Source organism: Carassius auratus, chromosome 9 (assembly GCF_003368295.1).
Source record: "Carassius auratus strain Wakin chromosome 9, ASM336829v1, whole genome shotgun sequence".
NCBI classification, from domain to species: Eukaryota; Metazoa; Chordata; class Actinopteri; order Cypriniformes; family Cyprinidae; genus Carassius; species Carassius auratus.
In genome coordinates, this window is record NC_039251.1 from 545996 (window position 1) to 685090 (window position 139095).

The 139095-nt window shown below is 41.7% G+C and overlaps 2 protein-coding genes and 1 pseudogene across 2 annotated transcripts in view; 2 read left to right on the plus strand and 1 right to left on the minus strand.

The window, feature by feature from the left end:
* The window catches only part of LOC113108119 (sodium- and chloride-dependent GABA transporter 1-like), a 10271-nt gene extending 8496 nt beyond the window's left edge, over positions 1-1775 (minus strand). Inside the window, exons 1-5 of the mRNA XM_026270946.1 lie at positions 1530-1775; positions 868-1175; positions 621-752; positions 178-278; positions 1-42 (exon numbers count right to left, since the gene is read on the minus strand). The exon at positions 1-42 is cut by the window's left edge and continues 68 nt beyond it. Of these exons, the coding sequence (XP_026126731.1) occupies positions 1-42; positions 178-278; positions 621-752; positions 868-1102 (510 nt within the window). The 5' untranslated portion in view covers positions 1103-1175; positions 1530-1775. The remainder of the gene's footprint in view (positions 43-177; positions 279-620; positions 753-867; positions 1176-1529) is intronic.
* Positions 1776-11438: 9663 nt separating this feature from the next.
* On the plus strand, positions 11439-50097 carry LOC113109268 (calmodulin-like protein 11; annotated as a pseudogene).
* A 16441-nt stretch (positions 50098-66538) lies between these two features.
* Positions 66539-120147, plus strand: LOC113108120 (structural maintenance of chromosomes protein 1A-like). Its single transcript, XM_026270948.1, has 26 exons — positions 66539-66952; positions 68559-68747; positions 75179-75291; positions 91473-91676; positions 91791-92029; positions 99476-99734; positions 100182-100322; positions 100407-100489; positions 100564-100663; positions 101263-101370; positions 101461-101646; positions 101726-101905; positions 102110-102256; positions 102352-102489; positions 102852-102968; positions 103060-103166; positions 104394-104535; positions 104728-104873; positions 104968-105121; positions 111238-111351; positions 111449-111605; positions 113025-113179; positions 115523-115674; positions 115757-115826; positions 119229-119339; positions 119622-120147. The coding sequence occupies exons 1-26, from the start codon at positions 66844-66846 to the stop codon at positions 119694-119696; spliced, it is 3696 nt and encodes a 1231-aa protein (XP_026126733.1). The 5' UTR covers positions 66539-66843; the 3' UTR covers positions 119697-120147.
* Positions 120148-139095: the final 18948 nt, after the last annotated feature.

Sequence of the window (139095 nt, forward strand, 5' to 3'; positions counted from 1 at the left end):
GTCTGTGTTCCATGGATTGTTACAAGTTTTCCATGGAAGCTCCTACAGAAAGCACAAGAATGCTTTATAATTTTGTATAATTATTTATTTAAAAAATACCCCAAGAATAATTACCTAAACAAGTCTCCAAATGACTTTTTTTATGGCATGAAAGTGCATGTGACAAGGAATGCTTACAGTGGTAAAGGAGTTGTACAAGTAGTACAGGGCCCAGGCAATGATGACAATGTAGTAAATGTTCAGCCAGAATGAGAGAACAGCAGCCGCAAGACCAACACCTGTAATTATGACACTGTGTTAAAATTTACATATATTCCTTCAAAGCAGCATGTGATCAGCCTGGTCAAAATGCCCTTTATGCAGCATTGCAGACTACTTTAAGCCATAATTGTTCTTAAACTTTGAAGATAAGAGGATACATTAGCATCTTCCGAACAACATATATCAGTCATAACAAAGTTACAACACATAACCCATGTTTTTTAATCTGCTCAACCAATTTTGCATTTACTTTGTCTCACACAACACCAACTTTGCATACTTCTAGAAACCAACTCCTATTTCCAGCATTAAGTATAGGGGCAGAAAATAAAGAAAGGTGCTGAACAGAAATCATATACCTTTAAACATTGGAGCTAGCTTCCAAACCCCAAGGCCGCCAATGGATGTGTATTGTCCAAGAGCGCATTCAAGAAAAAATAGAGGAACTCCCGCAAAAATAAGCGTCAAAAAATAAGGAATCAAGAAAGCCCCTGGAATCACAGAAATACATGAAAGCACCCAGTGGAGCTGTGCACAGCAAAACAAAGCACACATACATCCTGACACAACATCTCAGACTCCTGGAGAAGCTCAAGCTGCTCTTACCTCCGCCGTTTTTCCCGCACAGATAAGGAAATCTCCACACGTTACCCAATCCGATGGCATAGCCCACACATGACAGGAGAAAATCAAATTTCCCACCCCAAGTTTCTCTGGCTGGAATATCTTTACTCTTTTTCTCTGGTTTGTCGTCCTCTGCTTTGGGTTTGTCATTAGTTGTGATCTCGTTGAGTTCCGTCACAACTTGTCCATCGGTGCTTTTGGTGTTATTTGTCGCCATGTCTCTGATTTCAGACAGCAGTAGAGATCCACCACACAAACACCCGATCGAACCCGACACAGTTTCAATTAACCTGAAGACACCGAATCACACGAAATCATGTATTATTATTATTTATTTTTTTCATAAATTCAGTCCGCTGTTTGAAATCGAAGGCGACACACACACACACACACACATAAGAAAACACTAAGAAATCTGCCATCTCTAATTGAGACAGAATTGTGTCCTGACAGTAAAATTTAATATATGTATTTTATTTTTATTTTTCGATCGAATGATCTGCCAGCTTCTCAGTTGTTTCTACAGTGCTGTGGTGCATTTATTATTGTTATACCCATTTTATTAAATACATTTACACACACACACAAACACACTGAATACATTTGAATGAAATGAAAATAATTCCATTCACGTATATACTTACAGTGAATTTGGCTTCTTTCCCAAAATCAATATACCCGTGTTTCATGCAGTGAGGTATCCGTAGATTCCTCTCCAAGTTGTAAACTTCCAGTATGACTTGGCACATAAATAAGCGTTCTGTCCATGTAAAAGCGGTCCTGCGGGAGCTGTCCACGGGCGAGTGGTGCTGAATCCACGAGCAACGGCTGTCTGAGATCAGCAGCTACTCATCCTTTCCAGAGCGTCAATGACATGTGAAAGTCAACACCCCCCAACGGACACACACACACACACACACACACACACACACTGTCAGGTCAGGCACGCAAATATTTACCTTAAAATTTGAAAAAACAAAAAAAGAAGAAAAAAAACTAGTCCTATATCAGAGGTATTCATGTTTTCCTTTTAAAATAATATTTGTATTATTTTTATTATTATTTTAATAATAAAACGAAGCACAATTCTTAAGATGCAACAGCATATTAAGAACATAGGCTAGCTCCATTTGTGGCTACCATAAGGTTAAATTTAGCTCATGCATTCACTGCCCATTCTAAAGCCCTCTTCAAACCCACCCCACTTCAACCACAATATATATTTAATATATGGCAGAAAGCCACTGATACAGCATCAGGTGTGAGCAGGAAATATCATCCCTCATTTGAAACTGATGTCACTTAAAGAAAGAATGCCTCAAGGAAAAAGGGTGTGGTGGGAGTGGGGATGGGGGTTGAGAAATTATATTGGACACTGTCTTTTATTGAATGCATAATTGGATTGCATTAATATCCTGGAATCCAATGCAGTCTTCACCTTTTGTTGGAAATCCATAAATAAGCAATAAGTAAAGTATTTTCAACTTTTCAGTCAATAAAGAATATGTATAAGTCAAGTCAAGTCACCTATATAGCACTTTAAACAAAATACATTGCGTCAAGGCAACTGAACAACATTCATTAGCAAAACAGTGTGTCAATAATGCAAAATGATAGTTAAAGGCAGTTCATCATTGAATTCAGTGATGTCATCTCTGTTCAGTTGAAATAGTGTCTGTGCATTTATTTGCAATCAAGTCAACGATATCGCTGTAGATGAAGTGACCCCAACTAAGCAAGCCAGAGGCGACAGCGGCAAGGAACCGAAACTCCATCGGTGACAGAATGGAGAAAAAAATCTTGGGAGAAACCAGGCTCAGTTGGGGGCCAGTTCTACTCTGACCAGACGAAACCAGTAGTTCAATTCCAGGCTGCAGCAAAGTCAGATTGTGCAGAAGAATCATCTGTTTCCTGGTTAATGCACACGAAAGATATATCATGCTCTTACCCTTTAGCTAGCTTTTTTATTACTTCTGATTAAAGATTTGTGAATGTCTGTAAACACTTGTTGATTAAAATTTAATGAACACAGTATGGGATTTGGGTCAGAGTGGTATAGATTTCACCTTCTCTCAAAGCTTGGCTCAGAGTGGAGAACTCAATTGGAAGCAGATGGTGAACCAATGAGGGGTGAACTAACCTACTAATGATACTACATGAAATGTAACATTTGCACTCCATCTGGCTGCATCTCCATTTGGTTACGGGCTGTGAAAACATGACATTTTTATGCACCTGCTGTGGACACTTGAGTACTTTTGGCTTGCTTATGACACCCATATTATTCCCAGATAGGCTCATTTAAAGGGAAATATGCAATAAGCAACATGCTATCAAAAACATTTAGTATAATTATTTAAAATGAACAATAACTGGTCAAACCGTGGAACATGTTGTTTTGTGTTTTGAGAATTTGTTTGAAAATACTGATGAACAAGAATAAATTGTTTTTACCTGATTTGAATAGTCAGGTTTGTTCAGTCATATGAATTCGTATTTGTGGTATTAAAAAGAAAGAAAGAAAAACAGTTTCGATGGTACCAAAAGAAGCATAACAAGCATTTATTGTTGTTATAATAATAATAATAATAATAATAATAATAATAATAATAATAATAATAATAATAATTAACGATAATAATAACAACAATAATAATAATAATGTTGTTGTTGTTGTTGTTTTAATATAACAGAATTTAATGCTTCCAAAAAGGCTGGAAAATCTGGAAACTTGGGCTTGATTTTGTTTTAATAAAATATACAAATCCTGTCAGCTATAAGAGAGTAATCAGCCCTTCTTGTTGTAATTACTATTTTAGAACACTTGTGTTCAGTGTCTCTTACTTGTCTTGAAAAATTGACAATAAATGGTTGGTTACGAGTACAAAATAACTGGGTGGTTTGTGAGCACTGCAGACCTGCAGGTGGGCTGTATAAAAATATACATCCCTCAAAGCAGTATGGGGCATCTTAAACATTTTAAAAATTTGTTCAAGTGTTGCTAGGCAACAGCAAAATGGTCTCAGTCTCCTTGTTATATTAGTGTTTCTGCTGGGGTTTACTTCCATTGATATCTTCCAATTTTTGTATCCGTTCATTAGCAAATATAACATTTGAAAAAAAAGAAATTCCCTGACTCAAAATTGCACTCGAGTTACAAAAAGGCCTAAATGTTTAAGCCAGCTTTATTGTTTATTCTTAAAGAAAACTGAGAAATGGAACAAATATCCTCTTTAAAGACGTTTATGCACACAAATCATTGTAGCCAAAAACATATACAGTGTGTTTAATTATATTAGACTATTATTCAATTCTAATGAACCTGTTCTGTTCTGAAGATACAAGCAGATGCACAGAACACGGTGAGCACAGTGTAACACAGAGCACGTCACATTGTCTGCAATCTTTCCTCACTAGACTGTGCTGCTGATCTACTGCATTCACCACAATCACTATGGAAACTGAGTTTTGCCACACAGCCGCTATTGAAACCGACATGCAGAAAATGTTGTCAGCGATTGTCCACTGACGTATGATTACATGGAGGTCTGAATCAGTGTTTCTTGCAGACCATAGCAAAAGTTTATTTCTGCTCTCTAGTTATAACTACATGGTAAATTGTAAAAATGAATCATTCCATATAGTAGTGTAGCATATTTTAAGGCTGAAATGATTTCTGTGCAAATTCTAAATAAGATCCTCAAAGTAAATTTGACACTGTAGTCCACAGACAAAACAAGAGCTTTGTTAAAGAGGTTAGGACAAAAAGAGTAGTGAATATATCAAAACCCTTTTAATCTAAGCACCTGCCTGTAGCTAAGATGTATGAAAATGCTCTTCATGCTTTTAATGGGTTTATCTTCTTCAAAGGCGACTGGCTGATGCATTGCTCCAACTGTGCAGTCCTCCAGCCCTGGAAAGAATGAGCTCAAGCCATTGGACACGTTTCTGAGCTCAGCCCTCATTCAGGGGACAGTAACACCCTTTTTTCATCTTTACATAAGGCAAATTTACATGTGCTGATGATGTCAGGTCAAATTTAGCACATTACCTTACCCCTCCAAAAAAAAAAAAAAAAACATTTACAAAAATAAAGCATTTTCCACTTGAATGCAAAAGACAGTGAATCACATCTCTCAAAGATTTAGTATGCATATTGTACTGTAACGTCATTGTTGTATTTGGGATTTATGTGTTATTGGTTCATGATTGCAGTATAATGCAACAAAATGCTGAATGCAAATGGAGGTGGGGGGAGGGGTGATTGCTGATAGATCATTCTGATTGGTTATAAAATGTCATGTGTGTATAATGATAGTGTTCTGATTTGTGGAGTAAAAACACAAGGGAACCATCCTAAATCTGAAGAGAAAATGATCCTTCCCACTTTGTGCATGTTGTTGTCACCCCAGATCTTTTCAAGAAACTGCCACGAGCATGCCTCACATTTGAATTAGGCTGATGAGTGGAATCTGTGCCCACAGAAAGGCCAGTGGCACTTTCCAATGCCACATGACGCTTAATTAGAGCTGGAATTCTGCCAAATGTGTATCAGTTGTTTCAGTCAATGCAATAATCATTACGCTCGCTGCCTCCTGAGGTGTGTCGGGCTGCATTCTCTCCTCTAGCATCTCAGACAAAAAAAAAAAAAGAAACAGCAGTCGAGGTTGTGTCGAAACAGCGTGTGAAGGTAAATCTAATTTTAGATCTGAAGTCTTTGATGATTATTTGAATACTTTGATATGAATCTCTTGCTATTCTGTAAACATATGGCTATAGCAAGAACACTTTAGAGAGCTGGTTGCACTTCTCACTATGCAGACAAGGTTATGGTAATTACCCTCAGCATATATTATGTGGGTAATGGGATGGATTAGGAAGAATTTTCTTTTAATGAGAAAAAATCTATTTTAAAGAGTTCTACTGAAAATCTCTGCCGCCAAAATAGCTGTAATCTGATCTGTGTTTCAAAAATCTTCAGTGTACTGTACAAACTGTACAAGGAACCAATGGCATCTGGATTCAGTGGTGTGATGTGATGTGGCATGGTAAATTGTAATATTGTTTAAGAATTATGGGAGTAACTTCAATCAATGAAAGATTCTCAGTAAACATACCACTGCATAGTTTTTTTCAATTATAAAACACCAGACAGAAACTTAGGCATCATATATTTATTTTAGCACTAGAAAAATGCAATAAGAATAATTTGAGTCAGAAAAATAAGAATAATAAGAAAAATCCTGAGATTGCTAGAAATGCAGCATTTACAATGAATTATGATGCATATAAGTGCTGATGTGCTGATGGCCACTTATACAGATGGTAATAACACAAATGTGCCATAAAATAAATAATCCACTCTCTCTATTCATATGGACGCGTTCACTTTGATAGTCGTGATCATGCAGTAATAGCGAGTTGATTTGGGTTGATTTGCACTCAAACAGATATTAATCATGCAGATACATTCACATTCAACATATTCACACTCTCACATATATAAAAACTGTTGAAAATTAAAACAAACAAAGAAAAAGGTGATCGCTATAAGTTAAGCCTCCATCAGCTGACAGGTGCGTCAGAGCGCATCAAGAGCCCCCAGGAGGAAGCGGCAAAATTCAAATACACTATCTTTCGCCTATCTTTCATTCATTATTTTTTCTGGTGGATCGTCTCATTCTGTTTGTGACACTGTACGCTGCAAAACCATGCCGTTTTTTTACTACCAAGACACAGTTTCCGACCGTGAGTTATTACATAATGGACGCAAACAGTTCTGTCGCTAAAGAACTGAAACGTAAACAAAGGAATTATGATCCATATTACAACATTATTGCTTTGTTGGACTAAACATGCATGTTCAGTGGACCCTTACCTTTCTAACTAAACCGGGATTTAAAGCTGTGGATGTGTTTATGCCTCATTATTAGGACGGATCTGGTATGTACAGCGTTTCTTATGTTCATGTTTTTTTATATGTATTGCTTACACAAATGGAGCAAATACAGTCTTTATAAGCTTTCCATTGAAAAACTGTCATCGATGCTTGAGGCTTAGATCTTTATAATGATACATAGTTCGTCAAGATTAAATTTGTCCTGTTTCATTTAATCTATTCATAAACACTGACACGTGCAAGTTGAGTCACTTTCAGGACAAGGGCATCGGAGTGCAGGCTAATTAATAAAGTCTGTATGGTGCCATGGTGGCCTGTATACAGTAGCCAGTGCAAACAATATTGGATCATTAAGACTTTTTTCTCTGGATAACGTAAAAAGAAGCTCCATTATTTCAAACTAGTTATACTTGAAGCCTGTCCTCTGAGAAGTACTGAAAACATTGTTATAAATTGAAGCAACACCTCTCACTTTACCTTTTGGACGTGGCTCCTGTTTAAAAAAAAGTAATCTTGGGGGGTAGACTCATTTAAAATAATGTTATCATCAGGTTTTATCCACGTTTCTGTTAAACAGAGCACATATAGCTTATGGTCAGTGATCATATAATTTACAAAAAGTACTTTAGTGAAAAGGGACTGGTTATTCAATAAGCCGAGCTTTATCATTGTTTTATCCGTATTGCATTTGTTTTTTATTTGTTGAACCTCAATTAAATTTTTGTAAAAAAAAAAAAAAAATTCTAGTTCGGGGATCAGACACAGTCTCTATGATGTGATATTTAGGTGAAAGAGTTTCTATGTGCCAAGAATTAAGTGACTTCTGTGGTGTGAGGCGGCTAGCAGTGGGTCAGTTCAGCCAGTCTGTCTGCTTCCTGACCTGGGCCCCAGTTAGTCAAGTAAAAACTCTAAGACTATGTACCATACTTCTAGAGAAAAGAGTGGCACCTCCCCAAGAGGGATGAAGACCATCTCTTTTCAACAGGTCAAGTTTGATCTGTAACAGTATACCCATGCTGCCATTCTGAAGGAATGAGTGCATTACTGGTTCAGCCAAAGACTCAAAGGCGTCCTCATCCCTGCACCAACAACTCAATAATAGACCAGAGCTTCTCAATAATTGAAGCCACAACAGGAGAGAAGAAGCCTAACTATGCTCATATTCAGACCAGCGTCCAAGGAGGCACTTATACCAAGGCTGGTGACAGAGTCGGAGCCCAACTGGGAACCAGGCTGCACTTTTCCACTCAAAAACATCCTGGGCCGGTGCCCAGATACTGGTTCTGAACTGGCCCAAAAACTTTGCCAGGAAAAAAAGAACCTATGGAACCTATAGAACATTTTAAGAATGTTGCCTTTTAAACTGAGGTTTGTAGTGGAAACTCCTCTTACTGATATCAATCAGTTGATCAAAGTTCCTTTGGGACATTCTTAAAAGCCATTATGGATTCAGGTAAATTTACAACATTAACACAACAACTAAATATGTCACATCAGCAGTGGTCGGCAGAACAGATCAACGCTCTCCTTCTGCAAGAGATAACAAGTGATTCTTGTCAAAGTTTGGTGATGTAAAAGGATCTGCTCCCTGCCATTAGAAACACAGGAGCCACTCTTGGCCAAGCACCGGCTGCAGCTCTAGCACTTGCCCTAGTGGAAAAGCGATATCAGAGTTTCTAACAAAAGTTCTGCAGTGTGGAGGCCTAAATACAACACCTCTCAAATGAGAGGTGGCCTAGCAACACACACTAAGGACAGTAACCAAGGAGGCTCCCAGAGGAGAGGCCTAACGACCTAGCATACTAGCCTACTACTCAGCCAAGCTCTAGGAGCAGAGGCCTCAATGAAGATAATTATCTGTAGTGAGAGGAGGTCTGACAACACTCGCAGTAAAGCTCCAAGCTCCAAGCTCCAAGCTCAGTGCTTGCCATATCAAGAAGGCTCACAGAAAGCTTAGTCAGCTTGGCAAACCTGCTTTGGTAAAACACAGATAGAAAGGTCACAAAGCACCCAGGGTTTTTGAGAAAGCACAAAGCTATCAGCACATGCTTTTACTGTAAACATGGATTTAGAGAAGGTACAAAGCAGTCAGCACATGCTCTTACCAAAAATGTGGATTTTAGAGAAGGCACAAAGCTTCCAGAGTGTGCTCTTACCATAAAGATGGATTTTAGAAAAGAAGACAAAAAAAAGGTATTACAAGGGGGCCGACAGAAGGCCTACAGTACAATTCACAATTGCTATTCTAGTGGAGTTCCAAGGAGCAAAAACCTCAATAAGATAACCTTCTATAATGAGAGGAGGTCTCACAACACAGTAGCTAAGGAGGCCTGCAGAGAGCCCCTACAACTTATCTAACTACTGACAGAGATCTTATGAGCAGAGTTGTCATCATTATTGACTCTCTAATCAAGAGGAGACCTTAACTTCTCTCCATACTTCTCAACATTTTGCAAGGAAGCTCACTAAAAGCCTACCACTCATGATTGCTATACAAGTGGAGCTCTAAGGAACTGAAGCTTCAGTAAGATGACCCTCTACAGCAAGAGGAGGCCTAACAATGCCCGCAGTAGTCGAGGAGGCTCAGAGAGAGTCTGACAAAGTAGCTGACAACTGGCAGAGCTATAAAATTAGAGGTCTCAGTATAACTACCTTTTAAGCGAGACCCCACAACACCCCACACTGAACAGGCTTCACTAAAAATGACTCTCTATAACAAGAGGAGGCCTGATAATGGCCGCAGTAACCAAACACTAAACTATCTATACCAGTACTTCTCAAAGTCCGGACTCCGGTCCAGATCCGGACCCGGAGAGAATTCAATACGGACCCGCCTCCATTTCATATTTCAACAGCAGTAATTGTGTGTAAGGGATTTAAAAGTCTGGATTTCCTACTTTATTAAACGCATGTCAAAATCATTTGTTTAGTGTTTTATGTCTTTTTGGAGATGTTCCGCAATTAAAGCGAAGGTATATATTGAAAGTTTTCCTCCGTGATTCAGTTGCCATGACATCCAGTGAGTGTAAACGTTTGGATGTAATTGGGCGCGAGTCGCGCAACGCCACCCTTCACCTCAGTAATATAAGTGTTTGAATGGGTGTGTAAGATGTCATTGTCCAGGAAAAGAAAAGTTGACCAAGAAAATAGACTTTTCAAAGATGACTGGACAGAGAAGTATGCGTTCATTTTGCCCCATTCCAGCACGAAGCCATTCTGTTTGATTTGTAACGAGACAGTTGGAGTTGTGAAGAGTGGAAACGTCAAACGGCATTTTGTGACACAGCAAGACAGAGCTACAGAAGCATCTTTCCATGTGGCCTGGGTACTAGGCAAAAACAAGAAGCCATTCACTGATGCAGAGATAGTTAAGGAGTGGAGATAGCAGATGCTTTGTTTGAGGGAAAGGAAAGACAGGAGATGTCAAAAAAATTTAAGAAAATTCCACTGTCCAATGACACATTAACCAGGAGGACAGAGGTACTTGCCCATGACTTAGTTAACTAGTTAACTGATGAAATCAAAAATGCACCCTGCCTTTCACTTGCGGTGGATGAGTCAACAGATAGCACACACCAAGCCCAGCTATGTGTGTTTGTCAGATATTTCAGCAAGGCAAAGGGGACATTCTGTGAAGACATACTGGGCCTTACTCCACTCTGTCACACTAGAGGAGAGGACATATATGAAGCTATCATTCAGATGCTTAATGAACGGGGAATTGATCTCAAGCATATTGTGTCCATCACTACTGATGGTGCTCCAGCCATGATAGGGAAGGAGAAGGGAGCTGTTCAGCGTCTTAAAGAGCAACACTCTGACCTGCTGACATACCACTGTATAATACACCAGTCCGTACTGTGTGCTAGCCTTGGAAAAGAATATTCAGACATCATGGAAACTATTATGAAGCTTGTGAACTACCTGAGAGCCTCCTCTGCCCTTCAGCACCGTCTTCTGCGGGCATTCCTGACTGAGGTGAGAATTTATTTGACTTTTTACATCTACTGTGTTTTTGTGTGTGTGGGTCAATAGAGGCTTACTAAGTGTTGATCATCCATGCACACTCACACACTCAGTCACTCAGTCACTCACTCACTCACTCACACACTCAGACACAGAGAGAGACTATATATATGCAAATATGGCTTCAGAGCAAAAGCATTTACATCTTTAACAATTTTAATCAACGTGTTACTAAGGCATAATTAATGCAGGAAATACTGAAATCTCCCCACTGACTGATGATAAGTCAACCCTTATTTCACAAATGTTTTTTTTATATTTATTTAATCATTTATAACTGTGAACAAAATGTAATTATATGCATTTGGAACTATTAAAGGTTGTCATCAAACTTTACTTACAACAGACTTTTACAGCACTTACAAAGGTCTTTGTGTTCACTTTATGAATATTTATGCAACACAAAAAGGTAATGTATTTATTTATATGTATATATATTTTTTCTTTCTCTTATCAGGTAAATGCTGCTTATGACGACTTACTCCTTCATAATAATGTTAGGTGGCTGAGTAAGGGAAAAGTCTTGGAAAGGTTTTGGGCCATCAGGAAAGATTTGGAGATGTTTTTGTCCCAGCAGAAGAATGTCAAAGCCAGACATAACTTGGATTTTCTGAGGGATAATGACACCATGGAGGTTGTGGGCTTTTTAGTGGACATAACACCTCATCTAAATGAACTAAATCTGAAGCTCCAGGGCCAAGGCAACACAGTGTGTGATCTGATGGCAGCAGTGCGCTCCTTTGAAAGGCGGCTGGAGATCTTTAAAAGTGACATCACAGGGCCACATATCCACTTTCCAACTCTTCTCCGGCAGACTAATGGTAATCACCATCATCACCATCTTTCCTTTTTGGAGAAGCTAGCTGAAAATTTCAGGATGCGCTTTGAGGGCTTCAATGTAGGCAGACAAGTGCTGCTTTGCAGTACATCTCCATTCCTAGTCAAGAATGTTGAGGAGTTTTCAAAAGAAATCAAGAGCATCTTCCTGTGGGCAAGCATGGCATCTTTGCAGACCGAACTCATTGACTTGCAGGAAAATGTGGCTTTGCAGGAAGTGGACTGTGACACTGTTACCTTTTGGACTAAAATGGTCACATCTGAAATTTTCCACAATCTACAGAAAGTAGCCATCTGTGTTCTTACCATGTTTGGGTCAACCTATCGGTGTGAGTCTGCATTCTCAGCGATGAATGCTGTAAAGAACTCACACCGCAGCAGCTTGACTAATGAACATTTAGGCCAGTGTCTCCGTCTAGCAACCACACCTTTTGTGCCACGGTTTCGGCAGCTGATGGGAGACAGACAGTGCCATTTCTCACATTAAACTGCTCTGTATTTTGCACCATGTTACTTTTGTGGTGTTTTGTTAAGAAAAATCCAGACACTTAAATTAATTGTTTTGCCACGTTATTCATGTATTTTGAATAGAGCCACCTTATTTTTTCATAAAACGAATGTTAATTTGTAATACATGTTGATTAAAAACAAGTTTTGTAATGACCTATAGTTCCGGACCTTTCTCATTGTTGAAAATTCTGATTTGGACCTTTGAGTACCCCTGATCTATACTATGCACTAGTGACGTAACATTCAGCCAAGTATGGTGACCCATACTCAGAATTGGTGCTCTGCATTTAACCCATCCAAAGTGCACACACACAGAGCAGTGAACACACACACACACCCTGTGAACACACACCCAGAGCAGTGGGCAGCCATTTATGCTGCAGCGCCCGGGGAGCAGTTGGGGGTTTGATGCCTTGCTCAAGGACACCTAAGTCGTGGTATTGAAGGTGGAGAGAGAATAGTACATGCACTCCCCCCACCTACAATTCATGTTGGCCCGGGACTCGAACTCACAACCTTTCGATTGCGAGTCCAAGTCGCTAACTGTTAGGCCACGACTTCCCCTAAATTAAACTACACTATACAAATAATATCCTAGCTGAGCTCTAATAGGCCTCAATAAAGATCACCCTATGTAGTGAGAGGAGGCCTAACGACGCTCGCAGTAGCTGAGGAGGCTCAGAGAGAGCCCGAAAACCAAGCTAGCTACTGGCCAAGCTCTAGGAGCAGAGGTCTTAACCTGACGACTCTCTAAAAAGGAAAGAGAGTACACTCTAAACCTACCCCACACTCAGGATATTTTGGATAGTAGGTAGGATAGCCTAATACTTCCTCTTTACAGTAAAGATATCAGTCTGAAATGAAAAAGTTCCAACATAGCAAACAGTAACTATGGAGGCTTTTTAGAGCCTTATACTTAGCAAGTCATTGACATCATTAACACGTTCAAAACCCACCCCCCTTTGTTTATTTCTTTTTCTTCATTGAACCATCAGTGAAGCAGGTGATTGAACAAAAGTGGAAACTTTATCAGGAACAAGTGTAATTTGTGGCCAAAGCCATACATAACTTCAGGATGGGACCAGCGCGGTATAAAAGTTTTAGAAGCTGGGTAGTGCACTTTTGCCTCCCAAACCAAAAGAGTTCCAAAGAACTCTGAAGGCGAAACATCGAGGAGAATATTTTTCTCCTTCTCCCCAGTGTCAGCCAGGTTTACCCAGAAATGTCTCTTCGTAGCTACCATGGCCGCCATGGATCTACACATCATGGCAACAGTTTGAATATCTGGGAGAATGGGAAAACTTGTGTGAGGTGGGTGATTATGTCCCAACAAGAATCTTTCATCTAGACTCCCCAGAGGGAGCTCACAATTCTGGTGCTTCCACCGCAGAGTCAAACCTTTTATGTCACAAAACATAACTTCAAACAGCTCGTCATATGTGGGCCAATGTTAATTTTGATAGCCATAGTCCTTATCTTGATATGAAAATGCTTAACCACATTTTAGTCTTTTTGAGTCTTTCATAGTTTTAGTCAACAAAAATTCATAGAATTTTCATATCAAAAATTATAAATCCATAGAATACCAAAATATTCAGAAATTTTTTGTCAACTTTTAGTCATTACTTTTAGTCAAACTACAGTTACCAACATTCATTTATATTGGTAGATATTTTATATATAGTGTTAAAACAAAAAATAGTCATTAATTATTCTCTCTTTAGACCAAATCATTCAATCAAATCAATCTTATGAGAAATTTAAAACAAGGATGTAATTTGGAAAAACTTTATGGGTGAACTTTCACTTTAACAGTAGTGAATGGGAAGCAACTTATAAAAATTACAGTATAATATATATCATTTATAATTTTGGGGGCCGTTCACATATTGCGTCTTTTGCACGATCAAATTCATTATTTAATATGTAAATAAATGCAGGTGCATTCATAATGGTCATAACGGCATGCTGTGTGACACGCTAATTTTTTCCAGGCGCGTTGGCGCAGCATCGAGATAAAAACATTTCAACCAATCAGCTTCATTGTTTCCCGAAGGAACAGCTGATCATAGCTATACAGGGATAGACATTTTAAAATAAATTTAATAGCAGAGCTACTGCAAACAATTTTTAGTACTGCACATACATTTATCCTTTGCTGAAATTTCTGCATCTTAATTGAGAGCGCAGGTCAAGCCCCAAAACACTTTGGGGAAAAAAGCATGTGAACAGCCCCTATTAGAGCTGAAGAAGTGGAGCATGCATGGGAGAGAGCACTTCTTTCGGTGCGAATCTGACTATCTCGCCCTCACTAACTTTAAGTTAATCAACAAAAAAATTGTGACTCCTGGGATAAAAAATGGGATATCTGGTTACCTTATCCCTACTCCTTCAGGGGCTTAGGCCATTGTTTCAGACCAGCAGTTCACATTTTGGATAAACGCCCTTTATCTGATTGCAATCCAATGACAGAGACACACATTTTGAAGGACAAGACAAGTTGCCTATAGGATGTATTTTGAATGTCCGGTAGTCTTTAGATAACATTATAGTCCCATCTCATCTTGTTAAAGAAGACGCTGCATAAATTTCGTCATAGTTTTTATCATCAGATATTAGTTTTTGCTTGTCAACGTCTCATCTTAGTCACAGAAAAATGTTTCATTAATGAATATTTCTCATCGCTGTCTTCATTGATGAAATTAACACTGATGTTGGGCAAGCAGGCTGCGAGTCCTCAAAGGCATCCTCACTCTCAGCAGCCTCTTCCTGCTCATTTTGGTTAAAGACAAGGAGTGGACTCGCTCTCATCGGTGTTTAAACATGATTGACATAACATGAAGTTTTATTTATTTTTAACGTGTAAAAATTTTGGATGACTCAGTGGCTGCATCCAAAAACTCTAGAATGCTGCCTTCGGAGGATGCAGTCCAAGTCAGGAAGTCATCAAGGCACGTTTGAATCCAATTTCTGTTTTACTTCCTGTCTCCGGACCTTCTTCTGATCGAATTTTGAAGGCAGCATAGATAGTTTTTATAGGGATGCCTTCATAGAGAAAGGCAAAGTCATTGCATCAAATGGCTGTGAGGCAGCAAGTCAGTTACGTTTAAGGGTATATTCAGTTATTACCCAGCTATTGTAATTGTTATAGTAATTACATAGTATCCACACTGTATGTACGGAGCAGGACTGTAAAAAAAAACTGAGAATACCGAGAATACATGAATGAAGGAATGAATGAATGAATGAATGAATGAATGAATGGTATGGAATTTATATAGTTCTTTATTGTGTATTGCTGTACACCCTTTACAGTGCTTTACAGTCATGGGGGGAGTCTCTCCTCAACCACCAACATATATATATATATATATATATATATATATATACTGTAGTGCCCTTTTGGTCCAATTTAGGTACCATGGACAGCGATTCCTAACGAGCGTTACACCCCCATTCCCCTTGTTGCCAGGAGAGGTCTATTTTCTGGCGATCTTAGAGTCACACAAAAGGAGGGCATGGGGGTGGGTGGCTGTAGACTGTGATGCGCTGGACTGGAAAAGTCAAGCCCCCGGGTGGAGGTACTCAGGCTGGAGGTAATAATGTGGCCACAGTCTCATTTTAGGTTCAGTGCAGATTATGAATGTGAGCCAAAACTAGAGCTAGAGCGCATGCTCTGTGACTGATAATTGTGGTGCACAGTGGCTGTGTAGAGAGACAAAAGTGCCTGGAGCTACTCTTCCTGTAATCCCTCATTCAAACAGGCTGATGTAGCCATAGCATGAGACCACACACATACTGACACTCAGACAATATGACCTGTTCTTTTCAATGGGGTCACTATAAAAGCATTACATTACTATTTAGTAGAGATGTTAAAAAGTGTGTTTCACATGGGAAGGAAACATTTTAATGGCATCAGAAAAAAAGTGTCACTCAAAACAATAATTATTTTGCTAAACTGAATTAAGCTTTGAATAGTAGTTTAACACATTACATTTTTCTCTAACATTAAAAACAAACCTATAGATGCATCTCAAAAAATGAAGCAACAATTTGTACACTGTTTTATCCCATGTTTTGAGAAAAAAAAACAAGATGTTTCTTCCCACTGTACTAGCACTAACATTACCGCTCACTGAGTGATATAACATAAACTAACATTGTTGCCAGGTTTTCCAAGAGAAATAAGTTACCTATTATCAAAAAAAAAAAAAAAAAAAAAACTGTTCTGGAAACCCATGCTCAAAAATGTGTCCCTATGATTTTAGAGGGAAGGGGAATCTCCACATAACACAGACTGCATAAGGCATCCCTAAACACCCTTTGAAAGGGAGTTTGTTCCAGTTTCTTGTTTGTTTGTTTTTCCTGCAAAAACAGTTCATTTTCATTCCTTGAACCATTTCTAGCCCCTTTCAAAAAAGTCATCCAACTCCCCCGGCATAAATTCACTGAATTCGTAATGGTGATTTTATTGTACTCAAAAACTCACAAAACATCTCCACACAACTCAAGACACTTTACTTTCCCTGACTATGAAGATATCTCCGGCTAAATACGTTTTTTTATATTTACAAGTATAATATATGTGCACTGATTGATTGTCTTACTGTTGCATTACAAGCAGAGATGTAAAGACAAAAAGATGCTACATCAAATGATTTTAGAGTAATTGGAATAATGAAGTAGCAAAAAACATAGTAATGTAATCTTTAAATGCATTTTGTTCTAGCAAAAATAACAGCACAATTTCAATGAGAAAGGGGATAACGCATAGTTGCCTCGACACCACAGCTCTCATTCAAACAGACTTTGCCATGGCACTGACAGACAGAGAAGTATATCACACAAGTCAAAAGTTAAGTCAAGTCAAGTCACCTTTATTTGTAATGCCAAACAGGAAAATAGTTTGTCAATTATGCAAGAAGAGAAAAACAGGGTCAATTTTCCATCTAAAGTCAGTTCATTCAGTGTCATCATCCAGTTCATATCTCTTCCAATAGTGTCTGTGCAATCAACTAAGCAAGCCAAAGGTGAAGGTGGAAAGAAACTTAAAATTTCCAAGGCTCTGGTTGTTCAAGTCACTTTGGGCAGAGCAACATGGTAATTCATATTTTCTTCATTTTATTTTTATTTTTATTCATTTTATTTTTTATTCTACATCAACAAAATGACAACAATACAATTGATTAAAATGTTCAGCAATTATGTTGCTCTATCTAGAAATGTTAACAATCAAAATATAACTTATTTCCCATATATAATGTTCAGAAGTCAAAATGACATCTGGAATTTACTCAGTAATAGATTTTATTCAGGACAAATGCCATATTGAAATTTTAAACAGATGAAAATGAATTTGTAAGAGATAGAATTACCATCTTTATAATGGTATATGTGTTGTATAAAGGCCCTAGGTCTCATGTCATTTTCAAAACTCACAACTTTCAAAAGTGTTTTACATCTTCTGAAATGTTTTCGTCTACTACAAGTCTTTTAAAAGTCAGCTGAATGTAGGTATGTTGTTAAACAACCTCACAATCTATTGTACACACTGTACTTCTATCCTTTATAGTCTCGCTTTTATTGCTGTCATAAACTGAAGGTCTGTTTCAACTACAAACAGCATGTTGCATTATACATTACTCTTTCTTTAACTTTAGCACAAGCTCCTCTTTTAACCATAAAATTCCAATAATAGAAACAATTACTCTCCCAATCCAATCCAAATTATGCCAAGGAATGTAAATCACTTGCCCAGTATTGTTATATTGATTCAAATTGATTTAATTTGAAATTATTATGGATACAATTTTAATTTGGACTTGGGATTTGCAACACATAATAATTTTTAAGAATTTTTAAGAATTTAGTACACTGAGCAAAATTAGTAGTACTTTAGTAGTGATCTTCATTAATAGTTTACTGGTCAAATGATGATCTTTTGACATGGAATATTGTGAGGACATGAAAAATATTAATAATATTCTGATGCTGATGCATGGGCCATAAAAAATAGCATATTGAATAACTATTTTAATAACCAAAAATGTCTAATCTTAAAAAAGGCTGGAATGCATGTATGCATGTACAGGTCCTTCTAAACAAATTAGCATATTGTGATAAAAGTTCATTTCTTTTCCATAATGTAATGATAAAAATTAAACATTCATATATTTTAGATTCATTGCACACCAACTGAAATATTTCAGGTCTTTTATTGTTTTAAAGGGACAATAAGTAACTTTTTAGGTATTTTATTATCTAAAATCAATATTTTTATTCATAAATATGCCCTCAATGGTGTACAAATACCTATGCCAATGTTTAAACTAATCCTCGTAAATGAAGAATTTATTATCTTTATATACATGGGACGGGTAGGTCGACGGAGGCTTCCATGTAGTTCCGCCATCTTGCAAAACTATAATAGCAGAGAGGGACAAAAAGTACTAAGCCAACGCGTTTCCACAACGCGTTTTCGGTCAGAGCCAGAAACGCAGGTGCAGAGCAGTGAGAGGCGCTTGAAACTGCACCGGCAAGTTTAAAAGTCTGGATTGCATTCTTATTATGGACCATACATATGCCGCGCCACAGGAGAAGAAAACATCGTCGCCAAAACAGTCAAAAATAGAACGTAAAAGGAAACATGACCGTAGATTACAGAAAACAAGAGTTAATGTCGGGGAAGCTTTTTCTAGGTGGAAAGAGCTAATGCTTGATAAAGATTTCAAAAGAGACGCTGAAGTGGCCAGTTTTCTTCTCGACAGATAGGTCAGTGTTACAATCTATATTACAATATTTTTTCATATCTAACAATGCACATTATTCAGAAAATATAACGAATAAAGAAGACATAACTACTAATTACAATATTTCATGTTTTCCACAGTCAGTAATTCATACTGTAACATTCGTTTGTTTATGGTCATGTTGCAGTTTGTTTGAAATAACACACCTGTTCACCTGAAGGAAAACTCGACGAAGTGCTATTAGAAGACATCCCGTCAAAGCTTTTTGGTACATATCGCCTACCGTAGATGCAACGCGCATTTGAAAAAGCCAGGCGCTGGAGAGCAAAATTAGTTTGAATGCAAAATACAATTTCACCACTAGATGGGAGTAATTCCTACTTAGTGTCCCTTTAATACTGATGATTTTGTCATACAGCTCATGAAAACCCAAAATTCCTATTTCAAAAAATTAGCAAAACTAACTTTTATCACAATATGCAAATTTTTTGAGAAGGACCTGTATTTTTTCCTCATTCTGTTGTCTAATGATGTCTTCTTTTTTCCTTTCATTTGAGGACACAGTGTGAGAGGAAATTGCTGTGTTCAACTGTGCTCTGCTACTATATGGTTTCTATGGCAACCTCTCCAAAATTATGTGCTCTGAATGGCATTTCATGAGATGTGGGGTGATTACAGTCGAGGAAGGAATACTGATGTTTCTGTTAGCCATCACTGTAAAAGGAAGTGTGCAGTGCTCTAGTAAAAGCACACTTCCTGTCTTTATATTATGGTTCTGCTACATCTTCTACATGTCAGAGGAAATATTTGAATTTACTGCCCCCTGCAGAGTGCGCAGAAATCATTTGTACAACAATGTGCTGTAATTTGTGTGTTGTTGTACATGTAAAATATGAATATTTAAAATTGACGATCAGTTTAGACTCCTGGGCTCATATTTATAATCAGTTTTCATTCAAATTTCCATTGATTTGATTATATATGTTAAATGCAAGGAACAATGTGTCTTGGTGAGTGAGGAATGTAAGGAACTATTTTACCTGTGCTCTAGAGGCTACAGCAAACTGCCAAAGAAATACATTATAGTCTATGCTCAAGAAAGGTCCATTATGGAGTACACAACTGGATTATTAAAAGGTCAGTGGTTATGCATTAACTTATTAATTATTATTTTTTAATTATAATAAAGCTATAAGTCAACTATGCTTGCGCACTGTGTTTTCCACAATATGCCCCTTGAGGCATGAACTTAAAATTGACCATTAAAGCCAGATGAGCAATTCATTCCAAATAACCTGGTCGTGGACAAACCCACAACTATAAACTATAAACAGTACTTCTTCTATACCCACAAATTTGTAGTCTTTCCACTTCATTTGGAAATATCTGCCCACTGATTTATTTTAGCTACTAGAGATGACCTCTACAGCCCTGAATATCAGAGGAGACCATGTTAACTAGATGCACCCCAGAGACAGATCCCCTGTGAAGACCACCATCAGCACAAGACCACGGGAACCAGATGACTCCTGTGCACCTGTGTTGCAGCCTGGAATTAAACCACACCATGATTGTTTTGTCTGGTCAGAGAAGATCTGGCCCCCCAACTGAACCTGGTTTCTCCCAAGATTTATTCTCCATTTCTGTCCCTGATGGAGTTTTGGTTCCTTGCCGCTGTCACCTCTGGCTCGTTAGTTGAAGATGCTTGAATGATTGCGCAGACACTATTGGAAGAGAGCTGAACTGGATGATGATATCACTGAATCATCAATTAACTGACTATATTTAAAAAGAAAAATGACTTTATTATTGTCTTCTTGCAATCTATTTTCCTGACTCTGTAAAGATGCTTTGACACAATCAGTATTGTGTAAAGCGCTATACAAATAAAGGTGACTTGACTTGACTTTAGGCATACATTTGTTACAGTACTTGTCACTGACAACCCAATCCGTCGATTCTGCCATGTTGCCATCATCATAACATTTGTATAACATTTTGTTATACATATCTATATATAACAGTCTTTCTTCAACTTTTTTCTACTATATTATGATGCTGTCTGTATGTTATTATTTACTATGGTGTATGTGTGAGAGTGTTCATGTGTGTATCCAATTTGACAGTGTTTCTCTTTTGTATTTACTGTAATACTGGAGCCGTTCTGCTGAACTGATGCAGTTACTATATATAGTATAGTGCATACTGTGCATTTAGTATAGTGTCACTCTTGAATACATGGTAGAGAAATGCCTACAAAATTTTATTTTATTTTATTTTATTTTATTATTATTTTATGAAAGTGAATTCCTTTGCACAGCAACAAGGATTAGATTAGTTTGCTGATAGTTTGCCCTTTACATGGACCGTCCCATATACAGTGGGGCAGGAGCGAACAGACTGTCCTGCTTCTGCTCCTGGACCTCCACTCTCCACTAGTGCCAGCAGTTCATCTGATCTCCTCACAGGTGACATAAAATTAATGATATCTACAAAGCAGTGGTGAGTATATGCATTTGTTTGTTTGTTTGTTTGTTTGTTTGTTTTTGGTAATTTTTCCACATAGAACTTTCTTGGCTTTCTTGACTTTAAAAAGCTTTTGCCAACACTAACTTTTTCATAAATGCTATAACATCATAATATTTACCTATTCATGGATGCACTTTTGAAGAATAGTCTTTCTTTTTTTTTTGACATTGTCTTGACAGTGTTGAATATCAAATTTGGTGTCTGTTTGTTTATTGATGGATTTCCAGACATATTCATGTTCTTAGATTTGTGGATTAAAATATGCATTTGTTTTGACATAAAAAGAAAAGAATAGACCTTTGGGGCAAGGCACCTTTCCAAGAACTAGCACAGAAGGCCTAGAGTGGAATGTAGATAGTGTTATTATTTTATTTTATTTTATTTTTATTGTAATTCATGGGGATATTATTGAGTAATGTATTCACAGTTTATTCACAGTACACAACAAGTTCCTGTAAAAAATGACTACCCAGAAACCATACCGGCTTATAAATATGGCCCTTCAAGACACATAATCAGCACTAATAACAACAAATAATAATCCACCCACCCAATACCCATCCACACCAACAACAACACCATTCACCACAAAATTGTAATGTACATTTACTTTGATTCATTCATTAAAACCTATAAACTAATTGATTTAATAAATAGCTTGAACATAAGTCATATACTGTAATAAATGTACCTTTTCATACAATCTCTTTTATTTAAAATCTGCTTTGTTATCAGTTATTCGATTGTTCAACTACATTGTAAAAACTCAATTTAATTTTAGAGTAGCTTTAGTATTTTACATTAATGGTCAAACTATAATAAAACATTATTATTACTATTACTATTACTATTACTATTACTATTACTGTTAGATTGCAATCATAATGTGTTTAAATGTTAATCATAAATACATCACTCAAACCGGGCAACTTTATGCCATGAACCATAAAAAGGCAGCTCTAAAAACCTTGACTCTTGAGTACTCTCAAAGTCAGATTCCATCATTGATTGAGTGTTTGTGTGTGTGTCTTGTCACGGGGTGAAGAACCACTCGACAAGAGGTACGTGAAATCAAAAACCCCGGAGGGTGGGTTTATTGAAAAGTGAAGGGTGCCTGGTGAAGTGTCCTGATCTGCTTTCCGCTGGTTGGTGCTCCCCGTGTGCTCTCCGTGCTCCTCTGTGCCAATCAAGGGGAAAGTGGGTGTCCAGACGTGCTCCAAAGGGTGTGGGCTGTCGGTCACTCGCTGCTTTCTGTGGGGATAGGAGAGAGGGGTTAGTCCAGCTTTGTGTTCTGTTTGAGAACCTCTTCTCAGTGCAACATGTGCTGCTTTTCAGTGTGCTGGCTGATGGGGAGCAGCTGTGACCGATCAGCCGGTGACGAGGACGCAGGTGCAGGTGTTTTGGTTTGGTTTCCAGGGCGACGCTGATTCCTCTGGGAGTGCTCGTCACATCCCCCCCCCCCCTAAGCGTCGTTCTGGTCCTGCGAAGACATGTAGAAAGTAGGGGTGAGATTAGGGGAGGGTGGGGAATGACCCCTGACAGACCTGCATAAGCTGTCCAGATCCGGGAGAGGCCATCGGCGTTCGCGTTGGCGGCCCCAGCTCGATGGCGGACTTCGAAGTGGAAGTCCTGGAGCGCTAGGAACCAGCGAGTCACCCTGGCGTTGGTGTCCTTGGCGCGGGCCATCCACTGTAGGGGCGCGTGGTCGGTTACCAGGGTGAACTTGCGGCCCAGGAGGTAGTACCGGAGCTCCAGGACTGCCCACCTGATGGCCAGGGCTTCCTTCTCCACGGCGGCGTATTTCCTCTCGGCGGGGGACAGCTTCCTGCTGATGTAGATGATCGGATGCTCCTCACCTTCCTGAATTTGGGAGAGGACCGCTCCTAGTCCTGTGTCGGAAGCATCCGTCTGCAGCAGGAAGGGGCAGCTAAAGTCCGGGGCGCGGAGTACCGGCGAGGACGTGAGTGCTGCTTTCACCTGGGAGAAGGCTTCTTCCGCCGACGGGGTCCAGCATACTTTCTCCGGCTGCCCCTTCCTGGTCAGGTCTGTCAGGGGGGCGGCTAAAGAGGAGAAGTTGGGGATAAAACAACGATAATAACCCGCCAACCCCAAGAAGGCTCGTACCTGGGTCTTTGTCTCCGGTCTTGGTGCGGCGTGGATGGCCTCAACTTTCTTGTCTTGCGGCCGGATGAGTCCTCGGCCGACTTGATAGCCCAGGTACTTGGCCTCAGAGAGGGCTAGGTGGCATTTTCGGGGGTTGGCGGTAAGTCCAGCCCGCCGGAGCTCCGAGAGCACCCTCCGCAGACGATCCAGATGTTCGTCCCACGCCTCGGAGTGGACCACGACGTCATCCAGGTAGGCGGCCGCGTAAGCTTGGTGAGGCCGCAGGAGGATGTCCATCATCCGCTGGAACGTCGCGGGGGCCCCATGTAGGCCGAAGGGAAGGGTCCGGTACTGCCAGTGACCACTGGGGGTGGAGAAGGCGGTTTTCGGCTTGGCGGCCTCGGAGAGCGGTACCTGCCAATAGCCCTTGGTTAGGTCTAGGGTGCTGATATACCGGGCCCTTCCTAGCCGGTCCAGCAGTTCGTCCACCTGAGGCATGGGGTACCCGTCGAATTCGGAGACTTCGTTCAGGCGGCGGAAGTCGTTACAAAAGCGGAGGGTGCCATCCGGCTTTGGGACCATCACAATGGGGCTGGACCACGGACTCCGGGATGGTTCTATTACCCCCAACTTTAGCATCTGTTGGACCTCTTCCTCAATAGCCTGCCGACGAGCCTCCGGGACTCGGTAGGGCCGTTGCCTAACGACGACTCCTGGGGGCGTCCGGATATGGTGTTGAAGCACGTTGGTCTGCCCGGGCTGAGAGGAGAACACATCCTGGAACTGACTGACCAGGTGCTGCAGCTCCGTCTTCTGGGCAGCCGAAAGGTGGGGGTTGATATCCACAACCACGGGCTCGGTGAGGCTTAGGGCAGCTACTTGGTCCCGGGTCCCCACCCATTTCTTTAGGAGGTTGACGTGGTAGAGTTGCTCCGCCTGCCGTCGTCCCGGCTGTCTCAGGTGGTAAGTGACCGGTCCAACCCTCTCGACGACCGAGTAGGGCCCCTTCCAGGAGGCCAGAAATTTGCAGGCGGAGCTGGGGACCAGGACCATGACGCGGTCTCCCGGTTGGAACTCCCGTGGCTGGGCTGTCCGGTCATAATGACGTTGCTGCGCTTGTTGGGCCCTGGTGAGGTGTTCCCGGACTAACGGCATCACTCGGTCGATCCGTTCCCTCATTTGCCGGACATGTTCGATGACGGTACGATGCGGGGCCGGCTGCTGCTCCCACGCTTCCCGGGCCACGTCCAAGAGGCCCCGGGGTTGACGGCCAAACAGGAGCTCGAAGGGGGTGAAGCCAGTTGAGGCCTGGGGAACTTCGCGGATCCCGAAGAGCACGTAGGGGATCATGAGGTCCCAATCCCGCTTGTCCTCCGCCGCCACACGTCTGAGCATTTGCTTGAGGGTCTGGTTAAATCTCTCTACGAGGCCATCAGTCTGGGGGTGATAAACAGTGGTCCTCAACTGCTTCACCCGCAGCAGCCGACAGAGGTCAGCCATTAGCCGGGACATAAAGGGGGTTCCCTGGTCAGTCAGGATCTCTGAGGGGAGGCCGACTCGGCTGGCCAGCAGAAACAGCTCCTGGGCGATGGACTTTGCGGTGGCCTTCCGCAGGGGGACTGCTTCTGGGTACCGGGTGGCATAGTCGACGATGACCAGGATGTGCTCATGCCCTCGGGCAGACTTCGGCAACGGCCCCACTATGTCCATTCCAATCCGCTCGAAGGGCACCTCGATGATAGGCAGCGGGATGAGCGGGCTGGGGGGAGGAGTCCGGGGCGACGTGGCCTGACAGGTCGGGCAGGCCTGGCAGAACCGCTTTACCTCGGCGTCCAGGCCCGGCCAATGGAAACGGTCGCGGATGCGTTGGGCAGTATTGGCTGCCGCGAGGTGTCCTGCCATGGGGTGGGAATGGGCCAGCTCCAGAATGGTCTCGGTCTTGGCACGAGGCACAACTAGTAACTTTTTCTCCTCCCCCCTACGCTGGGCGACACAATACAGCAGGCCATTCTCTACGACAAAATGTGGGAGAGGGTGGGGTCGGGGGAGGACGTCCTCTCCATCCACGACCCGCACCTGGCTCCAACAGTGCTTGAGTCGGTCGTCCTCCCGCTGTTCCTTGGCGAAAGAGCCCCCTCCAGCGGCCTGTTGGTAGACATCATAAAACAGATTAGTAGATTGGGAGGGGGCCTCACCTTCTCTCCCACTGTCGGAGACGAGCAGGGCCGGTCGGCGGCGGGGTCCAGGCGGCCGCCTCGGTCTTCGACGGTTCCCCTTGGGGCTGGCAGGCTGGGTAGCGGCGGACAGCAGCTTCTCGAAGCCGGGCCAATCCCTTCCAAGCAGTACGGCCACTGGCAGGTCCTTCACCAGGCCTACCTCCACTGGCCAGGTGCCTTGGGGGGACGAAATGACCATTTCACGGGCCGGTACTTGACGAGTGTCTCCGTGCACACAGGTAATCGGTAGGAAGTTCTTCCGGCCGCTTCGCGGGGCGCACAGCCGCGCCTGGATGAGGGTGACCGCACTGCCTGAGTCCAACAGGGCCCGGTACCGTCTTCCATCCACCTTCACATCTGCTTCGGGGGCTCCCGCCGGCACCCGTTGGTGAAGGATGCAGCCTGCCAGCCAGGCTCGCGGAGGCGACGGTGGTTCGGCACTTGGCATGGGCTCATCTCGCGGTGGGGGAACCGTCGGCCTGCTGACGGGTCGCGCGGTGCCTTCGAGCGGGCGTCGCTCCTGGACCACCCTCCGGGGGAATGGCGGCAGCCGGTCCCCTGCCCCGCTGGGATGAACGGCATCCGCCAGCTCGATCGCCTCCACTAGTTCCCGGACGTCACGTGGGTCCCTCATGCCGACGGCCTGTCGGTGGGCGCGAGGTAGTGCGCGCAGGAGGCGATCGACCACCACTCGTTCCGCTACCTGTGTTGGTGTGGGGTTTCCTGCCAACAGCCAGTGCTGGGCGAGGCGGCTGAGTTCGGCTGCCTGGGCACGGGCTGGCACCCGGGGCTTGTATTCCCACTCGTGGAACTGCTGGGCGGCACTTACAGGGGAGAGGCCCAGCCTCGCCAGGATCTCTCGCTTCACTTCGACATACCTGTCGGCACTCGTCAGGGGGAGCGAGAAGTAAGCCCTCTGTGCTTCACCGGTGAGTAGGGGTGCCAGCGCACATGCCCACTCGTCCTCTGGCCATCCCTCTCGGTGGGCAGTGTTTTCGAAGACCTGAAGGAAGGCTTCCACATCGTCATCGGCCGTCATCTTGGGCAACAGACGGGTGGCTTGTGCCCGAGGCTCAGGTAGCGGAACGCGCTGGGCCGCGGCCGCCCGGACGGCGGCGAGTTCATCCTCCGTCCTGCCCAGGCGAGTGGCGAGGTGTTCCGCTATTTGCTGCTGGCGGATGCTAACCTCAGCGAGGCGTTGTAAGACGTCCTCCATCGCGGGGCCGCGCGTGCCGCCTTCCGTGGTGCTGCTGACAGAAAGCAAAAAAAAATTAGGAGTTGGGGCGGTGACCTTGTCGGTGATTCCTCACTGTTCTGCCCGCATTCTCCACCACTGTCACGGGGTGAAGAACCACTCGACAAGAGGTACGTGAAATCAAAAACCCCGGAGGGTGGGTTTATTGAAAAGTGAAGGGTGCCTGGTGAAGTGTCCTGATCTGCTTTCCGCTGGTTGGTGCTCCCCGTGTGCTCTCCGTGCTCCTCTGTGCCAATCAAGGGGAAAGTGGGTGTCCAGACGTGCTCCAAAGGGTGTGGGCTGTCGGTCACTCGCTGCTTTCTGTGGGGATAGGAGAGAGGGGTTAGTCCAGCTTTGTGTTCTGTTTGAGAACCTCTTCTCAGTGCAACATGTGCTGCTTTTCAGTGTGCTGGCTGATGGGGAGCAGCTGTGACCGATCAGCCGGTGACGAGGACGCAGGTGCAGGTGTTTTGGTTTGGTTTCCAGGGCGACGCTGATTCCTCTGGGAGTGCTCGTCACATCCCCCCCCCCCCTAAGCGTCGTTCTGGTCCTGCGAAGACATGTAGAAAGTAGGGGTGAGATTAGGGGAGGGTGGGGAATGACCCCTGACAGACCTGCATAAGCTGTCCAGATCCGGGAGAGGCCATCGGCGTTCGCGTTGGCGGCCCCAGCTCGATGGCGGACTTCGAAGTGGAAGTCCTGGAGCGCTAGGAACCAGCGAGTCACCCTGGCGTTGGTGTCCTTGGCGCGGGCCATCCACTGTAGGGGCGCGTGGTCGGTTACCAGGGTGAACTTGCGGCCCAGGAGGTAGTACCAGAGCTCCAGGACTGCCCACCTGATGGCCAGGGCTTCCTTCTCCACGGCGGCGTATTTCCTCTCGGCGGGGGACAGCTTCCTGCTGATGTAGATGATCGGATGCTCCTCACCTTCCTGAATTTGGGAGAGGACCGCTCCTAGTCCTGTGTCGGAAGCATCCGTCTGCAGCAGGAAGGGGCAGCTAAAGTCCGGGGCGCGGAGTACCGGCGAGGACGTGAGTGCTGCTTTCACCTGGGAGAAGGCTTCTTCCGCCGACGGGGTCCAGCATACTTTCTCCGGCTGCCCCTTCCTGGTCAGGTCTGTCAGGGGGGCGGCTAAAGAGGAGAAGTTGGGGATAAAACAACGATAATAACCCGCCAACCCCAAGAAGGCTCGTACCTGGGTCTTTGTCTCCGGTCTTGGTGCGGCGTGGATGGCCTCAACTTTCTTGTCTTGCGGCCGGATGAGTCCTCGGCCGACTTGATAGCCCAGGTACTTGGCCTCAGAGAGGGCTAGGTGGCATTTTCGGGGGTTGGCGGTAAGTCCAGCCCGCCGGAGCTCCGAGAGCACCCTCCGCAGACGATCCAGATGTTCGTCCCACGCCTCGGAGTGGACCACGACGTCATCCAGGTAGGCGGCCGCGTAAGCTTGGTGAGGCCGCAGGAGGATGTCCATCATCCGCTGGAACGTCGCGGGGGCCCCATGTAGGCCGAAGGGAAGGGTCCGGTACTGCCAGTGACCACTGGGGGTGGAGAAGGCGGTTTTCGGCTTGGCGGCCTCGGAGAGCGGTACCTGCCAATAGCCCTTGGTTAGGTCTAGGGTGCTGATATACCGGGCCCTTCCTAGCCGGTCCAGCAGTTCGTCCACCTGAGGCATGGGGTACCCGTCGAATTCGGAGACTTCGTTCAGGCGGCGGAAGTCGTTACAAAAGCGGAGGGTGCCATCCGGCTTTGGGACCATCACAATGGGGCTGGACCACGGACTCCGGGATGGTTCTATTACCCCCAACTTTAGCATCTGTTGGACCTCTTCCTCAATAGCCTGCCGACGAGCCTCCGGGACTCGGTAGGGCCGTTGCCTAACGACGACTCCTGGGGGCGTCCGGATATGGTGTTGAAGCACGTTGGTCTGCCCGGGCTGAGAGGAGAACACATCCTGGAACTGACTGACCAGGTGCTGCAGCTCCGTCTTCTGGGCAGCCGAAAGGTGGGGGTTGATATCCACAACCACGGGCTCGGTGAGGCTTAGGGCAGCTACTTGGTCCCGGGTCCCCACCCATTTCTTTAGGAGGTTGACGTGGTAGAGTTGCTCCGCCTGCCGTCGTCCCGGCTGTCTCAGGCGGTAAGTGACCGGTCCAACCCTCTCGACGACCGAGTAGGGCCCCTTCCAGGAGGCCAGAAATTTGCAGGCGGAGCTGGGGACCAGGACCATGACGCGGTCTCCCGGTTGGAACTCCCGTGGCTGGGCTGTCCGGTCATAATGACGTTGCTGCGCTTGTTGGGCCCTGGTGAGGTGTTCCCGGACTAACGGCATCACTCGGTCGATCCGTTCCCTCATTTGCCGGACATGTTCGATGACGGTACGATGCGGGGCCGGCTGCTGCTCCCACGCTTCCCGGGCCACGTCCAAGAGGCCCCGGGGTTGACGGCCAAACAGGAGCTCGAAGGGGGTGAAGCCAGTTGAGGCCTGGGGAACTTCGCGGATCCCGAAGAGCACGTAGGGGATCATGAGGTCCCAATCCCGCTTGTCCTCCGCCGCCACACGTCTGAGCATTTGCTTGAGGGTCTGGTTAAATCTCTCTACGAGGCCATCAGTCTGGGGGTGATAAACAGTGGTCCTCAACTGCTTCACCCGCAGCAGCCGACAGAGGTCAGCCATTAGCCGGGACATAAAGGGGGTTCCCTGGTCAGTCAGGATCTCTGAGGGGAGGCCGACTCGGCTGGCCAGCAGAAACAGCTCCTGGGCGATGGACTTTGCGGTGGCCTTCCGCAGGGGGACTGCTTCTGGGTACCGGGTGGCATAGTCGACGATGACCAGGATGTGCTCATGCCCTCGGGCAGACTTCGGCAACGGCCCCACTATGTCCATTCCAATCCGCTCGAAGGGCACCTCGATGATAGGCAGCGGGATGAGCGGGCTGGGGGGAGGAGTCCGGGGCGACGTGGCCTGACAGGTCGGGCAGGCCTGGCAGAACCGCTTTACCTCGGCGTCCAGGCCCGGCCAATGGAAACGGTCGCGGATGCGTTGGGCAGTATTGGCTGCCGCGAGGTGTCCTGCCATGGGGTGGGAATGGGCCAGCTCCAGAATGGTCTCGGTCTTGGCACGAGGCACAACTAGTAACTTTTTCTCCTCCCCCCTACGCTGGGCGACACAATACAGCAGGCCATTCTCTACGACAAAATGTGGGAGAGGGTGGGGTCGGGGGAGGACGTCCTCTCCATCCACGACCCGCACCTGGCTCCAACAGTGCTTGAGTCGGTCGTCCTCCCGCTGTTCCTTGGCGAAAGAGCCCCCTCCAGCGGCCTGTTGGTAGACATCATAAAACAGATTAGTAGATTGGGAGGGGGCCTCACCTTCTCTCCCACTGTCGGAGACGAGCAGGGCCGGTCGGCGGCGGGGTCCAGGCGGCCGCCTCGGTCTTCGACGGTTCCCCTTGGGGCTGGCAGGCTGGGTAGCGGCGGACAGCAGCTTCTCGAAGCCGGGCCAATCCCTTCCAAGCAGTACGGCCACTGGCAGGTCCTTCACCAGGCCTACCTCCACTGGCCAGGTGCCTTGGGGGGACGAAATGACCATTTCACGGGCCGGTACTTGACGAGTGTCTCCGTGCACACAGGTAATCGGTAGGAAGTTCTTCCGGCCGCTTCGCGGGGCGCACAGCCGCGCCTGGATGAGGGTGACCGCACTGCCTGAGTCCAACAGGGCCCGGTACCGTCTTCCATCCACCTTCACATCTGCTTCGGGGGCTCCCGCCGGCACCCGTTGGTGAAGGATGCAGCCTGCCAGCCAGGCTCGCGGAGGCGACGGTGGTTCGGCACTTGGCATGGGCTCATCTCGCGGTGGGGGAACCGTCGGCCTGCTGACGGGTCGCGCGGTGCCTTCGAGCGGGCGTCGCTCCTGGACCACCCTCCGGGGGAATGGCGGCAGCCGGTCCCCTGCCCCGCTGGGATGAACGGCATCCGCCAGCTCGATCGCCTCCACTAGTTCCCGGACGTCACGTGGGTCCCTCATGCCGACGGCCTGTCGGTGGGCGCGAGGTAGTGCGCGCAGGAGGCGATCGACCACCACTCGTTCCGCTACCTGTGTTGGTGTGGGGTTTCCTGCCAACAGCCAGTGCTGGGCGAGGCGGCTGAGTTCGGCTGCCTGGGCACGGGCTGGCACCCGGGGCTTGTATTCCCACTCGTGGAACTGCTGGGCGGCACTTACAGGGGAGAGGCCCAGCCTCGCCAGGATCTCTCGCTTCACTTCGACATACCTGTCGGCACTCGTCAGGGGGAGCGAGAAGTAAGCCCTCTGTGCTTCACCGGTGAGTAGGGGTGCCAGCGCACATGCCCACTCGTCCTCTGGCCATCCCTCTCGGTGGGCAGTGTTTTCGAAGACCTGAAGGAAGGCTTCCACATCGTCATCGGCCGTCATCTTGGGCAACAGACGGGTGGCTTGTGCCCGAGGCTCAGGTAGCGGAACGCGCTGGGCCGCGGCCGCCCGGACGGCGGCGAGTTCATCCTCCGTCCTGCCCAGGCGAGTGGCGAGGTGTTCCGCTATTTGCTGCTGGCGGATGCTAACCTCAGCGAGGCGTTGTAAGACGTCCTCCATCGCGGGGCCGCGCGTGCCGCCTTCCGTGGTGCTGCTGACAGAAAGCAAAAAAAAATTAGGAGTTGGGGCGGTGACCTTGTCGGTGATTCCTCACTGTTCTGCCCGCATTCTCCACCACTGTCACGGGGTGAAGAACCACTCGACAAGAGGTACGTGAAATCAAAAACCCCGGAGGGTGGGTTTATTGAAAAGTGAAGGGTGCCTGGTGAAGTGTCCTGATCTGCTTTCCGCTGGTTGGTGCTCCCCGTGTGCTCTCCGTGCTCCTCTGTGCCAATCAAGGGGAAAGTGGGTGTCCAGACGTGCTCCAAAGGGTGTGGGCTGTCGGTCACTCGCTGCTTTCTGTGGGGATAGGAGAGAGGGGTTAGTCCAGCTTTGTGTTCTGTTTGAGAACCTCTTCTCAGTGCAACATGTGCTGCTTTTCAGTGTGCTGGCTGATGGGGAGCAGCTGTGACCGATCAGCCGGTGACGAGGACGCAGGTGCAGGTGTTTTGGTTTGGTTTCCAGGGCGACGCTGATTCCTCTGGGAGTGCTCGTCACATCCCCCCCCCCCCTAAGCGTCGTTCTGGTCCTGCGAAGACATGTAGAAAGTAGGGGTGAGATTAGGGGAGGGTGGGGAATGACCCCTGACAGACCTGCATAAGCTGTCCAGATCCGGGAGAGGCCATCGGCGTTCGCGTTGGCGGCCCCAGCTCGATGGCGGACTTCGAAGTGGAAGTCCTGGAGCGCTAGGAACCAGCGAGTCACCCTGGCGTTGGTGTCCTTGGCGCGGGCCATCCACTGTAGGGGCGCGTGGTCGGTTACCAGGGTGAACTTGCGGCCCAGGAGGTAGTACCGGAGCTCCAGGACTGCCCACCTGATGGCCAGGGCTTCCTTCTCCACGGCGGCGTATTTCCTCTCGGCGGGGGACAGCTTCCTGCTGATGTAGATGATCGGATGCTCCTCACCTTCCTGAATTTGGGAGAGGACCGCTCCTAGTCCTGTGTCGGAAGCATCCGTCTGCAGCAGGAAGGGGCAGCTAAAGTCCGGGGCGCGGAGTACCGGCGAGGACGTGAGTGCTGCTTTCACCTGGGAGAAGGCTTCTTCCGCCGACGGGGTCCAGCATACTTTCTCCGGCTGCCCCTTCCTGGTCAGGTCTGTCAGGGGGGCGGCTAAAGAGGAGAAGTTGGGGATAAAACAACGATAATAACCCGCCAACCCCAAGAAGGCTCGTACCTGGGTCTTTGTCTCCGGTCTTGGTGCGGCGTGGATGGCCTCAACTTTCTTGTCTTGCGGCCGGATGAGTCCTCGGCCGACTTGATAGCCCAGGTACTTGGCCTCAGAGAGGGCTAGGTGGCATTTTCGGGGGTTGGCGGTAAGTCCAGCCCGCCGGAGCTCCGAGAGCACCCTCCGCAGACGATCCAGATGTTCGTCCCACGCCTCGGAGTGGACCACGACGTCATCCAGGTAGGCGGCCGCGTAAGCTTGGTGAGGCCGCAGGAGGATGTCCATCATCCGCTGGAACGTCGCGGGGGCCCCATGTAGGCCGAAGGGAAGGGTCCGGTACTGCCAGTGACCACTGGGGGTGGAGAAGGCGGTTTTCGGCTTGGCGGCCTCGGAGAGCGGTACCTGCCAATAGCCCTTGGTTAGGTCTAGGGTGCTGATATACCGGGCCCTTCCTAGCCGGTCCAGCAGTTCGTCCACCTGAGGCATGGGGTACCCGTCGAATTCGGAGACTTCGTTCAGGCGGCGGAAGTCGTTACAAAAGCGGAGGGTGCCATCCGGCTTTGGGACCATCACAATGGGGCTGGACCACGGACTCCGGGATGGTTCTATTACCCCCAACTTTAGCATCTGTTGGACCTCTTCCTCAATAGCCTGCCGACGAGCCTCCGGGACTCGGTAGGGCCGTTGCCTAACGACGACTCCTGGGGGCGTCCGGATATGGTGTTGAAGCACGTTGGTCTGCCCGGGCTGAGAGGAGAACACATCCTGGAACTGACTGACCAGGTGCTGCAGCTCCGTCTTCTGGGCAGCCGAAAGGTGGGGGTTGATATCCACAACCACGGGCTCGGTGAGGCTTAGGGCAGCTACTTGGTCCCGGGTCCCCACCCATTTCTTTAGGAGGTTGACGTGGTAGAGTTGCTCCGCCTGCCGTCGTCCCGGCTGTCTCAGGCGGTAAGTGACCGGTCCAACCCTCTCGACGACCGAGTAGGGCCCCTTCCAGGAGGCCAGAAATTTGCAGGCGGAGCTGGGGACCAGGACCATGACGCGGTCTCCCAGTTGGAACTCCCGTGGCTGGGCTGTCCGGTCATAATGACGTTGCTGCGCTTGTTGGGCCCTGGTGAGGTGTTCCCGGACTAACGGCATCACTCGGTCGATCCGTTCCCTCATTTGCCGGACATGTTCGATGACGGTACGATGCGGGGCCGGCTGCTGCTCCCACGCTTCCCGGGCCACGTCCAAGAGGCCCCGGGGTTGACGGCCAAACAGGAGCTCGAAGGGGGTGAAGCCAGTTGAGGCCTGGGGAACTTCGCGGATCCCGAAGAGCACGTAGGGGATCATGAGGTCCCAATCCCGCTTGTCCTCCGCCGCCACACGTCTGAGCATTTGCTTGAGGGTCTGGTTAAATCTCTCTACGAGGCCATCAGTCTGGGGGTGATAAACAGTGGTCCTCAACTGCTTCACCCGCAGCAGCCGACAGAGGTCAGCCATTAGCCGGGACATAAAGGGGGTTCCCTGGTCAGTCAGGATCTCTGAGGGGAGGCCGACTCGGCTGGCCAGCAGAAACAGCTCCTGGGCGATGGACTTTGCGGTGGCCTTCCGCAGGGGGACTGCTTCTGGGTACCGGGTGGCATAGTCGACGATGACCAGGATGTGCTCATGCCCTCGGGCAGACTTCGGCAACGGCCCCACTATGTCCATTCCAATCCGCTCGAAGGGCACCTCGATGATAGGCAGCGGGATGAGCGGGCTGGGGGGAGGAGTCCGGGGCGACGTGGCCTGACAGGTCGGGCAGGCCTGGCAGAACCGCTTTACCTCGGCGTCCAGGCCCGGCCAATGGAAACGGTCGCGGATGCGTTGGGCAGTATTGGCTGCCGCGAGGTGTCCTGCCATGGGGTGGGAATGGGCCAGCTCCAGAATGGTCTCGGTCTTGGCACGAGGCACAACTAGTAACTTTTTCTCCTCCCCCCTACGCTGGGCGACACAATACAGCAGGCCATTCTCTACGACAAAATGTGGGAGAGGGTGGGGTCGGGGGAGGACGTCCTCTCCATCCACGACCCGCACCTGGCTCCAACAGTGCTTGAGTCGGTCGTCCTCCCGCTGTTCCTTGGCGAAAGAGCCCCCTCCAGCGGCCTGTTGGTAGACATCATAAAACAGATTAGTAGATTGGGAGGGGGCCTCACCTTCTCTCCCACTGTCGGAGACGAGCAGGGCCGGTCGGCGGCAGGGTCCAGGCGGCCGCCTCGGTCTTCGACGGTTCCCCTTGGGGCTGGCAGGCTGGGTAGCGGCGGACAGCAGCTTCTCGAAGCCGGGCCAATCCCTTCCAAGCAGTACGGCCACTGGCAGGTCCTTCACCAGGCCTACCTCCACTGGCCAGGTGCCTTGGGGGGACGAAATGACCATTTCACGGGCCGGTACTTGACGAGTGTCTCCGTGCACACAGGTAATCGGTAGGAAGTTCTTCCGGCCGCTTCGCGGGGCGCACAGCCGCGCCTGGATGAGGGTGACCGCACTGCCTGAGTCCAACAGGGCCCGGTACCGTCTTCCATCCACCTTCACATCTGCTTCGGGGGCTCCCGCCGGCACCCGTTGGTGAAGGATGCAGGCTGCCAGCCAGGCTCGCGGAGGCGACGGTGGTTCGGCACTTGGCATGGGCTCATCTCGCGGTGGGGGAACCGTCGGCCTGCTGACGGGTCGCGCGGTGCCTTCGAGCGGGCGTCGCTCCTGGACCACCCTCCGGGGGAATGGCGGCAGCCGGTCCCCTGCCCCGCTGGGATGAACGGCATCCGCCAGCTCGATCGCCTCCACTAGTTCCCGGACGTCACGTGGGTCCCTCATGCCGACGGCCTGTCGGTGGGCGCGAGGTAGTGCGCGCAGGAGGCGATCGACCACCACTCGTTCCGCTACCTGTGTTGGTGTGGGGTTTCCTGCCAACAGCCAGTGCTGGGCGAGGCGGCTGAGTTCGGCTGCCTGGGCACGGGCTGGCACCCGGGGCTTGTATTCCCACTCGTGGAACTGCTGGGCGGCACTTACAGGGGAGAGGCCCAGCCTCGCCAGGATCTCTCGCTTCACTTCGACATACCTGTCGGCACTCGTCAGGGGGAGCGAGAAGTAAGCCCTCTGTGCTTCACCGGTGAGTAGGGGTGCCAGCGCACATGCCCACTCGTCCTCTGGCCATCCCTCTCGGTGGGCAGTGTTTTCGAAGACCTGAAGGAAGGCTTCCACATCGTCATCGGCCGTCATCTTGGGCAACAGACGGGTGGCTTGTGCCCGAGGCTCAGGTAGCGGAACGCGCTGGGCCGCGGCCGCCCGGACGGCGGCGAGTTCATCCTCCGTCCTGCCCAGGCGAGTGGCGAGGTGTTCCGCTATTTGCTGCTGGCGGATGCTAACCTCAGCGAGGCGTTGTAAGACGTCCTCCATCGCGGGGCCGCGCGTGCCGCCTTCCGTGGTGCTGCTGACAGAAAGCAAAAAAAATTAGGAGTTGGGGCGGTGACCTTGTCGGTGATTCCTCACTGTTCTGCCCGCATTCTCCACCACTGTCACGGGGTGAAGAACCACTCGACAAGAGGTACGTGAAATCAAAAACCCCGGAGGGTGGGTTTATTGAAAAGTGAAGGGTGCCTGGTGAAGTGTCCTGATCTGCTTTCCGCTGGTTGGTGCTCCCCGTGTGCTCTCCGTGCTCCTCTGTGCCAATCAAGGGGAAAGTGGGTGTCCAGACGTGCTCCAAAGGGTGTGGGCTGTCGGTCACTCGCTGCTTTCTGTGGGGATAGGAGAGAGGGGTTAGTCCAGCTTTGCGTTCTGTTTGAGAACCTCTTCTCAGTGCAACATGTGCTGCTTTTCAGTGTGCTGGCTGATGGGGAGCAGCTGTGACCGATCAGCCGGTGACGAGGACGTGCAGGTGTTTTGGTTTGGTTTCCAGGGCGACGCTGATTCCTCTGGGAGTGCTCGTCACAGTCTTCACTGATCTCTCTGAGATGTACATGAGACTGTGAATCTGGAAGGAACACCCGATGCATATTTATGTATCACACCAGTCTGGTGATTTGTGTTGGATCCAGCATGGGACAATAGACAGTAATTTACTTAACAGCTGCTTACTTAAGCAGCTGTCTCATGAGTTAGCTCTGTCGGATTACCCATCCGTTTTTATGCAACCTCATATCATGTCCTTTATCTGCGGTTTGTTATTTTTAACTCCAGAGTACCTTTATCTGCTGTGTGTTATCCTCATTACTCAAATCTAAACCGTGTCTTTGGATGAAATATGGGTTTAGACTAAAGAAAACATGTTGCTAATTATAACACAACTTTTAAATATCAAATACGCAAATGTAATACATGTACATATATAAAATTTCCAGATGAAGTAACACATATCTAAAGTATATGTGTGTGTGTATATATATATATATATATATAAAGATAGGTTGCACTTTATTTTGATGGTCCCTTTAAAACATTCTGTTGATTATAAGTATAAATATATATACAGATTTGCTTTATTCAACATCAAGAAGATCAGGCCGTTCTTTCTTTTGGAACATGCTGCACAACTCCTTGTTCAAGCTCTTGTTCTGGACTATTGCAAAGCTGTGTTGGCAGGTCTTCCAGTCAGTTCTATCAAACCTTTACAATTAATCTAGAAGGCGGCAGCAAGATTAATTTTTAATGAGCCGAAAAGAATACACGTCACACCTCTGTTTATCAGTTTGCACTGGCTACCAATAGCTGCTTGCATAAAATTCAAGGCATTGATGTTTGCCCTTTAAATTCATTACTTCAGACTTATGTGCCGTCTAGAAGCTTGCATTCTGCAAGTGAACGTCGCTTGATGGTGTAATCCCAAAGAAGCACAAAGTCACTTTTACGGACATTTTAATTAAATGTTCCTCCTGGTGGAATGACCTCCCCAACTCAGTCCTTGGTCATCTTCAAAAATCTGCTTAATACCCATCTCTTCCATCTTTATTTGACCCTCTAACTTTAGCACTCACTATTCTAATTCTATTCTTTAAAAAAACTACCTTTCTAAATCTTTTGTATTCATTTTTCTTTTCATTTATTATATAATTATGAAAAATAAAAAAGACCTCTAACACTAGCTTTATCTATTCTTTTTCTATTATATCTGTTTTCTTTGTATTTATTATATTATTCAAAAGCCCTTGCTACGTGTTCTGCTTTTAAGCTGAGACTTGTTATAGCACTTATATGTCATTGCTCTTTTGTTGTTTTTGATTGCTTCCATTGTCCTCATTTGTAAGTAACTTTGGATAAAAGCGTCAGCTAAATTAAATATATATATAGCCCTCACAAATATGTGTTTATGTGTGTCATGTACATGTACAACCATCCTAAAACATGTCAATACATTTGGTATTATATAAGTAGATATAAAATATAGACATGCTGTTTTATTGTATTCATTCATTCATTCATTCATTCATTTATTTATTTATTTACAATGGTGTTTTACTTATTGCCTTTATTGTGATAAGATAGTATAGACAGACAGGAACTCATACCCATGACAGACATATTTTGGTAAACATTTATTTAAAGAATTTTAAGTTCCTGGTTAAGGAACAGTCCTTTCTGTACAATCCTACTCAAAGTATGTAGCAAAAATCTGCATGATTAGGGACTTCAGTTATGAGCAAACAATGAACAACCTCAAGTGTGATACAAGACTTTATTAACTACATAAACACTTAAACTAGTCTAACATACACACACACAAACTCACATACAGTTGGCATAGGAAAAAGGGGTTAAAGCTTAAGTAGTAAAGAGAAGAGAAATAAAATCATGAAGTTATGGTACAATTTGATATTCAGCAGAAACATCAGTTTCTTAGCTCAAACACACCTTTGTAAAATGTGCATATGATACCTAATGTATAAGTTAATAAGACTAAGTTTGATACTTGCATGTCTCCAATGTTTGAAAAAGAGTCCTGATGCACTTTGGGGCTCAAGTCGGTCTCTGCTGAAGTGAATTTATTAGAGTTCGAATCAGAGGATCTTGATGAATGAATAGTCAAGGCCAAAGCCTGGCACAAGCTTAGTGTGGTTTTAAAGGCTCTTACCTCAGCATCTTCTCCTGGAATTCTTGAATCTAGAAGGACTGCCCTGATCTGGTGATCAGTGATCTATATGTAGAGAGAGAGAGAGATTTATAGAGAGAAAGACTTATTTATCCTTTCGAAAATTTGTTCTACACCATACAGTACGTCTGATACATTTATACATAAGACAACAAGACAGTTGACAAGACAGATTTCAAAACAAAATATACAGCAAAATGTTCCTCTCCCCAAACACCCCCATCCTACCACACCCCCACACATACCCACCATCAGGACAGAAGACTCAAACCCCACTACACATAACTAGGATAATAAAGTGCAGTTGTGCATACTGTAACAGTCAAGCTGGAAAGAAAGTGCATGGTGCTATTTAAAGCTATTTTCTTGTTCTTATTCATAAATGTAATGCTAGTTGGAATGAATGACTTACTGGCTTGATTAGTTTTGAAAGAGGGTAGCCTAAACCTCCTCCCTGATTGCAACACCTCATATGCCTGGTGTGACACAAATGAGTGATAAAAAAGTAACATCATATCACTATCCACTCTAAATTGTCTTAGTCTCCGCATAAAATGCAGCCTCTGCAGCCCCTTTTTATAGACGGTGTCAGTATTACTGTTCCATTGCAACTTATTATCTGTTATTGTGCCTAAGTACTCGTACTTGGCTACAATCGCAACATCCTCTTCATTTATAACCAAACACTGATGGGGCTGGCACCCAATTCTGTAATCTATTATTATTTCCTTTGTTTTCTTTATATTTAGATGAAGATAGCTGGACCTAAACCAGTCTGCGAACTGATCCACCCAGGCCCTGTAGTTGGTCTCATCACTATTCAGTATTAACCCCACTATTGCTGTATCATCTGCAAATTTTATTGTAAGATGCTCAGGTGTATTACTTTTACACTCATTAGTGTAAAGAGTGAACAATACTGGTGAGATGACACTGCCTTGTGGGGATTTTGTGTTGGTCATAATGGGGGAGGACACAGCCTCATTTACCTTAACACACTGTGTTATCTCCGTCAGAAAGGACTCAACCCAACTTATTATGTTAGGATTTATCCCTAACTGCCCCAGCCTCTCCATCATTATGTGGGGCCTGATGGTGTTGAAGGCGGAGGAAAAATCTATAAGGAGAACCCGGACATATCGTTTGGTCTTTTCCAGATGGCAATAGATATAATGGAGCATTTACAGAAGGGCATCATCTGTGCTCCGCTTGTTTCTACAGGCAAACTGTAAAGGGTCGATATAACATTGCACATCATTTAGAATATGTCTCAGAACAATTCTCTCTAGGCTCTTCACCACGATTGATGTTAGGGCAACTGGACGATAATCATTTAAATCAGCTGGTCTTGCTACCTTAGGTACTGGTACTTTGAGTGAGGACTTCCAGGCTTTAGGAATGTATTGTGTATCTAATGACTTTTGAAAAACCTGGCAGAAAATGAGGCTAACTTTTTCAAAACCCTACCAATTATTTGATCTGGGCCTGGTGCTTTTTTAGAATCAATTTTATTAAAAACTCTACGCACATCATCTGCTGTAATAGTCGGAGGAGTACCATACTGTAGCTGCTGTCTAATGGCATCACACTCCAGGAGAAAATCTGATGTTTCGAACCGTGCATAAAAACCATTCAGTTCATTTGCAAATGCTTGATCATCTCCATTTCTAAACATTTCTAAAGAATGCTTTCAGCACCTTGTTGAATCAATGCCATGTAGAATTAAGGCAGTTTTGAAGGCGAAAGGGGGTCAAACAAAATATTAGTATGGTGTTCCTAATAATCCTTTAGGTGAGTGTATATTGTGTGTATACAGTATGTGCTGACTCTGTCATGACTATTGACTAATGGATGTCTTCAACAGGTAGAGCAGCTCACCGAAGAGCAGAAAAATTGTATGGTATAATACTATGCAGCAAACAGCATTTGGACTCAGAATGGCCATAAACATTATATGATAAGCTATATGTTCTTTAATGTTCTATAAATTATATAAGACTACACCCTTTTGTTACCTACAGGGCTGTGAAAAAGAAAGTTATAACAATGTAAAATAGTAACGAAAATGAGAAGTGGCCCGCTTTAAGTCCCCACAAACTATTTAAATTGGATTTGAGAGCTGGGGCCTTAGCTATATATATTTGATCTTACTATCATCTCTTTGATATGAACACGTGTGATTCAGAGATTGAGTGTACACAGAAAATGCACACACTCTCTTTCAGATGTGAAATCTATGAATAGTAGATTATCTTGAACTTGCATGAATGGTTTCATGACCTAATGATTGTCATTAACATATAAAAGATCACCAGTCATTGCCAAAATCTTTCATTTAGAATAGCGAGCCACTTTAACAGCTTACATTTCCAAAAACCTGCAGTACTATGGAGCTTATTATATGGTAAAACTAATTGAATTGGTATTGTGTAAATTAAAATTATTGACAAGTGTCATTTAACAAAACCGAATATTATGTGGCATTTAACATAGTTCTGAATTAGATTTTTTGCCCAAATATAATTCAGAACAGTTCAACCCAAATATTTAGTGTGCAGCACATTTTAAGGAGCACTGTTTCCTGATCCGGGGAGAGAAGACTAAAATGCCAGCTCATTTACATATGTAAAGGATTTGTCACTGATGATTCAAACACAAGTGAGTGTAGAGCAGTGTGGTTCTCAATTCCAGTCCTTGCGGCCCCATGCTCTGCACATTTTGTATGTTTCTCTTATGGCTTCAGACGTTTTTTCCGTGTGAAGTGGATGTCACAGGATATTCCACTATGAGTCCAGTTTGAAGCGAATGTATATGTTCCATTCAAAGTGCATTGACGTGTGAATTTAAACTGTATTTATGTACAGAGGTATATGAAGTCACACTTGTAAGTGTGTGAAGACATTTTGCAGAACAAATCCATGAATGAATGTTCCGAAGTGAGGTAAACTTCAACAGTTTTCTTCTGCTCATGGAGTAGGGAGCATGTCAATTGGAACACAGTTCATGCACGGAGCTCACTTCTAACGCGTTGATTATCTGAATCAGGTGTGTTAACAAAGAGAGACATGCAAAATATGCAGAGCTGGGGGGCGCGAGGACTGGAATTGAGAACCACTGGTGTAGAGTAGAGCTTGCTGGATAGCTGGCCAATCAGAGCACACCTCGCTTTATCAGACCGATAAGCTTTGTAAAAAATTATGTGTTTCAGAAAGGCAGGGCATAAAGGAGAAACAATAATGTACAGTATGTGGAAAATAATGTGCTTTTTTAACCTTAAACTGCATAAACACATTTCACAGATTACCCTGTGGATTAACTCTAACCCACATTCAATAAGATCTGAATTTCTGCATATTGAATTTTAGAATATTGAATTTGATATTCCGAATTTCCTCTTCATCTTAAAAACTTGAAGCTGTATTTTTAAAAACTGGATATTTGCAGTCTAATATTTCAGAACAAAAAATTTGCAGTTTGAAAATACATCTATAAATCTATAATAAATCTATAAACTAATATTCGGTTGTGTTAAATTTAAAATGTTTAATATTGCAGTAAAAAAAAAATTAGAACTGTTACATGCCACATAATATTCGGTTCCCTTTCAGTCGGTCACTCTCGACGCCATGTCGGTGACTGACGCAAAATGGGATATCACTTCGATAGACCAATCTATTTCGAGTGTAAACTAAACGAGCCAATGCACATTGGCATGCAATTATTGCATCCAGCTGCCGCTGATCACAGCGTGAGTATAAGAAGGCAACAGGTGCAATGCATACCAGCTTTTCGCTTCGAAGCCAAGCGAGAGTATCTTTCTGATTACCTCAACTGTTGACGGTGAACTACAAGTTCAGCATGCTCTGGGAAGCTTTCTTTGTTGGCGAGACGCATTTCAGTGGCCGTCGTTCCAGCATCGAGTGGATTGCACTCTTCAGGCTGCACCTGTCGTGTTGCAAGCGGCTATCTCCGCTGTGCATCTCAGCACTAAAAGAGCATTTCCTAAGAGAAAATTTCTTCTAAAAGAGCTCCATGGGTGCATCTTTTTAAAGACGACCGTGCCATTTCACCCGTGCGTTTCTGGATGCGGTCGTTATTTGGCACCGGGTGATGGTCACAATCGCTGCCTCACGTCTCTAGGCATCAAGCACGCTGAGGTGGTTTTCATGGATGAGTAATGTTCTCACTGTGGGGACATGACCATCTTGGAGCCAATGCTGCAAACCAGGCTCCGCTACCTTCAGGGGGTGGAGTCCCACTGCCGCGATCTGGGACTCGTTCTGGCGGCCGACAGAAGAGAACCACTTCCGGCAGTAGCAAGGGCGGTTTGAGGGTTACAGTGGTGGCAAACCCCACAGGGAACCAACCCTCTGGCAATCACCACTCCTCTTGCACCTCCGATCCAGTGGAGCAACCCACAGAATACGCTGGGCCCTCTTCAAGGAGCATACCAGCGGTATCCAGTTGGCCTCCCCCCGACCAGATGTCAATCTCAGCTCAGACCTGTTTGCTTCTCCAGAGACCGCTCACTGCCAAGTGAACTCTCGGCACGGACGCACTGGCACACAGCTGGTTGTGGGGCCTATGCAAATATGCATTTCCCCCAGTGAGCCTTCTTGTGCAGACACTGTGCAAAGTCCGGGAGGATGAGGACCAAGTCTTGCTAGTAGCGCCATATTGGCCCACTCGGACCTGGTTCCCCGAACTAGTGCTCCTCGCGACTAGTGCGATTCCACTGAGGAAGGATCTACTGACTCAGAGACGGGGCACCATACACGCACCACATACATTTACATTTACATTTACATTTAATCATTTAGCAGACGCTTTTATCCAAAGCGACTTACAAATGAGAACAATAGAAGCAGTCAGGTCAACAAGAGAACAACAACAGAATACAAGTGCCATGACAAGTCTCAGTTAGTCTAGTATAGAACGCATAGCCAGGTGTATTTAATTTTTTTTTTTTTTTTTTTTTTTTTTTTAATTAAATGAAAAAGACAAGAAGAGGAAAAGTACTGGTGTTAGTAGGTTAAGTGCAGGCGAAAAAGATGAGTCTTTAGATGTTTCTTGAAAGTGAGTAAAGACTCCGCTGTACGAATTGAGATTGGGAGGTCATTCCACCAGCTGGGCACAGTCCAGGAAAAGGTCCGTGAGAGTGATTTTGAATTTCTTTGGGATGGCACCACAAGGCGTTGTTCACTTGCAGAGCGCAAGCTTCTGGAGGGCACATAGGATTTAACCAGTGAGTTTAGGTAAGTTGGTGCCGTGCCAGTGGTTGTCTTGTAGGCAAGCATCAGTACCTTGAATTTGATGCGAGCAGCTACTGGTAGCCAGTGTAACCTGATGAGGAGGGGAGTAACATGAGCTTTTTTTATTGAAGACAACCCTCGCTGCTGCATTCTGGATCATTTGCAGAGGCTTGACAGTACATGCAGGAAGGCCCGCCAGGAGAGCATTACAATAGTCCAGTCTGGAGAGAACAAGAGCTTGGACAAGAAGTTGGGTTGCTTGCTCTGACAGGAAGGGTCTAATCTTCCTAATGTTGTATAAGGCAAACCTGCAGGACCGGGTCGTTGTAGCAATGTGGTCAGTGAAGCTTAACTGATGATCCATCACAACTCCTAGGTTTCTGGCTGTCCTCGAAGGAGTTATGGTTGACGAGCCCAGCTGTATAGAGAAGTTGTGATGAATCAATGGGTTAGCTGGAATCACCAGTAGTTCAGTTTTTGTAAGGTTAAGCTGAAGGTGATGGTCATTCATCCAGCAGGAAATGTCACTCAGACAGGCTGAAATGCGAGCAGCTACCGTCGGGTCATCAGGCTGTAATGAGAAGTAGAGTTGGGTGTCATCAGCATAGCAGTGATAAGAAAAGCCATGCTTCTGAATGACAGATCCTAAAGATGTCATGTAGATGGAGAAGAGAAGTGGTCCAAGTACTGAGCCCTGAGGAACCCCAGTAGCAAGGTGGTGTGACTTTGAAACATCACCCCTCCAAGACACACTGAAGGATCTGTCAGAGAGGTAGGACTTAACCCACAGGAGAGCAGTTCCAGAGATCCCCATCTTTCTGAGGGTGGACAGGAGAATCTGGTGATTAACAGTGTCAAAAGCAGCAGACAGGTCCAGTAAGATGAGTACCGAGGATTTTGAAGCTGCTCTTGCTAGTCGCAGGGCTTCAGTAACCGAGAGCAGAGCAGTCTCAGTTGAGTGGCCACTTTTGAAGCCAGATTGGTTGCTGTCCAGGAGGTTGTTCTGTCCAAGGAACATAGAAAGCTGGTTGAACACAGCCCGCTCAAGTGTCTTTGCAATGAATGGAAGAAGGGATACCGGTCTGTAGTTTTCAAGAAGCGCTGGATTTAGAGATGGTTTCTTGAGCAGTGGGCTTACCCGAGCCTGCTTGAATGCTAAGGGAAATGTTCCAGATTGAAGAGAGGAGTTGATAATGTGAGTAAGTGAAGGTATGACTGAAGAAGAGATCGCTTGAAGGAGGTGAGTGGGGATAGGATCAAGTGGACAAGTAGTAGGATGATTGGACAGGAGAATTTTGGAGACGTCCATCTCTGAGAGTGGGGAGAAGGAGGATAAAGAGTGTGCATCAGTCATTGTGAAGTTTTCCTCAGTCTGTGGTGTGGAGAATTGTTCACTGATGGATCTCGTCTTATTTGTGAAGAAAGTTGCAAAGTCGTCCGCTGTAAGAGTCGATGGAGGAGGTGGAGGCGGCGGATTAAGAAGAGAAGAGAAAGTCTTGAATAGTGTCCGAGCGTCACAGCAGCTGTTAATTTTGTTGTGGTAGTAGGATGTTTTAGCTGTTAAGACCTTTGCAGAGAAGGAAGAGAGGAGTGATTGATACACACTGAGGTCCGTAGAGTTTTTAGATTTCTGCCATTTCCTCTCTGCAGCCCTGAGTTTAGAGCGATGTTCACGGAGAACCTCGGACAGCCAGGGGGCAGATGGGGCAGTGCGTGCTGGTCTAGACAACAGTGGGCAAAAGTTGTCCAAGCAAGATGTTAAAGTGGAGCAAAGAGTGTCCGTAGCACTGTTCGTGTCCAGAGCAGAAAACTGAGAGAATGGTGGAAGAGAGGATGAAACCACAGCAGATAGGCGAGATGGAGAGAGTGAGCGTAGGTTCCGTCGAAAGGTGACCTGCGTTGGAGTGTATGCCACTTCAGGAGTAAGTGCTAGGTTAGCAGTAATGAGGAAGTGGTCTGAGGTGTGCAGTGGAGCAACTGAAGAGGTGTCCACAGAGCAACCACGCGTGTAGATGAGGTCAAGTTGGTTGCCCGATTTGTGAGTCGCTGTAGTGGACATGAGCTTGAGATCAAATGAGGTGAGCAGAGTTTTGAAGTCAGCAGCCTGGGGTTTATGTAAGTGGATGTTGAAGTCGCCAAGCAGTACCAGAGGAGTACCATCTTCAGGAAAGTTTGATAGCAGCACATCCAACTCCTCCAAGAAGTTTCCCAGTTGACCTGGAGGACGATAAATGACCACAAAGTGGATTTTAACAGGGTGGGTTACAGTAATGGCATGTGATTCAAATGAACCAGTACCTGTAGGTGATGGCTGAAGTTCAAATTTCCATTCTTTGGATATAAGGAGACCCGTACCTCCACCCCTCCCAGTGGTACGAGGAGTGTGGGAACAAGTGAAATTAGTAGAGAGGGCTGCAGGGGTGGCAGTATCTTCAGGTTTGATCCAAGTCTCTGTCAGTGCCATGAGGTTGAGACCGGAATGGGTAGCAATAGAGGAAATGAAATCTGCTTTGTTAACTGCAGAATGGCAGTTCCAGAGACCAACTGGAATAGAGAGCATAGTAGTAGAGGTCAGAGGGACATGGCGTAGGTTTGTCAGACAGGCCTTCCTGCAACGTACATAGCATGCTCTCCGAGTGTTAGTAGTGATAGTAGAGATCTGAAAGCACATAGTGACTACAAGTGTAAGATATATTTGAGAGCAAACTATACAAAGAGTGCAAAAAAAAAAGAGAGAAAAGCAATACTCAGGTGCCCTGTCGGTGTCCTTGCTCGGTGGAGTCGCGCAGGTAGAGTCGATTGTCTTTACACTCGTCGGTCTTCACACGAGGAGGGTTCACACGAGGGTTGCCGCGACCGCTGCCGCGGTGAAACCTACAAGACACGCTTACGCCTTGAAGTGGAACCTGTTCATCAAGTAGTGTTCTTCTCGCCAACAAGACCCTCGAAGATGCCCGATTGCGGTCGTGCTTTCCTTTCTTCAGCAAGGGCTGGAGCTAAGACTGTCTCCCTAATAGCCCTTTTCAGTTGATAATTCATGCCTAGAGTTTGGGCCGGCTGACTCCCAGGTAATCCTGAGGCCCGGCTACGTGCCCAGCGTTTCCACTACACCCTTCAAAGACCAAGTGGTGAACCGGCAAGCTCTGCCCCTGGAGGAGGCAGACCCAGCCATGGCTTTGGTCTTTCCCGTCCGAGCATTGAGATGCTACGTAGACCAGACACAAAGCTTCAGGACCTCAGACCAGCTCTTTGTCTGTTACGGAGGCTCGCAGAATGGGAATGCTGTCTCTAAGCAGAGGATGGCCCACTGGATTGTGGATGCCATAACCCTGGCTTATCAGGCACAGGGTGTGCCCTGCCCGTTCAGGTTGCGAGCTCACTCAACTAGAAGTGTTGCATCCTCCTGGGCGCTGGCTCGTGGCGCCTCACTGACAGATATTTGTAGAGCTGTGGGCTGGGCGCTCGCTAGGTTCTATAGCCTTCGTGTGGAGCCGGTATCCTCCTCTGTTTTCACCTCAAATGGGTAGTGGCACAGAGAGGCGCTGGCTAGGGTCGGTTTGGCAAAACTGCTCCAGAGTGTCCGTACTGTAGACCCTGTTGAGATACTCCATCACCCTAGGCAGTGGCGGAATGTCCGGCACCAGGCCTTCAAGATGAATCCGAGAAAACCATGGAAGGCTGGGTTCCATATTGAGACCTAAGCGGTACTCGTATATGTATAGTCCACGGTATAACCTTAGAGCACGTGTTTCCCCAGGAGGGTTTTAATCACCTCAGATTTCTACCTCTGGGCTATTCCTGATCAGGTAAATCTTAAACTGCATGCTCATGCCAGAAAACTGCTTTCTACAGAATTTACTACAGAATTTTTAAATACTGAATTTGATATTCCGAATTTCCTCTTCATCTTGAAAACTTGAAGCTGTATTTTTAAAAACTGGATATTTGCAGTCGGATATTTCAGAACAAAAAAATTGCTGTTTTAAAATACATGTCTATAAGCTAATATACAGTTGTGCTCAATTTAAAATGTTTAAAATTCAAACGGGTTAAATCTAGAATTTATTATCCTCATGTTTGTGGTCTATCACATTTTGAAGATCTTATAAAATCTTTTTGTGTGTACCCAGCATAGGATAAAATCTGTGCATACACACGCTTTATTAATGAGGCCCCTGGATTTTACATTGACCATTCCAAGTCATTCGTTTGTGGTTTTGCATTATTTGGGTCATTTTGTTGAAAGGTCCACTTGCTTACCACTTAACTTTTTAACAGATGGCCTCATGTCATCCTCAAGCACTCTTCGATGTAATGTAGAATTCATAGTTTATATTATGATAGCACGTTTGCCAGTCTCAAAGGCAAAATACCCACAGATAATTATAATACTCTGGTAATGATTCACAGTTGGTAAGAGTTGGTTCTTTTTTTTTTCTTTTTTTTTTTTTTCTTTTTTTTTTTTAAGCAGAGTGTTTTTTACCAAATGTGCTGTTCTACATTGACTCACCTGTCCATAATACATTAAATTAGAAGTTAATTTTGGTATTGGACAGTGTCTTTTTTTGTGTGTGTGCAGCCTCTTTCTAATGTTTAATTAAATAACATTTGTTGTGAAGAGCTGCCTGTACATATTACACTATATGACACCCTGGACTTCTTTCGGACTTCCTGTAGTATTTCACGCTTTGCTTTTAAAGTGAATTTGGTGGGATGGCCCAGCCTGGAACGATTGTTCTGTCAGTTGTTCAAAGCCATCTCCATTCATAGATTATTTTACATACAATGGAATGATAAAATAGTTTTTTCACAGTACTGTATGTTAATAAATTTGAAACATTAGTAACACTGCAGCATTACCAATGAAAAGAAACTGGCGGATTTTAACACCCAACTAATAAAAATAAAAACAATAGACTTTGTGCAATAATGGTTTACTCAATTGACCCACAATAAGAATATTATTAAGTTGTTCATGAGATAGAAACTGTACTGAACTGTACACAACTAACAGCTAAAGATCTGTGTTCGTGTTTTTAGAGTTCCGTGCAGCATTTGATTTTTTCGTTTAGAATGCTGAGGATGGCTGTATTAGCACTAAGGAGCTTGGCAAAGTGTTGAGGATGCTGGGGCAGAACCCCACAACAGAAGAACTCCAAGAGATGATTGATGAGGTGGATGAGGATGGTAAAGTCCAGAACATCCTAAAATTAGTAACGTTCCAGAACCCTAACTTGTAATGAACTACCAAGTAGTAAGTTACATTTTTTACAGACTCGTTTACCATTGATAATAATCTTCATATTTTACTGAATAATATATAGTAATAACTGAAAAACAAAAGGAACATCCCACAGAAAAAAAAAAGAAAAAAAAACTCAAAGTGCAGAATTAAAATGTCTAAAAACTAAATGTTAGTGGAGGTACTGTCATTAAAATAAGTTAATGTTGGTGTACTTATGCAGGCAGTTGTACTGTGGATTTTGAGGAGTTTTTGGTCATGATGGTGAGATGCATGAAAGATGATAGCAAAGGAAAGTCTGAAGAAGAACTGGCAGAACTCTTCCGTATGTTTATTCTTAAGCTGAACTAAGAGAACTGACCTATGGTGGGTCTAGGGGTTTCTGATGGTTTTTGAATATACCTGGATAGGAATTAAGATGGTTACATTGATTTTGAATAATTGAAGCTGATGCTGGAAGCTACAGGTGAAACCATCACTGAAGATGACATTGAGGAACTGATGAGGGACGGAGACAAAAACAATGATGGAAAAATTGATTATGATTGTAAGCAAGCATTATGTTGCATTCAAGTTAAATGGAAGTAAAAAAAAATAAAAAATAAAAACCTTCCAAATGAATCCCGATGTGTCCCTTTTTCATGTATTTCCACTATCCTTCTATTGAGTTCTTGGAGTTCATGAAAGGAGTGGAATAAATAATGAAGAAATGTCTTCCTGGTGATTCTCCCTGGATTGTCAGTACACAAAAGGAGAGTAAATATTCAAGTATGATGAGAAAGATCAACAGAGAGTCCCAGTCCATGATGTATCATTATTGTGCTTATAATTTTCAGGTCAATATTTTCAGAAGATTTTATTATTTTACAAATGTAAACATTTCAAGGCCAAATTTGTGAAATTTTAAGACTTTGTTTGGGTTTAATTTGTCTAAGAATTATAGCCTCTATAGTTATCAGTGACAGTATTCATTGGGTGGTGTGGTATGTTGTAGTAGCTGTTTTGTATGACTGAAGATTCAGTCCCCTAAAAAGCAAGCAAAGAGACATACCACCCTGACCAAGACACTAAACCTCAGGTTACTCCAGGAGGACTTTACCTGTAAAAAGTTAACTTAAAGGCGTCATATGATGCAGTTTCAGATTTTACTTTCTCTTTGGAGTGTTACAAGCTGTTCCTAAATAGATGAAGATCCCTAAAGTTGCAAAGACTAAAGTCTCAAACCCAAAGAGATGTTCTTTTTAAAAATTGAGACTCGTCCACGCCCTCCTAAAATGCCTTGTTTAAACATACCCACGATGTGGGAAGATCTGCATTATGCCGCCAAGATGTTCACACAAAGATAGAAGATAGAACTTTCATTTGCGCTGTTGCCGCCTGCGCTACGTCGTGGAGATGCTGTGTGTTTCCTTGTGAAAGCAAAACTACTTTGTTTGGCCTTCCAAAGGAGGACACAACTTGAAATCTGTGGTTAAGTTGTATTTACAACACTGTTCTGGAGCAGTTCAACCCAAATATTCAGATGTGTCCAGAGCATTTTATGGATGACTGTTTCCTGATGCTGGGAGAGAAGACTAGAATGCTGACTGTTCTGACTCACAGTCTGTAAGTACAATTTTATATGTAAAGAATTGGCCACTGATGATTCAAACGCGAGTTCTGGGCAGTGTAGACCTCGCTTTGCAGACTGATGAGCTTTGTAAAAAACGATGCCTTTCAGAAAGGAGAATGTGGGAAAAAAATGTTTTTTTTAACCTTAAACTGCATTTCATTACACCAAATACACAAAATAATGTTCTTTTTAGCAACATCATATGACCACTTTAAAGTCTATTTAAATAAAAATGTCTGCTATATGACTAAAGTGACATTTTTACTATAAAAAAATAAAATAAAAAATTAATAAAAAAAAGAACAAAGATCTGTACTGTAGAGAGTATTTTACCTTGTGTTATTCAGTCCCCCTCATGCTAATAATTTCAGAGAGACTGTCATGGGCACCATACACTCTATTTTCACATTCTACAGCCTAAGTTGGTCATGGAAAGTGAGAAGGAAACGCGGATAGCTATAGTAACAGAGACAAAATAGTATAGAGACAAACAGAGAAAGGCTTCGGTTCTGGCAGCAAAAGGAAATAAAATATTAATCCTCCTCCTGACATGAGAGAATTTGCGTGTAGGGAGTATACTGAATAGGGTGCATAATAGGGTTAAAATTAGCTTGGGTCATAAATAATGACTGAAGTAGTGCTAACCTGTTCAACACAATTAATAGTTTTCTTTTTTCTTTCTTTGCCTTTTTCAGTGGTGATTAGGGCAACACCTTGTGGTTGCTCCACCTCATTGTTTCACAAATGTTTCCTCTTGATTGCTAGTTTGTCAGGAGTGGGGTGAAATGAAAGAGTAATTTTCAGGTTTATGATATCCTATCTCTAAATGTAAATGGGCTATATTTAAAGGAGTAACCTGGTGATTAAATTAAAGAAAGAGAAACTTAATTTAGCATTTTTGCACAAAACTTCAATGATGAACAATTAAACTGGTTTTCTTTTCAAATATTATTTATTATATAAAGCAGGTAAGAAAAGTGGAGTTGCAAAATAGGCAATATTCTGAGATCCCTGAACATCACTGATTGTATCAAGAAAAAAAAAGTAAAGCGATCCTCTCCTTAGGTCATGTTGAGAATTTAGATTCACTCTGTTGAGAATTTTTTATCAAGCCATACATAGCTTCGGATTCAGTTTAGCATCAATGTTAGTATTTACAATTTAACTGTTTTACAATGAGGATGCAGACGGATGTAAACTATACGGATGCCCACTGCAATACTAATGATAATCTCGCTGTAATGGCAAAATATTGAACATAGCTTTGACATAGCAATGGTGATCGCTGATAGCAATGCCCTCTTTCAAGTCAAGTAATTTGTATAGTGTTTTATACAATACTGTTTGGGTCAATGCAGCTTTACAGTGTTTAATAGTAAAATAGATTGTCCATTGCTGGACCATTTTTGCTTCATAGTAAGGTTCATTATCCTGCTGAAAGAGGCCAGTGTGTGTCAAAGTTCAAGATATTGCCATGGCCTCCAAATTCCCCAGATCTCAAGTAACATATTTAACCTTGCAATCACAGAGAGAGAGGGGAGGCATGGCATTACAGTGAGATTATCAGTTAGTCGCTGATGTTAAGAACACTAGCACTGTGGTGATGTTGAAACTCTGTATCATATTGGAAAGATATACAGATTTATCTGATAGACACAGAAATACAGTCAGTTCTGGGATGTCTATAACTGGTGAAAGTCATACATATCTATTACATAATTTATGTGCGGGCCAGTCTGTTGAAGGTGGATAAATTCTTCCTGCCTGGCCTGTGATCAACTCTTTGCTCCATCTTTGTTAGACCAAAGATGTACAGTAGGGTCTGGACCTCCCATGGCATTACCACTCTCTGAAAAATTATAATAAAATGATTGGACCTCACAAAGAATGAAGAGTTGCCACAGGAACATAATTAACGTCCAATTCATTATCAGACAAGCCTCAAAGACACTAAATATTGTTAACGTTTGTTGAAATTGAAACAGTTTAGAAAGAGAAGAACTGGCTCTCCTGTTGTGGCATTGGCTCTACCACCAAAATTGTGTTTTTCCTTCAATCCCACTACTCATCCTGTACATTTCCCTCATTAGAGAGCATAGCTCTGTTAACTGAAAATAATATTAATGCATTATGGATAGACATGATATCATCATGAACACAAATTTAATTATAGCTGTCAAAGAAGCTGTATCATAACCATAACCACATAAATATTCACAACCAAAAACTGTCAGCTAAAATTACATAATTAACATTTAATTAAATTTCAAAGGTTATGTCTCAATTAGGTTTATTAAACACTGGCAAAATATTCACATTCAAGAGCACCACCAAACCATTACAACAGATCACCTTTTATTAATTAAGCTTTAAGTATAAACCAGACATTTGCCGTGAACATAAAACATTACTCTTGAGAGCTATTTGAGCAAGTGATTCACTACAATAATTGTACACAAAAAAACAATATGTGAAAATGTTTCTGGTACTCTTTTTCCCTAATATTTAATTACAGTGCACAACATGTTTTACTTTAAAACAAAGCCTTAATTTACATATTATGTGGTCAAAACATGTCATTTCTAACAACAACAAAAAAACATCTATGGACAGACTACAGGCCACAGAACTATGTGGGAAACAGCAGAAAAACTAAAAAACTAAAATTGGATGCAAACATGCACACCACCAATAAATAATAATCAAATAATTTACACATATTTACAGTTATAAAATGGTTAGTTCCATTCCTCGATTCTGATTGGTCAGCAGCTGCGTTTTATTCATGATACTGCTTCAATCAACGGTTCTGTGTATCACTAAGAAGCACTTTTAGCAACATAAGAAATCAATAATATCACTTTGAAATAGTTTTATTTATTTTGTATTTCGGCAGAAATAACTGTTATTTATTTATTATTATTATGAGTAGGGGATGAATGGGGGGTGGCATTTAGGAAAAACTGAGGGATTTGTGTTACAGGAGATTTATTAGTTAGAATAACTTCCAGAAAAAAAAAATCCTGATAATTTACTCACCCTCATGACATCCATGATGTTAATGTCGCAAAGAAATTAAGGATTTTGTGTTGAGGATTTTTCTCCATAAAATTTACTTCAGTGAAGGCCAATGGGCTGAAGGTCCAAATTGCTGTTTCAGTGTAGCTTCATATGGCTCTACATGATCTCTGTAATTTCAATCGACCCAGTTTTTACAAAGCGAAAGTGTAAAGAAAGTTAAATGCCCTTTACAAAAAAAAGGTAAAACAACGAAGTTGGAGGAGAAAATTCAATTTTTCGTGATTGTGTAATGCATGAATTTGCAGACGTGTATCGCAGAGCTAGTGCAAGACATGCATTTGTGGTTAAAAAGCATATTAATTTTTATTTTTTAGAAAATGACAGATCGTTTTGCTCTGTAAGACCCCTGTTCTTTGGCTGGGATAGTAAAGAGACCTTTGTAGCTGCATTGAAACTGCAATTTGGACCTTCAAACCAATGGCCACCATTTAAGTCCATTATATGGAGAACAATTTTGGAATGTTTTCTTCAAAAAACATAATTTTTTTGCGCCTGAAGACAGAAGACATACACATCTTGTATGACATGGGGGTGAGAAAATTAGGTAATTTTTATTATGGAAGTGAACTAATCCTTTTATATAAAATGGAAACCTGGCTCCCTTTAAACAAACAGCAACAAAATAAAATGTTATTAATAAACATTTTCTTACATATAACCAAATACATAGTTTTGTATCTAAGAAGCTCAAGAAGCATCTGGATGTGTTCGGTCTGTTCTCTTTAGAGGAACAGCCACAAAAATTGAATGTACTTGATCAACACTTGCTTTTACATTATATAGGCCTACTGTTGAATTTAAACAGGGATAGATGTTATTGGACGATGGGGAGTTGATTCTATGTTGAGAAGGAAAGTAGCAGACCGGAAAGCAGTATGTAGGACCCCATTCTCCTAACTCAACATGGGAAATTTAGTTTTTAAAGATACATATTGCTATATATTAGTCTGGCACAAAGACATTCAACTAACCATGATCAATGCTTCAGTAGATCTAAGAGCTGTAAGGGAACTGTTTTACACTGTTTTGGGGAATGTTTTATGGTCTAAAACTTTTGGTCAGGTGTTTTGCTAGAAACAAATATTTTCTCTTGCTCATTGTTTAGTAAGAGTTCTTACTAGAACCAGGAAGTATGACCATACTAATATGCTTTTAATATAGAAATCCGTTAAAGGATTTTTAGGCTACACATCCCATTACACCCGATGTACTTGCTACATCATTAGAAGAATGGCATCCACGCTAATAGTAGTCTGTTTCTCTCTTATTCCAAGGTCACCGTAGCCACCAGATCTAGTCTGTAGGGTCACTGCAGTCACCCAGATCCAGTACGTATCCAGACCAGATGGTGGATTGGCACCTAGAAAGAACCTCTACATCCCTGAAAGACAGCGGAGATCAGGACAACTAGAGACCCAGACAGATCCCCTGTAAAGACCTTGTCTCAGAGGACCACGAGGACAAGACCACAGGAAACAGATGATTCTTCTGCACAATCTGACTTTGCTGCAGCCTGGAATTGAACTACTGATTTCGTCTGGTCAGAGGAGAACTGCCCCCCCAACTGAGCCTGGTTTCTCCTAAGGTTTTTTTCTCCATTCTGTCAGCGATGAAGTTTCGGTTCCTTGCCGCTGTCACCTCTGGCTTGCTTAGTTGGGGTCACTTCATCTACAGCGATATCGTTGACTTGATTGCAAATAAATGCACAGACACTATTTAAACTGAACAGAGATGACAACACTGAATTCAATGATGAACTGTCTTTAACTATCATTTTGCATTATTGACACACTGTTTTCCTAATGAATGTTGTTCAGTTGCTTTTACGCAATGTATTTGGTTTAAAGCGCTATATAAATAAAGATGACTTGACTTGACTTGCTGTTTTGTCTTCATTGTAAATTAGTTTTGTTCATTATTGTTTGTTAGGTATCTTTTATATTAGTTGTTTTTGTAGTACTTTTGGATACTTGTAAAGAGGGTACTTTGCCCACCCATCTTTTTATGATAATTTTAAAACATGCTTTAGTGTGAGTTTTACAATGTCTTTTGGGGTGGAAACACTAGTGTGGCTGCAGTGATGGCTCATTGGGTGAGCTAGGCAATCCGGGTCTCCCCCTGTAGTTTTGATATTTTATTTAAATTTTATCATGTTTATTTTTTCCCTTGTTGATTTGCAATACCTTCTATATAAAATACATATTTGGGTAACTAAGAGGTAACTGTCTGGAAGGTATTTATCAGTGAATTGTTTTTAAGAACATGGAATAAAATTTGGTGTGAAAGTCCCGAGGTGATGTAGTTGGCTACCTTAAGAGTTTATTTGAGATTCTGCTTAAAGTGAACTTCTTTGTTCAGTTTGGTTATTAGTTTCTATCCGCCTTACCATCCCGTCACAATCTGGTGTAGTCGGCAGGGTACTTTCCCAGTTGAGGCTGAGAAGTTCTGTTCAAGTTTGAAATTGTTTATGGGAAGACAAAACAACAGTAGGCTCCATTAGGTTTAGTGGGTATTTCGTTTTTTTCGTTTTTTTTACATTACATTACATTTAATCATTTAGCAGACGCTTTTATCCAAAGCGACATACATATGAGAACAATAGAAGCAGTCAGGTCAACAAGACAACAACAACAGTATACAAGTGCCATTACAAGTCTCAGTTCTAGTACAGAACGCATAGCCAGGTATATTTATTATTTTTAGTTTTATTATTTTTTTCTTATTATTTGTCATCTTTGTACAAGCAGTAATTTCAGTGTTCCCTTTACTATTTCCACAGCCACTGAGAGTGGTGTATGTCCCTATGGAATGGCGGTGTTCAATGTTTAGAGGTAGGTGTGGTCCAATTCTGCTTGAGTGGGTGGAAGAAGTAGAGGCTAGTGTGCGTGCTCATCACTTATCTTCTGTGGATCAAGCATTTTTTATCACTTAGAAGGGGAAGCGAGGGAGGAGATTAAATACCGATCGTAGGAGGAAAGGGAGGACCCTATAAAAATTCTAGCTATTTTACAAGAACTTTATGGGTGTTCACAGTCCTGCGTAGCTTTACAGGAACCGTTCTTCTCCCAAAAACAACAGGAAGGTGAGTCATTTCAGGAGTTCTCATATGCCTTGTTGTGTTTAATGGAGAAGGGGGAAAAAATGCCCCCCATGCTATGTCTAATGTAGATGCTTTATTGTGCGATCAATTTGTAGAGTATGTCTATGACTGTGCCGCAGAGCCTGATTTTACCAAGTGAGACATGTTCCTGGAACAACATTGTGATTAACCAATCAGATTTGAAGAACCAGTTTACAGATTTTGTGAAATTTATGCTTAAAATCACTGTTTGGTGCTTGTACATCAGTGTCATTCATCTATCATTTCCTCTGATTTTAGGGATTACTCATGGTTAAGGTTAGGTTTAGGGATATGGTCAAGAATACATTTTAGAGTAAAATGTTGTTCCAGGGTCAACAAAATATGTTGATCTAGGAACACATCTAACTCAGCACATTTGTTCTCCATCATGGAGGGTTTCTTCTCTGAGCACTGTGTCTCTTTTGGGCCAGCCCAACTTCATTCTTGTCATTGGCTACAGCTTCAGGATGCCAATGGCCTAGCCATACCATATGTAGGGTACATTGAGGTGGACATGGAGCTTTGTGGGAAGGTAATGTCTAGGTGTGGGGTGTTAGTAGTTAAAGATCCTCCAGGAAGTAGTTCTAGAGTCCCAGGGGTGAAAGGGATGAATGTCCTCAAAGAATGTTATGCGGAGTTGTTTGGTTCTGCATTGTTTGAGGTACCTTCAGTAACACAGGCCCTAAGTTCAGTTCACCAGGTCTTGCAGCAGTGTTATCATGTGAAGGCAAAGCCCTTTATGGATTCTTTAGGTCAGGTAAGAGTACCGGGGAAAAGGGCTTTGTCGTGGTCCAGTTGTTTCCATTAAGTTGGTGCCTGTTTCTGTCAGGGATCTGCAAGAAATGGGACCCATGTGCAGAAGGAGCAGACAAGGGTATTTTATTTAAAAAAAAAAAAACTTAGACTGGAACAGCTGGGGGAATTTGCAGTGTAACGGTTCAAACAGGTGGGCAGGGCGGACAACAATACGGGGCAGGAGGGATGACCACTGAGACAGTCCAAGATAACCACGGCCCAAGCACAGAGTAGGCAGCTCCAGAGGAAGGGCCAGGTAGACACAGGGAACCCGTAGCTTCAAGTGAAACTCAAATGTCACCAGTCTAGTCACCAGGTAGAGACTCACAAGACCAGAGACTTGACACGTCAGAGAGGTGAGCTGCTTCCAGGCAGTGGGGTTCAGTGGCCAGGAAATCTGAGTGGGGACAAGACAGGACAATACACAAAAACAAGACTAGACTCAAATTGACAAAATAAACAAAACTATCCAAATAAATAAATCAGAGTTTAAAAACAAAAAGCCAAGATCCAAAAAGGAACTGCACTCTCAAACTGAGTAAATGAAACCCTAAATCAAAAGATAATAACAAAAACTAGATTAGGATGTACACAATCAAAAAACAAGAACTAAAAAGTCAAAAAGGAACTGAGGATATTGATTAACTAGACAAGAGATCAAAAACAACTTGAGCAAGATCAAAAGGATAAATCCTGGCCCAAGAAACAGGTAAACACCAAAAACAAACCAGCAGAGACACAAGGAGAGAGAATGCGATATATAGAGTAGTACACATGAGGATCAGGTGAAAACAATCAAGAAGACAAGGGCTAAACAAGGGGGCGTGACCAGGGGTAACAAGGAGGTGGGACAAGAGGAGCACGTGGCAGACACGAACAAAGACAGAACCATATGCTTAGACACAAAACAAACAAAGAAACATGGAACAGAGACAACATGGACAGGACTGTCAGGGCAGGATCCTGACAGCTATGTGTTCTGCCCACTATGCTGGGCTTTCTTTCTTGTTTGAGCCTCCAAGTACTGGGCTACCAGCTGGGTTGTTGGCCTCTACATCATTGGTTGGGGTGATTGGTAGTACAGTATACATTCTGGTAGTTAATGTGGGAACTACAGATATTGTACTATATCCCTGCACTGTAATTGGTACTACAACCAGTGTTGTTAGTCTACCAGCCTGAGGTAAAAGAGGTTAGGGCTGCTACCGCAACTGTGTTTTCCGGGAAGCATCTGCTATCCAGGATATGATAGAAGCTCTTGATCTGTCACCTCTTTCTGAACAAGATCAGCATGATGTACGATTGATATAAATATAGTTCTTTTTTCTCCTTTCATGACACAGATTAAAACTAGAGGTATTTCGTATTGCTTGGCGGGAAAGTAGCATATCCTACCGAAAAGCATTAAAAACTGCTAGATCTGATTACTTTTCTTCTCTTTTAGAAGAAAACAAACATAACCCCAGGTATTTATTCAATACAGTGGCTAAATTAACGAAAAATAAAGCCTCAACAAGTGTTGACATTTCCCAACACCACAGCAGTAATGACTTTATGAACTACTTTACTTCTAAAATCGATACTATTAGAGATAAAATTGCAACCATTCAGCCGTCAGCTACAGTTTCGCATCAGACAGTGCACTATAGACCCCCTGAGGAACAGTTCCACTCATTCTCTACTATAGGAGAGGAAGAATTGTATAAACTTGTTAAATCATCTAAACTTACAACATGTATGTTAGACCCTATACCATCTAAGCTCTTAAAAGAGGTGCTTCCAGAAGTCATAGGTCCTCTTCTGACTATTATTAATTCCTCATTGTTATTAGGACATGTCCCCAAAACCTTCAAACTGGCTGTTATTAAGCCTCTCATAAAAAAGCCACAACTTGACCCCAGAGAACTAGTTAATTATAGACCAATCTCGAATCTCCCTTTTCTGTCCAAGATACTAGAAAAGGTGGTATCCTCACAATTATATTCCTTCTTAGAGAAAAATGGTATATGTGAGGATTTCCAGTCAGGATTTAGACCGTATCATAGTACTGAAACTGCTCTCCTTAGAGTTACAAATGATCTGCTCTTATCATCTGATCGTGGGTGTATCTCTCTATTAGTTTTATTGGATCTTAGTGCTGCGTTTGACACAATTGACCACAACATTCTTTTGCATAGACTTGAACACTTTGTTGGCATCAGTGGAAGTGCATTAGCATGGTTTAAATCGTACTTATATGACCACCATCAGTTCGTAGCAGTGAATGAAGATGTATCATATCGATCACAAGTGCAGTATGGAGTACCTCAAGGCTCAGTTCTAGGGCCGCTACTCTTCATGCTTTATATGTTACCCTTGGGAGATATCATCAGGAAACATGGTGTTAGCTTTCACTGTTATGCTGATGATACGCAGCTCTATATTTCCTCGCAGCCCGGTGAAACACACCAATTTGAAAAACTAATGGAATGCATAGTCGATATAAAAAATTGGATGACGAGTAATTTCTTACTGCTAAATTCAGAAAAAACAGAGGTGTTAATCATAGGGCCTAAAAACTCTACTTGTAATAACCTAGAACACTGTCTAAGACTTGATGGTTGCTCTGTCAATTCTTCGTCATCAGTTAGGAACCTAGGTGTGCTACTTGATCACAATCTTTCCTTAGAAAGCCACGTTTCTAGCATTTGTAAAACTGCATTTTTCCATCTCAAAAATATATCTAAATTACGGCCTATGCTCTCAATGTCAAATGCAGAAATGTTAATCCATGCATTTATGACTTCAAGGTTAGACTACTGTAATGCTTTATTGGGTGGTTGTTCTGCACGCTTGGTAAACAAACTACAGCTAGTCCAAAATGCAGCAGCAAGAGTTCTTACTAGAACCAGGAAGTATGACCATATTAGCCATCCTGTCCACACTGCACTGGCTCCCTATCAAACATCGTATAGATTTTAAAATATTGCTTATTACTTATAAAGCCCTGAATGGTTTAGCACCTCAGTATTTGAATGAGCTCCTTTTACATTATACTCCTCTACGTCCGCTACGTTCTCAAAACTCAGGCAATTTGATAATACCTAGAATATCAAAATCAACTGCGGGCGGCAGATCCTTTTCCTATTTGGCGCCTAAACTCTGGAATAACCTACCTAACATTGTTCGGGAGGCAGACACACTCTTGCAGTTTAAATCTAGATTAAAGACCCATCTCTTTAACCTGGCATACACATAACATACTAATATGCTTTTAATATCCAAATCCGTTAAAGGATTTTTAGGCTGCATTAATTAGGTAAACTGGAACCGGAACACTTCACATAACACCCTATGTACTTGCTACATCATTAGAAGAATGGCATCTACGCTAATATTTGTCTGTTTCTCTCTTGTTCCGAGGTCACCGTGGCCACCAGATCCAGTCTGTGTCCAGATCAGAGGGTCACTGCAGTCACCCGGATCCAGTACGTATCCAGACTAGATGGTGGATCAGCACCTAGAAAGGACCTCTACTGCCCTGAAAGACAGCGGAGACCAGGACAACTAGAGCCCCAGATACAGATCCCCTGTAAAGACCTTGTCTCAGAGGAGCACCAGGACAAGACCACAGGAAACAGATGATTCTTCTGCACAATCTGACTTTGCTGCAGCCTGGAATTGAACTACTGGTTTCGTCTGGTCAGAGGAGAACTGGCCCCCCAACTGAGCCTGGTTTCTCCCAAGGTTTTTTTCTCCATTCTGTCACCGATGGAGTTTCGGTTCCTTGCCGCTGTCGCCTCTGGCTTGCTTAGTTGGGGTCACTTCATCTACAGCGATATCGTTGACTTGATTGCAAATTAAAACAGACACTATTTCAACTGAACAGAGATGACATCAATGAATTCAATGATGAACTGCCTTTAACTATCATTTTGCATTATTGAGACACTGTTTTCCAAATGAATGTTGTTCAGTGCTTTGGCGCAATGTATTTTGTTTAAAGCACTATATAAATAAAGGTGATTATTGATTTCACCCTTCTTGAGCAGGCCCATAATTGTATGGAAAATGTGCTTATTATGAAAGACGTGTTCTTGAAATTCATGCAGGCTGTCATTACCCGGGACCAACGTGCTTCCATGGTGGCTCAAGTTCTGGTCACAGAGTGATTCTATAAATTTGGGGTACCAAGCCAGCTGCACTCGGACCAGGGACAAAGTTTTGAGAGCTCTTTGATTCAGCAGTTTTGCGGCCTATACTGGGTCTCCAAGTCACAAACTACCCCGTATTATCCCGCTGTCAATGAGCAGTGTGAACAGTTGAACCGAACCCTGCATAATCTTTTGCAAACTCTGCCTATAACGAGGATGAGGGATTAGACGGCTTGCCTCCCTCAGTTGCTCTTCTGCTACAATACTACTCCTCATTAATCCACGGGCGAGTCCCCTTATTATTTGATGTTTGGCCAAGATCCCAAGCTGCCTGTTGATTTTCTGCTGGGTAGGATTGAGGACTGTGTGGCAGGTGGTATACATAACTGGGTCATCCAGCATCAAGTTCGACTTCAGATGGCATTTGAAGGGGCAAGATGTCGAACGAGGGTGGCGGCAGACTCCTGGCAGAGAAACTTTGACCGTCATGTGCAAGGGTGTCCCCTGAAGGAGGGACAATTGGTACTCCTGTGTGGCCACTCTATTTGAGGCCACAATAAGATCCAAGACCACTGGAATTCTGTCCTTTACCAAGTGCTAAAAGCCCACACCGAAAGGAGAGCAGTGTACACTATTGCACCAGCCCATGAACTAAGATCAAGCATGTACATCGCACGTTGTCGAATTACATCGCCACTTGGAGTCCAGAGAGAGGTTTGGTGGCTGGTGGTCAAGTGGAGGCTGGGCTATCCCAGGGGGGTGAAGAGGAAGAGTTGGAAGATGGCTGGGTCCTGGTCTCCTGGCCTTTTTTCACTCAAGCCAGACTAGAACCAATGACCCCTGTTTTGTGAACATCTACCACCCCTGCAATTTCGCCCCCAAGCCAATTGAATTATGGTACCATCGAGCCCAAACAACCTGTGGCTGTAGTTTCTCGCCCCACTTCAGTGTTGGGGGATAATAGATTGAGGAGGACCACTCATACTACTGCTGGACAACACGCTAACCTTCACCATCTGCCCATATCAGTGCAGGGTAGGGAGAGAGGTGCTATGAATTCTCAGATGGTTGTGCCTCAGATGGGTGTGACCTTGGAGCTGAGATTTATGGGTAGGTGGTTCATCGTCGGGTGACGATCCAAATAGGTGGGGTGGATTGTAGCCAAATAGGACTATTCTCTTTAAACCCCCTGGTGGTAAACATGAATAATCTGCTCTAGTAATGAGCAGTTTTAAGTAACCAGCTGATTAATCATTACCATGATTGCCCTTTTAATCAAAGCAGAACGCACAAATGGCTGAGGGTGCGTATAGCCATTTCTGGTTACCTTTGGCTTGTTTCGTTGGCCTTCTCTGGCGGAGTCATGTGGTTCAGGTCATTTTAATTTCCCTCTGTTTACTCTCAGGTATGTGGATGAGTGAAATATGGCATGTGATTTGTTGTAATATAGGTGTGTAAGCTAGAGTCCATGTTCTGCAGCCATTAAATACAGCCCAAAGTTCAGCAAGAGTATACTGCAGCATGCAGTCATTTTGTATGCAGTGTGGTGACGCTGTGAGTATGACCCCTTTGTGGTGCCCTGTTGTATTTTTTTTTTTTTTATGCTTAATTCTCTTGGCTCGGAGTATGTGTGTGAAAGTGTGTGTGCCAGGTTTCCAAGTATTCCCAGCCAGTGGTGCGTACCTTTATGAACCATCTCTTTGCTGCACGTCCAAACGAAACACTGGCTATTAATTTCACCCTTCTTGAGCGACCTGCTTGGTATGGTATGCTTGGTATGCATAATGGTATGGAAAATGTGCTTATTATGAAAGACGTGTTCTTGAAATTCATGCAGGCTGTCCCTACCCGGGGACATAACTGAATTCAATGATGAACTGCCTTTAACTATCATTTTGCATTATTGAGACACTGTTTTCCAAATGAATGTTGTTCAGTGCTTTGACGCAATGTATTTTGTTTAAAGCACTATATAAATAAAGGTGATTGATTGATTGACCAACGTACTTCCATGGTGGCTCAAGTTCTGGTCACAGAATGTGATTCTATAAATTTGGGGTACCAAGACAGCTACACTCGGACCAGGGACAAAGTTTTGAGAGCTCTTTGATTCAGCAGTTTTACGGCCTGTGACTTGGTCTCCAAGTCACAACTACCCTATATTATTCCGCTGTCAATGAGCAGTGTGAACGGTTTAACCGAACCTTGCATAATCTTTTGCAAACTCTGCCTGTAACAAGGACGAGGGATTAGACGGCTTGCCTCCCTCAGTTGCTCTTCTGCTACAATACTACTCCTCATTAATTCACGGGCGAGTCCCCTTATTATTTGATGTTTGGCCAAGATCCCAAGCTGCCTGTTGATTTTCTGCTGGGTAGAACTGAGGACCCTGTGGCAGGTGGTATACATGACTGGGTCATCCAGCATCAAGTTCGACTTCAGATGGCATTTGAGGGGGCAAGATGTCAACGAGGGCGGCGGCAGACTCCTGGAACCCTGATATCAGCCTTCTTTAGACATATTTACCAAGGTGTATATATATATATATATATATATATATATATATATATATATATATATATATATATATATATATACTTTATTTAGTTGTTTGTAAATAAATTATAAGGGTCTTACTTGTTAATTTGCATTGAAAACTAAAGCAAACACACAAACTTCATACTCCAGCACAGGAGGAGGCAGAATGCACCTAAAAAGTTGGTATGCGACGCGCCAGTGATCCACTGAAGAAGAAGAAGAAGAAGAAGAAGACGTATGATCTCGCGAAATGTGTTGTTCATGGAACATTTGCAAAACACATTCAACAGATTGTAGATAAATGTAAAAGAGGAATAAATGTACTGAGGTGTTTAGCGGGATTAGATTAGGGAGCTGATAGAAATTCTCTAAAAAGAATATACTGTGCACTTGTAAGATCTACATTAGATTATGGGAGTATGATTTATGGAACAGCCTCAGCATCTCTGTTAAATAAGGTAAATATTATACAAAACCAGACATTGCGATTATGCTGTGGAGCATTTAAAACTTCTCCTGCACCAGCTTTACAGGTTGAAATGAATGAGATGCCACTGGAGCTTCGCAGGTTGAAGCTGAAACTAGTATACTGGAGTACTGTAAAAGGGCATTCGGAAATACATCCTGTCAAAAAAGTATTAGAAGACTGTTGGGAACATGAATATATAAATATAAAAAGATTTGGATGGAAAGCAAGTAATGAGGCACATGAAATTGGAATAAGTAATTGTGATGTTTGCAATACTGTTGTGTTGCCAGTAACACCTCCATGGTTATTCCCAATGCCTGTAGTTGACTTTCAGGTTTTAGTGAGTATAAATGATACAAATAGACAAGAATCTAAAAGTTCAATAGTACAGAAATATTTAGATCAGAAATTTATGTCAGAAACTCGTGTATATATACAGATGGATCTAAAGATCCTGAAACAGGACACACAGCAGCAGCCATATATGTATCAAAAAGAACATCAAATCATCTGTCAGTTTATACCACAGAAATGATTGCCATATTTTTGGCTCTGCAGTGGGTTGAAGACATTAATATACCGGAAGTAGCAATATGTTCAGACTCGTTTTCAGCATTGTCAAGTTAAAGAGCGGAAAATCATCAACTAACCAAGACATTTTGTCTGACATTTAACAAAGTTTATTTAGAATACAATCAAAAACAATTGTTTATTTTGTATGGATACCTGCAAATATAGGTATAGAAGGTAATGAAGTGGTGGATCAGATAGCGAAAAAAAAACATTAAAACGTCCAGACATAGAATTTAAGTCCAATGAGTAAATTAGAAATAAAAGGGCTAATTAAAAAAGCATTAAAAGATATGTGGCAAATTAAATGGGATGGTGAGAATAAAGGGCGGCATATATACAATATTCAAAGAACAGTTGGAAATGAGAGGAGAATTTGTGGGAATAGAAAGAAAGACCGCATAATATCTCGCCTTAGAATTGGACACACTACACTTAACCAATCTTTATTTATAATAGGTAAACATGAGTCTGGACTTTGTGTAAAATGTCATCCTCCTGAAACAGCTGAACATATTTTAATAAAATGTAAAGGATATGATAAGGAAAGATTACAACTTATAGAATCAATTAATATAGAAACAAATCAGATCTCACTTCAGAAGATTTTAAATAAAGATGTGGATATAGACATGTTACACAGAATAATTAAGTATCTCAAAGATACAGAGGTCATTAATAGGATTTAAATAATTACCACATAGGTTAGTTACATTTTTTTTTTAGTTAGTTTTCATTACCGTCAATGCTCCACACTCCATCCTAGTAGGTGGCGGTAAATGCACCTAAAGCTGGTTTGCCAACCGCCATAAAACATCAAAGAAGAAGAAGAAGTGTTGTTTATGGAACAGTTATTGCGCGCGCGCGCGCTGTAGCAGGCTTCTATGTCCGCTTCATTTACTTTTATTACAACGATTAACACAATGATACATTAATAAGATTTTTTTTTCTGCTTAAAAGTGCAGGCTATTCTATAAAAAGTATTAGTCTGTCGTTGATTGTATTTGTCGTGCCCCGAGCTAAGATTAATGTTAGCCCGCTCTCTTTTGTGTTAGCAGTCGGAGGGCGGTCTGAACATTTTCAAGATTTCATTGTTATTAAACTCTTTGGAATAAACAATTCACCATGGGTTACTTAAAGTTAATAGAGATAGAAAACTTTAAGTCTTACAAAGGCAGACAAATAATCGGGCCTTTCCACAAGTTTACAGCGATTATTGGGCCGAATGGATCAGGTAAGTGTGTTGGCTTAAAATAATAACTCTTAATAAATGCTGTGACCGATAATCAAGGTTGTTATAATAAAAACAACACTAACGCATTCATTAATATTTAACAGTCGAATGAGGGTAAGGTAACGTTACGTTAAGTGCGCGTATAAAATGTTATGTTTGATATGTCATATTTGTTATGCCAAATTCTTAAAATTTATCAACACTAGTGGGGAAAAAGTACCTGATTTTGAAAAGCAAATTCGCTAACTTCAGGGAACACGATTTACTAGTTGTATATTAGCAAGCATTTTACTAGGGTATTGGATGATTATAAAGTACATATTAATGCGTTATTTTGCATGGCGATATTCTGGATTGTGTTTGTCATGTAAATATCCCTGATTCTAACATGGCCTTAAAAAAAACGAATAAACATACAAAACTTTAATTGTTTTTAAAGAAGTATCTTCTGCTCATCAAGCCTGCATGTATTTGATCCAAAGTACAGCAAAAACAGTGACATTTTGAAGGATTTTTTACTATTTAAAACAACTGTGTTATATTTGAATATATTTGAAAATGTAATTTATTCTTTAGATTTTTTTGGATCATTACTCCAGTCACAAGATCCTTCAGAAATCATTCTAATATACTGATTTGCTGCTCCCCCCCCCCCCAAAAAAAAATGTTTTTATTATTATTATGTTAAAAACAGCGGAATATAATTTTTTAAGTTTCTTTGATAATAGAAAGTTCAGAAGATCAGCATTTATCTGAAATATAAATCTTTTGTAACATTATACATGTCTTTGTAAATTTAAAGCATCCTTGCTAAATAGAAGTATTAATTTCTACAACAACCCCCCACCCCAATAATTTTTTTTTTAAAACAAATTATATTGACTCCAAGCTTTTGAATGGTATTGCGTATAATGTCACAAAAGCTTTTTATGTCAGATAAATTCTGATCTCTGAATATTCATATTCATCAAAGAATCCTGAAAAAAAAAAATACTCAACTGTTTAAAAAAAATTGATACTACTACTACTACTACTACTACTAATAATAATAAATGTTTCTTGAGCAGCAAACCAGTATAATATTCTGATTTCTGAAGATCATGTGACACTGAAGACTGGAGAAAATACAGCTTTGATCACAAGAATAAATTACATTTTAAAATATATTCAGATAGAAAGCAGTTATTTTTAATCATTAAAATAATGCACAATAATACTGCTTTTGCTGTATTTTGGATCAAATAAATGCAGGATTGGTGAGCAGAAGAGACTAATTTAAAAGAAGAAAAAAAAAACACATTAAAAATCTTAACATTACCATTCAAAAACTTTTGGCTGGTAATCTCTCAAAATAGTCCTGAGCTAGATTAAGCTTTGATATCTGCAAACCAAACTATCACTCTAAATTAAATATTTAATAATAATGTTTAATACCATAAAACTGCTTGATTTAAAGGGTTAGTTCACCCAGATAGCTAAATTATGTCATTAAGAACTTACCCTCATGCTGTTCTAATTAACTCTCTGTAACAGTGTGTTATTTTGCATTGTGTTTTTTTTTTTTTTTTTTTTTTATGCTTATCTAATGCAAACTTTTTATCCTTAGGCAAATCAAATCTCATGGATGCTATCAGCTTTGTTCTGGCTGAGAAGACCAGTAACTTGCGTGTGAAAACACTGAAGGATTTGATTCATGGAGCTCCAGTTGGTAAACCTGCAGCTAACAGAGCATTTGTAACCATGATGTACCAGCAGGACAATGGACAGGAGCTTTCATTTTCCAGAATCATCATAGGTACTTCACACACTTTGTTGTGGTTTTACAGTTGCATAATTAGTAGTCTGCACTAGGACTGCAGGATTGACAAAAATAATATTTGTTGATAATATTATTATTATTATTATTATTATTATTATTATTACACTATACACTATTATTACATTATTATAACAGCATATTGGCTTATTAGTACTTATAAAGCACACATTAATGCATTATTATGTATTACCATATTTTAGATAACTTAATCCACAGAATATTAACATTTTAGATGCCTTAAATGTAACCAATACCATTTTCGATATCTCAGCAAAAATTTTGCCATTATTTAAATTATTCAGTCACAAAAAAACTCCGTTTGTGTATTTGAAGGATATTTAAGATCCAGGATGCCGTTAAAAGTGAAACATCCACTTGTTCCTGATGATAAGAGGCGTGAAAGCTATAAAGGGACGAGATGTTTAAATAGGATGCTGTCCTGTTATCAGAAATGAATCGGCCATCAGTATACTATATTTCTGTGAAGACCGTGTCAGTAATTATAATGAATTTTTATTTGCCTTTTACGCAAAACACACATCTGGTGTAGACAGGTGTCAGCCATTTAAGGGATTGTTCACACAAAAATGCTTAACCCCAGGGGCATCATAGATGTTTCTTACACAGACAGATTGTATTGTCATGAGCCGCAGGGTTTAATTTGGCTTTGTGCACACAAAGTAGACATTCAAAAGGCCCTTTTTACCACCGCACATATAAAGTGCATTTGCAGCCTTTGACCGCTGAGTGGTGCTTTAACCACAAGTTATCAAACAAGCGCATCAAAGCACATTTTCACTAATAGATGTCAGTTTTGCCTCTCTGATGTGTTAGATTGATGGCTTCAGTAGTTAATCGATCTGTTTAGATAAAATAACTGACAAAAATGTACTGTTATTTTCATCACAAACATCACAATCAAAATGTTCATAGCAGAAAGCAGCAATTAAAGATTTAATGCTCACAACGTTATTAGTTTGGCATGTGATATAGGGAAAAAAGTTTACACAAAATAGCTTAAGCTATTTTTTTATTATTTTATATGCTACGTTATGAACATAAGATTTCAAACATACTGAAATACTTTATCCACGGAGTGAAGGCAGAGCGTGTTTCTGGTATCAGTGTGCGTGGAGGGGAAGTTGTTGCTGCTCACAGACTTTGCTTGCAGTGAGAGAGATGTTTCAATACAGCAGTCAATACAGATATTTATTATACATTAAAACAAGCAGGGCTGTAAAATAGTTTAAATCTCTAGATCAAATTCTAAAACAGATAATAAAGACAAATAAAATCACAGTAATGCTCTGTAGGAACACGCATCACGTGCACTTTGATCACAGTCAGTCTCCTTTTTACTTTATCCTCTAAAAGCATCTGATATTTACATTTAGACAATTACACCCTGCTGTCTTTTCACAGTTCCTACTCTTATAAATTACTCTCACTGCATGTTGACTTTTAAACCTAAACAGTGTTTCCCACAGCCTTGCACTCTATTTGTGGTAGCACTCCCCCGCCCCATATACTGTATGTATATGGAAATTAATTGTCTGCCAGCAGGAGGCGATTTAAGTTAGAGCTGTAGTCAAGTCCAGCTTTATCAAGTCCAAGTCAAGTCCAAGACCGAGTCCAAAGAGGTTTGAGTCAAAGTCAAGTCCAAAAGTTTTGAGCCCAAGTCAAGTCCAAATTATAGAAAAAGAAAAGGATTCTCTTCAGGACCACATACTTAACTACTGATAAATTATTTGATGTGAGAGACAGCATATCTCCTATTAAGAAAATAATTTTACACTATTATTTGTAATTATCAAAAAGCATGTGCAAAGTAACACCGTAGGACAGGGGTCTCCAAACTACATCCTGGAGGGCTAATGCCCTGCAGAGTTTAGCTTCGACTGGCCTTAACACTATCTGGAAGATTTTAGTGTGTCTAGTAAGAGCTGGTTCAAGTGTGTATAATTAGGGTTGGAGCTAAACTCTAAAGGACACTGGCCATCTAGGACCAAGTTTGGAGCTGTAGGGTCAAATTATTTTAATGGACTTTATTTACATTTTATTTACTTTATAATGCTGTTGTTGCTGACATTGTCTCATGTCAATCCAAATCCTTAAGACCTCCGTTCATATTCAGAACACAGTTTAAGATATTTTAGATTTAGGCCGAGAACTTTCTGTAATAAAAAGGTAATAAAAACATTATCAGAGTTGTCCATGTGACATCAGAGGGTCAGTTAGAATTTTTTGAAGCATCGAAAAAACATTTTGGTCCAAAAATAACAAAAACTACGACTTTATTCAGCATTGTCTTTTCTTCCGGGTCTGTTGTGAGTGCTTTCACTGCAGTGTAGTGATATCCGGTTCACGAACAAATAGGGCTGGGCGATATGGCCAAAATTCCATATCCCGATATAGCTCATTTGATATCCTGATAACGATATACATAACGATATAGCAATTTTTCTGTTAATTCAGTTTATGAATAGTCTATATAAAATTGCAATGTGGAAATGCAGTTTGAAATGATATACAAAACAAATAAAGGTAGTATGGATTAAATTTTCAATTTTTTCAAGCAAGACATGTTAACACCTGCCATTAAAATATTTCAACCCGCTATTATCGACCGTGTAGATATGTTTGGCAACAGCAGAAGTGATCTCCTTCCATCTGCGGGAGCTATGGCTATATGGTGTGCCACGGATAAAAGCCTGTGGAGCCGTTCACATATTGAGTATTTTGCGTGCTCAAGTTCGTTATTTCCAATGTAGGCGCGCGGTATGCGCAGTCATAATGGAAGCGCGGTGCGACGCGCCCGTTTTTCCAGGCGCGTCCGCACCGCATCGAGTTAAAAACATTTAAACTTTTTCATCCGTTTTAGGCGTCCATGCAACAGAAGTCGTCCCTCTTTTAGGTACAAGCTCCTCGGTTTGGGTTGGCTGGTCATCTTGTTACGTCTACTACCGTCTTCCTCCATGTTTGTTTATGTATTGCAGCATGCATGGGCATGCCTTTGCGTGAGGTGCATCTTGACGTAAAATTCTATCGTAAACGCCTTATCGTGGCGTAAACGATAGAGCCTTATATAAAACAATAGACATTTTCTATCGTGCAGACGATATATTTCGTCATATCGCCCAGCCCTACGAACAAATAATTCGATTTAACCGGTTCTTCTTGAACCAGTTCACCAAATCGAACTAAATCGTTGAAAGATTGACTCGTTCTCGAGTCAAGAACCGGTTGCATTGTTTTCGGATCGCCAGTAGTGACGGGAAGTTCGGTTCTTTTCCGCAAACTGGTTCACCGGTTCTTTTGCACTTGATGTAATGACGTCATGGAGATGATTGACTTTTAATTCAAGCCTTTCGGTCTTGCGCTCATAACATTAGCACAGAATCGGTTCAGAATCAATCACCAAAAGAACTAGTTCAGTTCAGACGCGCTGTGTGTCGGTCTGCTTCACACTCAATCACACATGCGCAGCATCATCAGCTCCTCGGATCTCAAATCGGACGCATACGACAGAAACGAGAACGAGTCAATCTTTCGTTCGTTATCTGGCTTGGCTCGGTGTTCATCTTCAGTTCTCTCTTCACAGCAGTTTAGTCAGTGTAATGTTTGAGTAAATGAATTTCTCCGGTTGGTTTGTTTTAGAGGGAGTGTCAGCCACGTTAAAAAAGTTAACAGCTTAAGTCATTTGTTGATTAATGCCTATTGGAGATGTGAACCATTTAAAACGATTCAGTTCGATTTGGTGAACTGGTTCAAGAAGAACCAGTTAAATCGAATGATTCTTTCGTGAACTGGACATCACTAAACTGCAGTGTTTTGAACACGCTCACAACAGACCCTGAAGAGAAGACAATACTGAATAAAGTAGAAGTTTTTGTTATTCTTGGATGAAAATTTATTTTCGATGCTTCAACAAATTCTAACTGATCCTCTGATGTCACATGGACTAACTACTTTGATTATGTTTTTCTTACCTTTCTGGACATGGACAGTATACCGTACATACATTTTCAATGGAGGGACAGCAAGCTCTCGGACTAAATCAAAAATTTCTTGAACTGTGTTCCGAATATAAACGGAGGTCTTACTGGATTGGGATGACATGTCATTAATGACATAATTTTCATTTTTTGGTGAACTAACCCTTTAAGGCTAGAAGGGATACGTTTGGCTCTACATAAATACAGCGAAAATTTTGTCATACTGTACTAGGGCTTGCATAGTAGTCGGCGCTGTCAGAAACAATCAACTACTCCAGCATGCATTAACCATAATGCATACAAAGAGTTTGGTACGATGTCAATTATAGGATTACAATATTGCGTGGAGCAGTTACTTTCTATTACCTTATCTATGTTGCATGTAAAAAATAAAGTATGTAATGTAGTAATTAGGGTTGGACCTGAAGCCGAATACCTTATTCGGAATTGCACGGATAATGTCTTCAAAAATGAATAACGGACAAGGAATAATTCTGCCTGAATACTCGGCTGAAGCTGGCACAGTCTGGTATTTGCTAGATAACAGTTGAGTCAGGGGATCAGTGCAATATTGTACACAGACCTCTAAAGTCACGAGTGTGAAGTGAATGAATGTAAACTTTGTGAGTGAAAAGAGCGCAAATCAAACCCTCCATTGCTGTTTCCTCTCCATGCATCTCTCAGAAATCAGAGCTTTGCAATATTAATTTTACCTGTAATAATACATCATACACGTTTTATTATTTGTATATATTTAAAAGGCAATGATTTAAACCTTAGGCTATGATATGAAATGAATGAATGGAATAAGCAAAGTGTGCTCAACAATCAAACAGCCACTATGCTAGTCTCAGTCTCTCAAAAACCAAACCTGTTCACTCACAGGATAAGGCTAATAATCAACTTCAGATACGGATACATTTTCTGCCTGGCCTACATGGTTGCATCTTTACTGCTGGTTTGCATGGCACACGCACATCTGTTTAGTGAAGTTCACTAAACTTTAAACTGGCTTAAGGAGTTTTGTGTAATGAAAATGTGCCCATTGAATTGATTCAGTTGTGTTCAAATGATCACTAAACGTTTGTTGACCTCATGACATCTCTTTGCTTGCATGATTTAGAAATTAATCAAGTTTAACACGACATACTTGTTCAGTGATAACTATGCAAAACAAAAAAAACTATGAAAAGTCGGTCTTATCATGTAACTGTATGACCTTGTATCCGAATGAAGATATGAAAAATGTTGTGATTGTTACAGATACAAATACTGGCTGTTACATGAACATTTAAATATTTAATGTCATTATTATAAAGGTTGTAAAATTTACATATGTAATTGTTGCATAAGGCTATAAATTAATAAACGTTTATTGATAAAAAAAAAAAAAAAAACATTTAATGTGTTTTCATTTACAATGGCATGAACCTCGAGTAGTCAAGTAACTCAGGAGTTAAAAAAAAAAAAAATGTACTAGTGTAAATCAGTAGTCTTAGTACCCCTATATAGTACCCCTATAGTGTACAACATCATAATTAGCATTTCGTTATTGTAAAGGGTAAGTTTAAGGCTATCTAGGTGTAGACGTAAATTAAACAATGTAACAGGTAGAAAATTTAATTAGAAACATCTAAACTTTTCAGAACGCTGCAAGTGCTCATGCACATCCTTTCCCGTAAGAAAATTGAAAGCTACGCCAAGATGGAGAAACAGCTGATCATAGCTGTACAAGGATAGCCATTTTTAAAATGAATTTATTAGCAGAGCTACTGCAAGGTATTTTTAGTGCTGGAAATCCATTTATTCTTTGCTGGAACTTCTGCGTCTTCATGGAGAGCAGGTCATGGTTGCCATGAAAAAAAAGATAAAGTCGCGTGCCTAGTGTTTTCCAAATGTTTTCAGTCACGACATCATGCAAATGTGGTTTTGTTTTGAATGAGATTATTATTATTTTTTTTTTTTTTTTGCTGGACTCGGTTGAGAACATTTGGCGAGTCCCTTGACCAAGTCCGAGACAAGTCCAAATGTAAACACCAACAAGTCCGAGACAATAGAAAAATGTCTAGAGTCCGAGACCAGACTCGAGTCCTACAGCCCTACTTTAAGAGCAGGAGAGAGGTTTCTCCGGTAACGGATGTAAAGCAGCGCTGAGCTTTCAAACGCTGTTTTATCAGGCATCACATGCAAGATGAAATGAAAATGACTTCGAACAGTTTCTAAATGCAGTCGGTTACATTCTGAAATACAGTTACCTTGTTTGTGACTAACTGCACTGTTCAGTTTCTTCAAAAACATGCTACAAGTAGGGTATTTAAGACCAAAAGAGTAGATGATTTTATGATTAATTGTGCAGCCATAGAACACAAAGTTCTTAGAAATTAATTTTCCTGCTTTGTTTGTTTTTTGTAGGTTCCTCATCAGAGTACCGCATCAATAATAAAGTGGTGGGTCTGTCTGAATACAGTGAAGAACTGGAGAAATTGGGAATCCTCATCAAGGCCAGAAACTTCCTTGTCTTTCAGGTTATTAGAGCTGCTTTTTTGTAACTTTTAAATATTAAAGGGTAAACTGTACTTCTCACAATACTAATTCATTATAGTTGGGGCTGTTTTGAGTATTTTTTTTTCACATGACATGGTTCAAGTTTTCTGTGATTGTTTAAAGGGGGGGTGAAATGCTATTTCATGCATACTGAGTTTTTTACACTGTTAAATAGTTGGATTCCCATGCTAAACATGGACAAAGTTTCAAAAATTAAGTTGTACGTTTGAAGGAGTATTTTTATTCCAAAAAAACCTCTTCCAGTTTGTCACAAGTTTCCGAAAGTTTTTTTCAAGTATGGGTCTGTGTGACGTTAGATGGAGCGGAATTTCCTTATATGGGTCCTGAGGCACTTCTGCCGGAAGAGCGCGCTCCCGTATAGCAGAGCACTGAGAGGCTGATCACAGGCATTCACTGATTCAGAGCGAGAGCGTCGCGGAAAAACACAAAAGAAGTGTGTTTTTGGGTGCCAGGGCAAGACAACCCTGCACAGATTACCAAAAGAGAAACAGCATTAAGGGACCAGTGGATGGAGTTTATTTTTACAGAGCATCAACGGAGTTGTGCAAGTGTTTTTGTTTGGTCCCTGCATTTCGAAGATGCTTGTTTTACAAACAAGGCCCAGTTTGACGCCGGATTTGCACATCGTTTATTTCTTAAGGATAATGCAGTCCCAACGAAAAAGGGTCACGGTCATGTGTTGGAACCACATGCGGTGAGTAAAACTGCTTCAAATATCTCTGTGTTGTTAACTTAGTTATCGGTGCGCAAGCACATCAAGTAAACAACATGCGATGTTGTCATCAAACTGCACTTTCCACATGTACAGCTTAAAAAAAAAAAAGACGACAAAGTGCAACTTAGTCATTTTCCAAAACCGCTAAGAAAATATATACAGTTTCAGTATATACCACATAGAGACGCCTTTGCTGATGCTGCTCATGTTAAATTTCAGCCTCTGGATCTGTGTCACAGCTTCCAAACCCTCTCAATGCAAAAGCCTACTGGCGCTCGTGATTATTTAACTCCACCCACACGTCACGCCTCTAGGCGCTCGTGTTTTTCCGGGAAACATCGGTACAGACTATCTTTCTCTTATAAATATAATAAAAATAAAGACTTTTTGGAGTTATGAAGGATGCAGTACTACTCTATAGGTACTCAAGATTAACAGGAAATTGAGTGAAAACGAGCATTTCACCCCCCCTTTAATCAGTCTGACCTAGGTCCAATATAGTTGCCTCGAGTGCAGAACATTCTTACTTTTTGAAAAGCAATTATATTTTAACCTGTTAGCCAGCACCAGAACGCAGGCGTCCTGAACGGCCCTAAACTTGCACATGTCAGTCAGTGTTTACGAATAGATTAAATGAAACGTTAAAAAATTAATCTTGACAAACTATGTATCATTATAAAGATCTAAGCCTCAAGCATCGACGACAGATCGCTGTTTTTAAATGGAAAGCTTATAAAGACTGTATTTGCTACATTTGTGTAAGCAGTACACATAAAAACATGAACAATGGAAATGCTGTACATAGGAACTACCCACTTTTGGGCATTTTCGCACCGGACTGCCTTTTTCAAGAACCATATTAGCTCCTTCTATGGAGCAGGGTCTAACCAGCACAAAAGGTACTATTCGTGACGTAAGTAGACACTGATCGGCCAGACGCATTCAAAGAATCCCTCACCCACAATGATTTAAAATGTTGTGTAACATACTGTAAAGTAGGGGTTGCACGGACTAATCGACTTCAATGCTCTGCAATGACGCTTTAAGCTTCCTATAGAGGACGCAACAGTATAATACATTTTTGAAGGACTTTCACATTTATGCACCGTTTCCAAACTGTTAAAATTATAAATAAATGTATGCTCTGAAAGGTCCACAAGACATGTGTGATTATATTACAGTCCTTAAAATTCTTGAAAATAATTAAACTGTCAGTAATAAAAAAAGCAAAGGAACAAATACAATAGAATAAAAAGATACAAATTAAACAAACTGCTTTTTTTTATGCATCTCTCAAGCATTATGATTATTTCATTTATTCACTGTACCATTTATTATTAATATCTCATTTCAGTTTAAGTTTGGCTTTAGTTTTGTATTTATTGCAGTTTATATGAAAAGGTTCATGTAGCGTGGTACAGGCTACTGCAGAAATGAATAATCAAGTGTAAAATAAAATATAGCCCACTGTCACTTTAAGCCGCACAGATCTAAATTACCGTTACATGCGTATTTTCATTATCAACTCTTTACATTCATTTATTACATGACCGACAAATGTATACATGAATAATCACTAAGCGCAGCATTTTGACAAATTTTTCTCAGAAAATTAGAATATTGTGAAAAGGTTCAATATTGAAGACACCTGGTCTAATCAGCTAATTAACTCAAGATGCCTTTAACCATTTAGCCATCACCCCCATTATGGGATTCACAGGTGAAGTTGCCCTACCTAATTTAAAATTGTAACCTTCAGTGTGTTCAGTGTGTTAATTAGTCTTCTCCCTTGACTGAGCCTGCATCTCTGCCGAAGGTGGTTGCGGACCCCGAGTGTGCACCCAATTTGGATCACCTCCAGGCTATATTAGATCAGATCTGCAAAATAAACTCGCTGTCTTGAGAGCTTCGAGCAGACATTTCTTTGGTAAGAGAGGAGCTTAGGCACGCAATTGAACCGATGCAACAAAAACTCCCTCAGCCTGGAGGAGTTGCCCCTGCTTGATCGCATCGCACTCTCCGATCCCAGCCCAGTGATGGTAAACCACCCAGACCCTTTGTGATTCGTGTAAACTTTTTACACTTGAGGAATGACATTTTACGCCAGGCCAGCGAGGCCCCTCTTCTCCACCAAGGTAAAAGACTGTTTCTCTTTCCTGACTATACTTCATCAGTTGCGAAGAAACATGCTGCATTCACGGACGTTAAAGGTTTGTTACATTCGTGTCCTGGATTGAAGTTTGGATTAATGTTTCCCGCGATTTTGAAAATCACTCTTCCCGGTGGAGCTACACACAACTTTGAGGACCCAGCCACTGCAATGGACTTTGTCAAGGTCAACTTAAAGTCTGGTGTCTCTTGTGGAGCTACATTTTGAAAGCGGCTGGCAGCCTGTTTGGTAAACTTGGGGTTAATTCAACCCATTTTCTGTTGGTAAGCTGCCCTGCTTTAAGTTTGTGTCACTTGGACTTGAGTCACTTTTCAAATTTTTTTATACTGTGTTTGTTTATATATTTATTCTATGATTTATTACAACTCGCATGAGCACTACTGGTTTGTGCTGTTAATGGAGCATGTTAGGATGTTTTTGGTAGTTTGTGGGATTTGCTCGCGTCTTGTTTGGGAAGACTCTTCAGCTCGTGTGGTGGTGGTGTGGGAAGTTCTCTCTTTTTCTCTCGCTGTGTGTGTGTTGTGTTTTGGTTTTTCAGGTCGCACATGTTTTAATTTATTTCTGTGACTGTTACATTCATACATTCCATGCTGCAATGTGTACTAATACTTGACTGGCATGCAGCAGTCTAGGATGCCATGATTAGAGGTCGACCGATAAATCGCTCGGCCGATATATCTGGCCGATATTTGTCATTTTTTTATATATCGGCATCGGCCGATATCCATGTTTAGTAGCGCCGATTTAAAGTCAGGCATGTCGGCGGGCATCCCCGTGTTATTGTTGCAAATCCAAAAGTTTTGTATTGGTTATTGTTGGTGACCAATCCAAAACTTTTGGAAGATTCAACAACAGTCCTGGGAGATAAAGGTAGTCAGAGATTTTCACTCTGTAAATGGGGTGGAGAAGTTCACAGCTCTTACAAACACTGCAGCGTGATTGAGGGCTACGTTACTCTGACCCGCTCACAGACAGCACCATGCTCTGAGAGACAGCTGTCCTGGATGCAGACAAAAACCAGGTTTCCATCCAACTAATTTGTATTTAGGGATGTCAATATTCGATAATTTCCATGATCGATCGCCGTTTAAAATAACGATCAATTAATAACCTTAATGCTGCAAAATGCGTCTGCAGCGGTATTATTATTATGTGCAAAAGCCACTTGGAAAAAAAGCTTTCTCACCCGAATTAAAGGGGTTTTAGTATGAATAAAATGCTAGTAGCAGGACTGTAAAATGAATAACGTTAGATGTGATTATGATCATTTGATAAAATGAAGAGAGCGCGCCATACGTTGGAGATCATTTACTTTGTTGACTGTTTCCCGTCAAGGAGACCGCTGAATGCGCCTCTTTAAATGGGTTCGTGGTGCTCGTTGTTATATTTTAAAACGCAACTGCAATGTTTTCAAATGATCCATTAGTAGTATTGCAATGGATCATCATTGATCGGTGATCTGTTCGGATTTAAACTGACCAGTGTAACCTTGTATATGTTTGGTTAACTGTGCTTTATTTTAATAATGAACAGACTGCGATGTAAGTTTGAAATTAGAATGAACTTTAGATGTTCTGTGTCATTTATACCAAACATATATGTTGCATAAATGTTGCTGGTTGCTAGTGTGTTTGCAGCACTACTGTTATTTATTTTTTATATTTTACATTTTTTATATTTTTCAGTTTAATTGATTTTTATTTCTAAAATTGTATTTATTTAAATGTCTATTTAAGTTTACTTTTATGTTCCAGCAAACTTGAAAAATTCTGCTTGATAAATGCTCTTTTATGTAAATGATTGACATATATATATATATATATATATATATATATATATATATATATATATATATATATATATATATATATATACAGTATTGTTCAAAATAATAGCAGTACAATGTGACTAACCAGAATAATCAAGGTTTTTCATATATTTTTTTATTGCTACGTGGCAAACAAGTTACCAGTAGGTTCAGTAGATTCTCAGAAAACAAATGAGACCCAGCATTCATGATATGCACGCTCTTAAGGCTGTGCAATTGGGCAATTAGTTGAATTAGTTGAAAGGGGTGTGTTCAAAAAAATAGCAGTGTGGCATTCAATCACTGAGGTCATCAATTTTGTGAAGAAACAGGTGTGAATCAGGTGGCCCCTATTTAAGGATGAAGCCAACACTTGTTGAACATGCATTTGAAAGATGAGGAAAATGGGTCGTTCAAGACATTGTTCAGAAGAACAGCGTACTTTGATTAAAAAGTTGATTAGAGAGGGGAAAACCTATAAAGAGGTGCAAAAAATGATAGGCTGTTCAGCTAAAATGATCTCCAATGCCTTAAAATGGAGAGCAAAACCAGAGAGACGTGGAAGAAAACGGAAGACATCCATCAAAATGGATAGAAGAATAACCAGAATGGCAAAGGCTCAGCCAATGATCACCTCCAGGATGATCAAAGACAGTCTGGAGTTACCTGTAAGTACTGTGACAGTTAGAAGACGTCTGTGTGAAGCTAATCTATTTTCAAGAATCCCCCGCAAAGTCCCTCTGTTAAAAAAAAGGCATGTGCAGAAGAGGTTACAATTTGCCAAAGAACACATCAACTGGCCTAAAGAGAAATGGAGGAACATTTTGTGGACTGATGAGAGTAAAATTGTTCTTTTTGGGTCCAAGGGCCACAGGCAGTTTGTGAGACGACCCCCAAACTCTGAATTCAAGCCACAGTACACAGTGAAGACAGTGAAGCATGGAGGTGCAAGCATCATGATATGGGCATGTTTCTCCTACTATGGTGTTGGGCCTATTTATCGCATACCAGGGATCATGGATCAGTTTGCATATGTTAAAATACTTGAAGAGGTCATGTTGCCCTATGCTGAAGAGGACATGCCCTTGAAATGGTTGTTTCAACAAGACAATGACCCAAAACACACTAGTAAACGGGCAAAGTCTTGGATCCAAACCAACAAAATTAATGTTATGGAGTGGCCAGCCCAATCTCCAGACCTTAATCCAATTGAGAACTTGTGGGGTGATATCAAAAATGCTGTTTCTGAAGCAAAACCAAGAAATGTGAATGAATTGTGGAATGTTGTTAAAGAATCATGGAGTGGAATAACAGCTGAGAAGTGCCACAAGTTGGTTGACTCCATGCAACACAGATGCCAAGCAGTTTTAAAAAACTGTGGTCATACAACTAAATATTAGTTTAGTGATTCACAGGATTGCTAAATCCCAGAAAAAAAAAAGGTAGACACTGCTATTTTTTTGAACACACCCCTTTCAACTAATTGCCCAATTGCACAGCCTTAAGAGCGTGCATATCATGAATGCTGGGTCTTGTTTGTTTTCTGACAATCTACTGAACCTACTGGTAACTTGTTTGCCAAGTAGAAATAAAAAATATACTAAAAACCTTGATTATTCTGGTTAGTCACATTGTACTGCTATTATTTTGAACAATACTGTATATATATATATATATATATATATATATATATATATATATATATATATATATATATATATATAAATAAACCTGTTTTATATATTTAATACTTAGTCAGTTTATTGATTAGTTTGGTTAACTTTGGATATTCAGGGACAGGACTCAAATTTGTTAGCAGGAACTGTAATGGTTTAAATCAGCCTATTAAATGTAGCAAAGTTCTTCACCATCTTCAACAATTAGGTGCCCATATTGTTTTCCTTCAAGAGACTCACTTAAAATCTTCCAGCCATATCAGATTAAAGGGGAGGTGGGTCAGTCAAGTATTTCATTCTAATTTTAATTTTAAATCTAGGGGTGTTGCCATTTTTATTCACAAATCGGTTCCTTTTGTGTGCTCTAATGTAATAGCTGACCCCAATGGGAGGTTTGTGTTTGTAACGGGACAGCTGTATAGTAATTCTGTGATTCTGGCCAATGTGATTGGTCCAAACTGGGACGACGACAATTTTTTCCATCAATTGTTCACCAAATTACCTGACATGTCCGCACATCTACTTATTATGGGGGGTGACTTCAACTGTTGGCTTAATCCTGTATTAGATCGTTCTTCTACTGGACCAGGTGTGCCCTTGAGGTCTTCTAAGACCATTTTATCCTTTATGGATGAGTTCTCGGTCTCTGATCCATGGCGCTTTCTTAATCCGTCTGGTAACGTATTATTTTTTCTTTCATGTACTTCACTCTTTTTTTTGTATTGATTATTTTTCTCCTGGACAACAGTTTTCTCCATTCTGTTTAGTCTTGCTCTTATGATACTATTCTAATATCAGATCATGCTCCAACTACACTGGAGTTATTCATACAGGAGCGCGAACGTATGTGCCCCCTGTGATGTCTCAATATGCGCTTGCTATCTAATGAGGATTTTGTTACGTTTGTTTCTAATCAAATTGACTTTTTTCTTACTACCAACAGAATTTCAGGGATCTCAGCCTCCCTTCTTTGGGAGACTTTGAAGGCAAACATTAGATGTGAAATTATTTCCTACAGCAGCTATGAGAACAAACAACAGTTTTTTTTTTTTTAAAGGATTTGAGGTTACGAATCTCCCAGCTTGATAATATCTATGCTTCCACCCCATCCCCTAACATATATAAGGATCGTCTCTCTCTCTTCAGGCTGAGTTTGATGTTCTTTCTACTAAAGAGATTGAGGAGCTCTTACTAAAGGCTAAATATTGTTATTATGAATCTGGGGATAAGGCGACCAAACTTTTGGCCCATCAGCTTCGACAGGTTTCCTCCTCTCAGCAGATTCCACAAATTCATACTCCTTCTGGTGTAACAACCGATCCTAAAAAAATTAATGATCAGTTTAAACTGTTTTACTCCTCTTTATATAATTCTGAGGTTGGGTCTGATCTGTCAAGTCACCTTTATTTATATTGCGCTTTAAACAAAATACATTGCGTCAAAGCAACTGAACAACATTCATTAAGAAAACAGTGTGTCAATAATGCAAAATGATAGTTAAAGGCAGTTCATCATTGAATTCAGTGATGTCATCTCTGTTCAGTTAAATAGTGTCTGTATATTTCTTTGCAATCAAGTTAACGATATTGCTGTAGATGAAGTGACCCAAACTAAGCAAGCCAGAGGCGACAGCGGCAAGGAACCGAAACTCCATCGGTGATAGAATGAAGAAAAAAACCTTGGGAGAAACCAGGCTCAGTTGGGGGGCCAGTTCTCCTCTGACCAGACGAAACCAGTAGTTTAATTCCAGGCTGCAGCACAGTCAGATTGTGCAGAAGAATCTTCTGTTTCCTGTGGTCTTGTCCTGGTGGTCCTCTGAGACAAGGTCTTTACAGGGGATCTGTATCTGGGGATCTAGTTGTCCTGGTCTCCGCTGTCTTTTAGGGCAGTAGAAGTCCTTTCTAGGTGCTGATCCACCATCTGCAGTGACCCTCTGATCTGGATACAGACTGGATCTCGTGGCTGCGGTGACCTCGGAATAAGAGAGAAACAGACAAATATTAACGTAGATGCCATTCTTCTAATGATGTAGCAAGTAGATAGGGTGTTATGGGGAGTGTTTCCGGTTTACCTAATTAATGCAGCCTAAAAATCCTTTAACGGATTTGGATATTAAAAACATATTAGTATGTTATGTGTAAGCCAGGTTAAAGAGATGGGTCTTTATTCTAGATTTAAACTGCAAGAGTGTGTCTGCCTCCTGAACAATGTTAGGTAGGTTATTCCAGAGTTTAGGTGCCAAATAGGAAAATGATCTGCCACCCGCAGTTGATTTTGATATTCTAGGTATTATCAAATTGCCTGAGTTTTGAGAACGTAGCGGACGTAGAGAATTATAATGTAAAAGTAGCTAATTCAAATACTGAGGTGCTAATACCATTCAGGTTTTTATAAGTAATAAGCAATATTTTAAAATCTATATGATGTTTGATAGGGAGCCAGTGCAGTGTTGACAGGACCGGGCTAATATGGTCATACTTCCTGGTTCTAGTAAGAACTCTTGCGGCTGCATTTTGGACTAGCTGTAGTTTGTTTGCTAAGCATGAAGAACAACCACCCAATAAAGCATTACAATAATCTAACCTTGAGGTCATAAATGCATGGATTAGCATTTCTGCATTTCACATTGAGAGCATAGGCCGTAATTTAGATATATTTTTGAGATGGAAAAATGCAGTTTTACAAATGCTAGAAACGTGGCTTTCTAAGGAAAGATTGCGATCAAATAGCACACCTAGGTTCCTAACTGATGATGAAGAATTGACAGAGCAGCCACCAAGTCTTAGAAAGTGTTCTAGGTTATTACAAACAGAGTTTTTAGGTCCTATAATTAACACCTCTGTTTTTTCAGAATTTAGCAGTAAGAAATTACTCGTCATCCAGTTTTTTATATCGACTATGCATTCCATTAGTTTTTCAAATTGGTGTGTTTCACCAGGCCGCAAAGAAATATAGAGCTGAGTATCATCAGCATAACAGTGAAAGCTAACACCATGTTTCCTGATGATATCTCCCAAGGGTAACATATAAAGCGTGAAGAGTAGCGGCCCTAGTACTGAGCCTTGAGGTACTCCATACTGTACTTGTGATCGATATGATACAACTTCATTTACTGCTACGAATTGATGGCGGTCATATAAGTACGAATTAAACCATGCTAATGCACTTCCATTAATGCCAACAAAAGTGTTCAAGTCTATGCAAAAGAATGTCGTGGTCAATTGTGTCAAACGCAGCACTAAGATCCAATAAAACTAATAGATAGATAAACCAACGATCAGATGATAAAAGCAGATCATATTTAACCCTAAGGAGAGCAGTCTTAGTACTATGATATGGTCTAAATCGTGACTGGAAATCCTCACATTTACCATTCTTCTCGAAGAAGGAATATAATTGTGAGGATACCACCTTTTCTAGTATCTTGGACAGAAAAGGGAGATTCGAGATTGGTCTATAATTAACCTCTTTTAGGAGCTTAGATGGTATAGGGTCTAACATGCATGTTGTTGGTTTAGATGATTGAATAAGTTTATACAATGTCTGATCAGGAGAGATCTGTCAGCCCTGAAGAGTTTTTTTGACTCACTGGAGTTGGTTATGGTAGATGCTGATATTGCTGAGCAGTTAGAGGGTCCAGTCACCAAAGATGAACTTAAAAGGGCAACATTTTCTATGCAGTCTGGAAAATGTCCAGGTCCAGGATGGTTTTCTGACCGAGTTTTACAAGACCTTTTTTGACAAATTAGCACCAGTCTTGTTAGAAATGTTCAATGAATCTTTTACTATTTTTAAATTACCTCACACTCTTAATCAGGCCTCCATATCTTTACTCTTAAAAAAAGAAGAACCTCTTTCCTGCTCAAGTCACCGTCCAATTAGTCTTTTATCTGTAGATGTAAAACTTCTGTCTAAATTATTTGCTCAGCGACTGGAATCAGTTTTGCCTTTTGGTAATCTCTCCTGATCAGACCGGTTTTGTCAAGAACAGACATGGGTACTTTAATCTCAGACTACTTCTCAATGTTGTTTATAATCCTTCCACTTCAATGGGGCCGGAAGCCGTAATCTCATTAAATGCGGAGAAGGCTTTTGACAGAGTGGAGTGGAACTACCTTTTTTACACTTTGGAGAAATTTGGTTTTGGCCAGGAGTTCATTTCGTGGACTAAGCTGCTCTATTCATCCCCTGTGGCTTCTGTCAGAACTAATGACACCCATTAAGATTATTTCCCTTTGCACTGCTCCACTTGTCAGGGCTGTCCTCTGAGTCCTCTTTTATTTGCTGTTGCTATTTAACCTCTTGCTATTGCACTTCTGTCAGAGCCACGCATCACTGGAATAACAAGATATGGTCTTGAACAGAAGGTCTCCCTCTATGCCGATTACTTATTATATGTGTCCAATCTTTCTGTCTCAGTTCCAGCTGCTCTTGACATCCTTCAGTCATTTGGTCAGATTTCAGGCTATAAACTAAATTTGGACAAGATTGAGCTGTTTCGTTTAAATCAAGATGCCCAAAAAGCGACTCAGGGTTTCCCATTCAGAATTGTCCCGTTTGACTTTAAATACCTTGGTATCCAGATTAGAGACCGATTTGAAGATTTGTTTGATTATAATTTTGCCCCTGTGTTAGATCAGATATGGATGGACTTTTAATGGTTGTCATTGTTGTCTCTTTCCCTTGTGGCCAGGCTCAATTAATTTAAGATGAATATCCTCCCCAAACTGTCATATCTCTTCCAGTGCATACCTATCTTTCTTCGTCAGTCTTTTTTTCACAAATTAGACAAGTTAATCATTGAGTTCATATGGAACAGGAAGGTCCCTTGTTTGCGCATGGAGCTGTTACAGAGACCTAAGACCCCTTGGGGGCTTGGCCTTTCCCAACTTGAGGTTTTATTACTGGGCTTCCATCCTTAGAGTAATTCAGCTTTGGATTTCTCTGGAGGGGGCACCAGTTCCTCCTACATGGTTGAGTATGGAGATGTTTTCTGTTAAACCAGCTTCATTGACTGCTCTCATTCATGCCTCTCATAGCTTTTCTCCCTCCCTTTTTTGCAACAATATTTTAGTTAAATCCATTATTAAAATTTGGAAGCAATTTCGACGCTACTTTGGTCTACAGACCTTCTCTTTCCTAGCACCTTTATCAGCTAACCCTGTTTTTCATCCTTCCTTATAGGGGTGTGACGGTTAGTATATAACCGTGAGACCGGCGGTTATAGTTGAACACCGTCATTAGAACTTTATAACTGCCAAAACCGTGTCACTAAAATATTTTTTACAAACATTTTTTATCAAAAATTATTTTCATTTTTTAGATAGGATCATCAGATGCGCAATATATCGGGAGACATGCTTTTTACCACTTAATGAAGTTTTGTAAATCGTCAGACATGATATTTACCACTTCATTAAATTTTGCTTTGTAGAAAACCTTTCTTAAAAACTAATTTCGTTTTGAACAAATTTTATCTTAATTTTAATAGATGTTTCATCAACCAATTGCATGTATTTTAATAAATAAAAAGCAAATATAGCAGACAATGATAACGTGACATGGAAGCACCAGCGCGCCGCATTCACTTGCACTGCACTGTGACCTAGAGCGCATCTCATTGTAAATGAAACTCAGCGTAGGCCTATGCCTCATACTCTAGCATTAAATATTTTTGCTGCATCCTTTCCAGAACAGACAATGGCTTTTTTGATTTTTTTTTGCGGCTCGCATCAGCAAAGCATAGACCGCAAAACAATCAGCGGATGGCGGGCGGGTGCGGCTTTGAAATTTGCTCAAAAAACTTTGGGGCGGATGATGTTTTGTGACAGATCTCCTTAATAAACGGAGGTCTGAAATCTCTGCCCCTTTACCGATCAGAGCGCGCGCTGAAACGGAGTTAACCCGCTATCTCCAAGATCAACCAATTGACTCTACGGCAGATCCACTAGCATGGTGGGGAGACAATATGAAACAAAATGAAACACGCTATCCAAATCAAGCGGTAGCCAGGCACGTCTGTGCGCTCCGAATGTGTGTTCTACACCGCGGGGAACATTGTAAATAAAAAGAGAGCCGCACTTAATCCAGATCAAGTTGACAGACTGGTTTTTCTTGCCAACAATATTAAGAAATGAATTAGGCTAGGCTATGTGCCTTAATCCTGCTGCTGTTTAAGTTGTCACATTATTGTTTGTGCCTATTCTGAATTGTTTTTCATTTTCTTTTTTCATTTAGCCTAATGTTGTGGGATATGCATAGTGGCACTTCATATAAATTTATATTCTAAAATATTCAAAAAAATAATAATCTAGATAGTCCTGTTTATGACCCACTGTTTTGCGCGCTCATGTTCGTTATTTCCAATGTAGTTTTTTTGTCGTTTTTTCCAGGCGCCTCCTTACTGCATCGAGTTAAAAACATCTAAACTTTTCAGAGAGCCGCAAGCGCACCGCAGGTCATGTGACAAGAACTAACCAATCAGCTTCACCCTTTCCCGTAACAACATTGAAAGCTCAGCCAAGATGAAGGAACAGCTGACCATAGCTATAAATGGATTGCCATTTTTAAATAAATTTAGTAGCAGAGCTACTGCAAACGATTTTCAGTGCTGCAAATCCATTTATCCTTTAGTGGGGGGGTGGGGGGGGGGCACTTAGATATTCTAATATATTCGAATGCATTGCATGATATTCAATAAACGTTCGAATTAGATTTTTCTCAAAAGTGGCAGCCCTATTGCCTACCATGAAGGGTGCGATTTCACATTTATACAATCTCATCTATTTTTTGCAGCCTACCCCGCAGCATAAAATTAAAACCCAATGGGAGGAGGATCTAGGGGAGGGAATCTCGGAGGAGCTGTGGGTTGCCATTTTGCGTCGGGTTCACTCCTCATTTATTTGTGCTAGACATGGTCTGATACAGTGCAGGATACTACATCGTACCCATCTCACTCGAGTGAGGCTTTCCAAAATCTATAATGATGTCGATCCCATGTGCATTAGATTTCCTCAGGCTCCAGCTACTCATGTCCATATGTTTTGGTCTTGCCCTTCACTATTTAATTTTTGGAAGCAGATATTTGATTCTGTTTCTGTTTGTACAGGGCTTCATTTTGATCCAACAGCATGTACCGCTTTGTTTGGGGGTTTACCTCCTACTTTGCATCATCCTAAATATAAAGCTGACTTTGTAGCCTTTGTCTCCCTTTTGGCTAGACGTTTCATTTTATTAAGGTGGAAGTCTCCTGCACCTCCTTCTCACTTGTCTTGGATCAGGGACACACTTCAGTTTGTGAAGTTGGAGAAAGTTAGGTGCTCGATACATGGTTCTCTTGCAAAGTTTAATAAAACTTGGGGTCCATTTTTTGCACATGTTGAGGGGATTGATTTTTACAGCTATTCCAGTGTAGTCACCCTGATTGTCTACTAATTGTGAGTTTTTTCTTGTGTGAATTTGTAGAATGCTGTGATGTTTTTTATTTATCTCTGTGTAATTGAACATATTGGGCTTTTATTTAGCGGTGGGTGATCATTTTGTGGGTTTGTTTTGTTTATTTTTTCTTGGGGTTTTATATATATATATATATATATATATATATATATATATATATATATATATACAGTACAGACCAAAAGTTTGGACACACCTCATTCAAAGAGTGTTCTTTATTTTCATGACTATGAAAATTGTAGATTCACAATGAAGGCATCAAAACTATGAATTAACACGTGGAATTATATACATAACAAAAAATTGTGAAACAACTGAAAATGTCATATTCTAGGTTCTTCAAAGTAGCCACCTTTTGCTTTGATTACTGCTTTGCACACTCTTGGTATTCTCTTGATGAGCTTCAAGAGGTAGTCACCTGAAATGGTCTTCCAACAGTCTTGAAGGAGTTCTAAGAGATGCTTAGCACTTGTTGGCCCTTTTGCCTTCACTCTGCGGTCCAGCTCACCCCAAACCATCTTGATTGGGTTCAGGTCCGGTGACTGTGGAGGCCAGGTCATCTGGCGCAGCACCCCATTACTCTCCTTCTTGGTCAGATAGCCCTTACACAGCCTGGAGGTGTGTTTTGGGTCATTGTCCTGTTGAAAAATAAATTATGGTCCAACTAAACGCAAACTGGATGGAAAAGTATGCCGCTGCAAGATGCTGTGGTAGCCATGCTGGTTCATTATGCCTTCAATTTTGAATAAACCCCCAACAGTGTCACCAGCAAAGCACCCCCACACCATCACTCCTCCTCCTCCATGCTTCACGGTGGGAACCAAGCATGTAGAGTCCATCCATTCACCTTTCCTGCATCGCACAAAGACATGGTGGTTGGAACCAAATATCTCAAATTTGGACTCATCAGACCAAAGCACAGATTTCCACTGGTTTAATGTCCACTCCTTGTGTTCTTAAGCCCAAACAAGTCTCTTCTGCTTGTTGCCTTTCTTTAGCAGTGGTTTCCTAGCAGATATTCTACCATGAAGGCCTGATTCACACAGTCTCCTCTTAACAGTTGTTCTAGAGATGTGTCTGCTGCTAGAACTGCGTCTGCCATTGACCTGGTCTCTAATCTGAGCTGAGGCTGTTGACTCTGATGAACTTATCCTCCGCAGCAGAGGTGACTCTTGGTCTTCCTTTCCTGGGGCGGTCCGCATGTGAGCCAGTTTCTTTGTAGCGCTTGATGGTTTTTGTGACTGCACTTGGGGACGACTTTCAAAGTTTTCCCAATTTTTCGGACTGACTGGCCTTCATTTCTTAAAGTAATGATGGCCACTCGTTTTCCTGTACTTAGCTGCTTTTTTCTTGCCATAATACAAATTCTAACAGTCTATTCAGTAGGACTATTAACTGTGTATCCACCTGACTTCTGCACAACACAACTGATGGATCCCACCCCATTTATGAGGCAAGAAATCACACTTATTAAACCTGACAGGGCACACCTGTGAAGTGAAAACCATTTCAGGTGACTACCTTTTGAAGCTCATCAAGAGAATGCCAAGAGTGTGCAAAGCAGTAATCAAAGCAAAAGGTGGCTACTTTGAAGAACCTACAAAATGACATATTTTCAGTTGTATCACACTTTTTTGTTATGTATATAATTCCACATGTGTTGATTCATAGTTTTGATGGCTTCAGTGTGACTCTACAATTTTCATAGTAATGAAAATAGAGAAAACTCTTTGAATGAGAAGGTGTGTCCAAACTTTTGGTCTGTACTGTATATAAATAGAAAATTATACCAATTAAACTATTACTATTATTCCTTATCTGATTTTATTTTTATTTTAGTTTCATTTAATTATTTCTTTCTTGTCAGTTGTACTTGACACTGTTTTGACAGCTTTACACTCTATTTGTGGCAGCACTCCCCCGCCACCATATATAAACATGCAAATTGTATATGTATAGGAAACCCTTAGTGATTTCCATGTCTGGTGCACTTGGAATAAATAGAGGGTTAATAAATAAAAAGTTACCAAAATCATGTTGTAGTTACATTTTGAAATTGACTAGTTAAAAATCATAAAAAAAATCAAGAAACATCAAACGTTCCAAAAAAAATTATTTAAATTTTTTTTTTACATCGCCCAGCCCTACTCAGATGGTAGGAAAAAATGTATTACTACAGATACAGGTCTAGTGGAGGGATTAACAGACACCCCTAAAAGAAATGCAATGTATAAAAATACAGTATAGTATATGTATAGGTATAGGAAGTATCGAAGTATAGAGAAATACAGTGTTTATGGTGTTTTTTTCCCACACAGGGTGCGGTCGAGTCAATTGCCATGAAGAACCCCAAAGAGAGAACTGCTCTGTTTGAAGAGATTTCTCGTTCCGGAGAGCTTGCTCAAGAATATGACAGATGCAAAAAAGAAATGGTAAAGGCTGAGGAGGACACCCAATTTAACTACCATCGCAAGAAAAACATCGCTGCTGAACGAAAGGAAGCCAAGCAGGAGAAAGAAGAGGTGGGCTCTTATTATGTAGTAAATTATTCTTTATTTGGGTGTAATAAACCCTGAAGCAATATATGTAATTATAAGTTAATAATATTAGCTGGGTTCTCCATGTGTTTTGTGCAGGCGGAACGCTACCAACGGTTAAAGGACGAGGTTGTGCGTGCTCACGTACAGTTACAGCTCTTTAAACTGTACCACAATGAATCAGAGATTGAGAAACTGAACCGAGAGCTGGCCAACCGCAACAAAGAGATTGATAAGGACAGGAAACGCATGGACCGTGTGGAGGAGGAGCTGAAAGATAAGAAGAAAGAGCTAGGCAGAATGATGAGAGACCAGCAGACAATCGAGAAAGAGATCAAGTGAGTCTGAAACAGATGGACAAAAGTTTGTGACTTAAGTCAAGTCACCTTTATATATATAGTGCTTTAAACAAAATACATTGCAACAAAGCAACTGAACAACATTCATTAGGAAAACAGTGTGTCAATAATGCAAAATGACAGTTAAAGGCAGTTCATCATTGAATTCAGTGATGTCATCTCTGTTCAGTTTAAATAATGTCTGTGCACGCAAGTCAATTGCAAGTCAATGATATCACTGTAGATGAAGTGACCCCCAACTAAGCAAGCCAGAGGCGACAGCGGCAAGGAACCGAAATTCCATTGGAGACAGAATGGGAAAAAAAATACATGGGAGAAACCAGGCCCAGTTGGGGGCCAGTTCTCCTCTGACCAGACGAAACCAGCAGTTCAATTCCAGGCTGCAGCAGAGCAGAGATTGTGCAGAAGAATCATCTGTTTCTTGTGGTCTTGTCCTGGTGGTTGTCTGAGACAAGGTCTTTACAGGGGATCTGTATCTGGGGCTCATCTAGTTGTCCTGGTCTCCTCTGTCTTTCAGGGATTTAGAGGTCCTTTCTAGGTTCTGATCCACCATCTGGTCTAGATACGTACTGGATCCGGGTGACTGCAGTGACCCTATGATTTGGATACATACTGGATCTGGTGGCTCCGGTGACCTTGGAATAAGAGAGAAACAGACTAATATTAGCCTAGATGCTATTCTTCTAATGATGTAGCAAGTACATCGGGTGTTATGGGAAGTGTTCCAGGTTCTGGTTTACCTAATTAATGCAGACTAAAAATCCTTTAATGGATTTGGATATTAAAAGCATATTAGTATGTGTAAGCCAGGTTAAAGAGATGGGTCTTTAATCTAGATTTAAACTGCAAGAGTGTGCCTTCCTCCCGAACAATGTTAGGTAGGTTATTCCAGAGTTTAGGCACCAAATAGGAAAATGATCTGCCGCCCACAGTTGATTTTGATATTCTAGGTATTATCATACTGCCTGAGTTTTGAGAACGTTGCGGACGTAGAGGATTATAATGTAAAAGGAGCTCATTCAAATACTGAGATGCTAAACCATTCAGGGCTTTTAAAGTAATAAGCAATATTTTAAAATCTATACGATGTTTGATAGGGAGCCAGTGCAGTGTTGACAGGACCGGGCTAATATGGTCATACTTCCTGGTTCTAGTAAGAACTCTTGCTGCTGCATTTTGGACTAACTGTAGTTTGTTTACTAAGCGTGCAGAACAACCACCCAGTAAAGCATTACAATAATCTAACCTTGAGGTCATAAATGCATGGATTAACATTTCTGCATTTGACATTGAAAAAGCATAGGCCATGATTTAGATATATTTTTGAGATGGAAAAATGCAGTTTTACAAATGATAGAAACGTGGCTTTCTAAGGAAATATTGCGATCAAATAGCACACCTAGGTTCCTAACTGATGACTTAGAATTGACAGAGCAGCCATCAAGTCTTAGACAGTGTTCTAGATTGTTACATGCAGAATTTTTAGGTCCTATAATTAATAGGGGTGCTCCGATCACGATCGGCCGATCGTTATGCGCATCTCGTCAGTAAAGCCAGTTTTCTAATCAGCGGTTAATTCCATCAGGTGCGTGATTTCACATAGATCAGCTGTTACTACACAGAGCCGTTGTTAATAGAGAAGATGCGCAAATCCACTTCATTTTCAGCGTTTTTTGGCGCATCTTCTCAGTTAACAACGGCTCTGTGTAGTAACAGCTGCTCTATGTGAAATCACGCACCTGATGGAATTTACCGCTGATTAGAAAACCGGCTTTACTGATGAGATGCGCATTAACGATCGGCCGATCGTGATCGGAGCACCCCTAATAATTAACACCTCTGTTTTTTCAGAATTTAGCAGTAGGAAATTACTCGTCATCCATCTTTTTATCGACTATGCATTTCCATTAGTTTTTCAAATTGGTGTGTTTCACCAGGCTGCGAAGAAATAAAGAGCTGAGTATCATCAGCATAACAGTGAAAGCTAACACCATGTTTCCTGATGATATCTCTCAAGGGTAACATATAAAGCGTGAAGAGTAGCGGCCCTAGTACTGAGCCTTGAGGTACTCCATACTGTACTTGTGATCGATATGATACCTCTTCATTCACTGCTACGAACTGATGGCGGTCATAGAAGTATGATTTAAACCATGCTAATGCACTTCCATTAATGCCAACAAAGTGTTCAAGTCTATGCAAAAGAATGTTGTGGTCAATTGTGTCAAACGCAGCACTAAGATCCAATAGAACTAATTGAGAGATATAACCACTATGAGATGATAAGAGCAGGTCATTTGTAACTCTAACTCGGCTGATCGTTATGCACATCTCGTCTTTAAAGCCGGTTCTCTAATCACGCACCTGAGGGAATTTACAGCTGATTAGACTGGCTTTGCTGACAAGATGCGCATTAACGATCGTGATCGGAGCAGCCCTAGGGTCTAAGGTGCACTGTCTGATGCAATACTGTAGCTGATGGCTGAATGGTTACAATTTTATCTCTAATAGTATTGATTTTAGAAGTAAAGTAGTTCATAAAGTCATTACTTCTGTGATGTTGGGGAATGTCAACACTTGTTGAAGCTTTATTTTTTGTTAATTTAGCCACTGTATTGAATAACGTATACGTATCCAGACCAGATGGTGGATCAGCACCTAGAAAGGACCTCTAATGCCCTGAAAGACAGCGGAGACCAGGACAACTAGAGCCCCAGATACAGATGCCCTGTAAAGACATTGACTTGATTGCAAATTAAAACAGACACTATTTCAACTGAACAGAGATGACATAACTGAATTCAATGATGAACTGCCTTTAACTATCATTTTGCATTATTGAGACACTGTTTTCCAAATGAATGTTGTTCAGTGCTTTGGCGCAATGTATTTTGTTTAAAGCACTATATAAATAAAGGTGATTGATTGATTGATTGAATAAATACCTGGGGTTATGTTTGTTATCTTCTAAAAGAGAAGAAAAGTAATCGGATCTAGCAGTTTATAATGATTTTCTGTAGGATAGGTTACTTTCCCGCCAAGCAATAAGAAATAGGTCTAGTTTTGTTTTTCTCCAGCTGCGCTCCATTTTTCGGGCTGCTCTCTTTAAGGTGCGAGTATGCTCATTATACCATGGTGTTATACTGGTTTCCTTAACCTTCCTTAAGTGAAAAGGAGCAACTGTATTTAAAATGCTAGAAAAGAGAAAGTCTATAGTTTGTGTTACATCATCAAGTTGATCTGAGGTTTTGGAGATGCTAAGGAATTTGGATACATCAGGAAGATAACTTAAAGAGCCAGTAAGATGAAAATTCTAAGCTTCATATCACAGTTTATAAGTCCTGTACATTAGGTTTAAATCCATCCAAGGTTAAAAAACATTGTCATTTTGTCAATATATCATTTTAAAATTACCTCCATTCTCAGAGATCCCCAAACGGTTCGCACGAAACTGTTCAAAAGATTCGGTTTCCTTAAACCCCACCTTTCGGTAGCATACTGTGTTCTGATTGGTCAACTATCATAAGCAGTTTGGATTGGTTGTTCCGCACACACCTCCACGGTAAACAATGCGTTAGCATCTGTTTGGGGTGAATTATGTCTTATTCCTCTCACCGCAAAGCAAACAGTAAAATAAAAAACTTGAACAGTCTGCTTTTTCTTCTGTGTGGGTGTATTCAAGCCGCGTGCTTCAGTTTGAATCTGAATAGCGCTTCAGCGCGGGGGCGTGGTCTCATTATATATAATGAAGGGAGACATGAAAAACAGGCATTGCGTTGTTTTCATATAGATTACTTTATCACAGAATATCTGTTTTCGGCAGCACTTGTTTAGTTTTAAAGTAGACATGTCAAGCTTTCTATAGATATCTCTCTCATGTCTCTTCATTGAGTATTCACGGAGTTACACTTCATTTTAATGACGTGTTTGTACATGATGATCAGCAAAGGCTGCAGACAGCACACATACTGATAAGACGCTCGGGAGAAAACAGACACATAACTTCATAATCACACTTCGCGTTGTAATTCGGAGATGCTCGTTGTTCTAAATAAAGTTGGTAATGAACCATCTTTTATGGCCAAACGCTTTGAAAATCCCGCTGTACTCACCGAGATTAGAAAAGCAGTCATCAGTGAAAAAGGGATTTGTTGTACTGCTCTGGTATTGAGGTGAAAATGAATTTTAGCCATTGGTTCTTCTGATTTTCATTCTTTGGCAGTGAAAATAAAACAAACTGGCCTTTACAATTAAAAACACACTGTCTCCTCGACATGATGCTCTCACACCAACCAGAGCATCTGTGTGGGGGGGTGGGGCAGGTCAGAGTTCAGTTTCGTCCCAGACGGTAGGCGGAGATTATTATGCAAAGTATTCCTAGTGACGTACATAGAGATGGGCAAAATATTTGAAATCTATAACGACTCGTTTCAGCGATTCAGAGTCGACTCCTTACTTTAGACGCCAATAACTTTATAAATCGTGTACTTTTTGGTTTAATTATTTGCACATTGTTTACACTGATGGACAGCTATATCATACACTGTAATACAGGTAATTTTTGATTTCCCATCTGTGTGGCTCTTTAAAAAGCAGTCTTTTGTGGTAGAAGTGATGGTTCTTCCATACTTGTAACAAGAAGTAGAATTTTTGGCTATATGAAGTTTGCACACAACTAATTAATGATCTGAGATGTCATCACTTGGCTGCATAGTTTTAACACTATCAACATCAATTCCATGTGACAGTATTAAATCTAGAGTATGATTTCAACAATGAGTAGGTCCTGAACGTGTTGTCTAACCCAATAGAGTTTAGAATGTCTATAAATGTTGATCCCAATGCATCTTTTTCATTATCAACATGGATATTAAAATCACCAACTTTTAAAACTTTATCTGCAGCCAGAACTAACTCGGATGTAAAATCACCAAACTCTTTAATAAAGTCTGTATGGTGCCCTGGTGGCCTGTTTACAGTAGCCAGTACAAACATAATAGGGGATTTATCATTAACATTTGTTTCTCTGGATAATGTTATATGAAGCACCATTACTTCAAACCAGTTATACTTGAAGCCTGCCCTCTGGGAAATCCTGAAAACGTTGTTATAAATTGAAGCAACACCTCTCCCTTTACCTTTTAGACGCAGCTCATGTTTATAACAGTAATCTTGCGGGGTGGACTCATTTTAAATAATGTAATCATCAGGTTTTAGCCAGGTTTCTGTCAAACAGAGCATATCTAGATTATGAACTGATCATATTATTTACAAAAAGTGTTTTCGTTGAAAGGGATCTGAAATATAATAAGCCAAGCTTTATCAGTTGTTTATCCGTATTGCATCTGATTTTTATTTGTTGAACCTCAATTAAATTGTTAATATTAACTTGGTTTGGACTTTTTTTTTTTTGTATTTTCTAGTTCGGGAAACAGACAGTCTCTATAGTGTGATATCTAGGTGAAAGAGTCTCTGTCCTGAGAATTAGCTGACCTCTGTGACGTGCGGCAGCTAGCAGACGGTCAGTTTAGCCAGTCTTTCTGCTTCCTTACCTGGTCCCCAGTTAGTCAAGTATAAACTCTAAGACTGTGTGCCATATTTCTAGAGAGAAGAGTTGTGCCACCCCAGGAGTGATGATCTCTTTTCAACAGGTCAGGTCTGCCCTAATAGCTCATCCAATTGTCTATGAAACCTATGTTATTCTGTGGGCACCACTTAGACATCCAGCCATTGAGTGATGACAATCTGCTATGCATCTCGTCACCACGGTAAGCAGGGAGGGGACCAGAGCATATTACAGTGTCTGACATCGTGCTTGCAAGTTCACACACCTCTTTAATGTTATTTTTAGTCATCTCCGACTGGCGAAGAGTGCCGGCATGAATAACAATCTTACTGTATTTACGTTTAGCATTAGCCAGCACTTTTAAATTTGCCAAGATGTCAGGCGCTCTGGCTCCCGGTAAACATTTGACTATGGTGGCTGGTGTCTCTATATTCACGTTCCGTACAATAGAATCACCAATAACTAGAGCACTTTCATCAGGTTTCTCAGTGGGTGCATCACTGAGTGGGGAGAACCTGTTTAATGTCTTTTTTTTTTGGAACAGAAGAGCGGTGTTCTGGCCTCACTGTCACCCAGTTGCCCTGCTGCAGGGGCTCTGTTGCCGGAACCAAACAATGTACAGGAATCCCTGAATTAGACGCATTCAAAGCCGTATCTAGAGCCCTAACATTCTTACTGTCCTCAATTAAAGTTTGAATGCGTGTCTCTAATTCTGAAATCTTCTCTGTCAGCCTAACTATTTCCCTGCATTTATCACATGTGAATCCCTCATCTGCGACAGAGATAGATAAACTGTACATGTGGCAAGAGGTGTAAATAACAATAGCAGGAGAAGCCATTACTCACCGTGCTTGATAAAATATTCTTACCACAGTTGTTTAATGAACTGGATTGAGAGAGAGGAGAGGAGAGGAGAAAAGAAAACAGCGATAGGATCGAATGAAAACGCTAATGACAAGCTAACGAGTGCTAATGCAATGCAGATGTACTGCACTCACAGATCTTAAATAAAAGTGAACAATCAAAATTAATCTGATAAGATTGATCGATAATATCAGAAATATGGTGTGAATTAAGTTATATTTTATCACGTAAAAAAACAGAGAGTGATTGTAAGATAAAGATTCTAGAAAGAAAAAACGCTACACGGAGCTACGATCAGCTACAGCAGGCCAACAGGAAGCAGAGAAAACACTGTCCAACAGCGATACCCGCAGTCTATAAATGTCAAGTCAGTCAGAAGTCCAGATAGACTATTAGACTATTATATTATTTAAAAGCCCACGATATGTGTACTGTTAACCTAATTGAGACTTGTTATAGCACTTATATTTCATTGCTCTTTTTGTTGTTTTTGATTGCTTCCAAAAATTTGATTATTAAAATAACTTTCTCCCCAGCCTTGCACAAACGACTGTTAGTTCCAGGTTTGATGAAGGCCCTCGTACCAAAAATATGAAATGTGTTGTGATTGATTAGCTGTCCCAGTGCATTGTGTTTTTTGGTGTTTCAATACCGCCCCGTCCCCTGCCAAGTTAAGGATTGTGTCAGTATTGCCATATCAGTTTGAGTGCATATTTTTCTTCGCTGAAGTCTTCCCACATCTTTTATGTAATCAAAATGTAATCAATGACAAATTGAGAGATCACAAGCTGAGTCATAGGACAATATTATTGGCAGATTCTAGTCCTCACCTGAACAAGCAGAGCATTTGTAAGTTCTAACATGCCCTGAAATTAGTCCTGAGCTTTTGCAGAATGGATCAGGGTAGGCCAAGAAGATGAGAATTAGTCTCATGATAATATGTGATTAGAACCCAGCTAATAAAAAGTAATTCATTTTGTTTTAAATGTTGACAGGGAGAAGGATGCAGAGCTTAATCAGAAAAGGCCTCTGTACATTAAAGCCAAGGAGAACACTTCTCACAAGATCAAGAAACTAGAGGCTGCCCGTAAATCACTGCAGAACGCCCAGAAATGCTACAAAAAACGCAAGGCAGACATGGAGGAGCTAGACCGTGAACAGGGGGCAGTGGAGATGGCCAGACAGGAGTTTGAGGAACGAATGGAGGAGGAGGCTCAAAGTCAGGGCCAAGATCTACAGCTGGAAGAGAACCAGGTACAGCTGAAAAAGGGTTCTATACTGTGATAAATGCAGCATATTTATTTGCCTGTGCAATTGAATTTTGATAGACCACTCTAGTGCGACAGTTGGCCAACTGCCTATGATTGTGTGCTAAAGTTTTCTGTTGTCTGCGCATTTTATACACCTCAAGATATTATTCAGATATTTAATTTTTAAGACCTTTTTTAGGAATAAAATAATTTTGCCATAAAAGGAAAATTAGTGTGAAAAACAAGTGTTTGTTATAAAAATAACCTGTTTAATCTTGCCAGTTACTTGCTTTTCTTAAAGATAAAGCTGCACAAATATAAGTTTACAATCAGTAAAGGCTAAAATGCTCTATACTGCTTTTACATCCTGAACAAATTTTAATAACAGCTTCTTTAACCGTGCAGTTAAAAATACTGAGTTTAAGTTGCTGTTGTCATTGTTTGTGTTTAGGTTAAGGCATATCACCGTCTGAAGGAGGAGGCAAGCAAGCGAGCTGCTACACTGGCTCAGGAGCTGGAGAAATTCAACAGAGACCAAAAAGCTGACCAGGACCGTCTGGACCTGGAGGAGAGGAAGAAAATAGAAACAGAGGTGCAAAAAGTTTCTGCAGACTTAATTATACAGTAAAATAAACAACAGAGCAGCTTGATTTGTTGTGATTGTTGTTATCGATAGGCCAAGATTAAGCAGAAGATCAGAGAGATTGAAGAGAACCAGAAACGCATTGAGAAGCTGGAGGATTACATCACCACTAGCAGGTACAAACACTTCACAAAGCTACATCTGATATGGCAGACAACTGTTAGTGCATGTCATTGCATGTCATTTCTAGACAGTCGCTGGATGAGCAGAAGAGGATGGAGGAGGAGCTCACAGAAGAGGTGGAACAGGCCAAACGAAGAATAGATGAGATCAACATGGAGCTTAACCAGGTAAGAGTTCAGAAAGGGAAGCGCTAAAATACTTCATTATACATTTACAAAAATGCAGTTATATCATAAGCTGCGTTTCCACCGAGATTACCCAGAACAGTTTCCCCTCCAAGGCCTCTTGCTTTGTTTATCCACAGAGGTCTAAAGTTATGTGAAGATTAGGCAAATAGTCTGGTGACACAGGGCTGCTTACGTTTCTCAATTCAAAGAATGCAAATTTTGATGGTCTCTTCAGGTGGTCTCTTAAAAATAAAAAAATAAAAATTGCACATTTGAGTGAATGAGGAGATTTTGTTGGAGTGGCTTTATATGAGTACATCTCTGAAAGCAACTAATTGTCTTCTGAGAAGTTTTTAATGCCTTTTTTTCATTCCACCTTTTTGTAATGCCTAAAAAGTATAGTGCTGATTCATGTACAGGGATAAAGCAGGAGTGTCCTTCTGTTGCATTTTTTTTTTTTTTTTTTGAAACCTGAGTAATGTTCTTTTAACCTAACCTAATAGATTCAGTATTCAAATCCATGCCAGGAATGATAGCTTTGTCGAGGTGTGCATCAGTAACTATGTAACTGATGTAAACTCTGACTATGACTTATGCAGGTGATGGAGCAGCTGGGTGATGCTCGTATTGACAGACAGGAGAACAGCAGACAACAGCGCAAGGCTGAGATTCTGGAGAGTATCAAGAGGCTGTATCCTGGATCAGTGGTGAGAAGTGATTCCTCACTGTTTCCAGTGTCATTTAAATTTTGTGTATAATATAGCTGGATGCTCACATATGGTTATTTCATTTTCCAGTACGGGAGACTGATTGACCTGTGCCAACCCACACAGAAGAAATTTCAGATTGCTGTTACTAAAGTTCTGGGCAAAAACATGGATGCCATCATTGTGGACTCTGAGAAGACGGGTCGTGACTGTATCCAGTACATAAAAGAGCAGCGTGGGGAACCCGAGACCTTCTTGCCCCTCGACTACCTGGAGGTGATGTCACTGGATTTAGTTTTCACTGAGTGTGTTGTGCTTGAGCCACTTGGATCATGTATTATAATGTCCTCAACAGGTCAGGCCCACAGATGAGAAACTGCGTGAGCTACGTGGTGCTAAATTGGTGATTGATGTAATTCGATATGAGCCACCACAGATTAAGAAAGCCCTGCAGTATGCCTGTGGAAATGCCCTGGTCTGTGAGAACGTGGAGGATGCTCGCAGGATTGCCTTTGGAGGACCATACAGACACAAGGTACAAAGGAAGAAAATCACATCACAAAAAATACAGCTATTGATAGGTTTTGAGTGTATTATGCATTCGATTGTTGGTGACTGGAGTATGGAAAGGAGTCCATAAATGTACTGTCTAAAGCCTGTACCACCACCTTGAATTGTGTGGTGATTATTTCTTAGACAAGAATTACTCAGTTTATTGGTTCTGGATGTTATTTTTTAGACTGTGGCTCTAGATGGGACATTATTCCAGAAGTCTGGAGTGATCTCTGGAGGTGCCAGTGATCTGAAGGCCAAAGCTCGGCGTTGGGATGAGAAAGCTGTTGATAAACTGAAAGACAGAAAGGAGAAGCTCACAGACGAGCTCAAAGTAAGTAATTTCTGAAACCGAGTGATGCTTAATGTGATATGAGCAAGAAAATTTGACATTGACTGATTGGATTGATGTCTATGTGTGAATATCAGGAGCAAATGAAGGCAAAAAGAAAGGAGGCAGAGCTGCGTCAGGTGCAGTCTCAAGCTCATGGTTTGCAGATGAGACTTAAATACTCTCAGAGTGATCTGGAGCAAACCAAGACCAGACACCTGTCCCTTAACATGCAGGTACCCACCGCTTAGTCAACTTGTGTTGTTCCAAAATGCTGCTAATTGCTTTTATAAAAAGTGGAAGAAATAAGATCCAAATGTTCAATTATAATAATATTAGAACCTTAATGTAAAGTGTTAACAAAAATTATTTTATGATGTAATAGCATTGCCACTTAATACATAAAAAAGTGAGTTTAATTGGTGTTCAGTCACAGCTGTGTGTTTAATGGCATTTTGTAACAGCTTTGAATGTGGCCCATCCAATCTAAAATTAGTCAGAACTCATCTGTTTTGCTGCTTGTATACTTTTCTCATCAGAAATGACTTAAATGCAGTAGATATATTTGTCACACATTTTTTTACTGGGGTAATTTCAGGAAAAGTCAAAGCTGGAGAGTGAACTTGCTAACTTTGGTCCACGCATTAATGACATTAAGAGAATCATACAGTCACGAGAGAGAGAGATGAAAGACCTGAAAGACCGCATGAACTTGGTAGGACACAGCACCGTTATCTAAAAACAACTTTACTTTGGTTAATTTATCACCTGTCTTCAGTCTTGTTGATGTTTGTCTTTCATTCCAGGTGGAGGATGAGGTTTTTGTAGAGTTCTGTGAAGAGATTGGAGTTCGTAACATTCGTGAATTTGAAGAAGAGAAAGTAAAGAGACAGAATGAGATTGCAAAGAAACGGTGAGGTCATAAAAAAAAAAAAAAACATTGATCTTTAAAAATATATATAATTCTGCACATTTTCCACCCAAATGTAGGGCTGTGCAATTAATTGAAGAAATGGTTCGATTTAGATTTTGGCCTCCAATGATCATGAAAATCCTATAATCGAGATTTAGTGCCCCATTCTGCCCTCTTTTTGCAGCGCTGCGCTTTCGTTCCTCCATTAAAGCCCAATTTCCCGTGCAAATCAGTAAAATCGTGTTACATGACATTTGCATAATGGGACATGCTTTATTTATAAAAGTCTATTTATTAATGTTTTTAAAAGCGTGAAAGAGAACTTTCGCTGCTCCTAAGGAAGAGATATGTGCTTAGAGATGGAACACGGACATGTAAAGTCACCATTTAGCTCAAGGCGCGCGCCTAAACGCTCAAATAAATGCAAAATTGTGTCAAAATGCTGCGCTTAGTTATTATTCATGTATACCTTCGTCGGTCATATAATAAATGAACGTCAAGAGTTGAGAATGAAAATACGTGTGTTACGGTAATTTGGATCCGTGCGGCTCTTAAAGTAACAGTGGGGTATTTTCCTGTTGTGACTGTGTTTATTAATCAAACAACAAAAGACAAATTTATAATCACACTGCTCTTGAGTGAAGGACTTTTGTAGCTTTAAGAAACAAAAAAGTTTAATTCTTACAGTGAAGACTGCTGTTTTATTTTACAATTGATTATTAATTTCTGTAGTAGGCTGTAAACTGCTTAAGACTTGCATAAAATAAACATTAAAGTTTGTTTCATTGGTATCTTTTTAGTCTATTGTATTTGTCCTTTGCTTTTTTTTTTAAACAATTTGATTATTTTCAGTAATTTTCAATAATTTTGTGGACTTTTTGTTTGTTTCAAATTCCGCTGGTCTCTACAATGTAGATGTCATAGCAACCGTATATTACAGAAAATACATATTTGATATGTATCACTTTCTTTAAATAAATCACTCATTAAGTTTTGGTCATATGGCCCCCTCATAATCGTGTTAAATAATTGTGATTACAATATTGACCAAAATAATCATGATTATGATTTTTGTCATAATCGAGCAGCCCTACCTTAATGTGGAATTATCTTTATTATTATTTTAAGTCTGTCATTAAGAATTTGTAGGGAGTACTAAACTGTTATGGTCAGATGCAAATAGTTGATGGAACTGATGATTAATCCTTTCCCCAAACTCCTGGGTAGCCTGGAATTTGAGACTCAGAAGACGCGTCTGGCTATCCAGCTGGACTATGAGAAGAACCAGCTTAAGGAAGACCAGGAGAAGGTGATCATGTGGGAACAGACGGTCAAGAAAGATGAGAATGAGATAGAGAGACTCAAGAAGGTAGACAACTTTCAGATACTGTATTTTCCGGACTATAAGTCACACTTTTTTTTCATAGTTTGGCTGGTCCTGCGACTTATAGTCAGGTGCGACTTATAGTCCGAAAAATACGGTACTATCATAATGATACTCTCTATTAAGCATAGAAATAATGTTTGATCTCATTGAATTTCATTTAATATTTTTTAACAGGAAGAGCAAAGGAACATGAAGATCATTGATGAAACCATGGCACAGCTGCAGGATCTGAAAAACCAGCACCTGGCCAAGAAATCTGAGGTTAATGATAAAAATCATGACATGGAGGAGATCCGCAAGAAACTGGGGGGTGCCAACAAGTGAGAACTTTCATTTTTTAATTCTAGACATGCATGGATATTTTTCAAGAAAATGAGTATGATGATGTGAGGAAAAATGTTTGTGTTTGGCTAGGGAGTTGACGCAGCTGCAGAAGGAGGTTACAGCCATTGAGACCAAGCTGGAGCAAAAACGTAGTGACAGACACAATCTACTGCAGGCTTGTAAGATGCAGGACATCAGACTTCCCCTCCGATCAGGAACTATGGATGACATCAGCCAGGAAGAGGTGTGTGGCAGGCCTTGACAGCATAATCTCTCAAACTCATGAACCACCAATCAGAAGTTTGGACACTTGACTGAGTTTGTGTTTTCATAGGCTTAAAATTATTTTAATATAAAATTAAGCTTGAAATTAGTTATGTAGATACTATTTGTAATTTTGAACTTTAAAGGTGCCATACAATGCAATGATAAAATATTTTAAATTGTTCTTGGATGTCGCCAGAGTGTGTATTTATCCCAAAGTACCCTACAGATAATTTTTAGTTTGTTGAAATTTCCACCTTAAGGGTATGAGCCAAATTTCTCCCTCATAAAAAAAGATTCATTTGCAATATGACCTCTTAACACTACTTAAAGTTGCAGTGTGTAAATTTTAGCTGCATCTAGCGGTGAGATGTGAATTGCAGCCAAAGGCTCAGTCCCCCGCTTACCCCTCCCTTTAGTTTAGCTGGTGGCCAACACAGGTAAAGATGTCCTTGGTAAAGACAGCAGTGAGCAATCAGATTTCTTTACAAAGGTAAATAAAGGAATTATATTTACTGAATTATTCAATCAACCGATGTTATTGTGAATATTAATGTACTTGTTTATAATTGTGTCAGTGTTTTATTTGCAAGAACAACAAAGTGACAAAACACAGTGTTGTGAGTTCGTGTGGGTAAGGAAGAGGACAAGGGGTCGGCTGGACTGCTGACGTCAATTTATTAATGAAAATAAAACAAAGGTTTTCTAACACCATATGGTGACTTCTATTATGCTGCGTTCACTCGGAGCTTTCGCTTTCCGGCTTCCGGTTTCCGGTCTCGGCTTCCGCCAGCAGTCCGACTCTCTCTCTCTTGCTTCCGTCTCCCCTGGCGTTTTATACCCTCTCCACGCCAATTACTAGAACAAGAAACAGGTGATAATAATTTCTGCCCAAACCACTCACTTACCGCTCGTCTCCTGATCCTCTCTCCCGCTGCAGACTTCGCTAAACCACGCCCCCCCTGCCACATACCCCCACCGCCCGACTCAGGCCGGGGAGCCGTCCGGCCTGCAGCCCCCCCCCCCCCCCCCCATTTCTGGAGAGGAAGTCAGCCACCGCCATCTGAACACCCGGCCTGTGGACCACCTTGAATTTAAAAGGCTGAAGAGCTAGATACCAACGAGTGATCCGCGCGTTGGTATCCTTCATGCGGTGGAGCCACTGCAGCGGAGCATGGTCCGAACAGAGGGTGAACTCCCGTCCCAGGAGATAATAGCGGAGGGTGAGGACGGCCCACCTGATGGCCAGGCACTCTTTTTCAATGGTGCTGTACTTAGCCTCTCTCTTTGAGAGCTTGCGGCCAATGTACAGCACCGGCCGTTCCTCCCCCTCTATCTCCTGGGACAGGACCGCCCCCTGTCCGACGCGTCTGTCTGCAACAGAAAAGGGAGAGAAAAGTCAGGAGAGTGTAATAACGGCCCGCCACATAGAGCAGCCTTGACCTGGGTAAAAGCCTGTTGACACGGCTCCGTCCACTGGACCGTATCTGGCACCTCCTTTTTAGTGAGGTCAGTCAAGGGGCTGGTGAGGTCCGAATAATTGGGAATAAACCGCCTGTAATATCCCGCCAGCCCCAAGAACTGCCTCACCTCCTTTTTGGTCTTGGGACGTGGGCAGGTCGCAATAGCGGCTGTCTTATCAATTTGGGGACGCACCTGTCCATGCCCCAAGTGGAAGCCCAGATACCTTACTTCCACTCGCCCAATCGCACACTTCTTTGGGTTGGCCGTGAGGCCCGCTCCTCTCAGCGACCTCAGAACAGCCCTCAGATGCTGCATATGCCGCTGCCAATCATTACTGAATATAATGATATCATCCAGGTAGGCAGCCACATATGCCGCATGGGGCCGCAAGATTCTATCCATGAGGCGCTGAAAGGTTGCAGGCGCCCCGAACAAGCCAAAGGGAAGGGTAACAAATTGGTGTAAACCAAACGGCGTTGTGAAAGCTGTTTTCTCTCGGGATAATGGAGACAAGGGGATCTGCCAATAACCCTTCGTTAAGTCCAATGTCGAATAAAAGCGAGCCGTGCCTAACCGATCAAGCAACTCGTGGCATTGGATACGCGTCGAACTTCGACACAGCATTCACCTTGCGATAATCCACGCAGAACCGGACTGAGCCGTCCGTTTTCGGAACTAAAACTATCGGGCTCGCCCAGTTACTGTTGGACTCTTCTATTACCCCCATGTCAAGCATAGCGCCTAATTCAGCCTGAACTACTTTTTTCTTGTGCTCAGGTAAGCGATACGGCCGGCTGCGAACTAACACGCCCGGCTCGGTCTCGATATGGTGCTGAATGAGGTTAGTACGGCCCGGTAGGGGCGAAAAGACATCGGCAAAATCTGCCTGTAACTTCGTTAAATCAGTGAGTTGGCATGGCGAGAGGTGATCTCCACCTGGAGCCAGGGCGAGGGATTGTGGTTTGAGATTCGCCTCTGGCCCGAGATCATCCTCCCCCCCAATCACCGTTGCCAACATCACTGATTCCGCCTCATTCCATTTTTTAAGGAGATTGAGATGGTAAACCTGATGCGACCCGTTCCTATCGGACCGTATTACCTCATAATCGGATCCCCGACTTGGCGTGCGACCTCAAACGGCCCCTGCCACTTAGCCAATAATTTGGAGCTCGACGTTGGGAGTAATACAAGTACTTTCTCTCCCGGTGCAAATTTGCGTAACCTAGTTCCCCTGTTATACAGCCGACTCTGGCGGTCCTGGGCTTGTAACAAATTCTCCCTTGATAGCCGCCCCAATGTGTGGAGTTTTGTTCTCAAGTCCAGTACGTATTGAATTTCGTTTTTGCCCTGAGATGGTCCCTCCTCCCAAGTTTCTCTCAGAACGTCAAGCACCCCCCGGGGCTGGCGTCCATAGAGAAGCTCGAAGGGGGAAAACCCCGTGGAGGCTTGTGGGACTTCTCGCACAGCGAATAACAAGGGCTCTAGCCACCGATCCCAATTTTTGGCGTCTTCCTGAACGAACTTACGGATCATGGATTTAAGAGTGCGATTAAATCGTTCGACCAGGCCGTCCGTTTGTGGGTGATAGACGCTGGTTCGAATCGACTTAATGCCCAACAATCCGTATAGTTCGCGTAGCGTACGTGACATAAACGCCGTGCCTTGATCAGTAAGGATTTCTTTCGGAACCCCCACCCGGGAGATAAGACGAAACAGGGCATCCGCAACACTTTTAGCGGAAATGTTGCGGAGGGCCACTGCTTCAGGATATCGTGTTGCATAATCAACTATGACTAATGCAAAGCGATGTCCTCGTGCCGATCGCTCTAATGGCCCGATGAGGTCCATACCAATTCTTTCGAAGGGGGCCTGCATTAATGGGAGAGGGCGCAACGGCGCTTTTGGGGCGGCCGGTGGGCTCACCAACTGACATTCCGGACAAGACGCGCACCACCTGCGCACGTTGTCATGAATGCCCGGCCAGAAGAATCGGGTCATGAGGCGATTTAGTGTGGCTGCCTGTCCCAAATGGCCCGCCATAGGATTAGAATGAGCTGCATGGAAAAGCATTTCCCTGCGGCTCTTTGGAACTAACAACTGGGTTGTATTTACTTTTGTCTGAGCGTCTTGGGTCACTCGATACAACCGGTCTTTTAAGATGGCAAAATAGGGATAGGAGAGCGGAAGGGCCGGTCGGAGAGGCTGGCCATCGATGGTGCGGACCTGTTGGAACGCATGTTTTAGCGTCTCATCCTGAGACTGCTCCAGGGGAAAGTCATCGTGCTCCGAGAGAGTTAGTCTCCCGATTCCGCTCGGTTCCCCTGAAGCCGGCCCCAGCGGTCCTGGCTCAGTTTCCCCCACCTGCACCCGCGCGGTCTCCTTCCGTGCCTTATTTCCCCAAGAGGCATCCGCACATAACGACCCCAATAAAACCGTAAACGCGGGCCAGTTCGTCCCCAAAATTACTGGATGCCGGAGGTGGGGACTAACCGCCACCTCCACACTATGTTTTTGTCCCCGAAATTGAATCCAAATTGGGACGACCGGATATTCCACCACATCCCCGTGTACACACCGCACCTTAACCACGCGGCTTGTATCCAACGCCCCCGGTTGAACCAGGCTTTGATGGATCAAGGTTTGGTTACATCCTGAATCCACCAAGGCCGGATATGTACCCCCCTTGATACTCACGGGTATTTGGTACTCGCCAGCCTGACCGGGGGTGGCCCGTGGGTCGTCCGGGACCCGGACCATCATCTCCACCTCCATCACAGGACACCTGTCCACGAAATGCTCCGGGTCCCCGCAACGCCAACAGGCCAGCCCAGACCTACCCGCCGCCCCAATGGCAGGGAGTGGAGAGGGGAATTGGCGTGGAGAGAGCGGGGAGACGGAAGTACTGTCCCCTCCCGCAGCGCCGAGGACCGCCCCCCTGGGCGGGGCCCTTGTATTCGCGAAACGGCCTTGGTCCGTCCCGCTCCGCCCCCGGGGCGGGACACGAGGAGGGCCAGGTGGACGGGACCTAGGGAGAGGGACAGGGCGAGAGAGAGAAGGGGGAGAGAGAGAAGGGGAGAGAGAGTTAGTAGGTGGGGGTGTGCCGACCCCTGGGCACGCCACCATGTGGTCCTCCGCCAGGTGGATGGCCGATTCCAGCGACGCGGGGCGGTGGCACTGGACCCACTCGGCCGTCTTCTTGGGGAGCCGAGTGATGAACTGCTCCAGCACCACCAGATCGACGACTCGCTCCACGTCGCTTCCCTCGGCCAGTAGCCACTTGCGGCAGGAGTCCCGGAGCTGTTGGGCCAACGCAAAGGGTCGGCCGGCCTCGCCCGAGTCCAGGGAGCGGAAGCGTTGTCTGTGTTGTTCGGGCGATCGGCCGACCCGCTGAAGGATGGCCCTCTTCAGGTCGTCGAAGACCAGGAGGTTCGCCACTGGAAGTTGTTGTGCGGCCACCTGGGCCTCGCCGGAGAGCAGGGGAATGAGGCGCACCGGCCACTGCTCCCGGGGCCACCCGCAGGCCTCGGCTGCCTTCTCAAAAAGTTCCAGGAAGGCCTCCGGATCATCCAGGGCCCCCATCTTGTGCAGTGGCAGGTGCATGGCGGGCGGCCCGGCGGCCTCAGCGCGAACCTCCCGATCGAACCAGCCCCGGAACCTCTCGCGGTCCTCCTGCTGGGCCTGGACGATGGCCTGGAACCGTCGCTCCTGATCGGTCCTCAGATCCAGCAGCGCCTGGTGTTGCTCGCGGTGGAGGACCGCGAGGGAAGAGATGATGTCCGCAAGCGGCGTGGAGGACGGGCTTTGCATGGCGGCGGCGTCGGTCCGTCTTCCTTCCCGGGTTTCGGCACCAGTGTTGTGAGTTCGTGTGGGTAAGGAAGAGGACAAGGGGTCGGCTGGACTGCTGACGTCAATTTATTAATGAAAATAAAACAAAGGTTTTCTAACACCATATGGTGACTTCTATTTTGCTGCGTTCACTCGGAGCTTTCGCTTTCCGGCTTCCGGTTTCCGGTCTCGGCTTCCGCCAGCAGTCCGACTCTCTCTCTCTTGCTTCCGTCTCCCCTGGCGTTTTATACCCTCTCCACGCCAATTACTAGAACAAGAAACAGGTGATAATAATTTCTGCCCAAACCACTCACTTACCGCTCGTCTCCTGATCCTCTCTCCCGCTGCAGACTTCGCTAAACCACGCCCCCCCTGCCACACACACTCTCCACACACTTAAATTGCACTCGGTACTCAAAACAACTGACAAAGTAACACTCCAAAAATAATTATTGACTCTTTAGTGGATTGACGGAACTTAAATTACATAAATATTCAATATGCAATGTCAGTGGAGAGGAGAGGAGCTCAGAAAAAGGCAACTACTCCATGAACTGCGTATGTTCATAACTTTTTAAAAATGTATCCCAGGCAAATAATCTAAAATATAAAAGATAAAGTAATGAAAATTTTATTTCTTATAATTATCATTATTATAATAACACATTCTATAGTTTTCATGAAATAAAACCATTTTTTTATATAAAGTTTCATGATCATTCTACAAAGTGGAAATTAATCATGCCAACTTTTTACTAGGGTATTTTATAAACCCACCTAACATCCTTGCTTGTGTTTGTGCTGTAGGGCAGTTCTCAGGCTGAGGAGAGCCTCAGCAGCAGTCAGAAGACATCTAGCACCGTCCTGGCCAAGGAAGCTCTTATCGAGATCGACTACAGCAGCTTGTCAGAGAACCTAAAAGTACAGCCGTGCTTGCACTTTTACACTATCATTAAACTACTGTTTACTCTCAAGTGTTATAGTGTGTTGAGAATGTGATGTGACTGATGCTTTGCAGGACTCACTGTCAGAGGAGGAGATCAAGGCAGAGATGAACACATTGCATCAGAGACTCAATGAGCAGCAGAGCATCCTGCAGAGAATCAGTGCTCCCAACATGAAAGCCATGGAGAAACTAGAGAGTGTTAGAGACAAATTCCAGGAGACCAGTGACGGTCAGTCATTCCTTGCCTATATGAAAAAATTTAAATGCATGCCATGAGAATAAAAGCTGATTTATTTTTTTTAGAAAATAAATCTCACGTGAAAAATAGTTTTAAGAGTCTTGAATAAATTTTGCAGCATGCTACTATGTAGATTGAGTGAAACGGACAGTACCTAGGCTGCACATTTAACAGAGCAGAAGCTGGACAATGGTAGCATATCTAGTGCGTAACCGAGCTACACTAACCACCATCAACATGTAACATGCTTTTGTTCAGAATTGCTAGTATATAATACTAGTAATATTATATTTTCTCCCCTCCCACAACACAAATTCTTATGAAAACATTTTAGATTTGAATTCTCCCCTTCAGTATGTGTGTACTTAATGAACTAAAGGGTTAGTTCACAAAATAATTACATTTTGTTCTTTAAGTGAAAGTTGTGACATTTGCCAAGTATGGTAACCCATACTTGGAATTGATTCTCTGCATTTAACCCAGCAGCCCCTGTACTTACCCCCATGATTTCCGTTTAACCCTCTGGAGTCTCAGGGTATTTTTGGGGCCTGGAGATGTTTTGTCATGCCCTGACATTTGTGCTTTTTTCAGTTTCTTATAAATATCTATATCTAATCTCATGGTAATTGATTATAGATTTAGTCAGGAATTATAGTTTGGAAAAAAAAATTCAAAAAAGTCTAACTAGTAAAATGTTTACACGTTATGTGAAAACTAGTACAAGAATATAAATAAATAAAAAGAGACTTACTCATGATTATGATCTCTGCTGAATAAAGTGCTTCATTCTTTTTTTTCTGAGGAAATCCATTTCTCATGTTTTCATATAGATTACTTTATCACAGAATTTTTTTTTAGTTTAAAAGTAGACATGTCAAGCTTGTTGACATGTCACTTCATTGAGTATTCACGGCGTTACAGTTCATTTTAATGACGCGTTTTTTTAAATGAAGATCAGTACAGACAAAGGCTGCAGATAGCACACCTTGTTTGTTATCTTTATTTTATACGTGCACAAAGTTTTGTTATTATATCTGTATACAAAAAAAGTAGACCCTTTACAGATTCGATTGATGTATTGCTCTTATCTGTACGATTAAAACTGAAAGTGTAATTTAAGTTCTTTTCGGAGTTATCAGGAGAAAATGAAGGAATTATTACACGTTAATCGACTCCAGAGGGTTGACTCTGAAACACAAATTAAGATATTTTCAATGAAACCTGATTTAGAATGGGTTTGGGATGGCTTGATGGTGAGTAATTTATGGGACAGTTTTCATTATTGAGTATCCCTTTAAAACGCTTAACCTTATAGAGTGGGACCTTGTCACTTGTCTCGCTCAGCTTGTCTGTGTTTGCAGCATTCCTAATGTTCATTAACTGTCTTTATTGTTTGTTTGAACATCATAGAGTTTGAAGCTGCCAGGAAGAGGGCGAAGAAAGCCAAGCAGTCATTTGAACAGATAAAGAAGGAGAGGTTTGACCGTTTCAACGCCTGCTTTGAGTCTGTGGCCACCAACATTGATGAGATATATAAAGCTCTGTCCCGCAACAGCAGTGCCCAGGTACTTAAAAGTACATCAACAAATAATCACATCTTTAAAAAGGCAGCTAAGGATACACATCCTTCACAAGTACTTAAAGTGCATACAGCAGGTTGGAGACCCAGTGAGTCAATGTATAGAAAAATTGTGTAGGAACGACATATATATACATTTATAATACAGTCTAAATGAATTTTTCTCTGTAACTTGGCTACAATTACTTTTAAAAGTAATTATGAAATAGGGTGTGACAAAAACAAAGTGTAATTCTCTATTAGTCCTATAGATTCAGTTTTTCTATGTATTCTGTGTCTTATTGTGAATAAAAAAACACATCTGTGAGGAGTTTGTTCTCTCTGTTGAGGTTTTTTTTTTTTTTTCATAAAAAAAAAAAATATATATATATATATATATATATATATATATATATATATATATATATATATTATTGTGAAGTAAAATTGATGAATAGCCATTCTCATTCTCTCTCTGCGCGAACACAAAGACCTCTTAGCAAAGTAATTTGTAGTCGAGTTTTCGGTCATCGGGATCAATGGCACGGATAAACATTAATAATCATTATTAGAATAATCTCCCTGCTCTCTTGGCCGGTTTTATAATTGTATATAAAGCCAGATATTAGTCTGTAATATGAGTATAACCCCAGAGTCCATGCTGTCATTGTGTTTTATTGTTATTCTATTGTTTAATTTTACTGCACTCTTTCGAATTATGTCACTTCCAGTTTTGGCATTGTTCAGATTTTCTCACAAAAACACCTCTAGAAGCATCAAGTAGCATATTTCTAAGTAGATTTAAAGATTTTAAAGATTTTAAATCTAGATACTACATTATTTTTCTATACATTGACTCACTGGGTCTCTAACCTGCTATATGAACTTTAACCACTACACAACCTTAACCCTCTGAAGTCGATTAACGTGTATAGGCATTGAGGCATTTTCTCCTGATAACCCCGAAAAGAACTCAAATGACACTTTCAGTTTTGATCATACAGATAAGAGCAATACATCAATCGAATCTGTAAAGGGTCTACTTTTTTGTATACAGACATAAGAACAACAAAACTATGTGCACTTATAAAATAAAGATAACAAACAAGGTGTGCTGTCTGCAGACTTTGTCTGCGCTGATCTTCATTTAGACACGCATCATTAAAATGAACTGTAACACAGTGAATACTCAACGAAGAGACATGAGAGAGAGATCTATAGAAAGCCTGACGTGTACTTTTAAACTAAACAAGTGCTGCTGAAAACAAATATTCTGTGATAAAGTAATCCATATGAAAACATGTCCGTTTTTCACGTCTCCCTTCATTATTATTGGATTTCCTCCGAAAAAAAGAATGAAGCATTTTATTCAGCAAAGATCATAAACATGAGTATATATATTCTTGACTATTCGTTATGGAAAAAATAAATATATTTTGGGTTCAGGATAGAGATCGGCCGATACAGGTTTTTCTATAACCGATGCCAATGTTTAGAGGTCAGGGTCAGCCGATATGTGCTGCTGATTTTAAGGCCGATATCTTGAAGTTTTCCCCTTTATTTGCATGCTAAAATGTCACACTAACAGTAAGTGGATGCACAACATTTCTAAACTTAATATCATAATTTATTGAACACTGACATGAACCATCTCTCGAATTATCATTTTGTGCACTGCACTGCACGGTATTAAAATAACATATTTATCCAAAGTTAGCCAAGCAAATCAAGAAACTGACCAAGTATTAAATATATAGCACAGGTTAAAATTCAGTTGGAACATAAATGTAAACTTAAATATACATTTAAATGAAATAGATACAACTTGATAAATAAAAATCTATTTAACTGAAAAAGCAACCAGCAACATTTGTGTTTGGTATAAGTGACACAGAACATCTAAAGTGAATTCTAATTTCAAAGTTACATCGCAGTCTGTTCATTATTAAAATAAAGTACAGTCAAGCAAACATATAAAAGGTTACACTGGTTAGTTTAAATAGACCTTATACCCTTCCACGCTGCTGTTATGTGAAGCAAAAACTTCTTTGTGCGAATCCGTGTAAAGTACAAATCTAGCTTACGTAAAAAAAAAAATATATATATATAGTTTAACATCCAAATGCATCATGAATATGGAAGCATTTGGATTTGTTTATCAAATGATCATAATCACATCTATTCATTTTACAGTCCTGCTAGTTGCTTTTTATCCAGACTAAAACCACTTTATTTTGGGTGAGAAAGCTTTTTTTTTTTTTTTTTTTGAGTGGCTTTTGCACATAATAATAATTGTGTCTGTGTGTGTGTGTGTGTGTGTGTGTGTGTGTGTATGTGTGTGTTTTGTCAGGCGTTTCTGGGCCCTGAGAACCCAGAGGAGCCATATCTGGATGGTATCAACTATAACTGTGTAGCCCCAGGCAAACGATTCAGGCCCATGGACAACTTGTCTGGAGGAGAAAAGACTGTGGCGGCTCTAGCATTACTGTTTGCCATTCACAGGTATGTACAGCACATATTTACTCTCATATCAAATCACACCCTTCATTAGGCAGTTCCTGACACAATATCTTTACCTCTACAGCTATAAGCCAGCTCCCTTCTTTGTGCTGGATGAGATTGATGCAGCCCTGGACAATACCAATATTGGCAAGGTTTGTTTTTCACCAGGGTGACTGCTTAAAAAAGTCACACACAATCACTTAAGTGTAACTACAATATGATGTACATTTAACAACATCTATTGATTCTTCTTAGAAAAAAATAATTGTAAAAGAATGATTTACCCAATAATAAAAATTGTACCGTATTTTTCGGACTATAAATTTCACCTGAGTATAAGTCGCATCAGTCCAAAAATAAGCCATGACGAGGAAAAAAACTTATATAAGTCGCACTGGACTATAAGTCACATTTATTTACAGGGTGTCCGCGGGGTTTTAAAAAGTATTAAAAAGTGATAAATCAAAATGGTCAAATTTAAGGCCATTAAAAGTGTTAAATGTGGTCTCAGAGGTATTATTTTTTTCCAAATTAGGTATTATTTTTTCCAGACTATCAGGTGTCCTATTCTGATTGAAATTCTATCTGCGTTCGCGTTAGTTCGTTTATATGGGCTTTAGCATATCTGGGCACATAATCAAAGATCTTCCGTCTCAACGTATGTTTGATGCTGACGTCATATTCAGTGGTCGTTCGCCATCATCTCAGAACACTGCGCGCTCAACAGAAGTGGCTGACTTACGTTTTATTTTAGACTTGCTTCAAGGCATATCTTCAACGACTGGACAAACATCGTCGTCTTCTTGCACAAATGCAAGTTTTCTAATAGCTGGGTTAACGACCCAGCGTTTAAGGACTGGCTCAGGCCTGTACAGGGAATAACAGGCAGTAGTGTTGTCAAAAGACCCGGTACTTCGGTACCAAGTCGGTACTAAAAAAATTTAAATGTGACAGTACCAGGTTTCTTTAAGGACCGGTAGTACGGTCCCATGCAAACCCGATTCTTGACGCATACCCCGCTATGATTTCCGCGAAGCAGAAAACGAGTAAGGAATCTCAAAATCCAGTCATGTAAATTAAACTTACATTTTAATATGGACAGTCATGGAATTTGTGAAAGCATAAATTAATCAAATCAAATCTCCATATGGACCAGTATCTGTAAATGTTAAGCCGCAAAAGTTGTTTGAAATATGAATCCGTGTTCTGCGCGTCTCTGTGTGAATTAATGAATGGCAGAGACGTGCGGGTTTGTTTACTACATAGACTGAAGCGCATGACGCTTGCATTAATTTCAGCATCTGTTGTCTTCTCCTGTCAAAATAATGGAGTTCATTTGGAATTATTCATATTCATTTTCGAAAAAGCAGAAGACATACCGGTTTCTCCGGTAGTGGGCGGAGCTAATGCGCAAATAGAAATTTCAAAATGACAAATATGCATTCATTAGGCCTAAAATAATTTTTTTTACATAAGGGCATTGTGCTAGAAATATTACTAATATTAATAAAATGTATGTGATACTGCTACCACTGTTGAAAAAAAAAAAAAAAAAAAACTTTATTTTTTAAAGAAATAAATCTCAATATTTCTTCCATGTTTTAATTTTAATAGCAAATCCCCTTTATTTACCAAAAATAAAATGTGTTTAAATTTTATAAATTAAAAGACAAATTAAATTTGGGTGAAACTTGTTTACTGTTTTTCATAATTATATAACTTGTAGAAAAACTTCAAACACAATTGTTAATAAGTATAAAGAATGGCATTGGTTTTATTTTTAGTGCTAAAAACATAAAAATGGAATGCGTGCTTGGAGAGAGCAGTTAATTCTACCAATCTCAGCTGTCTGCGCGGCTGCACCTCCACCACCACCCCCACAAATTTGTGGTGCAGTTTGTGAATCCGCAACAGTTCATAGAAGATGCCTGTTTGTAATGCATCAACTTGCAATGAATACCAGCCAGTGTGCTGACACTATCCATTTTCTCCATTGCACATTTTATGGTATTTGTTTTATTTTTATTTACTAAGTGAAATAAATGTGCAATATGCTGTCAACATCAGTCTCTAAATCTATTATTTTTTTGTATGTTATATATGTCAAAATCTGTGTAAATAATAGAAAGGTCGCTGATTTACACTTGCAATTCAGTGTCGTGATGGTTTTAAAAAATATTCTAAAGGTAGTAAAAAAGGTATTAAAAAGTAGTAAATTTAACTTAAGGATTGCTGTATATACCCTGATTTAGAACCAAGAACCAAGAGTTCACATTACCAGCTACAGCCGCGAGAGGGCGCTCTGTGCTGCCCAGTTCTCCTGTAGCATAGACTGAGCAGCATATAGCACCGTCTCGCGGCTGTACTCTTGGTTCATTTCTCTTAGTTCATTTCAAATTAATTTTGATAAAGAAGTCGCACCTGACTATAAGTCGCAGGACCAGCCAAACTATGAAAAAAAAGTGTGACTTATAGTCCGGAAAATACGGTATATGTATAAACACCTTTATGTCATTCCCAGACTCGTAGGAATTTGTAGAATTTGCATTAATGAGTTTTTATTTATTTAAACTAACCAGTGTAACCTTTTATATGTTTGGTTGACTATACTTTATTTTAATTAATGAATAGACTGCGATGTAAGTATGAAATTAGAATTCACTTTAGATGTTCTGTGTCATTTAAACCAAACATTAATGACTCCCCCTCATGTCGTTCCAAACCCGTAAGACCTACCTTTATCTTTGGTAACACAGTTTAAGATATTTTAGATTTAGTCCGAGAGATTTCTGTCCCTCCATTGAAAATGTGTGTATGGTATACTGTACATGTCCAGAAAGGTAATAGAAAAATCTTCAAAGTAGTTAGTCCATATGACATCAGAGGGTCAGTTAGAATTTTTTGAACCATCGAAAATACATTTTGGTCCAAACATAGCAAAAACTACGACTTTATTCATCATTGTCTTCTCTTCCGTATCTGTTGTGAGCGTGTTCACAGCACAGCAGTTTAGTGATATCCGGTTTGCGAACGAATCGCTCGATGTAACAGGATCTTCTTTAACCAGTTCACCAAATCGAACGGAATCGTTTGAAATGGTTCACGTCTCCAATAAGCATTAATCCACAATAAGCTGTCAACTTTTTTAATGTGGCTGACACTCCCTCTGAGTTCAAACAAACCAATATCCCGGAGTAATTCATGTACACAAACAGTACACTGACTAAACTGCTGTGAAGAGAGAAATGAAGATGAACACCGAGCCGAGCCAGATAATGAACGAAAGATTGACTTTCTTTAAAATATCATACAGGTCATATAGGTTTGAATTGACATAAGGGTTAGAAAATAATGACTGAATCATTGTTTGTGTGAACTGAGCACCAGTGCATTTGCTAATTACCATTAACCAAAGATAGAATCATAGCTCCTGATTGTCATAACCTAAAAAGTCTGAGGTGAAATTGAGTGGTAAGAACACAGATTAACAAGTCATACTGTATACTGTCATAATGATAGAAAATTGTCCTGTGCATGTGTGTTGTCTTGTGTAGGTTGCAAACTACATCAAGGATCAGTCAGAGCAGAACTTCCAGGCTATAGTTATCTCCCTCAAAGAGGAGTTTTACACCAAAGCAGACTCCCTGATCGGAGTTTATCCAGAGGTAAGATTCACACAAACATCTTGTGTTCTTCACTATGATGTAAAATATAGTGGCATTAGTTTAAATACTACTACCCACCTCTAAATTGCTTAATGTTATATACAGATATATTAATGTGAAATTAAAGGTATTAAGAAGTTAACATGATACAAGAACAGTACATGAACAGTATGGAATTCTGTAAAGCTGCTTTGAAACCGTGTGTATTTTTGAAAACCGCTGTATAATTTAAGTGGCTTGACTTTATGTGCTTGTCACTCATTGTCTTCCTTTCCTTAACAGCAAGGAGACTGTGTCATCAGTAAAGTCCTGACCTTTGACCTCTCCCAGTACCCTGATGCCAATACCAATGAATGAGACATTATTCAGATACCTAGAAACATTTGTCTGTTTTGTTTCTGTAGTGTTTTGTTTCAAAGATTACACATTACTGTCCCTTGCTAGATTTGAATATAATCATTATGATTGTTTTTCTTTTAGTTTTTTCCCCCTTTTACACCTTCTAAAGTCAAAATGTGTTTTTGTTTAGTGTTTTTGAAAATCATGTAATTTTGATAAATTTAATCAAACAATATTAGTATGACTTTTCTAAAATGTTTAACTCCGCATGATTGGCTTTAAAACTTTTTAATGTAAAACTTTACAATAGAGGTTATGTAATGACTAAGACCTGCAGTTTAACTCATTGTTTTTGTTGATTGGTAAAAGTTTTATCACCACTTTTGTATTGACTGTATTTGTCCTTTTTATTACAAGTTTTAACTAATTTTCTCTTGGAAAATAAAATTTGCTTCCCAGTAATATTGCACATGAATATCTCATTTGAATTCTTCATCATAAACTGCTTTGTGGTCTTAATGTTGTAATAGACACATGCAGCTTATAACTGGGCATATGTCGAGCTCATAAAGTCACACAAGCACATGCTGTTACATTAAAATGCAGTTAACAATGTGTATAATGGATCTTTGTGACGGATAAATTAGATTTAGATTCTGTTGTGGTTTAAATATTTAAATCTAATTAAAAATAGTGGCTTAAAAAAATGGATTCAACAATTTGTTAGACACCATTTCAGATGCAGCTTCTGAAATATTTTATATATTCAATCTATTGGCAAGTTTGTGTGAAAGTACTGTATATTTACACAGATTCTTCAGAGGTGATATTGATGAACTTTAAAAAAAAAAAAAATGATAAAAATGTATACGATTCATTGGGTTTTAAATGGTCATTAATGGATAAAAAAATGTATATTGAAACAAAGTAATAAAATGATACTTTAAAGGGCTCACGTGAAGCTGCTAAAAATAACATTATTCTGTGTATTGAAATGTGTTTTATGTGGTTTAAGGTTCAAAAAAACATTTTCAACATGATGTACTCCACATACTGTATTGTTTCTCCTCTGCCACACCTTCAATGAAACGGTGTCACACCACAGCCTTGAGTGAGCAGAGGCCTGCTTGAGAACGGCGTTTCCAGCTGATACTATGAAGAAGCGACCATTGAGGCAACCACATGTGATGACCCCGGGCTGGACTACGCTTCGGAGTGGATATCATCCTCTTTTGGAAGGCCAAACAAAGGTGGTGGCGGCAACAACAATACTGCAATGAGAATAAAAGGTACGCCTTCTTTGCCTGAATATTTGGGCGGTGTTATGCAAATCTTCTCACATAATGACTTAGATGTGGGTGTGTGTTCGAACGAGCTGGGGTATGGATGAGTTCTTAACTTTTATAAAGAATATCTCTTTGGATTTGAGATTTTAGTCTTTGCAAATTTAAAGATGTTCTCTATATACCAAGAGTTTATAACACTCGCTTATAACACTCGCTTATAAACAAATGCTAAATACTAAATTTAAAACCTGCTTCTCTGTTTTCTGAATTCTGTTTAAGCTATTAAAAGATAAGATATGAACTCCAACCTTGATCAAACTCACCTTCCACCTTACTTTCCAGTAATCCTGAAGACCTTGTTTAGTTTGTTACTGATGTCTCCATTAAATTAATTAAATACATTTTTCCTAATTTTTTGCCAATAATTATATCCTTTCAACATTACAATATAATTGAAAGCCATTATTTTTAAGTTAATAGGCTCTGAAAAATGACAAATTTTAATTTAAGTGAACTTAAAACAATCTTCAGATAAACTGCAAATTGTATACAGTTTTGTTCAAAATAATAGCAGTACAATGTGACTAACCAGAATAATCAAGGTTTTTCGTATATTTTTTTATTGCTACGTGGCAAACAAGTTACCAGTAGGTTCAGTAGATTCTCAGAAAACAAATGAGACCCAGCATTCATGATATGCACGCTCTTAAGGCTGTGCAATTGGGCAATTAGTTGAATTAGTTGAAAGGGGTGTGTTCAAAAAAATAGCAGTGTGGCATTCAATCACTGAGGTCATCAATTTTGTGAAGAAACAGGTGTGAATCAGGTGGCCCCTATTTAAGGATGAAGCCAACACTTGTTGAACATGCATTTGAAAGCTGAGGAAAATGGGTCGTTCAAGACATTGTTCAGAAGAACAGCGTACTTTGATTAAAAAGTTGATTAGAGAGGGGAAAACCTATAAAGAGGTGCAAAAAATGATAGGCTGTTCAGCTAAAATGATCTCATAACGCCTTAAAATGGAGAGCAAAACCAGAGAGACGTGGAAGAAAACGGAAGACAACCATCAAAATGGATAGAAGAATAACCAGAATGGCAAAGGCTCAGCCAATGATCACCTCCAGAATGATCAAAGACAGTCTGGAGTTACCTGTAAGTACTGTGACAGTTAGAAGACATCTGTGTGAAGCTAATCTATTTTCAAGAATCTCCCGCAAAGTCCCTCTGTTAAAAAAAGGCATGTGCAGAAGAGGTTACAATTTGCCAAAGAACACATCAACTGGCCTAAAGAGAAATGGAGGAACATTTTGTGGACTGATGAGAGTAAAATTGTTCTTTTTGGGTCCAAGGGCCACAGGCAGTTTGTGAGACGACCCACAAACTCTGAATTCAAGCCACAGTACACAGTGAAGACAGTGAAGCATGGAGGTGCAAGCATCATGATATGGGCATGTTTCTCCTACTATGGTGTTGGGCCTATTTATCGCATACCAGGGATCATGGATCAGTTTGCATATGTTAAAATACTTGAAGAGGTCATGTTGCCCTATGCTGAAGAGGACATGCCCTTGAAATGGTTGTTTCAACAAGACAATGACCCAAAACACACTAGTAAACGGGCAAAGTCTTGGTTCCAAACCAACAAAATTAATGTTATGGAGTGGCCAGCCCAATCTCCAGACCTTAATCCAATTGAGAACTTGTGGGGTGATATCAAAAATGCTGTTTCTGAAGCAAAACCAAGAAATGTGAATGAATTGTGGAATGTTGTTAAAGAATCATGGAGTGGAATAACAGCTGAGAGGTGCCACAAGTTGGTTGACTCCATGCCACACAGATGTCAAGCAGTTTTAAAAAACTGTGGTCATACAACTAAATATTAGTTTAGTGATTCACAGGATTGCTAAATCCCAGAAAAAAAAAAATGTTTGTACAAAATAGTTTTGAGTTTGTACAGTCAAAGGTAGACACTGCTATTTTTTTGAACACACCCCTTTCAACTAATTGCCCAATTGCACAGCCTTAAGAGCGTGCATATCATGAATGCTGGGTCTCGTTTGTTTTCTGAGAATCTACTGAACCTACTGGTAACTTGTTTGCCACGTAGCAATAAAAAATATACTAAAAACCTTGATTATTCTGGTTAGTCACATTGTACTGCTATTATTTTGAACAATACTGTAAGTAGAGGGAAGTCGTGGCCTAATGGTTAGAGAGTTGGACCGTCAGGAATTGTGGGTGGAGGGAGTGCATGTACAGTGCTCTCTCCACCTTCAATAACATGACTTAGGTGTCCTTGAGCAAGGCACTGAACCCCCAACTGCTCCCCTGGCGCCGCAGCATAAAAGGCTGCCCACAGCTCTAGGTGTGTGTTCACAATGTGTGTGTGTGTGTTCACTGCTCTGTGTGTGTGCCCTTTGGATGGGTTTAAAGCAGAGCAGGAATTCTGAGTATGGGTCACCATACTTGGCTGTATGTCACGTCACTTTCACTATAAACTATAAAACTCGTCCCCCTCATCATTTTAATCATACACTAGATTTAATTATATCGCATGGAACCGATCATACTGATATAGATATAGATATCTTTGCGTGGAAAAACAGTATGTCCAGCTATAGACAAGCTCTAAAAACTCCCAGGGCCGAGTGTATCAATAAACTCGTTGAAAATAACCAAAACAATCCAAGGTTTTTATTTAGCACAGCGACTAAATTAACACTGATAAAATAGATAACATGAGAAATAGAATAGCAAAAGTAGTTTCTACAGCGTCTAACACTTCAGTTTCAATCATCGCACCCAAAGATAAACTGCAGTGCTTTAACAACTATAGGACAGGAAGAGCTAAATAAACTTATCACTGTATCTAAACCAACAACATTTTTATTAGATCATGTGCCCACTAAAGTACTGAAAGAGTTGTTACCTGTAGCTGAAGAACCGCTTCTCAATTATTAACTCGTCGTTATCTTTAGGTCACGTCCCAAAACCTTTAAAGCGGGTGGTTATTAAACCTCTTATTAAGAAACCACAACTAGATCCTAGTGAACTGTCAAATTATAGGCCCATTTTAAATCTTCCATTTATGTCTAAAATTTTTGAAAAGTTGTGTCTGATCAATTGAGCTCCTTCCTGCAAAAAAATAATCTGTATGAAGAATTTCAGTCAGGTTTCAGGCCCCACCATAGCACAGAAACTGCACTTGTTAAAATTAAAAATGACACTGGACTTTTGGTAGTTCCAAGGATAGCAAAGGTCACTAGAGAAGGGAAAGATTTTTCTCATTTGGCTCCCAAACTCTGGAATAACCTTCCTGATAATGTTCAGGGTTCAGACACACTCTCTCTGTTTAAAAACAAATCTCTTTCTCCAAGCATTCGAACAATGCATTTCTTAAATTGTGATTGCAGTTGCATTTGATCAAATGCGCATTATTATTCTTTATCTTGTGTTAAAGTAATTAATTTTACTTTGTTGGATCAGCAGCTATGCTAATGAAGTCTCTGTTTGTTTCTCTGTTTTGCCACAGGATTTACAATCCGTCGTAATAGGATTTACACAACCTCCAGTCTGGATCCAGAACACCTGAGAAGAGATGATGCTGACCCTCAGAGGACCTCAGATGATGCTAACCCTGAATCAACAAACAAAACTAACAAATATTGCTACGAGTGTGATTGAATCATATAATAATTGATGTTAATAATGTTCATCGTCTGGCTGACTACGTCTTGTATTAATTTTTCTGAAAAATCCTTTCAAATGCACACAAACTGACAGCCACCACTTATAAGCAACTACTACATTTTTAGAAATGTAATTTTCTGTAAAGTTGCTTTGTAATGATTTGTATCGTAAAAGGCACTATACAAATGAACTTAAATTGAAAGTGTGCGAATTTAAATTTTATTTATTTACAGAGGTATATGATGACACGCAAATCTATGAATGAATGTTACGAAGTGAAGTAAACTTCAACGGATTGACCCTGCACGGAGTAGGGAGCCATTAACACTGTGTAGGGACAATGTCCATGTCAGTCAGAACATAGGTTATGCACAAAGCTTGTAAAGAGCTGATTTTCTGAATCAAGTGTGTTAACAAAGAGACATGCAAAATATGCAGAGCAAGGACTGGAATTGAGAACCGCTGGTATTGTCATTATAATTCGTAATTATATCCCCACTGGATACAACAAATGTCTTATAATGGGTTTTAATGATTTTGTCTCTGCACTTTGTGACATACAGGGGCGTAACATTTCTGTCACACGCTGTTGCTTTTCAGAATGATGAGCTTTGTAAAAATGCATTTCTGAAAGGCGGGGCATAGAGGAGAAAAAATAATGTACAGTTTGTAGAAAACAATGTGTTTTTCTGATCCACATAAACCCAATTCATTACACCAAATACACAAAATAGTGTTCTTTTTAGCCACATCATATGAGCACATTAAAGGAGATTCTCTCAATATTTAGATTTTTTTGCACCCTCAGATTCCAGGTATTAAAATAGTTGTATCTCAGCCAATATTGTCCTAACAAACCATACATCAATGGAAAGCTTATTTAGCTTTTGTCAGAATTTTTAAATAAAGAACAAAAACAAGTTGAAACCAAAAGTATTTTGGATAATGTTCAACAATGATAACCCTTTACATTATGCTTAAGATATATATTATAATACTAATATATACAGTGGGGATCGAAAGTTTGGGCACCCCTTTCAGAATCTGTGAAAATATGAGTAATTTTCAAAAAATAAGAGAGATCATACTAAATGCATGTTATTTTTTATTTAGTACTGTCCTGAGTAAGATATTGTACATAAAATATATTAACATTTAGTCCACAAGACAAAAAAAAATGCTGAAATTATTAAAATAACCCCACTCAAAAGTTTGGGAACCCTTGGTTCTTAATACTGTGTGCTGTTACCTGATGATCCTCGACTGTCTTTCTGTTTTGTGATGGTTGTGCATGAGTCCCTTGTTTGTTCTGAACAGTTAAACTGAGCAGCGTTCTTCAGAAAAATCTTTAAAGTCCTGCAGATTCTTCAGTTTTCCAGCATCTTTACATAATTGAATCCTTTCCAGCAGGGACTTTATGATTTTGAGATGTATCTTTTAAGACTGAGGACATTTGAGGGACTCAAACACAACTATTTAAAAAGATTCAAACATTCACTGATGCTCCAGAAGGAAACAAGATGCATTAAGAGCTGGGGGTGAAAACTTTATATTTATATTTATATTTATATATATATATATATATATACAAATATATATATATATATATATATATATATATATATATATATATATATTTTTTTTTTTTTTTTTTTTTTTTTTTTTTTTACGGCATTTAATATTAGACAGTATCTTCATTCATGTTTATGAGTGTTCTAGATAAATTGCCTTTTTCCTCATAGTGGTGGAAGGAGGGACTTATTTCAATGATTATCAATATCATTTAGATTATTCAGTATTATTTAGATCATTCCTGTTGTGTGGTGAATATTGATAGGCTGTTTTTGTGTAACTTTGTGTCAGGTGTTTGATGAACCTCCTCCATCCAGGTTCACCAATTTAAATACACATCTGCTTCAAAGTGGGCAAGGTTTTATAGCACACTCACTTGTATAAATCTCACACAGACACAGCTGTCTCACAACAAAAAATAATGAATATGTATCATTCACAAATTGAACTTACACAAACTCCTCTTGAGAAGATCTGGGTACCATGGATGAGTAGCAGGCTGGAGAAGAGGCTGGAAGTCATACAGTATGTCTTAAGAAACATCTATGTCTCATCCCTCACTCTATTTCTGTGGTCTTATTATCAGGTAAAAGTATCAGTTTAAAAGTATGTTTTAATTACACTGTTATGAATGTATCTTGCCAAGTTAACTTTTTAAGCACCTCTTTGTAAAACATTTGTAAAAACTTTTCTTTTAAATATGTGACACAATGTGTGATGGTTTGTGCCCTCAGAATTGTTCACCTCACTGAAGTCCAGTTCACTGCTCTTTACACACACACACACACACACAAAGAGAGAGAGAGAGACCACTGAGAAAATAGACACTAGTATGTCTTCACTGATGTCATTTACATCACTCATTAACAGTGAAATGAGTGAGAGTGTAAACAAATCTTCTGTCATCATGGAGATCAGTTACAGAAATGCATAAAATGCATCTGTATGAATGTATGAAATATTAATTATTTAATGTATAAAAATATGATTTTTTTTTTCAGCATCAGTACCGCAGATCACCAACTCTCCTACCATGATTGTGATGGTTGGTCTGCCTGCCCGTGGACCTACATCTTGAAGAAACTCGCACGCTAACTTAACTAGATTGGAGTCCCACCAAGGGTGATAATTATTATAGATACATTTCAAAATCTTTGGTTGTTTTTCAAGTTCAATATTCTTAATTAAAAAATGTTTGGATTACTGAATGAATTCATATAAATTCTCATTTAAAGCAGCAGCTCTACAGCCATCAGAATGGCGTTTTGTGTATGATTACACTGACTAAAACAATAAATTACAACACTCAATGTCAGATTTAAAATCTTTTGACCATTTTGTCAATCAGATTTTCCATATACAAAAGCTAACTGGCAATTCAAGTTACTTAAACTTCTTGTTTGTTAATTTGCTGTATAAAGCAATATTTTAAATCCTCACAATAGTGCTGTTTCTCTGAATATCAGCAAGGTTTTGTATTGGTATGCTGTTGGTATGCTTATAGACTTCAGTTCGAAGCAAGCTCACTTACTGTCTGCATCATAGTTGCACATCCTTCCACTGTAGAAAAGTGAAGCCAGCACGTACCAAGTCTATTCTGTCAATGATGTTGAGTGGGGGGGGGGGGGTGCAGGAAGGGTTCTCCTGAAGTCCACTATCATGTCCACTGCTTTGAGAGTGTTCAGCTCCATGTTGTTAAGATTGCACCAGATAGCCAGCTGCTCAACCTCTTGTCTCTGAGCATATTCGTCAGCGTCCTGGATGAGACCAATGACTGTAGTTTCATCTGCAAACACCAGGAGCTGGACAGAGGGGTCTTCGCTGGTGCACAGGGAGCAGAGCTGGGTCAGTTTGGTCTGGAGGGCTGTTGGGATGATGGTGTTGCAAGCCAATCTATGGTCCACAAACAGGATCCTCACATAAGTTCCTGTTTTGTCCAGATGTTGCAGGAAGAAGTGCAATCCCATGTTTACTGCATCCTGTTTACTTGGTAAGCAAACTGCAGGGGGTCCAGTAATGTCCTTCAGATAAGCCAGAACCATTTTTTTTAAAAACTTCATGTTGACAGATTAGAGCTTCAATGCTCAAGATTGTCAGTTTACAGGTTTCTGAGAACATTAATGTTGAAATAGTGCTTCTGTTCAAATCACGTGTAAACTAACCCAAATCTGCTCAAAAGTCTTTCTCTCAGTTAGAGAAAGCTGCTTCATTCAATGTTCAGGGCAAAACTTGCCCATTTGAACAAGGCTTATGGCTTATGAAATAAAATGTTTCTTGCAATGCAGTAAGACAGTTTTTAATGTGTTAGAAATTATATGCACAAAAACTTTGATTGTCAGTTTACAGGCTTCTGAGACCAGTAATGTTGAAATATTGCTTCTGTTCAAATGAAGTGAAATCTAGTCCAAATCTGCTCAAAAAATTCTCTCTATGAGAGAAAGCTGTTTCAGTCAATATTCAGTGCAAATCTTGCCAAACTGAAATATTATTATGCCTTATGAAGTACAATGTTTTCTGCAATGCTGTAAGACAGTTTTTAATGTGTAAGTTATATGCACAAAAACTTATGTTAGGACTTCAATGATCAAGATTGTCAGTTTACAGCTTTCTGAGTCCAGTAATGTTGAAATAGTGCTGCTGTTCAAATGAAGTGAAATCAAGCCCAAATCTGCTCAAAAGCTTTTCTCTCTATCAGAGTAAGCTGTTTCATTCAGTATTAAGTGCAAATCTTGCCAAACTGATAGATGCTTATGCCTTATGAAATACAATGTTTTCTGCAATGCTGTAAGACAGTTTTTAATGTGTTAGAAGTTATATGCACAAAAACTAATGTTAGGACTTCAATGATCAAGATTGTCAGTTTACAGCTTTCTGAGTCCAGTAATGTTGAAATAGTGCTGCTGTTCAAATGAAGTGAAATCAAGCCCAAATCTGCTCAAAAGCTTTTCTCTCTATCAGAGTTAATACTGAATGAAACACCTTACTCTGATAGAGAGAAAAGCTTTTGAGCAGATTTGGGCTTGATTTCACTTCATTTGAACAGCAGCACTATTTCAACATTACTGGACTCAGAAAGCTGTAAACTGACAATCTTGATCATTGAAGTCCTAACATTAGTTTTTGTGCATATAACTTCTAACACATTAAAAACTGTCTTACAGCATTGCAGAAAACATTGTATTTCATAAGGCATAAACATCTTTCAGTTTGGCAAGATTTGCACTGAATACTGAATGAAACAGCTTTCTCTAATAGAGAGAAAAGCTTTTGAGCAGATTTGGGCTTGGTTTCACTTCATTTGAACAGAATCACTATTTCAACATTACTGGACTCAGAAAGCTGTAAACTGACAATCTTGATCATTGAAGTCCTTACATTAGTTTTTGTGCATATAACTTCTAACACATTAAAAACTGTCTTACAGCATTGCAGAAAACATTGTATTTCATAAGGCATAAGCATCTATCAGTTTGGCAAGATTTGCACTTAATACTGAATGAAACAGCTTACTCTGATAGAGAGAAAAGCTTTTGAGCAGATTTGGGCTTGATTTCACTTCATTTGAACAGAATCACTATTTCAACATTACAGGGCTCAGAAAGCTGTAAACTGACAATCTTGATCATTGAAGTCCTAACATTAGTTTTTGTGCATATAACTTCTAACACATTAAAAACTGTCTTACAGCATTGCAGAAAACATTGTATTTCATAAGGCATAAGAATCTATCAGTTTGGCAAGATTTGCACTTAATACTGAATGAAACAGCTTACTCTGATAGAGAGAAAAGCTTTTGAGCAGATTTGGGCTTGATTTCACTTCATTTGAACAGAATCACTATTTCAACATTACAGGACTCAGAAAGCTGTAAACTGACAATCTTGATCATTGAAGTCCTAACATTAGTTTTTGTGCATATAACTCTAACACATTAAAAACTGTCTTACAGCATTGCAGAAAACATTGTATTTCATAAGGCATAAGCATCTATCAGTTTGGCAAGATTTGCACTTAATACTGAATGAAACAGCTTACTCTGATAGAGAGAAAAGCTTTTGAGCAGATTTGGGCTTGGTTTCACTTCATTTGAACAGAATCACTATTTCAACATTACTGGACTCAGAAAGCTGTAAACTGACAATCTTGATCATTGAAGTCCTAACATAAGTTTTTGTGCATATAACTTCTAACACATTAAAAACTGTCTTACAGCATTGCAGAAAACATTGTATTTCATAAGGCATAAGCATCTATCAGTTTGGCAAGATTTGCACTTAATACTGAATGAAACAGCTTTCTCTAATAGAGAGAAAAGCTTTTGAGCAGATTTGGGCTTGATTTCACTTCATTTGAACAGAATCACTATTTCAACATTACTGGACTCAGAAAGCTGTAAACTGACAATCTTGATCATTGAAGTCCTAACATTAGTTTTTGTGCATATAACTTCTAACACATCAAAAACTGTCTTGCAGCATTGCAGAAAACATTGTATTTCATAAGGCATAAGCATCTAGAGATATATAACGGGTGGGGATACACACAACCTTTGCGTGGTTTGCCTGGGTTCGAAGCACGCCGAGTCGGCTCTCGAGGGGGCCGACTGCCCGCACTGTTTGCGGATGTCGGTGCGTATGCTTCGTTCCCGGAGGGCCCTCTTCGAGGAGGGGGCCTTCGCCAGCGTTCCCCGCGGTGCTGGTCCCGCTTCTGCTGAGGCAGAACGGCGGCTGCACTCGTGGGGTTCGCAAGTGGATCTGGTGGAGGGAATGGAGACGGGCCAGTCCCTATCTCCTTCCACTTCTGCCAGATCCGGCACCCAATCCCTAGAGTCGGAAGCACGCTCAGCGGTTCCTTCCACTCAGGGAGAGGGGTCGACGCTTCGCCTCTCTTCCTCCGAGGAGGAAGTTGATGTGGAGTCGCTCGACAGGGATTCGCCACCCCACTCGCCGCAGTATGAGGAGCTCTTGGAGGTGGTTACTCGCGCGGTGGCCAAGCTAAACATCAATTGGCCCACCGAGAAAGCAGCTGAACCGCAGAGAAGCAAGCTTGATGAACGCTTCCTGCGCGCGAGTCAGCCACCTCCCAGCCGGGGCCTGCCATTCTTTCCCGACCTGCACGATGAGATCTCCAGGTCATGGAAACGCCCATTCTCGGCCCGCCTCTACATCCCCTCGTCAGACTACTATGGGAACGTAGTGGGGATGGGAGAGCGCGGTTATAGAGCGATGCCCCGGGTGGAACAGACGCTCGCGAGCTATCTGTCCCCCGGTGCGGCGTCGTCTCTAAAGGCCCCGGCATTGCCCTCAAAGCCACTAAGAACAACTTCGGCTTTGGTGGGCAAAGGGTATGCGGCAGCAGGTCAGGCTGGTGCGTGTCTGCACACCATGGCGGTGTTACAGGCGTACCAAGCCGATCTGCTCAAGGAGCTAGATGAGGGAGAGGAGATCAAGTCCCATGATATCTCTGAGCTAAGAAGGACCGCTGATCTCTCCCTCCGCGCCACCAAGGAGACCGCTCGAGCGATTGGGCGGTCCATGGCAGCTATGGTGGCCGCGGAGAGGCACTTATGGTTGACCCTGTCTGATATGAAAGAGCGGGACAGGGTCTGCCTCATGGACGCCCCGATCCAGCCGACTGGCCTGTTCGGCGACGCAGTCAATTCTGTCGTCGACAGGTTTCAGGAGGCCCGCAAGCAAGCGGCGGCATTCCATAAGTTCCTCCCTCGTCGCTCCCTCGGGGCATCTGGGCGGGAGATGCCCCAGCCGCTCCCTAGCTCCTCGTACCGCGAGGCTCAGAAGCAGAGCGTCGCCTCTCGTGCTCCTCCGCGTCGGGAACGAGAGTCTCGACGACGCTCTCGGCCGAGGACTTCCCAGCCCAAACAAGATCTCAGGGCGGTTATTGAAGCTAAGAAGTCCTCGGCCAAGAAACCCTGACGCCAACAACCCAGGGTTTCAGAGGGCAGCCTCTGCTGGGGTAGAGCGGTACACACCGCAGTACACGGTGCCCGTCTCCCCTCAGCGCCCTCTGGGGGCCGGTCTGCTAACCCTGCCAGTGATCCAGGGCGCAGCAGGTCCCAGCGAGCATCGCTCTCAGTATCTTCCGCCCGTGCGCGTAGCGGGGCTGAGACGCTCGCCGCCCCTGCGGGGGCCTCTTACACCAGAGATCAGTCTCGAGAGACTGATTCCCTTAGTAGATTATTTAGCAGCGTGGAAACTACTGCCAAATGTATCTCGATGGGTCCTGCACACAGTAGAAAAAGGCTACCGCATTCAGTTCGGCTCCGTGCCGCCAGTATTCAACGGGGTCGTTCAGACAGTAGTTGGCCTCAGGCAGGGTCTGGTTATGGAACAGGAGGTGAAAACCCTATTAGAGAAGGAGGCCATCGAGGTGGTCCCTCCTCAAGACAGGGAGTCCGGATTTTACAGCCGGTATTTCATAGTTCCCAAGAAGGATGGGGGGCTGCGTCCGATTATAGACTTGAGGGTCTTAAATCGTTCAGTTATGAGACTAAAATTCAGAATGCTCACAATCAAGCAAGTTGTAGCACAGATCAGGTCCCAGGACTGGTTTGTCACGATAGATCTCAAAGACGCATATTTTCATATATCCATCCTTCCACATCACAGGAAGTTTCTGAGGTTCGCTTTCGGGGGCGAAGCTTACCAATATCGAGTACTTCCCTTCGGCCTTGCACTCTCACCCCGCACGTTCACAAAATGTGTAGACGCGGCTCTGGTCCCCCTGCGCATGCAGGGCATCCGCATTCTCAACTATATCGACGATTGGTTGATCTTAGCTCAGTCAGAGCAGGCTGCGGTTCGGCATCGAGATGTCGTCCTCGCACATATGGGGGAGCTGGGTTTGAGACTGAACGCCAAGAAGAGTGTACTTTCTCCGGTTCAGAGAACCACCTATCTAGGCGTAGTATGGGATTCGACCACGATGCAGGCACGATTGTCCCCTGCTCGTATCGAGTCGATCCGCATCTCAGTCGAGAGAGTCAAACAAGGCCAGTCACTCACTGTCAAACAATTTCAGAGATTGTTGGGTCTGATGGCAGCTGCGTCCAACGTCATACCTCTTGGCCTGCTGTACATGAGGCCCCTGCAGTGGTGGCTCAAGACCAAGGGATTTTCCCCGAGGGGCAATCTACTCCGCACTATCAAGGTCACGCGGCGCTGCCTACGTGCCTTAGATGTATGGAAGAAACCTTGGTTCTTGAAACAGGGCCCGGTGCTGGGAGCTCTTTGTCGCCGTGTAACGCTAGCGACAGATGCATCCCTCACTGGTTGGGGTGCAGTCATGAGTGGCCACCCTGCCCGTGGTCTGTGGAGCGATCGCCATCGAACATGGCATATCAATTGTCTAGAAATGCTAGCAGTTTTTCGTGCACTGAAGCACTTCCTCCCAGACCTAAGGGGTCACCATGTGTTGGTGCGCACCGACAACACATCGGTGGTCTCCTATATCAACCACCAGGGAGGTCTGCGTTCGCGCCCTTTGTACAAGCTGGCGCACCAGATCCTGGTGTGGTCCCAGAGCAAACTCCTCTCACTAAGAGCAGTATATATTCCTGGGAAACAAAATGTGGGAGCAGACATACTGTCGAGGCAGGGGCCGAGGCCCGGGGAGTGGAAACTTCACCCACAAGTAGTGAAGCAGATATGGAGAATATTTGGCAGGGCTCAAGTAGACCTATTTGCATCTCAAGAGACGTCTCAATGCCCCTTTGGTTCTCTCTAGTTCATCCAGCTCCTCTGGGACTGGACGCTATGGTACAGACCTGGCCGAGGCTTCGTCTGTACGCATTTCCCCCTATTGCTCTGCTCCCGGGAGTTCTGGCGAGAGTACGCCGGGACGGGGTCCGTCTGTTGTTAGTAGCCCCGTTCTGGCCGGGCCGAGTATGGTTCTCAGATCTAGTCTCGCTCCTCGACGGCTCTCCGTGGGAGATACCGATCAGGACAGACCTCCTCTCGCTGGCGCAGGGTACGATAATTCACCCTCGCCCGGAGTTGTGGAAGCTGTGGGTGTGGCCCCTGAGGGGGCACAACTTTTAGCAGCCGGTCTCTCAACCGAGGTTGTTGAGACCCTTCTCCAATCCAGAGCTCCCTCAACGAGGAAACTGTACGCCCTGAGGTGGAAACTCTTCACCTCATGGTGCAGAGACCGCCAGCTAGACCCAGCAAACTGCCCGATTGGTACAGTTCTGGAGTTTCTACAGGCTAGGCTCTCTGCAGGGTTGACCCACTCCACGCTGAAGGTTTACGTGGCGGCTATTGCGGCTTACCACGCCCTTCTCGATGGCCAGTCTTTGGGAAGACACCCCTTAGTTACACGTTTCCTCCGCGGTGCGCTGAGGCTGAAACCTCCAGTACGGTCCCGTATTCCCCCGTGGGACCAGGTGGTGGTGTTAGAGGCAATGTGCAGACCCCCATTTGAACCTATTCAAGATATCTCAGACAGACACCTTACACTTAAAACCTCCTTTCTGTTGGCTATCACCTCTCTGCGGAGAGTAGGAGACCTTCAGGCCCTCTCTGTGGCCCCTACTTATCTTGAATTTGCACCAGGCATGACTAAAGCGTTCATATACCCTCGAGCGGGATATGTTCCTAAGGTTCCCTCTGTTACACCACAACCTGTCGTACTGCAGGCCTTCTGTCCTCCTCCCTTTCGGGAGCCCGACCAGGCGAAGCTAAATTGTATGTGTCCAGTTAGAGCGCTGGACGCATACGTCCACAGAGCTGCCCTGTGGAGAAAGACCGATCAATTGCTTGTATGCTACGGTCCCCCCAAGAGGGGTTTTCCTGCTTCTAAGCAGACTATCAGTCGTTGGATAGTCGAGGCTATCAACGCTTCCTATGAGTCCTCTGGTCGTCCCCCGCTGTCGGGAGCCAAGGCTCACTCTACCCGGGGTATGGCGGCCTCCAAGGCCTTCTTAGCAGGTGTATCCATGCTGGACATCTGCAACGCTGCGGGATGGTCCATGCCCTCCACGTTTGTCAGATTCTATGGCCTAGACATGCCAGTCACTCCAGGCGCTTCAGTCCTCCTGACCTAAGCTGTGCTCTTCGGATACACACTAGGCAGGGGTTTGGTAGTCTGGCGGCGTTGGTACTCGTTCCCCAAAGCGCTTTTGACGCAGCTCGAGTTCCTGAAGAGGAACGTCTCTAGGTTACGTATGTAACCCTAGTTCCTCGAGGGAACGAGACGCTGCGTCTCGGAGCCATACCCCCCGGCACCCCTGCCGGCGCTTGCTGGTACTCGAAGCTGACGCCAGCTGCGTGGCACGTGCTTTTATAGCTTCCTGGTCGCTTACGTCACTCCGCCGGTGACGTCACGCTCTTCCATTGGTCTGATTTCACACGATATTCAGAGTCGCGCACGCTGGGCGCGTTCCCCAAAGCGCTTTTGACGCAGCGTCTCGTTCCCTCGAGGAACTAGGGTTACATACGTAACCTAGAGACGTTTTTGTGCATATAACTTCTAACACATTAAAAACTGTCTTACAGCATTGCAGAAAACATTGTATTTCATAAGGCATAAGCATCTATCAGTTTGGCAAGATTTGCACTTAATACTGAATGAAACAGCTTTCTCTAATAGAGAGAAAAGCTTTTGAGCAGATTTGGGCTTGATTTCACTTCATTTGAACAGAAGCACTATTTCAACATTACTGGACTCAGAAAGCTGTAAACTGACAATCTTGATCATTGAAGTCCTAACATAAGTTTTTGTGCATATAACTTCTAACACATTAAAAACTGTCTTACAGCATTGCAGAAAACATTGTATTTCATAAGGCATAAGCATGTTTCAGTTTGGCAAGATTTGCACTGAATACTGAATGAAACAGCTTTCTCTAATAGAGAGAAAAGCTTTTGAGCAGATTTGGACTTGATTTCACTTCATTTGAACAGAATCACTATTTCAACATTACTGGACTCAGAAAGCTGTAAACTGACAATCTTGATCATTGAAGTCCTAACATTAGCTTTTGTGCATATAACTTCTAACACATCAAAAACTGTCTTACAGCATTGCAGAAAACATTGTATTTCATAAGGCATAAGCATCTATCAGATTGGCAAGATTTGCACTTAATACTGAATGAAACAGCTTACTCTGATAGAGAGAAAAGCTTTTGAGCAGATTTGGGCTTGATTTCACTTCATTTGAACAGCAGCACTATTTCAACATTACTGGACTCAGAAAGCTGTAAACTGACAATCTTGATCATTGAAGTCCTAACATAAGTTTTTGTGCATATAACTTCTAACACATTAAAAACTGTCTTACAGCATTGCAGAAAACATTGTATTTCATAAGGCATAAACATATTTCAGTTTGGCAAGATTTGCACTGAATACTGAATGAAACAGCTTTCTCTAATAGAGAGAAAAGCTTTTGAGCAGATTTGGGCTTGGTTTCACTTCATTTGAACAGAATCACTATTTCAACATTACTGGACTCAGAAAGCTGTAAACTGACAATCTTGATCATTGAAGTCCTAACATTAGTTTTTGTGCATATAACTTCTAACACATTAAAAACTGTCTTACAGCATTGCAGAAAACATTGTATTTCATAAGGCATAAGCATCTATCAGTTTGGCAAGATTTGCACTGAATACTGAATGAAACAGCTTACTCTGATAGAGAGAAAAGCTTTTGAGCAGATTTGGGCTTGATTTCACTTCATTTGAACAGCAGCACTATTTCAACATTACTGGACTCAGAAAGCTGTAAACTGACAATCTTGATCATTGAAGTCCTAACATTAGTTTTTGTGCATATAACTTCTAACACATTAAAAACTGTCTTACAGCATTGCAGAAAACATTGTATTTCATAAGGCATAAACATCTTTCAGTTTGGCAAGATTTGCACTGAATACTGAATGAAACAGCTTTCTCTAATAGAGAGAAAAGCTTTTGAGCAGATTTGGGCTTGGTTTCACTTCATTTGAACAGAATCACTATTTCAACATTACTGGACTCAGAAAGCTGTAAACTGACAATCTTGATCATTGAAGTCCTAACATTAGTTTTTGTGCATATAACTTCTAACACATTAAAAACTGTCTTACAGCATTGCAGAAAACATTGTATTTCATAAGGCATAAGCATCTATCAGTTTGGCAAGATTTGCACTTAATACTGAATGAAACAGCTTACTCTGATAGAGAGAAAAGCTTTTGAGCAGATTTGGGCTTGATTTCACTTCATTTGAACAGAATCACTATTTCAACATTACAGGACTCAGAAAGCTGTAAACTGACAATCTTGATCATTGAAGTCCTAACATTAGTTTTTGTGCATATAACTTCTAACACATTAAAAACTGTCTTACAGCATTGCAGAAAACATTGTATTTCATAAGGCATAAGCATCTATCAGTTTGGCAAGATTTGCACTTAATACTGAATGAAACAGCTTACTCTGATAGAGAGAAAAGCTTTTGAGCAGATTTGGGCTTGATTTCACTTCATTTGAACAGAATCACTATTTCAACATTACAGGACTCAGAAAGCTGTAAACTGACAATCTTGATCATTTGAAGTCCTAACATTAGTTTTTGTGCATATAACTTCTAACACATTAAAAACTGTCTTACAGCATTGCAGAAAACATTGTATTTCATAAGGCATAAGCATCTATCAGTTTGGCAAGATTTGCACTTAATACTGAATGAAACAGCTTACTCTGATAGAGAGAAAAGCTTTTGAGCAGATTTGGGCTTGGTTTCACTTCATTTGAACAGAATCACTATTTCAACATTACTGGACTCAGAAAGCTGTAAACTGACAATCTTGATCATTGAAGTCCTAACATTAGTTTTTGTGCATATAACTTCTAACACATTAAAAACTGTCTTACAGCATTGCAGAAAACATTGTATTTCATAAGGCATAAGCATCTATCAGTTTGGCAAGATTTGCACTTAATACTGAATGAAACAGCTTTCTCTAATAGAGAGAAAAGCTTTTGAGCAGATTTGGGCTTGGTTTCACTTCATTTGAACAGAATCACTATTTCAACATTACTGGACTCAGAAAGCTGTAAACTGACAATCTTGATCATTGAAGTCCTAACATAAGTTTTTGTGCATATAACTTCTAACACATTAAAAACTGTCTTACAGCATTGCAGAAAACATTGTATTTCATAAGGCATAAGCATCTATCAGTTTGGCAAGATTTGCACTTAATACTGAATGAAACAGCTTTCTCTAATAGAGAGAAAAGCTTTTGAGCAGATTTGGGCTTGATTTCACTTCATTTGAACAGAATCACTATTTCAACATTACTGGACTCAGAAAGCTGTAAACTGACAATCTTGATCATTGAAGTCCTAACATTAGTTTTTGTGCATATAACTTCTAACACATCAAAAACTGTCTTGCAGCATTGCAGAAAAACATTGTATTTCATAAGGCATAAGCATCTAGAGATATATAACGGGTGGGGATACACACAACCTTTGCGTGGTTTGCCTGGGTTCGAAGCACGCCGAGTCGGCTCTCGAGGGGGCCGACTGCCTGCACTGTTTGCGGATGTCGGTGCGTATGCTTCGTTCCCGGAGGGCCCTCTTCGAGGAGGGGGCCTTCGCCAGCGTTCCCCGCGGTGCTGGTCCCGCTTCTGCTGAGGCAGAACGGCGGCTGCACTCGTGGGGTTCGCAAGTGGATCTGGTGGAGGGAATGGAGACGGGCCAGTCCCTATCTCCTTCCACTTCTGCCAGATCCGGCACCCAATCCCTAGAGTCGGAAGCACGCTCAGCGGTTCCTTCCACTCAGGGAGAGGGGTCGACGCTTCGCCTCTCTTCCTCCGAGGAGGAAGTTGATGTGGAGTCGCTCGACAGGGATTCGCCA

Coding starts and splice junctions, on each gene's coding strand:
- LOC113108120 (XM_026270948.1), top strand. CDS start 66,844: ATGGGTTACTTAAAGTTAATAGAGATAGAAAACTTTAAGTCTTACAAA. Junction 92,030..99,475: donor ACAATCGAGAAAGAGATCAA/GTGAGTCTGAAA, acceptor AAATGTTGACAG/GGAGAAGGATGCAGAGCTTA. Junction 102,969..103,059: donor TGAAAGACCGCATGAACTTG/GTAGGACACAGC, acceptor CTTTCATTCCAG/GTGGAGGATGAGGTTTTTGT.